Source organism: Callorhinchus milii, unplaced genomic scaffold, assembly GCF_018977255.1.
Source record: "Callorhinchus milii isolate IMCB2004 unplaced genomic scaffold, IMCB_Cmil_1.0 Scaffold2, whole genome shotgun sequence".
Taxonomy (NCBI): domain Eukaryota; kingdom Metazoa; phylum Chordata; class Chondrichthyes; order Chimaeriformes; family Callorhinchidae; genus Callorhinchus; species Callorhinchus milii.
In genome coordinates this window covers 77,315,468-77,451,917 of record NW_024704743.1, presented here as the reverse complement: position 1 = coordinate 77,451,917, position 136,450 = coordinate 77,315,468, and the positions used below count along the sequence as shown (strand labels likewise).

Genomic DNA, 136,450 nt, shown 5'->3' with positions numbered 1-136,450 from the left:
AATTTTTGTAAATAAGCTTCCTCCAACCCCCTATCAAGATTAACAGATGAAGGTTATCTTGTCTTTAGAAACCTTTCTCATGTTGTTTTCTGTGGTCATTACTTTTCCACTTAGCATTTGAGGATTTGTTTTCACCAATGTCCGTCCAAGTGTCAGTTTTGCCCAACCCACTCTTCTTAGCACCGGGATGAACATATATGTTTCCGACAACAAAAATAAAAACAACAACTTGCATTTATATAATGGCCCTCATGCAGGGTAGCATCCCAGAGCACTTTCCAACAACTCATTGGTATTTATCATCCACCACTCACAAAGGAAATTTCTGCGCTTTCGCTTATGAGAAATCTTATTGTAAGCATAGAATGGAAAGATGGATAGCAATGATCAACAGTACATTATTTACCCCAATATAACTTCACACTTTTACGAAAGATCTTGTGTGAGCAATTCCTACCTCTGCATCTGTGATGAATGGCTTTTTTCCATCACCAACACCAGCTCCCCCCCTCCCCCCATTCCCTGGTTTTCCTAGAGCTTTCTGCCAGCAGACAAAATGCTCCTCTCATTTGGAAAAGTCATGCAGATAATTTGCAGCTTGGCAAGGTCATTAATTTTCATTATAGCAATTTGGAATTGATTAGATGGCTACATTAGCTGCTACACCAAAAGGGGAAAAAAAATGCTGCCTTTGTAGTTTTTGTGATAAAATCTGCAAAGATACTATCGATTTACAACCAGGAAGTTTCTAATACTCACTACAAGGGAAATCCCAGCCCTGCATTGTAAATTGTCTTGCTACACCCCGTAATTAATGTACTGCATTAATTGGTGCAAATCTGCTATTCATGCCAAGTATGAAGTGGGCAATCTGGTACAACTCAAATTGCAAAGCTCAGAACAAGTTTAATTTGTGCTGAAGAGTGGAAACCGTTTTCACAGCACTGACCAGGACCGTCCCCTGAGGGTCCAAGGTAGAACGTACCGCAGAGACATGATGTGGAAAGCCTCAGAAAAGTGTGGGGGGGGGGAAAGCGGGTCACTACCGTGGCCATGAGCCTCATGGCCACCTTTGTGTGCAGTTGCCTGAGGCTGCGCCTGGAGCCCCGCTACGCCGGCAACAAATGCTGCTACATGCTGGGTTTCTACCTGTACCTGATGCTAAGAATGGCGGGTCTGGCAGAACTGCTTTGAAACTTTCCACACAGTTGCAGCGTGCCGAACCACCTATCCTATATTGAGAAATTCCTGAAGAACACCATCCCAGACCCCTGTGCAATCACTGAGTAGTCCGTGCGGCAGGTAGTCTAAACAGTTTGAAAGGGGAAGAGGGTAGACCCGCTCAGGAGGTACCCTGCGGCGATGGCCAGCAAAACACCTCGTCACCGGCCCTGACCAACAACCAACATGTCCTCATCCCATCAGGACATGGCCTGGCTAGCGATTAAAGGGAACCTCCCCTTCAGGGCTTTCACGCATGGTCGAGGTCTGGGCCAGTCAGCACGTTGCCCTTCGGCCAGCTGCAGAGGCCAGGAGACCGTGGACCACCTCTTCCTGGAGTGTTGTTTCGCAAAGGCGGTTTAGAAAAAGATGTAATGGATTCTCTTGCGGTTCGTCCCATGTGTACTGGCGCGCAGCGCACATGGATTTAGTGACACAGGGGTAACTCCCAACTGTTTTAAACGTGTGCACAACCTGTGTGCGGTGAAGAAATGTAACGCAATCAACAGAATATTTTTGTATCGGGAGAAAGGGGAAAAATGAAACAGAAGATGTTGTACGTTGTATATGTTTTGGATTTCTGTTCTATCAGATATTATATTTAGAAATAAATATATATTTTCCAAAAAAAAGCACTTCATAGAGGGCAATATTTTATGCATTTTATTCATCCCTTTTTAACTATAAATTCTAACAATTAAACAAATGCTTTTTGCCCAAATGTCATACAATCTACTATAGTGTTGTAGTACTCTTGAATGGTCAACAAGCTGCAAGATTACAACATTTTGTAAGCATTAAACTGACTCGCACCCTCCTTCAACTCTTTCAAGGCTCTCTCAAGATACATCTCTCTGACCATGCTTTCAGTCATCTTTCCCTTCCCTATTTCCTTCAACTCCCCTCGCTTGGGTGCCTAGCCAGCAGTGTTTAGCACTGTCAGATATCCTCCCTATGTGAAAGGCATTGTATAAATGTAAATTGTATTATTCTTATAACTAAGTAAGTTTGCATCTTTAAACAAAATCCTTCAATAAAACTGTAAGGAAGCTCAAATGCCAATGTAACTTCCTCAGTTGAATTGTTTCTCCATTCAAATAGTGGGATCCTGATTTCTGAGTGGGGATCAATGGGCCCTCAAATGACTAAGAAAATAATTGAAGGACATTCAAACATGCACTCCTTTTTATGTCACTATTAACTGAATAGAAACAGCATTGACAGGGGTCTGGAAACATGTTACTAACTTCACTACAAAGGTCAAGGATTACTGTAACACAGGTAAGATAAATAGATAGTCAAGAACAGTAGGAAGGGAATAACGTAAAAAAAATTGTACCAAACAAATTGTGCAATCCTTTATTATTCAGTGGATCTTTAATTATCTGACATAATTGTGCCTTGTTCTCTCTATATTCCAGTAGATAGTTGAAATTGGCAGATAATTGTAATTTCTTAAGTAAATTTACACCATTTCAAATAAATTGTTACTTCTATCCTTGATTTTGCTCCGCTTCATTAAGTTCTCTTCAGAGCTCATTGATTTGAAAACAGTACCGTGCTTTACTGTCTTTTTCTGAATCGTTTCCAATGCTTCTTTGTGTTTTATGGCAAGCATGTGAATGAAAACAGTAACATGAGCCTCCAAGTGTGGCCTCGCCAACACTTTACAGTGTTCATGTCACCTTCTTGGAATTATACAATGGATTGATTCTCACTTTTAAGGATTGATTCTCGCCTTTGAGGAAAAGGTTGTGGGTCCAAACCATAGGACTTGGAACTCAAATAATCTAAGCTGACACTCCGATGCTGGGCCTGTGCTATATTGTTCAAGGCATCGTCCTTCACACAAGATGTTAAACTGAGGCCCTATCTGCCTGTTCAGATGGACGTTGAAGATCCCATGGCACAATGTGAAAAAGAGAAGGAGTTTCTTCCGGTGCTTTCGCCTCCCATTGCGAAAGGTACTATATCAAATGTAAAGATAATGTCGATGATGATTATTATTGGTAATTAACAAAATAAACTGTATTAACAGTTTCAATTTCAACTTCTCATACATCCTGTTTGCCCAAACAGTTTGGAATGCCCTACAAATGTCACCTTTTGTCAAAAAAAATTTAGAACAACAACAAATTGCAATTATATAGCACTTTTCACATTGGATGATGTCTCAAGGCATTGGACAATGAAGGAATTACACCCGAGCTGCAGGTTGGAATCAAGAGGAGTGGGCAAGGGGGTGGGGGTGGGAGGATGACTGAAGGCACGGTCAAAAAGGAAGGTCTTCAGATGGACCTTGAAGAATGCAAGGGAGGGGCAAGGCGAATGCACCCCAGGATGGAGTTCCAATGGGTGGTGAAAGAAAGCCCAAACAAAGATGGTGGGCAGGATAAGACCATCGAGGGATTTACAAGGAAGGACCAGGATCTTAACCAATGAAGCTGGGCAAGGATGGGGGTAATCAGCTCACAGAGCTTGGAAGAGAACCAAGTTCTGAATAATCTGCATCATGTGGAGGGAAGAGTTGGGAAGTCCAGCGAGCAGGGAGTTAGCATAGTCAAGCCTGAACATGATGCAAGCATGGGTGAAGTTCCCAGCGGCCTCAGTGGAGAGGTAGTGGCAGAGCCGGGTGATGTTACGGAGTTGGAAAAGACAGAATGGATCAAGTCACAGGTGTGGGGATTGAAGGACAATTTGAAGGTTGAACAAGACACCAACGTTCCATATTCGCTCAGTGAGGTGGAGAGTGCATCCATGAATAGCAATGCTGTCAGCACCTGAGGTGTGGAGTATCTGACGGAAGCCAAGCAGGAGGGACTCTGTCTTGTCGACATTCAATTGGGAGAAAGTTGGCTCTCATCCAGGACTTGATGTCTGACTGACAATCCAGCAGGACAGCAGTGGTCCTAGAGTCGAGGGTGGAGGCAGAGGGAGTTGGGTGACATCTGCGTACATGTGGAAGTTAACCCCATGCCTGCGGATGATATCACTGAATGGGAGCATGTAAATATTAAAGAGAGGGCCAAGGATAGTGTCCTGAGTAACATGACGGTGCGAGGGCTGGAGGAGGAGCCATTGGTGGATACAAAGTAAGATGATGGGAAAGGTAAGAATGAAACTAGGCAGGAACAGAACCATGAAGGTGGAGCTGAGGTGAGGGCAGAGCAGTGTTTAAAATCACAATATTCAGACTATGCACACAAAGTGAGGCCTGGAGATACACTCTAAGATATTCTTATCTGATGACAACACATCAACAAAATCCCTTTCATTGTGTGAATGACATTGTAAAGCTAACCAGTACTATTTGAGATGGCAGTGCATTTTGAAACCTGTAAAACAAGGTGTGACTCAAATAGCAAAAACAATCAAGAATGGTAAAAATGGACCATACCAAGAGAACAAGCTGAACAAAGAACCTAACTGTGACCTCGACCTTCAAATCAATCAACCCGTTTCCTAAAAAAGTACAAGCAATTCTGATACTCTACTTCAAATTAATGAACAACAGGGAGTTTCTAAAGGAACCACTGGTCTTAGCTTTGTGGTTAAAGTACAGAACTTGATTATTAGTTATAATGGAGGGATTCCTCTCTTTGTTAATAATTGAAATTAACTTGTTATTGGGTTCCAACACAAATTTCAAATTTGCTCTCACCAACCTGTGCCTAATACTCTATTGAATTTGGTAAACAGGGTGCATTCAGGAAATAGTGCGCAATCCATTCCAGTCACAGTTCAATGTGTAGATGGCATAGCTGGAACTCTCAGTTTGGGTGTCTGATAAATGTGGAAACCCATCACCTTCTCATTTTAAGTAAGGTGTATCAAACACCCAGCTGATCAAAAAACAATTCTGGTGAATTTCTTTCGCTTGATCGTTCCATTAAAATCCCAAGTTGACTTGGATTAGCTGCCTTTACTACAACCAGATGAGATTTTTAATTTGCTTTCCATCCCCAATATTTCCTCATTAGAAATGTCAAGCTGAGTACAGAGTTCTAGTTATATATGAGAAGAAAGAATCCTTTTAAAAATACTAAACTACAATGTAGAAACAGAGGTAATCTTACTTGTACACGTTTTTAAGAAAAATGGAAAATTAGATCAAAGGTCAGTAGTTACACTGATCAATCCCTCATGATGCCTACCTTCTTGAAGGCAAGAATATCCCCAAGACATCATCAACATTCAATGATTGAACAAAAACTGCAGCAGGCGATGGAAATCCCCTTCATAAAAAGTACTAAAACCAATCTAGAATTATTTGTAAACTGATTTTTAGCAGAGCGGAGAATGAGACACTCCAAATGAAAACTTTTAAAATATTCATCATTTACTGTGTGTGAAATCAGTTTCATACATCCTCTCACAATACATGAACAAAGTTGTTTTAAACACATTTTGTACCACTCCTACCCCTCATTTAAAAAAGCAGCACGACACAGCTGGCAGAATGGTACACATTTCTCATATTAACAACATATGTAGCTTGCTACAGTTTGTTAAGCGTTATGAGTATGCGTGCAACCAGGCATTGCAAAGAAGCTGAGCAAATCTGGGTAGTGGTGCGTGCAGTGTGCCAAAGATTTAACAGTGACTTTTGTTGAAAGGTAAATATGACTATAAGGAGTAAAATACATGTTTTAAGCACTCCAGAAACTGAGTGCATTATGGTAAGTAAACATTTCCAATGAAGAAATAGCCTCTGAGACGTGCAATTGTTTTTGTCAGTTGCCCATCAGGCTCTCTCCTTTCACAGATAAGGCAATTTATCATGGACAATGACATAACTTTTTAATCCCTTGAGAGAAAATCTAACATAAATCCCCCCATGCTATTACTTTTGATTTCACTGCTTTTATGGTCTAGCTGCAGTTTCTTTCTCTCTTGCTTTCTCGCATAACCGTTCTTCAGATTTCAAATTGGTGCCGGCCCAACCATCAAATCAAGACTCACCTTCTGTGGGACATGCAAGTGTGAATTAACCCAGGCTGGGATCTGAACACAGTTTATAATTCAGTATACCAGAAAATAAAGCAATCCTTCTTTCAAATAGACATGTAATAGAGTAATTATAGCTTACCGTAAAAATGTTCTGATTGAAACTCAGTTCCACGTTGTAAAAGTTTCCATCATGCTGGACTGGCAATGTTGTCCTCACCCAGTTCTGATCCTTTAGCTTACACCACTGGAGAGAACATCCCCCAAGCTGGCTGTATAAGGAAACTCTCAGAATGAACTGTCCTTTGGGTAATTTGTCCTTCACACCCCGGAGGCACTTCAGGTGGATTTGGATAGGTTGAGGTGTTCTGGACCATTCAACCTAAAGAGGAAACTCTTTGTATAAACATACTTCCAATATAATAATAATAATAATTCTTGCATTTGATATAGTGCTTTTCACGTCTTCTAGACATCCCAAAGCGCTTCACAGAATATACTGTAAAGTGAATTGGCTGTATATTTGTGGGCGAACGCGGCAGCCAATTGCGCACAGCAATGTCCCACAAACAGTTGTAGATTGAAAATGACCAATTTATTATTGTTTTTTGTTTTTGGAGGGATTATTATAAGGCATGTGGAGTAAGGAAACTTGCCCAAGGTTTCGCCCTGCCTGGAATTGAACACAGGTCTCTCGCTTCCAAAGCGAGTGCTCTAACCACTGAGCTACAGGACTTCACAATATAAATCATTAAACAGTATAACATCATCACTGACATTGGAAAATACAGTAAACAACATGCAATCTCTAAGAAAAGTCCATTTATAGTCCTAATATTCTTCCCCTCTGACCCCCCACCAACCAAAAAAAACATATTTAGGATATGGAACTCTATTGGAATGGCAATTGAGTGGAAGAAAAATGCATGGCCAAGCATGTATGTGTTCCTATAAAAGAGCTTCCCTGCATTACAATAACCGGCTGCATTTATATAGCGTCCTTCACATGGGATAAAATCTCTGAGCACTTCACAAAGCCAGGTCGGCATCGAGCAAGGGAGCAGGGAAGGGAGAAAGGACTGTAGGTAGAGTTGAAGAAAAAGGTTTTCAGGTGGAATTTAACGACAGAAAAAAGGGGAAGATAGAGGGGTTCAGGGAAGGAGTTCCAGAGGTTGGGAGAGCAGTTGCTGAAGGCTCGGCCACTAGTCATGGTCCAGAGGGGACAACAACATACAGTTAAGCTGAGTAGAGGAGGAGCAGGATAATAAATCTCACAGAGATAGGGAGGTACTAAGGCGTGAAGGGATTTATAGTTGAGGACCTTGAAATCAATCCGTTGGGAGACAGGGAAACAATGGATCCTGGCGAGGACTGGAGAAATGGGCTGCGGGAATTTAGGGTGGGTGAGGATGAATTTTGTATCAGCTGGAATTTTAGATGGTAGAAACAGGGAGCCTGGCAAGCACTGCATTTGAATCAAGTCAAGCATTGTTGTAGGTAAGTAAAATAAGCTCAAGAAGAACATTTCCAAAATAAATAAAACAATTGTTTCTTTTTGAGGATTTATGGACAATCACGAACGATTTGCAAAACGCATTTTGAGAAGTTTATGAAATATTACCTGGCACTTTTAAAGGTCACAAAGCCGCTTCTGTAAATTTTCACAGGAAATAGGCTGCAAGAATTATCATTAAGCTTCTTTTGCTTTTTGGAATATCATTCTTTTCTTTAAAGCACTGAGCTGCATGACAATTATTTTCATTCTAATTACAGAATTTTAATTAACAAAAAAGCTCTAAACTTCATATTTTGCTTGTTGAAATCCAAAATTAACATTATATGAAAAATGGAGGTAATCTTTTTAAAACCTCTGGGCAGGATTACTGGAGCAGGCAGCCTTGGATATTAAACACATTCTAAATTAAACACCCCCAACAAATTTTATACAGAAATATATTTTTATAATTTTGCATGCCAAAACATGACATTTTATATTTTAGCTCCCTCATCCTTAGTAACTTGTGAAATATCATATAAACGAAGATCTTGTCTTTTACCAATGAAATTACTTTGCATGGCAGGATTGCCACTGCTTTTCTGGCTGTACTGGTTGTTTCAAGTCAGCAAGCCATAAAAAATCTTTATCTCTCTGAAACACAGCAATTTGGAAGATAATCGAATGGTGACTGGGGGGCAGAAATGCCAGTCTGAGGAATTATACCACAATCTCTCTTGCATTTACAACCTTCCTCAAAGCAAGCTGTCACCCTGGTAGGAAAGGTTGATAGAAGATTCATTACATCTCCAGGCCTGTCTCATTTGCATGGCGGCATAGCTGCTCATCACATGCTGAAAGACTTCACACGGCTAGTGTGATACTGCATTGGAAAAGACTTTCAGAAATCTACAGGAGGAGACTTGTCTTTTGCCCTTACCTTCCAGCGATGGCCTTGCATACCACTGTATTGGTGTTTGACTTCAGTCAGGTCACCCTGCGCAGCCATTACTTCAGCTTTGCGGGCTTCAAGTGTTTTCAGCAGTTGGCTTTCTGCTCTGCAATGTAATCATTTTGTTATTTTACAATTAATCCAAAATTTCTGCAAATTAACTTTTCTAGGAATAATACAATGAATCATTGTAAAATATCATTAGGATTATCGATCCTCGGCTTGTATTTACATGTTTTTTGTAAATACAATTTTGTAAAAAGACTTTCCTCAGACTGAAGTTTAAACATTTATATATTCAACTTTCACAAGTTTAAAAATATATTGTGCCTAAACCAATTCCCCTTTATGGGAAAGAACTTATTTTTTATTGTATTTTTAACAACAGCAATTAACGAAGGTCACACAAAGACTGATCCAAAACAAACTTATATTACAGAAACAGGTATTTTTAAAGATACTCTCGGGTATTGCAACTGGCCTTCAAAATTGGAAGGTGCAGTTTTATACCTGTGAAAGGTGTGATATAATTAAGTAGCTTCTTTATGAAAGGGGTGAAGAATATTTTATTTTTCTAATAGAAGCATGGACAAATTAGGCAAGTGTTAAAACAAGGCAAAAACAAATTTCTGTACAGTATGAATGGTTATGGTGTGAATAATTGCATCAAAATCAGTCCTACATGACAAAATAAAGGAGAGATCAGTGAGTAACAGTGAGATCCAAAGGTATGACACATGCAAGAACCACAAACAGGCTGATAATTAAATGCAATGGTGAGAAACTTCTCATGGGCGATGCGATAATCATCACTGGTGATAATAATTACCTGTGAAAAATGTGTCTTGTTCAGATAAATGACAGTCAATAATGATTGACAGGTCATACAACAACAACAAGATTACATTTGTATAGTGCCTTTCACGGCGTTTACTCATAAGAGGTTCCCCTACCTTATTCCAGACTCTTTAGGTGAGATCTTTATTTATAAAATAGGGCCAAAGTGATTAGAGTTGATCTGTTTCCACTGTACACTTTCAGTGAAACAGCTGCAAGGGTGGATTTTTTTCCTGTTGTGGCACATATGCATTTACATGCAGATACATGAGCCACATAAATCTGGTATATACTTGCTTTCACAATGAGACAACTAATGCGAACTTAGTATATGACAGGCATAATTGGAGGAAATACAGTGGTATATCCAGCAATGAACTGTTGAGTCGTTAGATAGGACTGTCTGAATTGATCCCAACGTTAAACCTCAACAAGTAAGTTTTATTTCATAATCTGAACCCTGAAATGGAATAGATGTCAGATTTAGGCAAATGTTAGATTCACCTAAACTGTTAATACAATAGTAAATATTGCAACTTGAAAAGAGGGTGGCAAATTGTGTCCCCAGTGATTGAGTTAGCCAGTTTACTGTTAGTTGGCCCGGTAGGTCCAATGTTGCTTCAAGGCTTTGTGACGGATTTGTGGTGTGCGTTTTCCCTAGTTTCATTGATTGCATTTAACAGTGTTATGAGAATTTGTGCCAGTGTTAATTAGCATATCACTTCACAGTTTTCACCCCCAACTGCACTTCAGCATACCGATTTCAAATCATAATCACCACACATAGTTAAATAATAAATGAATGCTTCCAGTTTTCATCTTTGAAAATGGTTACCATTCAATGTACAATTAATTTTTGACTTTAAGCTTCGGAGCATTGTGAATGTGCATTTTATTTTAAAAAAATAAACATTAAAAATACTCATAGAATCATGTAGCCGTTCTGCACCAACTCTCAGAGTAAGGTATTCATTCAATCCATGACCTTGCATTATTCCCATACCCCTTCAAGCCTCCCTTTACTTGGCATAGCATTCCACATCTCAACAAATCTGAGTCTGAAATGTAGTGTCTTTCACATTAGAAGGGTATCTCAAAGCATTTCACAGGATTTATCGGTTTGGAAACTCTTAAGCATAGTGATGGTTTTCTGCATGTGTTAGACACCCAGCTGACCAAATAAATAAATGAACAGATAAATAATAATAATAATAATAATAATCCTTGCATTTGATATAGCGCTTTTCACGTCGGGAGGACGTCCCAAAGCGCTTCACAGAACACAATGTAAAGTGGAATTGACTGTATATTTGTGGGCGAACGCGGCAGCCAATTGCGCACAGCAGTGTCCCACAAACAGTCGTAAATTGAAAATGACCAATTTAATTATTGTTTTTGGTTTTTGGAGGGATTATTATTAAGCGTGTGGAGTAAGGAAACTTGCCCAAGGTTTCGCCCTGTCTGGAATTGAACTCAGGTCTCTCACTTGCAAAGCGAGTGCTCTAACCACTGAGCTACAGGACTCCACAAAAGCCAATTTTAAGAAGGGTAATTTATTCCACGTACATTTTTCATCCTGTACCAAATACATACACCAAGAATCTTTTTATCCTGCCATTTAATTCTTAAGTGTACAGAAATCTGGGCAACAATTAACAGTAACTCAAACTTTAATTGTATATTTTTAAGAGTCACAATTAAAATAATTAGTTTGTAAAAAAAGACTAAAACCTCAACCCACAAATAATATTGATAATATTCCAATTTTAGAGACGTTATATATCTCTCTTTATCAAATGTTTTCTTTCTTGAGGATCTCATTATTTTAATGAATACTTAGAAAGTAAAGCGCTAGAAAGTACTTTAACAATTAGAAACAATAAACTAAGGATAATTATTCTGCATTTTATTTCTATCCATGATTACATCTGCTATTGATCCTACGAGGCTAATCTTATTCTGCAATTGACTTACTTCTCAAAGGCTATGTGAAGTCTTTCTTTTAAAATCTGTTCTTTTTGATGATTATTCGTCTCCTGAGATTTTAATTCCTAAAGAAAACAGAAGGCATGAATGATGGAAAAATACAAGACCATAAGAGTTGTTATCTGAGACAGTGGAAGAAGTTGATCAGAAATGTATAAGGTGGGGGCAGCTTTGATAGTACAGTGAATAGAGTTGCTGCTTATGGATCAGGAGCTCGCTGGTTCGAATACCACTTGGTTCCTGCTGGTCTCAGCTGGGGTTGCCAGTCTCACTGTGAGCTGCATGGAGAAGCTAAATTGACTATGAGCTTCCCCAGGTTCGAGAGGCTATAATCAGATGAGTTTCCTACGCCCTCTTCTGCAACCAACCAGTGTGATTATGTTGCATCTGGGTGGTGAGAGGTCAGGCTCAGCCACGATGCTCTCTTCAGCTGAATAGCCTGTTGACACTCAATGCTCTCACAGGTTGCCCCGCTGCGCCCTCAGTGTGAGACTGAGAATAGTGGGCAGTGTACCAGACGGCAATTAGTGTCCACTGAACTATCCCATGACGTCAGACCGAGGCAGAGGTATATGCCAAAGGGACAAAATTAGAAATATAATTGGAAACATTATTTTTTTAAATATATTGAGAATCAGCAGTATCAAGTGATATCTACAAAAGTAAATAAAAATGTCTACAGCTTCAAACAGGCTCAGAAATTATTTTCTAAACAAACAACCACTTCAAAATTTCAAAATCTCTTTCTCCGCCCTCTTTGTATAATAATCATTTTTCCTATAATTAATATTCCTTGCATTTGATATAGTACCTTTCACATTGGGGGGATGTCTCAAAACACTTCAGAGGATATACTGTAAAGTAGCAAACGCGGCAGCCAAGATGCACAGAGCAATGGCCCCCAAACAGCCATGAAATGATTGACCAATTATATTTGGGTATGGTTGGCCAGGGAAAACTCCCTTATCTTTTTGAATAGTGCCATGGGATCTTTATCATCCACCTGAACACGTAGATGAAATCTCAGTTCAATTTTCATCCAAAGGTCAGCACCTCCAATGCAGCACATCCCTACCACTACAATAGAGTGTCAGCTTGGACTACATGATTTCAAAGTCCCGATATGGAGCTAGATCCCACAATCTTTTGACTCAGGGGTGAAAGTGCTATCAATTAAGCCAGACCAAAACAAATAAGATGGTATTGTTAGTACATATTACAGAAAACTGTGCAGCACTTTGAGATGTTTCATCGTCACAAGGTGCTATATCAAATGGAAGGATTATTATTATCCAAATATGTGTTAGTCATGTGGGTCTAAATCACCCTGCAGACACCAAGATCACTGGTTAGTTGATTTTCAATTTAAATATTCAACCTGAGGATAGAAAAGGAAGCTGTCACTTTCTATGTCCAGTTTATTCTACACTTTTCAAGGCAAATCTCTGGGGAAAAAATTGGTATAAATTAGAATTGAGCATTGAACATCTCTGTAGAATATATCAAGGTAGTGAAATAATACAACTCAGAAACAAGTCCTTAAAAGTTTCTGGCCAATCCAATGGGTGGGCCACATTTTACGGCATTATTTTTAAATGTTATTAAAGAGCTGTATAAATCGTGTTCTTATTTGCTTCAAGCTATATAACCAGAGCAGTAAATGCTTTAATTTGCAAACCAAAAGATAATGATATCAGTTCTTCATTTTTTTACACATATACCACCATATGATAAAGATCCATCCATTCACATATACAATGATGACCCCATGTTCCAATAGCAATAGTAAATGATATCTTTGAGACCACACGAACATTCACCTGTGCCTTGTGCTAGGTCAATCTCTGACACAGTTCAGCCCTTGGTATGCACATACTGTGTCTTGTTTTTTTTCGAACTCCTTATTTTTTATTTCCAACTTATCGCAACAGCAAAGTGAGGTGACGAAGAAATTTCAAATGGATTTTCTGGATTTGCAAAATTCACTCACTAATTTTCTTTATTGAAAACACAGTCCAAATATTACACGTAGAAGATATATCGTAGATTGGATATGATTTGTCACACAACTTGTGAGGCTGACTACAATCAATTCATAACTTTATTACGTATCGGTTATTCAGGCACTTGCCTGATATTTATTATATCAAATCTACTGTATGCATCCTGTATTTATTAAATTTTTAACTGAATTTTCACACTATATTAACATAATAATGGAAATTAAATATATTTATATATATATCCTTAACATAGTTACATTTGAAAGCAAATAAAAATAATCCTACAATATTCCTTATAATTTGACATAGCACCTATAACATTTAATTGTCTTAAAACGCTTAACGGCTAATTTCCATCAGTGTAGTCATTGTATATTTGTAGGCAAATGCTGCAGGTACTTGCACCGTACAGTGAATGACCAATTTGTCTGGAGGTTTTCTGTCCAGGACTCTAGGAGGTTCTCCTTCTGTTTTGGGATAGAACAATCGAATCTTTAACATTCACCTGAACTCAGGACCTCAGTTTAACGTTTCATCCAAAAGATGGTACTTCGAACAATGCAGCACTTTGCGAGCACTGTGCTAGAAATATACTCACGCATGCTTACAGCTTATAAACTAACAACAACAAATACACACACACACAAATTGCAAATATCAAGAGAGATGAGGAATTCAGTAAATGTGTTAAACCATGACAATTTGTAATCTGAGAAAAGCTTTGCAATCTAAGAACAGTTCTAACTGTGTTTTATGTTCTTTCAGAAAATAGTATGTAACACTAAATGTAATGGCACTAATGGAGTGCAGTCATTATGTTCCTGTTTATTTTAATCTGTATCCGTGCCTTTTTTATTCCATTAGGCTGTTTCTGTGTATGCTGACAAAGGAATATATTTTATCCTGTGGTTCACGTCATGCATAAATCTATTTTTTTAAAAAACGTTGGGCCAGGCGAATCAACATTTTCTGGAGCTGCTGAAGGGTTTGCATTAACTTTTATACTGAAAATAAATTTGACGAAGATTAAACCCTATCTGATGGAATCTGGGCCTTCGAATTAAGTTGTTGGAACATGGAATGTCCTGCCAAGTAAGGTGATAGAAGCAGAGTCCATTGTGGGTTTCAAGAGGAAAGTAGACAGGCATATGAAAGATAAAGGCTTGACATGGTATGGGGTTAGTAAGGGGCAGTGGGATTGAATGGATAGCTTGCTCTGAGAGACAGTGCAGACTCGATGGACCGAATGGTCTTCTTCGCTATAAATTTTGATGAACCTATAAAACTTGTATACTTTTAGATTATGCAAAACCAAATGCTATAGTTATAATAAACTGCGGTAGTGACAAAAATACTCAACATGGTTCCCACCGATCGGCAAACTATAATTCTGTTCTGACAGTGTAAACGGCACCAGTGCTGGAAAAAGCCCTTCCGGTTGCAAGGTGCATCTTGTGGAGGGAACCCATGTGCATCTGCTCCACAGAATGTCTAACTCTCTGAGTAAAATGCAACCCAGCCCACTTGTACTGAAGCACCCCACAGGTGCCTGTCCTGGGATAAAGAAATGGTTTTAAGAGATAAAGACTGAATGTAAATCTTCCTGAAGTAAATTTAAAAGGAGTTAAATTCCCAGAAACTTTGAGGAATGTACAGAGATTAAAGCTTTGTGTATTTTAATTACATATAAATGCTAATTAATTTTCTTTTTGTAGGTTGCTGATCCATACCTGGGGGTAAAGATTGTGGCTTGCATTGTGCGCATTATGTTACTTAATACCAATGATAATTATCACAGGTTGTAATTTCCACTCCCTGCTTTCAGATTTGTCCCATTGAAACAAATAGAAACATAAAACAAAGACAAATAGTAACTTGTTCCATTCTGTCAATGAGGGTGTTGCGAGTATTTCACTTTGTGTGAAAAGCTTAGTAGTTCTTTAATCAGAACTTCTTAAACACAAATGTTAATGTTCCCATAAATGTATGTGAACTTTGCAAAATGGCACATTATATATCATTGCGTTCACCTCAATCTTCTCACAATAATCACTCATGTGAAACCTGTAATATCTTGACATAGAAAGAAAATACATTGAGATGAATTTTGCCATGAGCGAAAGTAAAATCATTCAGGTTTCTGATTTTATTGGAAAAAATTTAGGCAGGCATTAATACTTGATAACAATAATCCGTATTTGAAATAGCACCTTATCATGTTACTGAACTTCTCAAACCGCTTTGTCAGATTTACTTTGAAGTGAAGTGACTATATTAGTAGGCAAACACAGCAGCCAATTTATGCAAAACAATGTTCCACAAACAGCTATAACAACATATATTTATACAAGCCCTTCACATGGGGTAGCGTCTCGGAGCGCTTGAAGTATATGACCACTTTTCTTTTTAAGAAGGTTCATGGGAATTTAACATCCACTTGATCAGGCAGATTGGACTTTGGTTCAACCGCTCGTCCAAAAGACAGCACCTTCGACAATGCAGGTAAACTGCTGGGTAAACAGAAACGTGTGGAGTAAGGAAACCTGCCCAACATATCGCCCTACCCGGGAATCAAGCCTAGGTCTCTTGCTTGCAAGGCGAGTGCTCTAACCACTGAGCTACAGGGCTCCTAATAATGTATTAATAAAAAATCTGGCTGATATCACAGTGTCAGCCAGCTCCATTATTGTTCCAGCATTTTTCAAAGCTCTAAAAATAATTATACGCATTCACAGAATTAAAAAGTGTTTATTTTGTTGGTTTAAATGGTTTCAAAACAAAGCATTTAATCCAATAAGTCCTGTAGCTCAGTGGTTAGAGCACTCGCTTTGCAAGCGAGAGTCCTGAGTTCAATTCCAGGCAGGGCGAAACCTTGGGCAAGTTTCCTTACTCCACACAGAGCCTAATAATAATCCCTCCAAAAAAACAAAAACAATAATCAAATTGGTCATTTTCAATCTACGACTGTTTGTGGGACATTGCTGTGCGCAATTGGCTGCCGCGTTCGCCCACAAATATACAGTCAATTCACTTTACAGTGTGTTCTGTGAAGCGCTTTGGGACGTCCTCCCGACGTGAAAAGCGCTATATCAAATGCAAGGATTATTATTATTATTAATAAAATATTTTTATATTTGTGTCCCATCATTTGAATATGCACTTTTTACTGTAGGTTTTCTTTGCATTTTATTTTCATCTGATTTGAATATTTTAATGTTTAAAATGTTCATTCATCAGACATGATCGCTCTATCCTGGCGAATTCATCTGTTAAGATCCTAAAATCGCATCAGAGGTTAAGCTGTTCGCATTTGCGACGTACGTGGAGCTGGGAGAAAGAAAAGTGAGTGAAAGTTTAGGAAAGATAAAAAATCTTCAGGAAAAAAAGGCTAGAGATATAAAAGTAGAAAGTTGTTAAAATCGGAAGAAAATGAAAAAGAAGCAAAGGGGGATAACTTCGATCAAGTTTAAGGGTTAACATTACAGTAAAATGTTAAACTTAAATGTAAATTGTATTACACTGATGTTTCCGTCTGCTGGTCTGCTCATGAGCATTCTGTCAACTTGTACAAATTGTCTGCTAAATTTACCTACAAATTTGCAGTCACTACACTTCACTATAAAATCCTGTGAAGCACTTTAAGACATCTCAGCGATATTGTAAAATGCAATATCAAAACTGAGGATTATTATTATGTTTACTCTTTCACATTTCTCATATGCATTATCACGAATTTGTATTAAAATCCTTTGCTACTCCTTTGCCTATCTTCTTAATGGGTTTGGATACAGAATGCTATTCCCTTTTAATTTTGTTTGTTCTGACAATGGATGAAACACACTGCTTCTGTTGCAATGAATGTTGATATAGGAGGAATGTATGGAAGTTATTTGAATGCATTTGACTGATTTGCTTAAGTTATTAGGCATGATGATTGTGAAATAACTATTAAATTATATAACATCACTCCAAAACATTCAAGAACTCAAAAATTCTGTTTCTTCTCTCTGTTGATCACAATAACCTATAGTACTATTCAATGCTTTATAGTATTTTGCTGCTTACATTTTAAGCAGGATCTTTCTCTCAACTTAAATTGCTGCATTACTGAAAAAAATCTCTGAATAATAGAAGACACACTGAAAACTAGCTAATGTAATGACAACCATTCTACAGTCATTGTATTAATTATGTTAACTGCTGATGAATACTTATTGAGCAATTGATACTTACCTAAAATACCTTAAATTTAGTTATTCAATTAATAATAAAAGGAGATTAGGATCCAATAATTGTTGCTTTGTTATTGAATTAATCTCAACATTTTCTGACAGTAAACATTCAAAAATAAAATCGCACATAGAAACAGTCAGAACACTCATGAAGCTTAATAACATTTTCTCCCCCTTGTAAATCTCATCACTCTTGCCTTGGTTTCGTCCCACTGATTTTTGATAGACAGCTCTTTATGTTGAGCCAGATGTTTTTCTTGTGATCGGCAATCTATGTGTGCATCATGGAAACCCTGCAGATGATCACTTGTCTGTTCAAGCATAAAAATTATAGGTTATCATCTTAAGTACAATGCACAATGCAAAATAATCATTCCATTGTTCAATTTTTGGATATAAACAGTTTTATTTGTTTAATCTATTTCTTAATCTAGCACGTTCAAAATGCACTTTTAAATGTTCTCTTACCTCTCAGAAGAATTGCTGGGTGACAAACATGATGGCCTGTAACATGGTATTAAAAGCTTCGATCTGCTTCTTGAGTGTTGAGTAAACATGTAAATTACTCCAATATTAAAAAAAAGGTTAGTGTTTGAAAGCCAAAATGCAATACGTTATTCACAAACTGGAAGTCGCTGTGTTAATTGCAGGTTCCTTTTTGTGATATGAATCTTTAAACAAATTTGTGACATCCAGTTTGTGATCATTGCTGGCATTTTTCTTTTTGGGTCATTCCTCGCCTGAAATTTGGCCCAAAAAGTCTGAGGAAAGACATGATGGCTGGAAAATGGGCTTCGCCAGTATTTGGATTGTGTTTGTATTAGCGAATCCTGCAATTTCAGCCGTACACTGAAGCCACAGTTTGTGCATTAGTGATTGTTTGTGATTACCACGTTAAGACACCAATATTCATGAATCTACCTGTTAGGATTCTCTGAAATATTTCAATTAAAGGAATAATGTTAATGAATGAAATTGCACATCTTTAAATACACATGATTTAATCAGTGATTTCCTATCAAATCCAACAACGCAAAATACAGTGAAAAAAATCAAGCTGCAATAAGAATTAAACATTTTTTTAAACAAAAATACACATTTGTCAAATGATATAAATGCCTCTTGCAAATTACTTCCATTGGAATGGAGCATTTTGTGTGTTTCAGGGTTTGCGTCAACCAATTGCGGACAGCAAGATGATTTTATTAGATGGTGAGGACCAACATGATGACAGAAAGCGAAGCATGGCATTGTTATTCAGATTTTAACTCTGACCTGTTCCAGTGAAAGGCTGCCAACCAGAATCATGTCATCTTGTACACTCTCCTCAAACTGTTCGACATAAGGAGGGATCATCTCACTCTCAACCTTCTGCCGCAGGCCCGATATGTTGCTGTGAAATTCAGTGTTTTTATGCCCCACAATAGCTCCAGTGGTTTCTGTCATCAAGAATGGAGAGAATACTCTTAAATAATGTTATACTGCCGTGTCTTACAAATCTGACCCTAAGCAATATTGGTACCACAAATATCTACAACTATTTAACACGACCAGTAAATTGGGCTTAATCACTCAGCAACCTTGGTGAATAAACAAAATGTTTTTTGTCCTGATGTCTTCCTGAACTATTAAAACAGGTTCAATAGAAACGAGTGCCCTGATTAGACAAGATAAGAGACATCAATGTATAAGCCCACATTCCAATCCCCAGCGACAATTGGCCTTCTTCCCAATGGCAATGGAGCATTCTTGGATCCTTACATCACATCTAAATTCTGCAAGAGAAAGGTACAGTGTTATCAAACCCGACCAACTGCACCTTAAGGGTTGAGTTAATTCTGCTTCACCCATATGACCTGTGAGTGTAACATTCAAATTAGACATTTCCTCTAGAACTAGAAATCCTCCAGTGTGAGATGACCTCTCTTTACCCCAAGAACTACACCGTCATTCCCCGCTCAATTCTCTCAAACACATCACCATCCTGTGCATCACATTCATTCGGAGTTCAAAAGGTTGCATGAAAAGTCTGAAAAATACCCGGGATATGGTCTAAGCCATGAGCTAGCAGAGGGACAATAGACAAAAATACAGAGACAGATTGCACAGCTACCTCAGTATATCGTAAATCCCATGCCGACTATATGTACATACTAAATGGTATAAACTCCACTAATTCCAACTCTCTTGGAATGACCATTGGAAAAACTTTGCCTGGAAAGGTGCATTATCATAGAGCTATGGTCAGGCCTCCTCAATCCATGAATATTGAAGCCAATCTTGGGCAAGTTTCCTTACTCCACACGCCTAATAATAATCCCTCAAAGAAAAACAATAATAAGTTGGTCACTTCAATCCACGACTTTTGTGAGACACTGCTGTGCGCAATTGGCTGCCACGTTTCGCCCACATAATATGCAGTCAATTCACTTTACAGTATATTCTGTGAAGCGCTTTGAGACGTCGAGAAGACATGAAAAGCGCTATATCAAATGCAAGGATTATTATTATTATTATAATCTACAACGTCACAAAGACAGAGAAAGCCCCTCATCCAGCTATGCAATCCCCATAGCCTAAGCCTCTCACTGCTGCTGGGCATACCACTGAACAGTATTCACCCAGGAACATGCAGGCCAGCACAAGCCACACTGTTGGCTTCAAGAAGATAAAATAATAATAGGTTAACATCTTACACTTGGCACAAAAATAGTCATTCTATTTCTCATTTTGCTGTGTGGAATCATTTTTAGCTTCTAAATTCAGTTCGCCTCCTTCAGTGGTGAAGTGAAACCCTTCCCATAACAAGCATGGCACCATAGGACAAATGTCAATCAATCACAAGTTGTGCAACTCCACTTTGAGCTTGTGCAGTAAATAAGCAGTCACTTCCTGAAGACCAACACAGACACACAGACATTCACACAAAGCTCGACCAACCGCTCTAAGAGGGGAGACCTATATCAACACAAGAAGTGGAGAGGAGTAAACAATATTCTCTGCCAAAACCCTTGCAAAAGGTGACATCCCAATCTTGCATGACTACTCCACATAACCAGGATCCTTCCCTGCCAAACTGAACTCATGGGAGCAAAAACAAACCGACTCTGTTCTTAAATAGTACACTGTACATGGATTGTGTTGTCACAAAATATATGTGTACAATGACTTCAATGAAAACATTTATATAATGCATTCCCAAAATAAGCATAAGGCTATGAAATGTTTAAAGGGGTATGATAATCTTTGTGAGGTTGCTGAACCAGCTTTTTCTCCCTCTGTTTAAATAAAACTGAGGAGTTTTAACCGTTCAGATCAATGGTAAGCCTTCAAAATGTCTGGTATGTTTAGATTTGAGGTCTTTCCTTCCCCAAAACAGCAGCACCTCTTTAATGTTGGTGACCTACACAGGGAAAGAGTACGTATGAAGAGAACCATCTATTGGTTATAACATCACATCACATTCTACTATGTTACAAAGGCTTTTGAGCTCAGTAAGGAACACTGCTCTGTTTGCTGTACTTGTACAAACATACTGACAGCAACAATTTTGTTCTGCATTCACAATCTTTAAAAGTGTTATGTACAGAATACCCAATAATAGCCATCAAAGAAGTACTGTATGGCCAAATGTATTCATGCATTTGATTCTGATGAACTGCTATGCACTATGCCTACACAATCTAAAGCCAAATCCTATTGCAAGATGTCAAATACAAGCTGTTATTTTGTCACATTATTTGTACTTATACGAGAAATGGATTTCTGAAAAAAGTAATTGTCTTTGATGGTCTTTGAAATGAACACAACACAACATCTGGCATAATATCAAAATATAATTTTCTTTTCAGATTATAGGCTTATGACCTTCTTCTCTCTCCCAACCTCACCTACAAAAAAATGATGGATGAATTGTCAGCACCAATATTACAAATCCACACTCCAATTACACAAGAATTTGGACTTCTGTGTACCAGACTGTAGTTTTACCACCTGACCTAAATATACTGTTGTACACTTATATTTATACAAAATCACTTATTGTGGAAATTACTTTCTACCAGCTGAAATATTTGCTTTTTTATTTTGAAAGAATATTCTAGGACCAAGACCAGGGATGATCTTATCCTTTCTTGAATTTCATTTGTTTACTTGTTATTATTCCCTAGTTCAGTGGAATAGTGGAGACAAGGGCCCAGTTTCTGGAAGCCTGAGGTAAAGGAGGAGGTGCCATGCTTCCTTGTGCAGCTGTGGAAATGCCATGAGGATGATGGTTTGAATTGGAAGGTTAGCTACTATATTTAGAGTAAATTAAGTAAAAGAACACAATACTTCTTATCTGATCTCCATGGGGCAGAAGATCAGGTGCTACAACTGGAATCAAAATTGCCAAGCTCCCCACTCATGGCTGCTATCTGATGACTGATGGTACTTGTGAGTGGTCAGTGATGATGAGTAATGAAAATGTACACTATTTTTATCAATTGGCCCATTATATGATCTGCTGTCAACTCTCCCAAATAAAGATTGATCGCTCGGGCAAGATATCAGAGAATGCCTAGAACCCTTGGAACCACATCTCAACATGAACCGCTCCTTCGGAAGGGAAGGAGGCAAAACAATTAGCAAAACATCCACACTCTATGCTTGGACCCTGCAATTCTATTGTTTTATTTTTGGAGCCCATTGTCCCTTTTTCCTTTCAATTTACCCTCATCCCCTTTTGGGCTCCATCTTCATCATGTTGCCAGACTCGGAGAGAGAAAGAAACATCGGAATTGTGATCCTTGACAAAATATTGATTAACCTTGTTATTTTACCTGGTATACTGTCATCTTCTAAAACCTTCAGCAGTTGTAAATATAAATCCATTTCATTATTCTTGTCAGGACCTGCAGAACAAAACAAATATAAAGAGCGCTTGCAACTTAATAAATATGCCCAAGCCCATATAGTGTGACCTATATGCATACAACAAGCACACATCTATCCTATTTCATGCTTATTTTAGTTAGCTGGGTGTCTGACGCAATCGGAAACCCATCAACAAGCGTAAGGGTATCCAAACCAAACTTAGAGTTTCATGCATCCCACCTACATATGGAAATTCCCACGTAATGGGATGGAATACACACTCCCTCCTGGAGGGACGCATCCTGCTCACCTCCATCCTCATTCTGCTTCATGTATTTTACACCATCCAATGAGACTGATTTTATCTTTGTTATCTGCACTGTTACACTACTTGGGATTAATGGCTGGGAATGTTATGTTGTAAGGCATGATGCACCATCATTCTAACATTTCCTTTTTGTAATTGCTCATGACATCACTATTTTAAGAACTCAGAAAGAACTTAGGTAAGCCCAAGGCCATTAATTCATGGCATTTTAGATAAAATCCCTCTGTGTGACTATTAAAAAGGGAATCTATCCAAGAATGTAAATACATGATTGAACAGTGATTATGGCTGCAAAATTAATGTTTATATTCTGAATAGAAATATTTGTAAAACTCCCTTTTCCCAAAACTAAAATGTACATTTGCCACACAGGCAGAGTGATGACCATTATATTTAAATAGGTGTACTTTTACTAACGATACATTTTGAGTGGCAAAGCAAAACAAATTCATGATTTTTTTTAACAATTGCAACAGTCTAAAAACATGTAAGTCTCAATTTGTGGTTCAGACATACATAAGCATTATTTTTTTTAAAAAATACGTAATCAAGCTCTATTCCATGAGGTTGAAGCGTAGGCTTTCAGTCCATAAGCAAAATGAGAAGCTACCATTGTATACTCTCATACATGTTTTCATTACATCGAGGCTTGACTATACAAACTCCTTGCTTGTCGGCCTCCCCAACTCCTCCCTCCACAGGCTGCAGATCACCCAGAACTCTGCAGCCAGATCCTCTCCTGCACCAGGCTCCATAACCCTATCACCCCCATCCTCGCCCGACTTCACTGGCTTCCCATCACACAGATTCAAGATCCTGGTCCTCACCTTCAAAGCCCTCCATGATCTTGCTCCACCCTACCTTTGAGACCTTCTAACTCCTTACCATCTTCCCTCTGTTCAGCGGACTTTGTCTGCTTCACATCCTCCGCCTCACTCGCTCCATCATTGGTGGGAGGGCCTTCTGCCACTCTGACCCCTCCCTCTGAAACTCCATCCCGCAGTCCCTCCGCCTCGCCACCTCCCTTGCCTCCTTCAATACCCATCTCAAGACCTGCCTCTTCGACCGTGCTTTCGATCACCATGCATTCCCCCCTGCCCTCCACCCTCCCTGATTCCAACCCTGAGCTCGGGTCCAAACCTCTGACTGTCCAGTGCCTTGGGACGTCCTCCCGACATGAAAGGCACTATACAAATGTAATGTTGTTGTTGTATTAGCATATTCAAACAGGATGGCAAAATAGTGCAGATGCAGATGTAGATACTGGAGAGAGGAAAAGTGAGTTAATGTTTCAGGTTGTTGACCTTTCATTAGAACTCTGCTCCCAATGACTTCTGTTTTTATTTCAAACAGGATGTTGTAATTAAATGTTTTTATTTAAACCTGTTGGCTTTGTTAATGCATAACTATTTTACTTATGAGCGCATAATATTTAATAGACTTGGCAGGTTGGGAAGTTATCCTCAGGGCATTTTTGTACTTAATAATGGACAAAGTACACTAATGGAATCTAATGCCTCTGAAAAATATGCAATAAATTATGCTATCATCAGCAAGAGATGGAACAGTGAAAGACATATTCTTTTTACACAATACATTGGTAACTGTTAGAACACAATGGAGTAGGCTAACATTACTGCAAAAGCAATGCCAATAACACGTCATATTGTTCATTATCCAAATACATCCAACTACCACATAATTAAACACTAAACGCACAAGCTATTTGTTTTCTTTTCAATTACTGTGAGCAAAATGTGCAAGTTAAAGCACGATAATGCTCTGGGTGAAGGCAATTAAAAAAATTTAGCCACAATTATTCAAATTACTGCCTCTTAATATTCTCCTTAAAGAAGCTTGGCTATTGTCACACTGTACTGCTGCACAACTATGACCGGATGGTCTATAGCTCCAGGGAAAGATTCTCCAATCATTGGTAAATTTACCAAGCTTGGTAGACAAGGGCATCCAAATCTCAATTGGTCAGTAAAATTACCAAACTTACCTTTGTAAAATTAGAAATGCGAATTTTTCCACACAGGGGTGAAAATTGCGACGAGTGATGTTTTAGAAAAACAACAACAACTTGCACTTATATAATGCACTCCATGCAGGGTAGCATTTCAGAGCACTTAACAGTGGCGGAGCCTGACTGCAAGCCGGGGGGGGATGGGGGCAGGGAACGGCGGTGGCAACACGGTCGAAGAGGAAGGTTTTCAGGCGGGACTTGAAAAAGGGGAGAGGAGGGACAAGCAAGTGAAGGCCCTGGGTGGTAGATTGAGGAGTGAGGAGGTCAGAGAGGTAGGGAGGCGCCAGAGAGTGAAGGATTTGAACACAAGTGTGAGGATCTTGAAGTTGATCCTTTACGTGAACAAATATTGGTAAAAACAACTGGTTAATGCATTAATTATTGATTGATCGATTTATGCTGGAAGCAGCAACCCCACCCCAGCTTTGCATGGTGCAGCCAGTGTCTGGAGGCACTTGTTTGAATAGTGTTGAGGGCTTGAACAGAGAGGTCCTTCTCCAGCGTATCTGTGGACCAGTCAATAACTAATAGATCACTAAGAACTGATCACTTTCTATCAATGCTGTGATATAGCACCATAATGAATACTAGTGTTCACCAATTCATCATAGATTTCACCCTTATAAACTCACACTACAAAGGTTGGTCAATGTACCAATGAAAGTGCAAAATGGATGATAGTATTAGGTGTTCAATTGAGGTCACTTGACCTGATTAAGTAACCCTTGTTCAAATGTCCATGTGTGGATCTCAATTGAGGATATAATTAGACCAGGCTATCAAACTCCATGGTCAAATAACTATTGACATTCACTGTATTGGGTTCACACATGAAAAATGGCCAGTTTGGTGAGGTACCAGACAGTTACTGATGTCTAGCCACCACCTTGAGTCCCTGCCTTCACCAGTAGGTGGGTAAGAGTAGAACATTAGGAAAAATTGTAAAAATAAATAAATTAAGTTCATTTGAGCGTTTGACTTCAAAGCAGACTGCAGATATGAGTACCAGAAGTTTCTATTACTCCATATCCTTTATCCTGGTTGTGAATGGTGCCATTTCATGATAGTCACTGCATCAAAAGGGTGGAAAATGACACTTTGTTTGAACCATGGCTCCGACCAGCTAATCATCAAGTGAATGGGTAGTCACTATGGAGAATTCTGTGATCCAGACCATGATACCTCGTCAATTGTGTGGCAATTCACGGTAGTAATTGGACTATAAAAGGAACAACCTGGACAAAATGAAAAAAATGCACAAATTAAACGCAACTTTAATTTAATTCAAACAATATTATGTTTGAAAAGTCTTTGTTTGAGTAAGTGTCACCTATCTAATGCATTTTATTTTATCAAAATTCAGGCTGATCAGTGCTTACTTGTGTCTTACAATAAAATTTACATTTATATATTGCTTTTCATATCAGGAAGATCTCTCAAAGCACTTAGAAAGCCAACATAGTTACAGTTGCCCTATTTCCTCAGTTTTAAGAGAACATTATGCATTGTGTAACAAAATCATGAATTTAAGTACAGGTACCTTTAAAACAGGAAATCACATTTTTTTTAAATAAAGAGAAACTGCCTTACAGATGTGCTTATAAGCTATTTAAAATCATCTTTGTATTTACAAACTGCTCTGTACAATCATATACATTGTTCCAACAACCTAAAAGAGTGAGATCATTTATATTGCTCCATTTAATTTAAATAACTTTGAAATTGAATTGACAGAGCAAAAAATTAAAAGGAATTACAATATGGGTCAATTCTAATTTATTCTTAATACCATAGGTTGCTGACTAAAAGCTTCATGATATTGGACAATGAGGTCTTATATGAAGGGAGCTAAGTCACACCTGGTTAGGTGTAAAATGATCAAGAAAAGAGTCTGAAGATTATTTCTATGTATTTATTTCCAAACACATCATCAATATGCCTTTCGATATTTCAAGTGTGTAAAGTAATTTATTAGAATTGTACTTTTAAATGTTAACTATTTTTAATAAGAAAACAAGTTATAAATCCAATATATGTATAAAAGTAGTCTAGTCTACAAGCTTTCATTCCCACCTCATTAAAGTGATTTGAAGAGAATATAATGACAAGAAATTACATACTTAATTCACACTCATCTTCAGTGCCGACCTCTATCCCATACTGCCTTGGGTCTATTCCCTCATACATCTGTAGGTCAAAGTAATTTCTGCAGTATTCATTTCCTGTGGAAAGCACATGAAGTGAGGGTCACTGATTATTAGAAGCACATGAACCAAAATGTTAATTCTGAAACTGACACCAGTACAGCATGTCAATGTTGTTACCTTGTAAGTTTTAGGTTCTGTACTTAACGTTTCGCACAAGGCATTCAAACTCAATGCTCCAATTATCAAAACAGGGTAGGTCACAGAAGACAATCTTTGAATCTAGATGTTCATATGTTAACTTGTGGCATTAAAAAAAAGTCTTAAAAGCAAGAACTCAAAGGATTGGAATTTTATGGATTTGTAACTTTTATCTGCTATCATTGATTCTTCATGCATGGCAGTTAAACCTCTGGTAAAATAATGGCTGTTTAGATTAATTCCAACGTCTCACTTTAATTTCTAATCATGCAACGTTATTTCTCATTACCCATTCTTATAGGGAATCTAAAGTCATTCTTATCTAAGTTTAACACTGTTAACAGCAACTGACAAATTCAGCTCCCTCGTTTAGTAACAGACAGCTGAACAAATGGTGAAAAAGTTAAATTACACACAGTCAATCCCATTTTGTGATTTCATCCATGTTTTCATGGTTCAGGGAAGTCGGTGGCCTTGCTCATGAAATACACATCTTCCTTGTGATGTACATCTTTCCCACAGTAATTGCTCTTAAATTAAAAATGTTGCCCAAAGATTGCTAATTTTGGAAGAGAACACCATAGAATGTCCAATATCCACTTTTACTAGAACCAATCTTGTAAGCATGAAAACAACATTTTTTCAAATCATTTTCCAAATACGGTGCAATAGAACTGTAAAACATCCATACACTCAGTATTTTCACCAATAAAAATAGATACTGCATTGTGGGCATTCACAACAGGTGCCCAGACATCACTCCTCAAGCTATGTTTGAACTGACATTCAGCAGATGAGTGACTTTTAATATTTTATACATCTTAGACTCATGATGCAGCAAACAGATTGCCAGGAAAGGTGGTAGAGGCCAGGACTCTGGACTCATTTAAAAAAGTAGCTTGATGTAATAGGGGAACAGTAGGGTGGGTATTCCGAAAATATGAAATCGGATGGGCGTAAGGGTCTTCTTCATTTAAAATAATCTTGTGATCATGTGAAGTATCCATAGTACGATGGTATGGGTTGTAATTCAAATAAAAGATTAAAATAAGTCCAATCTATTTAACATATCTTCCCGAATTACATTAACCTTCTTGGTGTAAATTCTTTTCAAAAAGGTTTTAATCTTTAAACCATCTTCAAATAACCATAAAAAGACTGGTTCATTTCTGCAGTACAGCCATCATTTTTGTGACTAATAATACCTTGACCTTCATGACTACACTGGAATACCTTAAATTCATGAAGGCTACACTTTACTAATTTCTAGGCCCAGTATAACAGGAGGAATACAGTTTGTTTGAAATTATCTGCCCAGTAATACGAAGTAACACCATTTACCTGTTGTAAACATTTTTTTTTGGTCAGCCAGGTGTCTGATACGTGGAAACCCATCACCGTGCATAAGCATATCTAAACCAAGCTGAGATTTCTGTGAATATAATAATAATAATCCTTGCATTTGATTTAGAGACTTATCACATCTTTGAGATGTCTCAAAGTGCTTCACAGATTATACTGTAAAGTGAATTGATGGTATATTTTGTGGGCAAATGTGCATCCCACCTACACATGGAAATCCCAGAGATAGATTGTTGGAATGGATTGCGCGCGCTCTCCCTGGAGGGATGCATCCTGCTTAACTAATTCCAGAAAATATTAGGTGGAGGTTGGCAAGAGACAAAGCTTGGGGACCCCAGAGTGTGCGTAAGGGAACCTGCTGGAGTCTACAGCTAAAACCACATAGCTTGCCATTGATACTGCTGTCCAGCAAGCTTTCCCACTGCTTGTCCAGCTAGGACTACCCTTCCCGTTTAGGTTTTGGCTTACAGGGTTAACAGGAGCTGAGTGAGATAACTCCCTGCCCCAGTAACTGGTCTGCCCTTCCAGGTCCTGCTGATGTGCCAGACTGGCTGCGTTGGCATCAGCAGTGTCCTGGAACACTAGTGTTCACTAATTCATCATAGATTTCACCCTCATAAACACACACTGCAAAGGTTAGTCAATGTACCAATGAAAGTGCAAAATGGATGATAGTATTAGGAGCCAGACTCTGCTTAAACATATATAGGGCCTAGGTTTGATATAAGTACAATAAATATTACATTTACATTTTTTCTATATAGGGAGTGGTAGAGTTCTCTTCAAATGCTCATCTGCATACTTCATATATTTTTAAACCATTGTCATACAGCAAAATAAGGACAGTTGCAATGACAACAACAGGGCCACATTGATATCCCTTATTTCGGAAGATGTTCAAGGTAGATGAAAGGCACCAACCTGGGATTCAACTGGGCATGAAACTGATACAGATACATCAGGGAAAAATTCAGAACTTTAACATCAGTTTTAAAATCATACTGCACAGTTATTACTTTGGTAAGGATCGAGCAAATTTAGAAATATGTGGTGTGGGTCTTCTGGGGCATGTAAGTTACACAAGAATAATTTTAAAGCAGTGACCTCCTGATAGTGTACAAAAACAGGTAGATGTAAACAGCCATCACTTTTCACATTTCAATAGCAGTTTTCAAGGCAAATTGCATAAAATCTGTTATGCCGCACAGCTGCATTTTGGACATCAATCACAAATATATAACAGCAGTAAATAAGGGTTGTAAAAGTCACTTTACTATCAGGCCTCAATAAAGAAAATAAACTGAAAACCGAATGTTTTTAAACTTAATTTCTATATCTGTCAGCAAGTAACAAGTGCGACTGAGAGGCCAGGCGGCTGGATCCAGCTGGGAACTCCTTCAGTCTGTGTTCTAATCAAAGGCTTATGTACTGTAATAACACAAGTAAGCTATTGCATCTCACACTGCTGTCCTTTCCAATAGGAAACAGCTCTTGCTGTCTCTCCAGCAAAACAAAATAGTGCACTCTCAAACATCAGTTTGCCACACTAGCAATCAATTAAAACAGGACAAATGCCCTGCATCATATGCTGAATGACTATTTCACTGAGAGGTAATCCAGGGATATATTTTCCAGCAAAAAATGTTTTTTTTAGCAAATGATGTCTGAATTCCAGGTACAACATAAAAATGAATGAATGAGGTGTAGCTGGGAGGTAAGGAGAGGGGTAGGGATGGGGTCGAGGGAGCAGGTGGTCAGTTTCATGCTGGTTATAGTGGTGGTGAGAGAAAAGAGAAAGACAGATGTGGAGGGATGGGTAGTGGCCGGGGTGAGAGGGGGAAATGGGGAGGGTGTAGTAGATGGAAGGGCAGAGGCAGCTGAGCGGATCCCCTTAATTTTGGATTCGAGGAAGTCCATCATCGCCTCGCAGTTGGCATTGGAGGTTAGGATGGGTGAGGCATGAGAGTGAAGGCGGAGGAGCTGGTTGGTGGCGGAGAAGAGGAGCCTGGGGGTGTCCTCGGCCTGCAAGATTGTCTTGGAGTAGAACGACGATTTAGTGGACGCGAGGGTGGAATGGTAGGATTTGATAAGGTCCAGCCAGATCTGCCGATGGACCATTAAGTTCGATTTAAGCCAGGTGCGTTCAGTGGCATGCACCTATCCTTCAAGGGAGCAGGGGTGGCTGGTGTTACCATGGTGACTTACGTGAGTAGGAAACGGTCTCTCATGTGGCAGACTTTGCATTCTCTGACTTTTTTGAAACCTGAACATTAAAATAGAACTGATGGGAATATATGGAACTACAGAATAGCATTATGTTTGCAACAGTCTCCCATTAAAATCAGAGCCTATTTCTTTTTCTTTTGAGTTTTCAAACCCAGATTGTTGTTGTTATAGTGCTCAAAGGGTTAAAGCAAAACTTAAGGATCATCTTGGATGAGGCGACAAGAGCTGTCAAAATCATTTACACATATTACACCATAAAAGAAACAAGTCATTAAGGAAAGCATTTTTAAAATTCTGATGCCGATGTCGTAGTTTGCTACAGCTGTCTTTCAAAGTTCCACCCTTTCCTCAAACTCTCAACCTATTCCATTCCTTTTGTTGTCATCATATCATAAATACCACCAACCAAGCATTTTCCTCAATGTCTTTATCCACTTCATATTTCACTCTCTAATGTTTACAAATAATTATATCAATTCTAACAATAACTTCTCTATGTTATGACCTGTGAATTATAACATGTCAGCAAAATGCTGAACTACAATTCGATAAAGAGTTAACTTCAGTTTTCAATTTAGACTATTCGTGTTCCTCCCAACTCCAAATACCTGTCATCAGCATTTTCTTCTCTTTCCATTTTGCTCCACGTATAATACGATTTCCCATTGTATAGATTTCTCCTTATTATAAGTATAGAACATAATGTTTCTGCTGTTAGCCAACTGCATGTTAGACTTTGCTATGTAAACTCCTTGAACCATCTCCTGCTCTGCTTCATTCTTTCCCAAAGTTTAAGACTGTGGAACTCTTTACCTCCATGAGTTGTCCCTTCCTTTTACAGTTTCCACAGGCTTTTCAACCTTTCATTAAGAGCCTTGGCCCTTCACCTAAGACATGTTAATAAAACAAAACTCAGCTTCATTGTGAAAGTCATAATGCCTCTGTGATGCTCTAGTATACCAAACAATAGGCAGTTTGGGTACAGCTTTTAAACTGAATTAGTATTTGCTTTTTTAAAAAAAAATGTTCAACAATGGGCAATGTAGAAGTATAAAGAAATTAAGATCTGATGGAATAGTAAAATGAACTGTGTGAGGGGGTACAGTCTATTTAAGGTCTGATTGGATAGCAAAAATAAACTGTGTGCGTGCATACTGTCTGTCTAATTGGGGATAAACTGGACATGTGACAGACTTAACAAGACAGTAGACACATGCACACCCATTATTGCTTAATTACACTGCAAGAACATTTGAAAAATATTTAAGAACAAGGATTTATGTTAATCCTATCCAGCCCCAAATGTTTCCAGAATAAATCTCCAAATGATTAATACTATCTGCAATTTGACAGATTTAGTCATCGATGCCTTACTGATCGTTTCTCTTTATCCCACCAGGTGCAACATACTATCAGGCTTTAGATAACGTTGAAGAGTTTTATTATACACCAGGAATAATATGACTCATTTGTAAATATACAGCAGTGTGAATAAAAATACTTTTCCGAAAACATAACAGCAATGCAGTTATATCTAATATTTTTGGACGACCAATACCATATGAAGATAAAACTCATTAAGATTGTTTTCTTCAGTTGAAAACATACTAAAAGTGTTATAAATAGAAACTATGCTATGGCCAGGAGTGTGATATAACAATTGTGAATTATCCAATCAGCATCACTTGTGGGGATATTTATCATATCATGCCGCTGGTCATGACATATGACCTATTTATCAGGAGGAAATGTTAATTGCTGCTTTGTGTTGCTAAATTTTGTGCTCAAAAGAAAATACAACAGGTTGAAAAGAAGACAGAAATTATAAAGAGCCCACAATTTTTTTCATTAACTATAATCAATTTCTCTGTTCATCCTCCTTTACCATAAGGCAAATAGAAGACTAAACTCACAGATGGGTCTGCTTGGCAGAAGACATTTGCTGCACTGAAAATGGCACACTGCATTAATTCAGCAGCATTTTTTATTAAAACTATAGCTACAAGCTTGTCCCCAGCAGGTAGGTGATGTGGCGTCCTCTGCTTGGCATGATTTCTTAGTATTTCATTTGAGATTACAACCTAAGTCAAGCAGATAGGAGGAAGAACAAAAATCCACTAATTTCAAAGAGGATTTGCGACATTGGTTTTGTACAGTTTAAAATACATAAATTCTGAATATTGGCATTTTTAAATGACCATCTGGATATAGTCCTTTGAAACACCCTGTTGAATTGGTATAAGGGCACATACAAGTCTCATTCAATTCCTGCTAAATCCACTGCACTTTATTGTATAAGATGATGCAAATACCACTAAGCTTAACAAAGGGCTGTACTAAAATCAGTTTCAATGCACTTATGAATGTGGTTTGAATGACTATAAAATACCATGCTGTCATGTTGTTCACACCCAGTTTTAATCCTTGTAAAGACAACATCTGTGTGCTTAAGAGTTCTGTCAATGTATGGATTCACATGAATAGCTTGGCTGTATCCCATCTTTCCACTGCATGACAATATGTATAATACTCTCTGACCTTTTGCACTGTATTCAGTGTTGGTAGAATGGCTGTTATACATTTAAAGGGTTATTTTATAGATGTGGATAAAAATAAGAAAATGACCTAAATCAGTTCATCGATCTCAAAAGCTGCTTGATACATTGCCTGGTCTTAAACTCACTGTTACACACATTGTGCCAACACACTGAAATAAAAGAAAGGAAAATAAATGGAAGAGACTGACAAGAGCAGTTTACGGCTGCATAAATGTAACTTAATTTGTAGGTTTCACAGATTATATAATCAATGTAGCGTTCTTTTAATGAGATCTCAGATTAGGTTTGTTTGTGCTCCTACATGTTTGTACACATGCGCATTGGTTTAAAGCAAAGAGGCTTTTGTAATTGAAGTCCAATACGATCTCATTGAGACATCTACTTTTGTATTATTAGATTGTTACATTACATCTTCGGAATTATGTTAAAGGGATTGCCTTTCATTACTTGGTTTTAAAAGACAAATGGCTTCTTCCATTATTGATATTAAGGATAAGTCTGTAATATTTGTTTCATAACTGTTATGATGAACAATATGTATATGCCAGACTATTCAGACTATTGAAGCAGAAACAGGTGTAAAACTGTGACAAATTTCACAGTCCACTCCGACAGTGCTTAAATGGAAGCTGTCACACAAGTAAAACGAATGCCATCATTTTATTATTTGTGCCTGCTCCTTTTTGCTCATGTCATCAAAAAAACAGTAATTTTTTGACAAAAATGATAAAAAAAGATTTGCATACTAGGTTCCTAATGTGAAGGCCTGTATACCCTGTCACAGTGCAACACATTTTTTTACAGAAGCAGTTTAAGCCTATTTTAATCCTATGATTGCACTTTTTACCACTTTGAGGTGGACGTTTTGGTAAAATAATTAAGGGATTTAGTCTGAAAATAAAAGGAAAACTAAAGTAAGCTCTGTGATTAAGGTCATTTGAAAAGGCGTGTGAAGTTAAATGGAGGCATCTAAAGGGCACCCACTTTCAGCATCTTATTCACACATTTTTGTCAACGAATTAGTTCAAGAAAAGCAAAAGACAAACCTTTCAGAACCAAGTCTCCCAATGGATAACAGAAGGAAGTTTTCCCTCCAAGTTTCTGCATGGAATGCACATAAACATCCCCAGTTTCGAAAGGATCTACTATCGTTTTACAATTCAAGAAACAGGTTTTAAAGGAACTTGTTACAACATGCTAAGTTGGAATGTAAGGTTTAGACACTGGAATGTGAGGTTTAGATCAAGAACAAAACTACTGTCAGTCAATGTGAGGTTAATCAAAACTGAAGCCTCACCTCTTGCTTGATCATGGGTTTGTAGCAGGAGTTTTTGTTGGTGAGCTGTAAGGGTGCCATCGTGTCTGTCATGTCTAATTTCTTTTTCTGCTGAACTATGATATATTGAAAGGTTTCTGGTGCTGATGTTAAAAGCTGGATTTTCAATGCCTTCTGCTGCAGCTCTCTCGTCTTTTACTGCATCCGTCAAAAAAACAAGAAGGTCAGGACAGCGCATTACACTAAAGTACATTTCAATGACAACCAAGAAATTTCTCTTCGTAATTCCTTTAACATTCCCTTATCAAATATGCAGACAAACACATCATCCTCGAATGTCACCAAAACACAATTAGGTTAAAATTAAATCTGAAGCTTAAAAAAATAAATGATTAAAATAATTACAAATTGCGCCCTGACATGCAAGAGCAAAATTTAGCCTACAGCCATTTGTCTGTAATTAGTTAATTAATCCTTACACAAATTATGAGCAATAACTCATCAAGCAAGGCTCACCCATCAGAAATTCAGCCGACTTCGATTTCTTCTGCTTAGCTTGATTTCGAGCCTTCTGCTGGAGCTTCTTGAGGGAAATTGTTAAATGAATAAATTAGCCACAGAATGAAGATCATCATTTATGATCCGCAACTAACGTAGTATTTTAAATACAGGACAACAAGGAAATGTCATTTAATTTACATCTCTGCTAAAGGGTCAAACATTAATTGAACAACAGAAGTGGAAAATGTATTTCAAAAATAGCAAAGAAAATCCTTAAAATGAATGCTTAATGAAGGTCAACTGAATCGGATTTATTCAGCCTATAATTCTTTGATTCATACAAATATAAGGGTTTGGCATTTACACAAATCCGACTATTAAAGCTTTTTGATTTGTATATTTTAGTGGAGAGTGCTAACATTTTCAGACAGCTGTACACCTGAAGTCTTTTAGATCTATTTCTCAGTAAGCACAGACTGTAGGCATTAACCTCTTCACTTCAGCATTGATCATGAAAGACCTCTTTCCATTTCAATACTTCTCAATTCCCTACAATATGCCAGCTTTGCCTTCAGCTAACACTGCAGAACTATTTGCATTGACCTGCAAGCTTTGATAGTTTATGCACAGTTTAAACGCTGATTACAAAAATTGCACTCTTTTTGATGCAGCAGCATTGATATTTTGCAAATCAACACAGGTCAGTCCAATCGGGAACAATGTCTCCCACACTTACTCCTGGAACAAACACCATCACAAGGTGTCCTGCACTTCGAGCGTCTCTCACAAACTAATGTTTAATTGGGGTTATTCTAGCACTTGAGATAATGTAACAAAATTCTTTGTAGAGTAGTGGTTTGTGCACTCGCCTTGCATGCAAGAGGACCCAGTTCGATACCCAGGCAGGGCGAAACCTTAGGCAAGTATCCTTGCTCTACACACCTTTGTTTACCTAGCAGAAGTAGGAACTAGTGGTTAGTCGATTGGTGGATCGCTTTCCACGGGTAATAATCCCTAAAAGAAATGGTCACTCAATCCACGACTGTTTGTGGGACACTGCAGAGCGCAATTGGCTGCCGCGTTTTGCCCACAAAATACACAGTCAATTCACTTTACACGATATTCTGTGAAGCGCTTTGAGACATCTCAACAACATAATAATGCATCAAGTTCAACGATTATTATTATTATAACAAATTTCCTTGTTGATGGGGGATGTCTTCCTTGAAATTTATTTTTGCAAGCTATTTATAAACACTATTTTAGGCGCTTTCTACAATTCCTACAAATGATACGTGAATACATTTGCTGCCCATTGTTAGCAGATTCTATCAATTCTGTCCCAGGAATAATAACGGATATGAGACAATTTTAATTTGAAGAGAGGCTGGCTCTCTAAAAAAAGTATGTTTTATTTTCATGGGAGTGGAGAGATGTTTAAAATTCTGAAGGTGCACAGAGACATAAACAAAAAAACAATTGCATTTTGTTTGAGAATTAGTAAGGAACCTCTTCACTCAGTGAGTTGTTTGGTTGTGAAATTCATAACTACAAGTGGGATTAATAATAAAGGCAATTTAACAAAATACAGGAGGTTGCAGAATAACCTCATTATGTGCTAAAAATATCTGTTTCTGTAATCAGAACTATTCAGATAATGGCTTGCAAATCTAGAGAATACAGAAAGTCTCAAGAAAAAGGGCCTTCAATGTGGATATAGGTATCACATTAGGGTAATTATTTTCTAAAATATCTTTGTAAAGTTATGGCATAATGGAAAGCAGTCACACAATCCGTAACAATGCACAAAAGAAACACTGCAGTCAGAAAGTTGCCAATTTTGTCTTTTCAAATCCCATCTCTCTTTTATATGTGAATAACCTCATACAATCGTCTTCACTTCAGGTTGTCTTTTGTTCTTTTCAGGCTGCTATCTCATTCACGGAAGAACAGACTGGAAAATTATCACCTTTTAGATTCATTCCATTGCCAGCACCTGTGCCAGTTGTTAGGATATGCATTTAAATCAAATGTGCATCAAAACTGATAGTTCTCCAACAGGTTATCTTTAATATGGTACAATAGCCTGTTGTTATAATAGCAGTGTAATGTTATATTATTCTCTGTACTATATTTTCTGATATCTGGGTTGCTTACAGTTCCCTGATTAATGTAGGAATCTTTTTGCTCTCATGATGAGGGATACTGTTATGCTTATCCAGTTGCTATAAACTTGTATAAACCATGGAGAATGAATTGGTGCCTGCGCTTATGACTTCCTTTAATATTGTTTCTATTAACAGAGCACCAATAAACATGAGTCTTTTGCAACATGGAAGTGATATAAAACATTTTCACTGAAATTTCAGAACATATTCTGTTTCACACATAATCTACAAATATATTTTAAGTACTTTTTTTGTTTATATTTTACAGAAGTCCATTGAATAATTCTACTCATTATTATATGCTTAAAAAACATCAAAACTTTGTAAAGACCACAAAAATCAAACACCAGTCACTTAAATGGAGGCTTCATTTTTTGCAATCAAGCATCCTCTAGTTCCTGGTTCTAACTGGCACTATAATAACTTACACTTGTTTATTACACTCGGATTGATTTCATTAGATATATTTTACAAGCAAAAGAAAACAACAGGGGAAACTAAAATATACAACCACATGGGAATCCATACAACCACAGTGACCCATCAAGCAAATGTGTTAGAAATTAAGCTAGTGTTAAGTCTTTAACTTGTGCCAGAAAAGAGAGAAACATTTGCATTAAAGCTCACCAATTTAAATGTACAGTAAGAGCCCGGTTTAAAAAAATGTGCTTTGTGGTCATTTTTGCACATGAGACCAGTCACAGTATGGTATATCTTCCTACTGTTTAAAAATAAAATATTGTATGTCTGAGAGGAAAGTGCTTGCTTTGTAACAAAAATTCATTTATAACCAGTGACAAGTAAAATCTATGAAGTTTTTAAAAGAATGTGATTGTTGTCAAAAGGAATTTGGGCACAACAATGCCACGTTCAGTTCTGGTTCCACTCAAAGCTGTAGCTGAGGGCTTTGGGAAAGCTGCTGCAAGGCTGGTGGGCACCGACCAGCAAGAAAGGGAATTTTGCATACTGTACGGATCATCGCTCAGTTCAGGGCAGTCACATTGAATCTGTGATCAACCAATTGTGCTTCATGAAACCGTCAGCCCCAATTTATGTCTAACTGTTTTCTTCTGTCTTGCTGTAAACAAGCTCTGCTCTAAGCTGTCTCTCTGCCCTTATCTGCTTACAAAGATCACACAGACAGACCCTATCAACAGCTTAGGAGCAAAACATAAAGTTACTGTTTCCAGACAGCAGTCCATGTGCAAATTGTAAGTCAAAGAGAAGAGTAACTTTGAGGTGACAGAGAATTAGTTCATTTGAGTCATCCATATCTTCATTTTGTACCCAACATGGCAGGTTTCGTCTCACTAATACTGAATAAAATTAAATTGTTTTAATTTTACTCCAAGTGTTTTTGAAACTAACGGCGAGACAATTCTCAGATTGATAATTTCAGTATTCTTGCTGAAGTATGGCAATGGGTGCAGCATATTGGGAGTCAGCATTATAATAAGATTTTACATTCAAGATAGTCCTTCCACTTGAAATTCTAGTGAAAAATCCAAGTTCTGCAAAAAAAATCTCAAGATGTCCTATTATAATTGTTAAGCATCACTGAAGGTCATCTATCAACATTGCATTTTAATTTATGAAGACACATACACTGGCAAATATATTTAACAGTATGGAGGTGACAGAAGGCACAGTTTTCCATAGAGTTGGAATTGACTGGTATTTAAGGGTATAGCATCTAACATCTTTTTGACAAGCAGACATGTGTGCAAGAGATCTGACTCTGAGGGTTCCCACTGACAACAAGTACTACCTTGGGCTGTGGGTATGCAGGAGTAGAGTACGTTACCTGTAACACACAACAAAGCAGAGTGCTTCAAGGGATAGCATGGAGTTCTTCCAGCTATTCCAGGGACACCAACAGGGTGAGTCAACACATCTTTGCAGGACTGCCAGCATCATTTTCAGAGTGACCACTGCCCTCAATTTCAATGCAGCCAGTTAATACCAAGGACCTACGGGGGACATTGCAGGAGTGGGCGAGTTTGTGTGTCACCCTGTGGCAGGAAGGTAATTGATGCCCACGTAGAAAGGCATCTCGATACATCTGTACAGGAACCAGGAATTATTGCAGAAGCAGCACTATTTCTACAATACAAGAAAGCAGCCTTACAAGAATTCAGGGAGTATTTGTGCTTCTACAAGGAATCCAGTGACATACCTGAATCACAAAGAATTCCACTCTCTGAATAGTGCAGATGGATGTTGAAGATGATTTGCTGAAATGCCCTGGAGAAACCCACAATTCTTGTCTGAGGCCATTTGTGATACACAACTCCTTTCAGAGGGAGGAAAAGATGGAAAGATGGCTTCTGGGGATGTAAACTGTGTATGTCCCAGCCCATGACACCAATGCTCAATCTTCATACCCCAGGCAAAATATCATAGACAGTACAGGAAATTGAGGTGCTTGTGCCACCTTCAAACAAAGCCTTTTTTGCTTAGATCAATCTGGGAGAGGATTACAAAATGTTTTACAGAAAGTGGGCAAACTTGCAATGGCACGTTCTACATTACATAAACTTGCAACAGATGGAAATGGAGGACACAAATGGGGTAGAGCCATGGAGGAGTTCAGAAGCATTTTGCAGCAGCAGAATTAGATCCACAAGGAATAATTGCTCAGGTTTATCTTTTAGGAAAACAGCTATTTGTGCTTATTTGTGGGTTTATTATGGACTGCTGTTCTTATGGACTCTCATTGTTACAGACTGCTGAACAATTAATCTAATAGATTTCTTCAGATGTGAGTCTATTGCTGGGAATTTTTCATTTTAATACTGACCATTTTACTCTGAATTCAAACATGATATATTGCAAGTAACTGCTAAATTAACACAGTTTTTAAAAAAAATGTGCAGTTGATGCCAGGGGAGGCAGTAGCCTAAATGCGTTTTGACAATGGTGTGTTGTAATTTAGAAGCATTTCTATTTAAGCACCTACTATTAAAGTGAGCTCAAGTTCCCACCATGCAGAACTTCACTCCTACAGTGTGAGTCTAAAATCCAGTATTCACAAACAGTTATGTTGTGGTAACTTCCAGTTTAACATGTATAATTGTCAGCCTAGTATCAGCTGGTCACAAAATATACAATCAATCCACTTTACAGTATATTCTGTGAAGCACTTTGAGACATCTTGAAGATGTGTTAAGGCGCTATATCAAATGCAATAATATTATTATTATTATATGGTCTCAAGGTATCAGCCAATAACACTCTCGTCTGAGTCAGACGTTTGTGGGTTCAAGCCCCACATTGGGATTCTGAGTTAATAGTCCAGGCTGACACTCCAGTGCAGTGCTGAGGGGAGCGCTGCATTGCTGAAAGTGCTGTCCTTTGGATGAGGTGTTAAATCGAGGTACTGTCTGCCATTTCAAGTGGAATAGAACAGAGAACAATTAGAAAAGAGGATAGATTTCCTGCCAGTGTCCTGGCCAATAATTCTCCAGATTAAAAAAAATGGTCATTAGCTTAATGGCTGTTTGTGGGACATTCCAGCACAAATGGTTGCTGTGTTTGCCCACTAACAGAAATCACTATACATTACAGAAAACTCCTTGAAGCATTGTGAGACATTGCCTTGAGACAAGAATGCGAGGATTATTATTAAAACTGACTTTTTTTTAAAAGAGTGGCAACTTTGCCTTGATGCAGTAATTTATGCAGTCTCAGAGTTCCTACAGGGGATCAGCAACTGAGGAGCAGCACCAAAATAAAATTAAAAGACACAAGAGAAATTGATGGAGAAAATTGATGGAAAAAAGTACTCTTTTAAAATCACTTATGTCTTATTGGAGCCCAAACAATTTCTTTCCAGGAATTTTTGTTTTGATGGATCTAATGCTAAGAAAAATGAGGATTTAGCAGCACCATTAGCAAAAAGCACTGATTTGGATTTAAAAATGTTTTTTTTCTTAATCAGTATTACTATATAATAATAATAATCATTGCATTTTATATAGCACCTCATCACATCTTTGAGACGTCTCAAAGCGCTTCACAGAATATACTGTCAAGTGAATTGACTATATTTTGTGGGCGAAACCCACATCGGTAGAAATCTGCTACAGATTTTGTGACCCATCCTATCCAAGGCACCCAAATGAAAAATCTTAGCTTGAGCATACTATTAATTTAGAAAAGTACAGCGTAATTTCATTATAACACAGTCCTCAGGAGTCAAGCATTTTGCATGCTATAATGAGGTGCAAGCTATAACAAGTGTCCCGTTACATGAGATTGAATGGAAAATGAAAAAATGAGAGTCAAGGTTCAGCAGCTTTACAGCAGGGCAGTATTATACCTGAGACTTCCATAAAGAAGATGGGGGTATACACTTGTTTATTAAGTAAATTTGCAGAACTTCACAAGCTGCTGTTCCAGTTTAGCACAGCCATACAATCCATCCTTCAGCTTCTGTGTTCGTTGAGAACTCTGGCCTAAAGAGCAGAAACCTTTTTTTTTAAATATTGAAGTATTTTAGAGGTGATAGTAATTTAGTGTATAGTAAGCCTGCTAGCATACACCATCTGTCTCCTTCAGTGCATGTAAGTAAGTACACCTTGGACACTGTTGACCTATGGAGTCTGAAAAACGTGTATGTATTATTATATAGTGCCTGCAGTTGTAACAGGACTAACATTAAATTTTCAAACCTAATGACCAAGTAAAATCCTTTTTAAGGCAAAAAATAAATTACTATTTTACACATTTGGGAAAGTAGAAAATCATTTTGTGCAGATTTAGAATGGGGGGGGGGGGGTGGTAAAGGAATCTTTAATGAGGTTGTGAGCCTTGGAGAACTAGCTGTTTAAATTCATGTGGAATAATGCTTTGCACCATTATTGGCCATTTATAAATTGAACCAAGGTGCTTAATAAATCAGCCAAATCAATTTATAAATTGGAGCCTGAACACCTTAGTGTTTTCATTAGAGTTGTTGGGATTTTTTTTCTCTTTATGGAAGTAAGTAATGAAATGAATGTTAATTACTGTGTTCTGCCTCAAAGTTGGAAAGAAGATTGGAAGACTGATTCCCCGATCATCTGTAAATGCATTGATCTCAGTGACCAAACAAGTTACCACCCACCAAAGTCAGTGAATTTACTAACGACCGGAAAATCACCCCTTGGAATCTCATGCTTCATCATTATGAATAGGTTACATTCAATCACTGAACGCATGAAGACACCTCTCTGCTTCTTGGATTTTTTTCTTGATTTAGTTGTTATTATGTTATGTAAATATCCTCGTGTATCCTCATCACCTTCTTTACTTGTTGAATCTCAATTTTAATGTGAATCCAACGTATTAACTAGATCCCTCACCTCATGCGAAAAACTTTGGTGATGTGTTACATTATGCCCTTTCACCTAGCTTTTTTTAACAAAGATAATATATATTGACTGGAAGTATATGTGGTTATCACAGTCAAGACTTAAACATACTTTCCTGCCAATTTAAAGTGAAAGCAATCCTACCAGATGCTTTGTATAACCATAATTGCTGCAGTGTTCAACAAGTAATTTCAGCAATTTGTGCAGTTCTGGACTCCACATTACAGAAAGGATGTAGAGGCACTGGAAAGGGTACAAAGGAGATTCGCAAGGATGATCCCAGAGCTGAGAAGTTATACCTATTAGGAAAGGCTGAACATACTTGGAGGGTAATAATAATAATAATATTCCTTGCATTTGATAAAGCGCTTTTCACGTCTTCTAGACGTCCCAAAGCGCTTCACAGAATATACTGTAAAGTGAATTGACTGTATATTTGTGGGCAAATGCGGCAGCCAATTGCGCACAGCAGTGTCCCACAAACAGTCGTGGATTGAAGATAACCAATTTATTATTGTTTTTCGTTTTTTGGAGGGATTATTATTAGGCGTGTGGAGTAAGGAAACTTGCCCAAGGTTTACGCCCTCTGCCTGGAATTGAACCCAGGTCTCTCACTTGCAAAGCAAGTGCTCTAACCACTGAGCTACAGGAAAGGGTGACCCGATAGAGGTCTTTAAAATGATGAAAGGTTTTGATAGGGCAGACATAGGGAAGATGTTTCCACTTGTGGGGAGACCAAAACCAGAGGCCATCAATACAAAATAGTCACAAATAAATCAAATAGGGAAGTTAGAAGAAATTTATTTACACAGAGAGAAGTGGGAATGTGGAACAGGCAAACACAAGGAGTTGTTGAGGCAAATAGCATTGATGTATTTAAGGGGAAGCTAAATAGGTACATGAGGGAGAAATGAATAGAAGATTATGCTTGAAGGCTTAGTTGAGGAAGGGCAGGAGGAGTCTCATGTGGAGCATAAACACCCGCATAGACCCGTTGGGCCGAATGGCCTGTTTTTGTGCTGTATATTCTAACGTATTCTAATGTATTCTAATTTGAACGTATATAAATATCCTTTTGAGAGAACTGTTTTGTTTTCCTACGCAAGTTTGAGATCCTTCAATGAATGCGATACTTATAGGTTACGCTCACGTTGTTTTGCTTAATGTTACCAATCAAAGCGGAAGGTATTAGTACATTACAAAATGAGTTTGAGGCTAAGGTTGAATCATTATTTGTATTTTAAAGATCTGCAGCACACACTTCCCCCAACAATATATCTGAAATGTTTCTTATTTCAAACATGGTGTTTGATTAGTAACCTACTTTACATTGTGATTTATCAGAGTAAGCTCCTTGTGAACATTGTTGTGTTGACTTTCATTCTGGTTCCGAGCTCTTGACCAGCCACAAGAGAGCAAAGACATTTTCAGTTCAAATTAATATCAAGGTGCCTATCATAATCATGGGCAAATTTTTGCAACATTCAGAATTAATGTTGAATTGTTTTGAAGAAACTTACGACCAAAAAAACATTCTTACCTACACCTGTACTCCCTTTATAAGGTTTTTAATATAATGATGACTATATAGTTTAGAGCAACAGTGAATTATCCTATATTAACTATAAATGATCAGTAGGGAATGCAGCATATTGGCCAAACTTAAGAAAACAAGCAATAATAATTCAGAAGTGTTTACAGACTTTGGCTTGTATGTATGCGTATACATATATTTGCAACCCTCCTTCGCCAATATTTGGCCAATGCACCTCATAAAATCTCAATAGCATTTCATTGAAATTTGAAACTGAAATGGTTACTATATTTATTACAGAATATTTAGTATTACGAAAGGGCTTGATTTTCATGTCTTGGTATACACTACAAAATTACATTTGTATAGTGCCTTTCACATTGGGAAGGCGTTCCTGGTATAGTCAGTGAATTCAACAAGCCACCATAGCCAGCGTAGTGGGTTCTGCACACCACCTATGAGAGCCTGCCAATCTTATCATTAGCAGGGCATATCAGTACCATTCTACTATAATATCAGCTTGTGTCATGGCTATGTCCTCCTCAACAGTGGGGAAATTAGGGAAGGGGGTAGGAGGGAGGAGTGGAAGGGTCCAGGGAGCAGTTAGAGGTAGGGAGACCAAATTTCCCCTATTTCCAATGATGTATTGTACTGGAGCCAAATTTGCCCTGTCTTAAATTCAGCAACAAACTGAGTAAAACAATAAAATTGTAAAACAGATACACTCATCAGAGAAATAGAGCCTTTAATCCAAAAAGTTTCGATAGTACCCACAGCATCAGGAATTATGGCGAGTTCACATTCTTTATTCATGTCCCTGGATTTGGTTTACAAAATATGGTCACCTTATTAGAGACCCCTATAAGGTGTCACATTTAGATGTCAATATTGAAGAGTGGGTAGTGAACCTGTGTTTTGCTATTGCTGCTCTTATACATGTGCTTGATCTATTAGTTATAAATACAGGGTTTTGTTTTAAGCAAAGTCTGTGTTTAATTACTTCAGCCACCCGAATACTAGATGGTAGCATTCTCGCCTCTAAGGTTGCGGGTTCAAACCCATGTCAGGATTTTGAACTCATATAATCTAAGATGATACTCCATCACAGTGCTGGGAGCGTGCTGCTTTGGTTGAGTTGAAATCCTTCGGTTAAGACCCTTTGGAAGGTCCCGTCTGCCTGTTCAAAATTCAAAAAGAGAAGAGAGTTTTTCCCCTGTCCTGGCCAACAATCCCCCAAATACAATTGGTCTTTTACTTCATGGCTGTTTGAAAGACATCGCCTTGTGCAAATTGCCTACCATGTTCACCCAGCCACAGCTACTACACATAACAATGTATCCTGTGAAGCATTTTGAGACATCCTCTTGATGCAAAAGGCACTATATCAAATACAAGGATTGTTGTTATTATTTGTTGCTACCATTATGTTCAATCCACTGTCTGTGCTAAGTTAGCTGGTCTTGGCAAGGAGTGGCAGTTGAAGGAGTTACAACTGGCCTTGATGCCACGGAGTGGAGAAGGATGGAGGGAATATCAGCCAGAATTCCATCTCATTATCACACGCAGCCTAGTGATCCCATTCTAGAAACACTTGTGAGGAGCCATCACATGTGTTTGTGATTTCCACTGACTCAACAGCCACTCGCGCACACACTTGCCATTGATAGGTGAAGAATTAACATTTTGACAAGGTAACAGTGTTGTCAGAATCTGTAGAACCACAGCTCAGCAATAAACCCCGCTTTCAGAGGAGAGAAAATGTATTTTAAAAAAGTAATAAGGCTTTAGTAAGCAAGATGCTGAACCTATAGCCCTTTAACATTAATGAAACTTGAACATAGCTATCAGCCTGGCTCAGTTGATCGCACTCTCGCCTCTGAGTCAGACTTTTATGGCTTCAAGCCCCATAGGACTAAGTTCAAAATTGGGGTTTTAGTCTAAGATGATATTCCAATGCGATGCTGGGGATGTATTGCATTGTCGGAGGTGTCGTCCTTTGGTTGAGACATTAAACCGAGGTCCCATTTGCTTGTTCAGGTGGACCTTACAAATCTCATAACACCATTTGAAAAAGAGAAGGGAGTTTTCCCCTTTGTCCTGGTCTACAATCCCCCAGATAAAATTGATCATTCACTTAATGGCTACCTGTGTGACGTTGGTGTACTTAAATTGGCTGCCTCATTTGCCCACAAACGCACAGTCACTATACTTCATAGTAAAATCCTGTGAAGTGCTTTGAGACATTTCGACAATGTGATAAGGTGCTGTAACAAATACAAATATTATTATATATGCATCATATATTATTATTATATATTGCATGCCTTTCATAAATCTAAAAATGTGCCTTCCTCCACATCTTCAGTTTATCAATTCAATACTGAATTGTCATACTGCACCTTAACAGTATTCAAGTTAAAGGATGGATTAACCCCTAAATAAGTTCTGAGGGTAAAATTTGCTTCAGCATGTTAATTAACTTGCCATTGGTGGTACACACAGGAATATGCCATTGGATGCATGTCTCATGGGCAGGTACTGTTCCAACATGTCAGAGATGGGAGCAGTTAGCAGGGCTCCTGTTGGGCTTTCCAGAGCTGGCAAGGTCGAGGGTTGAAACGTGTATATGTAGCAAAGGTGGTCCCACGGTCAGAGCAGGCAAACAATCACAATACTTCTTGTTCCTTTACTCCCTGTGTCAGACTTATCAAAGACACAATTGCAGCAGAGTTAATGAATGATCTCTCTTGGGCAAAAAAATCCCCCTTATGCAAATAGGTCTCATAGTGAAGAGTTTCAGATTTAAATCATAAAATAGGTGTAGACAAATATGCAAACTTCTCAAAGTCGGGACTCTCCACAATCACGATGTGCAATTTTTCTGATCAATATCATCACATCATATACCACTAATTTCACTCTATATTAGCCACTGCTTGATGGAGTAAGAGGAGATCTGAATATGCACTGCATTGCACATAAAAAGAGCAATGCTTAGCTATGGATGAAAGCAATTAATTGCAAGTAATGTAAGCGCAGTTTTGCTCTTCGAACCATTTTGTCCCATAGAAGGAATTAGTTAAACTACATTTAAATATTTATGCTTACTATTTCAGTTTTCAGCAGAGCTTTGAGTGAAACAAGTTTACAATCAAAAAGATCCACAAGCTATGTCATTTCCCATACTCCATAACTGAAATATGTCTTTACCAGGAACCAAAGTTTTATTGGTTCCAGTTTCAAATGCAGTACTTTTGTTATTTTCCTGCCTTTGCTTGCTAGAATCATAGAGGTTTACAGCGCAGGAAGAGGGCATTCAGTCCTTTGAGTCTGCACTGGCTCTCAGAGCAAAATGTTCATTCAATCTCACTGCCCTACTCTATCCCCATGCCCTTGCAATCCTCCAATTTCATAAACCCACAATGGACTACCACCATTCTTGGCAGAACATTCCACATCTCAACAGCTCTCCGAGTCAAAAAACAAAAATTCTCTTCAGATCTTGTTTTGCTCTGTTTGTCTTATTTCTATATCCTTTCTATCCAAATCACCATGTTACCCCAGTTCTATGCCCTCTGAGTTTCTCCACCGGTTTTCCATATGGCACCCTTATCAAACCCCTTCTGGAAATCGAAAAACATAATAATAATATAATAATCCTTGCATTTGATATAGCGCTTTTCACGTCGGGAGGACGTCCCAAAGCGCTTCACAGAACACACTGTAAAGTGAATTGACTGTATATTTGTGGGCGAACGCGGCAGCCAATTGTGCACAGCAATGTCCTACAAACAGTCGTAGATTGAAAATGACCAATTTAATTATTGGCTTTGGTTTTTGGAGGGATTATTATTAGGCGTGTGGAGTAAGGAAACTTGCCCAAGGTTTCGCCCTGACCTGCCTGGAAATGAACTCAGGTCTCTCGTTTGCAAAGCGAGTGCTCTAACCACTGAGCTACAGGACTCCACAATATCCATAGCATTGCCTTTATCAATACTTTCAGTTACTACAGAGAATTGACTCAATTCTGACATTCTTTTGCCGAACATGTCACTTTGGAGCCAGTTCAGCTCCAAGGAGATCCCATTTACCTCATCCCCAAGGAGAATAGTAACTAGTTGGTCTTTTGATATTCCACTGCCTATCTCCACTGAATGTGACTTGCAAGACATTCTTTTTATGAAGAAATAGCTGCATAGTGATATTTTGATCAATAAGGCATCATATTAGAAATCACCCACTCTCTTGGGTTGCAATTGTAATTGGTGTTATTCATAGAGCCTTTAGTGATACTCGCTGCAAATGGGATTATCCCATTGGAACAACAGATTGTCAAAGGCATTACATGTAACACTAACAGGAATTTTAGCCCACAAGCCTGCACCATCAGTGGAAATCATCCACACTAGTACAGTACCATCAGTACTGAAAATGTATGGAAATAAGCCAGATCACTAAATTACGATAAAATCAATCCATGTAGCCACTTACCTGCTCATAATTGCTTTCTTCTTCCATCTCAACGGTGTTTAATAATTCACAGATTGAGCCATTTCTTTGGATTAATCAAGCGTACCTATGAAATAAATTAGTCACATATCATATGTGTTTATTTTTAATTTTGCATTTTATTTTCTTCCTGTCAAACTTTTATACCTGTTGTAAGATTGCAATTCCCGCAGATTACCCAGGGTGGTTACTTCACTCATGATTTATTCCATACTTGCTAATGGAAAAATGGTAAAAAAAAGTACAATGAAGGCACAATATTGTGTGCCCTTGCAGCTTGAGATATAAGACTAATCACCACCTTTCTGAGTTCCTGAGATTGAAAAAACTTCAAGGAGATCCATGTACATCCCTCGTGGCCAGCTCTAGGAGGAATTTGCCAAAGCCTGTCTGCACATCAACCACCTGACTAATACGTCACAACCCCCGTCTGCCTGTTCAGATGGACATTAAGGGTCCCAAGGCACTATACAAAAAGAGAAGGGAGTTTATCCCAGTGTCCAAGCCAACAATCCCCACAAATAAATTTGTTTGATCACTTCCTGGCTATTTGCCCACCAAAAAACAAACACTCACTACACTTTACAACATAAAGTCCTCCTGAGGTGAAAGTGCTGCATCAAATGTACGGATTATTATTATTATCTAACATCACACAATTTACATGATTTTATCAAATGTTTGTGCATGTGAAAAAAAAGGTCAGTTTGCTGCAAACACCTGTTCACAACCCAATGCTGAGGTGCAAAGACAATGTCAAAGTGTCAGTTGCGAGGTGAACTGCCAGTGCCTCCAGTGTCTGTCATAGTTCAAGCCATTGGAGCCACAGTACAAAAGAGTTGGGAATATGACAATTACACCAGCAGGAACTCAGGGTTGGCAGGCACTGAATAATGAGGTGCTAATTGTTCACCTAAATGAGGCAGTTTAATAGATTAGCTTTTCTAAAGGTATGAAAGAACCATTGTGATTTGCTTTTTAAAGTGTGCATTACAAATTGAAAAAATGTACACTTAAATGAGATGTTATACATTTCAGGGAACATATTTCCATAAAATTTATGAGGGAATTCGTCTTTTTCAACTCTATACATCCAAATTAATATACATTTAATTGAAACAGATCGTAATAGGCATAAAAACAGGTCAATTAAATAAAATTAATTGACCATATTGCTTCTGCTTTGTACCATCTTTTAGATATCCCAAAATATTTATCACTTGGAGGAGGTAAATAACCACAGGTAAAACTTCCAAGAAGATGAACCTGCAAAATGTTCTCCCTGATTCATGATAGTAATCATATAAAACCCCAGGATATTAATGGAACATGACATTATACATTATTTAATCGAGATGACTTGTATTGCAGAGCTATTTCCACCAACCCGGGAAACAGTGCTCCATATATTTAATATCTATGCTGTATGCATCCATATAACTCTTAATCTTCTTAGTAATCACATATTTATCCAACTCCTTTTTAAAAAGAGTTAATTGATCTATGAGCATCACCTAATTTTGAAGGAAGTCTATTGCATATTTCCATTATTTTGTTGGGGGGAAAGTCATTTTCTAATCTCTAAATGTTAATTGTGGCTTGTTAATTTCCCATTGTTGCCTTCCAGTCCTCACACATTTTAAATGAAATAACCGCCTTATATTTACATTACCTTGTCTTTCAGTATTTTAATGAACTGGGTCATGTCCCCAATAAAACAAATGTAATGTCAGCATCAAGGAATCCCAGGCTGAAAATCCCAGGGAGCAGATGAAAGCTCCCTCTACTCTGATCAAACTCTAACAGCAAAAATATCATTTTGCACCAATAGAACTTTTCAATTCCCGACAGTAGCCATCCTGAGAGATTAGCAGCTGCATCTTCCAACTGGTGGACACATTACTCAATGGATAGAGTTGTGTGTCTGAGCTGTGAGCAAGATAGTGTCACTGCTCTTATGCATTTCATGATGAGTTGAATTGCTCTTCAAGGAGCTCACAAGGGAGTTCCTGGTATTTACTATCCATCTTGCAAAGGCTCTACAGACTAACTTTACTTTGAGCTCCTTTGAGAACAGAATACCCAAAATGCAGAATAGTCACCAAATTTCTCTTGTATATCAGTGACTTTAGCAATGGGTGGTTAGAATTTTAAAAAAATTTAAAATCCAAATGTTTTCACTTCCAGCAACCCATAACATAAATGATGAACATTTTCCTTGCCATATCAATTTTAATAATTTGTTTTATTTCTTTATGGCATTTGTTTAAATAAGGTTTGTAATAGGCACCAGGATAATTCAATGACCTTCAGCCATGCCACCATGTAGCTCAGTGGTTAGAGCACTCGCTTTGCAAGCGAGAGACCTGAGTACAATTCCAGACAGGGCGAAACCTTGGGCAAGTTTCCTTACTCCACACAGAGCCTAATAATAATCCCTCCAAAACCAAAAACAATAATAAATTGGTCATTTTCAATCCACGACTGTTTGTGGGACATTGCTGTGCGCAATTGGCTGCCGTGTTCGCCCACAAATATACAGTCAATTCACTTTACAGTGTGTTTGGTGAAGCGCTTTGGGACGTCCTCCCGACGTGAAAAGCGCTATATCAAATGTAAGGATTATTATTATTATTATTATACCATACATTCCAGCTTTTCCTATTGTACACTTTTTTAAAAAATTTGGATCCATTGCTATCCACCATTTTATTTTTCCACATATTTAGTTTTCTCCACTTTTATTTCTTTCCTTTCTCATTTTATTCTGGTTTCTTATTCTTCAATTTCACTTGTGCAATATTGCTGGAGCAGATTTGCTGTTGTGTTTGCTTACATATCAATACTTAATATTAGATATACCCATATTATTGATTTCCAGATGATCACCTCCATTCTTTGATTGTGGTGCTAATTTACATTTCATCTGTTTTATGATTCAGAGAAAAGTGGATTATTTCTCCCATTTATCCTGCTTTATACTTAATTCCCCTCTTAATGCAAATGTATCCCCAAATTCAAATCAATTGGCTAATCATCCCATTGTTGATGGGTTGATGCCAGAAGAAGATTTGTTGCTGCTTTTGTCTATATAAAATTACTTATTAATTTTCTTAATTGTTTAATCAATTATATTGTGTAAAGCACTCCAAAACATTATTTTTTTATGTGAAAGGCAATAGAATCCAAGTTATTCTAAATGCAAATGATTATAATTGTTATTGACAATAAAAAAACAGAGAAATATCAGTGAATTGGGATTAGAGCACAACTCCTGTGGTTGAACTAATACCAGTAAAATAAAATTATATACACAGTATTTTTATCTTAACATTTGGGCATGTGAATCAAACATGACTTGAACAGATCAAGGAAAAACAATTATGATTCACAAACTCTTCCCAGATACATTATCAAGAATTGATCAAATACACTGTTTGGATTCTTGTTACCACAAAGAAGAAGACTCAGTAGCCCATTGAACCTTTACTGGTGCCAGCTCTTCAACTGGAGCTGTATACTCTAATCTCAATAACGGGCTCTTTCCTCATACCCTCTTTTATCTCTCTTCAAATAGTTATCCAATCCCTTTTTAAATTCTGTCATGGTCCTTTCTTCCATAATAGACTATTGTGAAGAGTTTAGGTATCATGAATAAACACTATAGCAATGCATTGTGTTTGTGCTATAATGGATCTTAGGGAGAAGGGAGTTCTGTCACCAAATTTACAACACAGAGATCTTGCAACAGGTCAAAAACCTCATTAGCAAACCAATGGATTTAGGACATTAAAAGACAACTCCATGTTTAACTTTGTTCATTCACATCACTCAGTTGCTAAAGAAAGTGTGTACTGCAGCAGATACAGTCTAAATGTTTGCTCTGCTGTTTCCATTGTTATGTTATATATATTATTATTTATTTAATTTCTATAAATATAATATTGTTTTGAAGTACCATGCACTCATCTGTTTATTGCTTTGGTAACTTGTGTTTGAAAGAGAAATTCCTCATATCAAACAGCAACATAGTTTACAAAATAACAATGTAACTTTAGTTTAAAGAGTTAAATTTAACTGTATCACAGCTTTCAAGCGAAATTCACAGTGCTTACACATTGTTTCAAACATGTTTAGAAGACAATGGTTCTCTCTGCCTCAATCCTCATGCCTTACCCCCTCCTTCCCTATCTTCAGATCGCAGCTGAAGAGCTTCCTCTTCAACCGTGTCTATAATCACCTCCCTCTCCCCCTGGCTAGACATCAAGCTGTGCTATTGCTAAGTAAATATTTTTTCATAATAAGAATAATAATCCTTGCATTTGATATAGCGCTTTTCACGTCGGGAGGACGTCCCAAAGCGCTTCACAGAACACACTGTAAAGTGAATTGACTGTATATTTGTGGGTGAACGCAGCAGCCAATTGCGCACAGCAATGTCCCACAAACAGTCGTAGATTGAAAATGACCAATTTATTATTGTTTTTGATGCTGGAGGGATTATTATTAGGCTCTGTGTGGAGTAAGGAAACTTGCCCAAGGTTTCTCCCTGCCTGGAATTGAACTCAGGTCTCTCACTTGCAAAGCGAGTGCTCTAACCACTGAGCTACAGGACTCCAAATAATAATAATAATAGAGTATACCATCCAAAATTGAAACCAAGCTCCCTACAGCATCCTTGAGTCATTTAGACAATGAAGAGCCAAGTTTATTTTAACACATTTAAGATAATAACTGTTTGAAGCCTTCTGACTTTGTGCGTAAATTATTTTAGTTTCTTTTTCAGCAGACATTTTACAGCAATAATCCTTGCAATAGATTTGACATTCACGTCTTCCAGACGTTTCAAAGCGCTTCATATAATATACTGTAAAGTGAATTGACTGTATATTTGTGGGCGAAATGTGGCAGCCAATTATGCACAGCAGTGTCCCACAAATAGTCTTGAACTGAGTGACCCAATTATTATTGTTTTTTTTAGGGATTATTATCCCGGAAAAGCATTCCGCCAATTGACTAACAACCAGGTTCCTACTTACTGTTAGGTAAACAGAGGCATGTGGAGTAAGGAAACCTGCCCAATATTTCGCCCCGCCGGGAATCAAACCCAGGTCTCTCACTTGTGAGGCGAGTGCTCCAACCATGGAGCTACAGGACTCCAGTTTTTTTAGACTTTTAGTCTTTAAAATTTTAGTCTTTCAAGTTAAATTTTCCACTTCTTTCTCTCTCCCCATTCCCTCTTTGAACGTCTCCAATCCAGCTTCCGTGCTGCCACAGCATGGAACCAGCCCTGGTCAAAGTCACTGATGACATTTTGAACATCTGTGATCAGGGCTCCCTCTGCCTCCTTGTCCTTCTCGACCTCTCTGCTGCCTTCGACACTGTCGACCACTCCATCCTCATATACCGCCTCTCCACTTTACTCAAACTTCACGGATCTGCCCTGGCCTGGTTCGATTCCTATCTCTCTCACCGTCTCCACTTCGTTGTCTCTAACGGCTTCTCCTCCAGTCTCCGCACTATCACATCTGTGGTCCCCCAGGGCCCTGTCCTTGGCCCTCTCTTTTTTAATATCTGCATGCTCCGCCTTGGTGACATCATCTGCAGACATGGGGTCAACTTCCACATGTATGCGGATGACACCCAACTCTATCTTTCTGCCTCCACCCTCAACTCCAGGACCGTGTCCTCTCCCGCACCAAACTCCGTGACCCCATCTCCCCCACTCTCGCCTGACTCCACTGGCTCCCTATCCTTCAGAGGATCCAGTTCAAGATCGTTGATCTTGACATACAAAGCCCTCCATGGCCTCGCCCCACCCTACCTCTGCAACCTCCTAATCCCCTACCAACCTGCCCGTTCCCTCCTCTCAGCCGGCTCTGGACTGCTCCACGTCCCTCGACCCACCCGCCCCACCATTGGGGGAGAGCCTTCAGCCACTCTGCCCCCAACCGCTGGAATTCCATCCCCCAGTCACTCCACCTCGCCCCCTCCTTAGCCTCCTTCAAGTCCCGCCTCAAGACCCGCCGCTTTGACCATGCCATCGGCCACCCCCTTCCCCTCCCCTCCCTTCCGCCCAACCCCAGCTCCAGTCTGAAATGCTGTACTCTGTCCAGCACCTTGGGACGTCCTCCCGACGTGAAAGGCGCTATACAAATGTAATCTTGTTGTTAAATTCAATGTGCTGTAAATTAGGAAACAAAACACAAAAAGTTAAGCCTCCACAAACTTCTAAGTGCTGTGTAAACAAGCACATTACAGGCATAAAATATTCAGTGAATTTGGAGTACAGTATTGTTTAATGGAACTATTTAAACCATTGCTTTTGGTCAGTGGGTATCTGTCACAAACAGAAACCCATCACCATGTTTAAGAGTGTCCAAACAAAACACTGAGAGTTCCATATATGTACGGTTAAGATATCAGGGTACATTGTGTTCACTTGCCTGTATTCTCCATTTGTCATTATATGTTAATCTATAGTACATTTCGTCAAATGACCGCCTGTTGCTGTAACAATGCAATTTGACCATGAAGCAGCATTAAATTTATTCCTTTTCACATTGTAACAATAATTCTTTACACTGGTTAAAGAGAGGTGGTCGGCGTGGGGGTAAGTATTATAATAAATAAATAGCCAATACTTACAGGGTCTCTCTCTTGGTTTAAAAAAAAGTTGCAAGAAGAATTCATCACCTCTTTGCCTAGGATATAAAGGAAAATAAAGATGAGGAGGAGCTGTGTGATGGCGAGGAGTGAAGCAATGCTGAGGATATCTTCACCTAACTGTGTCTAGAGAGGTGAGTGTCAGCTCTGGCCACAATTGTTGCTCTGGGCTCCCTGGTAACCATGACGTTGCCTCTGCACCACAGCAAAAGGCTCCTCTTACAGCTCCAGCTTACTCTGCTCTGACAGGGGAGTCAGTACAGAGCAGCACTGGGGAAAGCAAGTCAGTAAAGTGCGACACTGGGAAAAAGGGTGCAAGCCAAGTCCAACAACAACAAATTATATTTATTTAGCGCCTTTTATGTCCCAAGGTGCTGATGCCCAGCACATGGAAAGGAATTCCATTTCCCTTTTTTTCTTCAATTTAAATACCATGTTGTGATCAACAGTCTGAGCAGGAACCTACTCTCAGCACTCTGCCAACACCTCTCTTTAACCGTGTTAGAAGGTGCCTGATTTTCCCTTGTGCCTGTGGTTACATCAACTAAATAAAACAATGTAAATGCATGTAAGTAAACACATTAAATAATAAACTGCAGCACCATGTCACCAGGTCTGGGCACAGATCCACTGCTTTTTCCCCATGACTAGGTATACATCCTCAGTATCTTCCTCTTGTCTGGGCACATCACAATATTTTCTCCATCTGGGCATAGATCTGTTGTATTTTCCCCATGTCTCAGTACATTTCCACAGTATTTTCCCCCTGTCTGGACACATTGCCACATAATTTTACCCATGTCTGGGCACAGTTCCATAGTATTTTCCTCCTGTCTAGACCCATTTAAAAATGGCAGCTAATGAACTTCTTCACTGCTGGTCAAGACTGGTTCACATTGCATTTTTCTAAAAGGAGAAGCAGCTGCATGAAGAGAGGCCGCCAGCCTGCACTGACCTGTTGAAGGGCTAGCTGAAGAATTAATTGAAGAGATAAGTTTTTAGATGGGTTTTGAACACTGGGAGGGAGTCAAAGGGATTTTGGAAGAGAGTTCCAGACAGTGGGGCAAAGAATTTGAAATGTGATGGTAGGGCGGAGCAGGTGAGCTTTCAGCAGGTGTTCAGTGCTGTATATTTAAAAATCAAAGGGATGAATTTTACTGTGTTTTTTTTAAATTGATGGCACAGACTTGTTAATTTTGCTCCAATTCAGGCTATTTTAGGAGCGGGGCTTCTTCTAGTTAGTGTGCTGTACATGACATACTTACAGTTACCACAGGGAGTTCATTTTTTGGATTCATTAATTAGAAAATTCCTCCCCATCCCCAGCTGAACCTGGAACCAGTTAATTATCTGAACCGCTTTGAGATAACCTCCTGACATGAAAGGCACTACAAAATGTAATAATGATAATCCTTGCATTCGATATCACGTTGTTGAGACATCTGAAAGTGTAAAGTGGTGTGACTGTATATTTTATGGGCAAACACAGCAGTCAATATGTGCACATTAATTACTGACAAACAGCTATGGAGTGAGTGACAAATTTTATTTGGGGCTTGTTGCCAGGACACAGTGAAAAACTGCCTTCTACTAATAATTACCTTGGGATCTTTAATGTCCCCTGGACACATTGCACCTCCTACAATACTGAACACTCCAGCACTTCATTAGAGTGTCAACATAGAATATAAAGATTCCAAGTCCTGACATGGATCTTGGACCCATAATTTTCTAACTCAGAGGTGAGAGTGCTACCTACTGAGTCAGGCTAACATGCTAATGTAAATTGTGGTTAGGAAATGATGCACAATTTCAATTTCTTAAAACATCATGGAACCTAAATAAAGTCACTTTCTATCAGTTACTAAATGGAATTCATTCAGAACTCTAGAGCTCTTACCTTCTTTCTGACATTTTAAAAGACGATGGTTTCTCTTAGTTGGAGATATAAATAATAGTGATCCTTGTTTTTTATATAGTGCCTCGTCACATTGAGAATACCTCAAAGCGCTTATGGTAAAGTGTAGTGACTGTATATTTGTAGGTGGACATGACCACAAATTTGTGCACAGCAATGTCCCACAAACAGACTAAAAGTGAATTATGTTTTTTATAAATCTGAGGCATTGTTCACCAGGAACCCAGAGAAATCGTCTCTTTACGATTAGTATCATAGGATCTTCAATATCCACCTGAACAGGCAGAATAATCGTGATTTAACGTCTTGTCTGAAGGATGCACCTCCAACAATGCAGCACATCTCAGCACTACATGGGAGTGTTAATCTGGACTATGAGCATAAAATCCTGATGCGGGCTTTGAATTGACCAACTTTATTTGCAATAGGACGTTTGTGAAAAATGGCCAATCAACGTCAGGGTTAATTGAAGAAATGTCAAATACATTAATCAGTTACAGTAGCAGTGTTCTGTTAAAAATAGCTTTCAGATCTCCAACCACAGCATAAAAAGCCATGCAATGTGTGATTAAAAGTTAGTTTATAATATATATCACACAATGAATTCCCTTCTAATCATCTAAAAGATTTGAGATAATATTTTTTGTGATTTGCCTGACTTCATTCCTTTGAAGTAATAATTTCATAATAGGGTAGAGTGTTCTGTCCCTCTGATGACATTAATTCTAATTGTTAGTACCATGATCACACAACTAATGAACTCATAAGCTTTCTGTAGGTCTCCACAGGAACATTATAAAAAAACTTGTTTTAAAGTGTACATAATTTGACATTAAAAACGTAAAACTAAATTACATTTTTAACACTACATTGACATTATTTATAAGCAGAATCATAGAATCGTAGACATTTACAGCATGAAAGGAAGCCATTTGGCCCATCGTGTCTGAATCGGTTCTCAGTGTACATTCAATCCCATTGCCCCACACCAACCCCATATCCTTTCAAGCCTTTATCTATCACCTATCTGCTGACTTCTCTCTTGAAACCCACTGTAGACTCTGCTTCCTCCCTCTTATTTGGCAGGACATTCAACATCTCAACAACTGTATGGGAAAAAATCCTCCAAAGAGTTCCTTTCACTCTTCTTGCAACTATTCTACATAGAAGGGAGAGTAAGGCGAAAAATTGCACATACATACCAAATGGAAGAGAATTGAATTCAGTCTGTATCAACAACAACAAATTATATTTGTATAGCGCCTTTCAAGTCAGAAGAATGTCCCAAGGCGCTTGACAGTCAGGGATTTGGACGTGTTGGATGCAGTGCACAGAGCAAAATAAGTCTTTCATGACTATCACTGACAAGGGAAAGATGTTTTGATATGTTTGGTGTTCATATAAATTGAATTGATATAAACTGAAGTTATCATATTCCGTCATGATATGAAATGTGTTACCAATGAAAAGCCTTCTGTCATCTAACTGCAGCTGTAAATCTTCCATGTTAAAGCTATTAAATAATGAGGTGGCAGTCTCAGCATGCTGTTTGGAATTGAAAAAGGGGGTTTCATTGTATTTTGGGACCAGTACAAAAATCCTTAATAACTTTTAATTATTTGACTTTGAATAGACTTATGGACCTAAATATTCATAGTAGAAGCAAGACATTCCATTTTGTTATGTTACCGATCTTAACAGGTTCCTTCACTCAATGAAGATCATAATCTTTGAACCTGAAACGTCCTGTAAACATCAGCCCACAAGTTCCAGTGCCCATTGGTCTTTGAGGTAAAAATGGTTCTAGTCTCCCACTGTAGAGAGTTGCTCTGGGATCATTTAGTGGTGAGTTTCAGAGTGGAATCAGACAAAAATTGGAAATTTGTAGGAAGATGAAAAGAGGTCAAGATATTTTTGAAAAATTCAGAACAGAGAAGGGGAACAGAAGGTTCAGATTAAATAATTTTACAGACTTCAATGGAGCACTAGCCTACAGTAGAGACAGCTTGAGTCAGCAATGTCAAGAGAAAACTAGATAGCTATTTGACACCGAAATTGATCGAGAAATATAGAGAAATGTAGTATTATTAATTTTTGTTTCGTTTTTCACTTTATTGGTACTGGTCTTTCCTAATCCTGTAATTCCTATGTTCCCACATGAGAGTCTCGAGAGTTTATTTCATAAAGGCAACAGTAATTGCAACTTAATAGTAATACTTAAATTTTATATAGTTACACTGTGAAGCCAATTTGCATACAGCAAGTAACTTGCACTTATGTAGCACCTTTCATGCCTCAAAGTCTCAATGTCTCAAAGTGCTTAACATTTTAGTTAGAAGATAGGAGCACTAACTCTACTGACAAAGACTGCATGATTATACTTATTTTTTTGATATGGCAGATCCATTATAAATAGAAACATAGAAAAAGGAGTAGGCCATTCAGCCCATCGAACTTGTTCCGCCATTCTATAAGATCAAGGCTAATTTGTACCTCAAGTTCAATTACCTGCCCTTGTCCCGTTTCCCTTAATACCCTGCCCTAACAAATACCTATCCACTTCAGTCTTGAAGATGTAAATAGATCCAGCATCCACAGCTTTTGTGGGAAGAGAGTTCTTAACTGCCTCCTAAGTAGGCAGTTAAAAATATAAGAATACAGTTGTTTAATGACTGCAATGTTTTTTACCCATAGGTACGTACTGCAAATCTTACCTTTGAGGAAATTAAACTGTTCTTTGTACCTTTCGTTTATTAAATGATTTAAGTTTTAGCAACAAGCGCTATATTCCAGTAAAGTGTGGCTTACACCTGTGTGTGCTCAATGCCGTTTGGCATCTGTTGTTCACCCCTATATTCTGGCAGGAACCCAAGAGCAAGAAATAACGCAAGCTGCTAAATTGCAATTAGTGAAATTAATTTCTGCTGAGAAAATGTTAAATAACTTGAAAACTGATGGTATGATAAACACTTTTTATTCAAATGTTTAGTTGCTACAAATGGTGCTATTTTATCTCTGCAGGAGCTGAGAGGCATCGAAGTATAAAAATGTGTCACAGACAAAGTTAACTTTGTTATTTTGCGTTGTTAAGTCAACCTACTTGTGGGTTACAGATTGCATCCCATGGCTTCTTATTAAATCTCTTTTTATACCAACAAACACATGCAAAAGAATAATGATAATGTATCAGTAATGCGTTTTTTTGTGTGTACTACTGTGCCTTTGAACAAATTTTAGCACAATAAATGAATTTTCACTCAAAATATGAGCACTGTACAATACTGGTTTCATAGCCACATTGAAAAACACAATTTGATAAAGGAAAGTAGCTTTATTTTAAAATAGGAAATTTTTTTATTATTGGTCAGCTGGATATCTGGCACCGACCATGCTTAAGAACGCCTGAAAGCTACACATGTATGGTTTCTATTGTGTCTCGAATAGGTTCCGTACTATTTCCCCAGAGGGGTGCACTCTGCTTTCCTATTCCCAGAGGTTCAGTGCAAGATCCCAGCGTGAGGTGCTACTGGTATTTAACCAGCTAAAACCACACAATCTTATATTGAAAACACTGCCAAGCTTCATGCTGCTTATCCAACTAGGACAGCCCAACCCATTAGGGCTTTGGCTTAAAAGCACTGAAGTATTCCGGGGTAGCAAGCACAAAGTGAGGAAAATCCCAGATGCCAGTGACTGGTCTGCTCCTCCAAGTATTGATAATGAGCAAAGCTGGCTAGTCCATCATTAACAGTACATTGGAATTCCTTGGAACCGTCTGGCTCAAGTATTCAGATGACCAAGATTATCACAGAAAGTCAAATCCATTCTAATTGGCAGGCCTTGGACCTAACAGCTCCTCAAAAGATCCTGTTTATCTCTCCTCCACTCCCGGGGGTTGATAGTCATTGCTTGTTCATTGAACATTGACAGGGGCTGGGAATCTCGTGAACTGGACTCACCACATTAAACTTGAGGCCTTTCAGTGAGATATGGTAGTGAGAGCTCCTTAAGGCCAAATTGCTCTGCACCACTCAAGAGAGAATCCTGAAGGTATCAATTGGAGGATACAAGGGGCACCTGTCCCAATTGTTGATTCTTATCAGTATCTGAGGATTATGATGGATTGATGTTTTGAATGGACCTTGGTTTTGGGACCATGCTGAGAAGGACTGATGAGCATTCTGGTCATTCTCATCTCTGTTAAATGATAGCAATGTCCCAATACAGGTTAAGGTTGTGGTGTATCAAATATGTGTCCAAACAGTTTCCCAATATGATTTGAAACTCCTTCAGCCAATTTGTGAAATCCAGGACCAAGCACTGAGGTGGATCAGCAGTAAAAATGGGGCAAATGCTGCAGGGAGGGATCCTGCCTATACTGACCTGTTGCTGAGGACCTTGGAGGCAGAGTTAGCTTCACAGCAGGCACATCTCTTTGCCAGTGCCCCTCACACAAGGACATGGATTAAACTGTCGGTTATGAGTAAATTTGTGCCGTTGGACCTCTATACACCAAGATAGTTAGCATGTCACAAGTTATGCTGTGTAGGTCCTTCCACTATGCTGAAGGCAGATGTTCACCAGATGAAGAAACTGAACCTTGCAACACACCCTCATACAGAGTATTCAGGACTTGGTATCCACCTTATAATAATAAATAATAATAATCCTTGCATTTGATATAGCGCTTTTCACGTCGGGAGGACGTCCCAAAGCACTTCACAGAACACAGTGTAAAGTGAATTGACTGCATATTTGTGGGCAAACGTGGCGCGCACAGCAATGTCCGACAAACAGTCGTAGATTGAAAATGACCAATTTATTATTGTTTTTGGTTTTGGAGGGATTATTGTTAGGCGTGTGGAGTAAGGCAACTTGCCCAAGGTTTCGCCCTGCCTGGAATTGAACTCAGGTTGATTGATATGCAGAGAGTTAAGCAAGCTCATGCTGAAGATTCACACATCCAACTGATGGAAGCACTGCTCAATGGATAGGGATTTGCAGCAGGAGGACAGGAGCAAATACTTTCACATGTTTTCTACTGAGTTGTGCTACTCACCATGTAGCTGGTATGTGTTATCTTCCTAGCAAGGGCAAGGACACAAACCTGCATTTGTCAGTTGTCAAAATAGGAAAGAGCGATGTGATAAATGGACAATGATGACTGAATTGGACAACAATTGAATTTATAAAAAGCCCCAAGTTACTGTACTTGTGCAGTAATAGTTGGATGTATATGTTGCTGACCAAATATAATCTTATATTGGACATGTGGTTATATAAGTAGGATAATAATTGTATATTCTGTCTCTCAAGCTGTCATTTCTATCTCACAGATAGAGTGAATGAGGATTTAATTTAAAGTCACCATCATTATTAACAACAAATTGAGAGTAACACATTCCAGAATATAGTAAATCACTCCACACCTCTAGAATATACACAGCTTAGCTTGTTTTTTTAAAAAATATGGAAAACATTAACTTTGAAAATCTGTGTTATTGTGATGGTAGAATTATAAAATAAATTGATTATTGCCAGTAATTACATTTTGCAGGAAACGAGCGTCCCATGTACTGAAAGGAAATTGATTGAATCCTGGGATTTTCCTTCACTGACAACGCAGTTATGCTGCACAGTTTTGTGGAGCTTGTGATTCTATGTCAAATCAACACAAAAATGTACAGTGTAACTTCAGTTTATGGTGAGACGAAGACAACTCAGGTCAGAGAAGTGGTATGGATCAGATGAGCGGTTTATTTTGTATCGGCTGTAATACTACTCCTGCCTAACTGCTGTCAACTTTAATGCTTAAAATATTAAACATATTATGCTATATTGGCATACATGTAGCTTCATGACTGTTATATGATTTAGGATTGTGAAAAACAACTTTAGACCAGATGCAAGGAAGCATTTCTTTACACAAAGTAACCAATAGTTGAAATGGATAGATGGTAATAGAGTGAAGCTCGCAAACGTAAATGTCATATCAGTCGGGACTATAACATTTAATATGCCTTACGCATAGTATGAGTTACAGACAAACTTGCATAAGTCATATAATATACAATTTAATTAATAATCTACACTGCACATACGTACGTCTATGCAGCTGGTAAATGTGTATATAAAGATGAGTCAAGCTTTCGTTTCCTGTGATTCAATGCAGCCGTTCAGTGTGGTGATGGTAATTACAGTTAGGAGATGATTTGAATAAGCTTTAGGATTATTTGGGATCAAGAAACCCTTAGCTGTTTATCTGATTTATAAAATCCGATTAGTGCAAAGAAATCTAATTTGTTAGGTAGGAAACTAAATGGGACTTGGGTGCATATACCACTTAGGTGATTGTACGATTTATAAAGATAAGCGAGTTTTAATGTAATAATGAACCAAGCATTTGATATACCACCTTTCACATCAGGAGAATGTCACAAAGTGCTTCACAGGATATTACAAATGAATTACTAGGCAGGGCATTGGAGGGTAGGCTGTTGAACTCATTTAAGAAATACGATAGTTCCTGTGGAGATGCTGGTAATAATCCTTGCATTTTGATGTTGCACCTTATCACGTCTTCTAGACATCTCAAAACGCTTCATAGAATATACTGTAAGGTGAATTCACTGTATATTTGTGGGCAAAACATGGCAGCCAATTGTGCACAGCAGTGTCCCACAAACAGTTATGGATTGAAGTGACCAATTTATTATTGTTTACCAGCATAGACTCAATTGGCTGAATGGCCACCTTCTGTGCTATAATTTATATGACTTTATAACACTTATTGGTTAACATGATATATTATTGTCTTGTTTGCAGTATATCTACCAGATGGTCACATTTCCATCCCTCAAAACAGCAAAACTACAAGTATTCTTTTATTATTAATGTTAATTTGAATTTATTGAGATGGCTTTTCACAGCAGTTTTCAGTAAACTGTGTTTACCATGAATGATTTCATGGAAAAAGATCTTTGTGTTCGTAATGCCTATTATATAATACAAAGCTGCTGTGGTAAGTCTTCAAATACCTTAGTAAATAATTTATTACACAACTTGAGAATATTTACAATATTGTCATGAATTATTCAAATAGATTAGTTACAACATATTGCACGCCATAAAGCTCCAAAGTAGAATGTAATAGTTTGAACTGGATAACAAGATTTCTGTATCACTGCCAGATTTACTAATAATGTAAAGCAGAACGTGTGACTAGGTTAACTCCCAACAATTCCTAAAAGCCTGTTAATCATTTCAGAATTAAATTCATGACCCATTTTATACAGATCTGAAAATATGCTTATTCCCCGATTTCGACCACCAACAACTCACACTTATACAGTATCTTTCATATAGGAAACGGTCACATTGGCAGAGCAGTAGATGTCTTTAGTTATTTATTGACAGCAGCTGTTAATTATCACCAGTGTTAATTATTATAACACAGATCACAATGTTCTCCTCAAAAGTATTGCTGATCTAACAATACCGCAAGCACAGTGCATTGCACAATTTTCAGCAGGCTCCCACTTGTTTACAACAAAAAAAGCAGGTGTCTCTTCTAAAATGTACATACCTAGCATAAGTTAATTTCATTTTGTGTTTTACTGTCTAGACTACTTACAGTGCTTGTTTGATGTAGCATAAAAAGGCTCAGCCAATTGCTATATAAAATACACAGCCACTCCACTTTACGGTAAACCCTGTGATGCATTTTGGGACATCCTCCCAACATAAAAGCGACTATATCAAAAGCAAGGATTATTACTCTTATTATTCATAACTTGAATATGGTAACAATTTGACCATATTACAGAAATCACTCATCATAACTCAAAAGAATTTATGATTTAATATCTATTAACTACTGAAAACAAGAAGGTTTTCTCCCCTGGGGAGAGAATTATCTAAAAAATGTTTGTTCAATTCTTTGAAGACATATTTATCATTGCTTGTTCAGGTGGGGAGTTGTTTTTGTTTCATACCTGGAGTGGAATTGGGAGAGGCCAGGACCTGAGCAGTTACTGCCTTAGCCATGGTTGACATCTGACAGGGAAAACCAGAGAAAGGGGAAGAATTCATTTGAGTCCATCACCTCCATTCCTACCTACAAATCCCTTCATCCCTCTCTACCTCTTTGATCTGCTCCGGCCTCACTTTCATGCTCAAGCCTTTAGCGACTGTAGATAACCTCCAAACCTCAATCCCCAAATCCCTCCACCTTCTCCCTCTCTATCTGTCTTAAAAAGCCTCAAGAAGACCTACTTCTTTGACCACACATACATCCCTCCTACCTTAGCCTCCATCCTCAGCTTGTTCAGTGTCTTGCCCTATCTCTGAGTTACCCCTCATGAAATGTGCTGTATAAATGCAAGATGTTGTGTGAAAAGTATAATGCTTGTGTGGTGTACACATTGTATTTACTACTCAATTGATAGTTGGACCAACATGATTCGAATAGAAAAATGATCAGACTGTAACATTAGGGAAAATATTGGAATGTTCAATTTATTGCTCTAAAAATCTGTTTCAAATAAGGCACAAAACAAAAATATTCCATTGTGCTACTGTACACACTGAGTTGCAAAGCCAGCGATAGTTTCCTTGTACCACTTCGTCATTTACTCACCATGTAGGAGACATCTATTGCCCCATAAATGTGCTCACTCTGATGTGTATCACTTAATTAACCAGAGGCTGCAAATACTCGTGAGTATGCATTTCAATTACTTTTAATTCGCCTTCAAATGAATGAGAAGCAGATCTTATCAGATATGAATTATTGGTAGCAGGATGAAGTCATCGGTGGGTTTAGGAAAATCCACAATTTGTTGTGCTATTCCCAGAATTTCTTAGTTTAAGGCACACTCAGTTAGATATGTCCAAGTGTGTGCATTTGAGATGGAATTTTCCACGTAAAATGTACGGGCCCTGTTTCAGGTTATTTGAGAACTTCACTGAATCACTTAAAAGATATAATTTTATGCAATTTTATGTCTCTGTCTCCAGACCCACTGCTGTTCTGACTGCTTGCCTGTCAGACATCAAGTCCTGGATGAGCTCTATCTTGTTCCAATTAAATGTCGACAAGACTGAGGTTCTCCTACTTGGCATCAGTTGTCACCTTATCACCTTAGGAATTGACAGCATGAATTTGCAAATATGTGGACACTCCACCTTGCAGAGCCAGTGCAGAACCTTATGCAACTCCCAATCCTCCTTTAAACCCATATCTATGCTCAGCTTTCCCCCATCTCCTTAATATTGCCCGGCTCCACCATTACTTTTTCGGCCGCCGAGGCCCTAAACCATATATTTATTACATCCAGACATGACAAAACCAATGCTCAGCTCATCGGACTACCCAGGTTTTCACTACATAAGCTGCAGAGTATCCAAAACTCTACGGCCAATGCCATATCCCACAGTGGGATCCACAAACCTATTCTCACCCCCACTCCATTGGTTTTCCATCCCTCAGTTGGTCAAGTTCAAGATCCTCGTCCTCACTATCAAACCCCTCCACGGCCTTGCCCCACCCTACTTCAGCGACCTCCTCAAACCATACTGACCAGGCAGCTCCCTTCACTCACCAGGAACTGGCCTGTTTCGTGTCCCCCATGCTACTCATCCCATCATTGGTGGATAAGCTTTTAGCATACCTGCCACCACTCTGGAACCCTTGGACTTGACCTCTCCCTCACCAGTTTCAAGGTCCATCTCGACCTTCCTCTTTGACCATGCTTTCAGTCATCTTTCCCCTCTTCACCTCCCTTGGCTCCAAACTTGAGCTTGGATGGCAAACTAGAACTGCCAAGTGCCCCTAGGTCAGGTGCCTTAGGATGGTGGAGTCCTGTAGCTCAATGGTTAGAGCACTTGCCTCGCAAGCAAGAGACCTGGATTTGATTCCTGGCAGGGCAAACCTTAGGCAAGTTTCCTTACTCAACACGCCTGATAGTAATCCCTCAAGAAAAAAAAATAAAATTGGTGACTTCAATCCACGACTGTTTGTGGGACACTGCTGTGCGCAATTGACTGCCGTATTTTGTGCACAAATATACAGCCAATTCACTTTACAGTATATTCTGTGAAGAGCTTTGAGACATCTAGAAGATGTGAAAAGCACTATATCAAATGCAAGGATTATTATTATTATTATGTCCTCCCTATGTGAAAGGTATTTAAATGTAAATTGCAGTTGTATTGTTGTAGTTATGTAGCAACGCCCCAAAACCCACCATGTTGCTGACAGAGCACCGAGCTGGGAATTTGGAGCTGAAGGCTTCTTGGTGATGTACCAGCTGCAGACTCCGCCTGTATAACTGCAACTGTGGTTGCAAAAGGAACTTCGACGCTCTGACCATTGCTGGAAGAGAATCTGTTGTGTAAAATAGATCTTCTTTCCGTTTCTCTGGCAGCTGCAATTTATTTTCTTTTTCCCTTCTGGGAGGTCAGTGGTGACTCAGCCACAGAAAGAATAGGTTTGCACATTGGTTCAGGGAACAGGATGCAAGGTAGGGGGTACAAGAAGGTCAGAGTGGTTCGTTGTCTTTGTAAACTATAATAATTCTTTGAGAGGGGAGATAAAAATGAAAATTGGAAATTAGTGGTTAGATATTATTCAAAAGGGTTTGGGACACAACCTGCAAAGCTCATTTATATCTCGAGCCTAACAGCTCTCATCCGGAGATGTGACTTGATACCAGGTCATTCCATTTCATTCCTGTACTCAGTGAGTCTCACCCCCGCTAGCAGAGCTATCAGCAAAATCTTTACCCTTGTCCTGCCTTTTAAAATTATTTAAACTTATTGCTATCAGCTGTCTGCAGAGTCTGCTGAAAGCAACAGAAGATTTCATTTAAATGTCATTAGTATACCCCCTCAGAAACTCAATGTTATTGACTAGACAAGCCTGTGTCAATCACTGATCCCTAGGCCACCAGAAATTAAGCTTACACTCCACCTGTATACAATTTACCAGAACTGTTTGGAGATGTCCAATTAAGGAGCGAGTGGGGCTTTGAGTATTTTTATTAAATGTGAAATGTTTCTTGAGACTGAAGCCTCCCCATGCCACAGAGATGTTTCTTTTTTTAAAAATGATCCCCCCCACCCTCTCCCATGTGGAGCGTAGATAGTGAGTGATATCAGACTACTTGACTGCAGGGTGACAAGCGGGGATTCACTGCAAGCCCTGGTCCTGCTGACTGCAGAAGTGTGTTTTGAGCAGGGGCTGCTGGACAATGAAGAGAAGCTGGAATTCATGGTGATTTCTCTCACTCTCTACCGGGAGTTACATAAGAGTTACATATAGCACAGAAACAGATCAGTCAGCCAAACTAGCTTGTGATGGTATTTATACACCACCCAATTCCGCACCCCTCCTAGTCCCCTCACCTATACCACTCTATACTCTTCTCCCTTGTGTATGCATCAAGTTTTCTCTTAAATACATTCATGCTATTTGCTTCAACCACAGCCTCTAGCAATGAGCTCCACAAGGTTGAGGGAATGCTGAGGCCCAGCTGAGATCAACTGACTACACAGGACAGGGATCAATGCTGGAGCCTCTATCGAGTTGTATGGGTTTCACACTGCATCAGTTGCTTTTACCAACTGAACTACCAGAAATACAGAAGCCTCAGGTGTATTTCAGGAAATACAGAAGAATACCACTTACCCAGATGCTGGATAGCTCGATGTCCCTTTTTTGGGTTTGATGTGGAAAGCCCATATTGTAACAAATTTGTATTGGATCAGTATGAAGTGGAAAGATCTGATCCAGTAAGTATATAGGTAGACAGGGAGAGACACACAGACAGACCTGATACCTGCACTATTGGCATATCCAAAATGGGGTTGGTTCCTATTAGTGTTGATATTGGATTCTCTAATGTACTCTAAAATAATTTTACTGCTATAATTTATGGTAGCTGAAAGTTCAACTGAGTCAGTCCTATTGCTAATAAGGCTGTATTCCGTTGATAGAACAGAAAGTTGAAATATAAATATGGATTAATATTAAGTCTGAAGCTAATTCATGAATCGACAAAATACAAAATTAAAGATTAAAAAATGATCCTGTTTCTTGTATTCCTTTGTAGAATACAACCATAGTAATTACTACCAGTTTAGTACATGCACCACAATATATTCACATTGTACATAAATCAATATGTTTCATTCGGTTATGTGTCATTTGTAAATCGGGTATTGATGAGGTGTTGACATAAAGCTAATTAATCTGACGCCTCACTGTAGCATTCATATGTTTCCTTAATTATGTTGTTCATCTTAGTCCACCAGCATTGGCTGACAGTCACCATGGCATGGATTATGAAGTGAATTGACTGTACGTGTAACTTTCTTGAATTGAATGAAAATGACGAAATATTCCTTCAGCCTTGTAGAGGATAAGCATCAAAATGATTCTTGAAATACTAATCATCTATTTTGAAAGTGCCGTATTTTTTCTGCATGATTCCACGCTCTTATTAGAGGTACATCACAGTGTGAAAGATACATAAGCAAAGCAATATATTTTACAAGACATTCTCAATTCTGGCTCAAACTCATAAATAATTATGCAAAATTCTATTCTCCTTCAGGGAAAGGTGAGATGGGTCTCCTTGGAGCTAAACAGGATCCCAGGTGACATGCTTGGCAATTGAATGTTGGAATTGAGTCAACCCTCTGTGATGGTCTTGGTAATCGAGTTCCTGAACCAGGTGGGTCTGCAGTACTCCAGGGCACTGCTAATGACAGATCAGCCAGCTTGGATCATGAGCAGGACTTGGCGGGGCAGACAAGTTCTGCCCATGGTCACTGTTGGCTGGTATTCTTCCCAATCAGATTCTGTTAACCCTGCAAGCAAAGCCGTAACATATAGGATGGTCCTACCTGATTTAGATATATTTATGCATGGTGATCGGTTTCCATATGTGTCAGACACCTGGTTGAACAAAGAAAAATTATGCAAAGTTTGATTTGTAACTGTAGCCATCAAAACAATGTGACTTTATTATAGTAACACAATAGTTATTGTCCAAAAATTATAGTGGAGTTGTAATGGGGAGCTTTGTTTTCACTGCACACGTGCACAGAAAGTAAATCAGATTGCTGTGCTAAAAATAGTTGACTTCCAGGTCATCGGGTAATGCTGAAATAACTTCCTGTATTATATGCAGTAAGTATCTTTGATCTGATAACATGGCAGGTGTTTTGAAGTTAGACAACAGAATTTGAAGCTTTCTGCATGAATTTTGCAGCTCGCTGCATGAATTTTGAATTCTTTATGGCAAATAAATTTCAGGGTTCCACAACCCAATTGCGCAGATTGAAAATCCATTATCTGCTCGTTTTACTTTTTTTAAAATATCAGAGTACCTTTATGGTTTTTGTGACAAATTATTTCATCCCAATTTGGGACTTTGAGCTCACAGTGTAGACTTACAGCAAGATATTGAATAATTTCTGAATTCTCAGAAGTGCCATCCTTCAGATGAAACATTAAACCCAGGACAAGTCTTTCTCTTCAGTGGATGTTAAAGATCCCAGACACTGTTTGAAAAAGGGAGCCTTGGTTATCGAAAACTATAGGACATAATTTGTAAATTAGCTGCCATGTTTGCCTACAATACACAGACACTATACAGTTGTAAAACACTTTAAGGCATTATAGGTACAATATCAAATGCAAGGATTATTGTTATGCTTGTGCTATTTTCGTTTATTTTGTTAATAAATCCAGACTTGTCCTCCAGCAGTCAAGAGCAGTGGTGTTAGGTGACACCTATCCTATGATAATATTAATAATATTAATAATATGAGCAGTCTGATCAAATAAACCTTTCCAACATTAGTTTTTTTTCAATAGTTATGATTTTGTCACTATTTTCCAAATGTAACACTGCAAAGTTGACATTCCACCCATCTCTACAAATGAACACACATCCATTTGCAGTCTTTTATTTCAAATCCTTTAATTGTTTTTCTCCTCCATTATTCTCATGTCCTCTTAATAATAATAATAATCCTTGCATTTGATATAGCGCTTTTCACGTCGGGAGGACGTCCCAAAACGCTTCACAGAACACACTGTAAAGTGAATTGACTGTATATTTGTGGGTGAACGTGGCAGCCAATTGTGCACAGCAATGTCCCACAAACAGTCGTAGATTGAAAATGACCAATTTATTATTGTTTTGGGTTTTGGAGGGATTATTATTAGGCTCTGTGTGGAGTAAGGAAACTTGCCCAAGGTTTCGCCCTCTGCCTGGAATTGAACTCAGGTCTCTCGCTTGCAAAGCGAGTGCTCTAACCACTGAGCTACAGGACTCTTGTAATTTAAACTACAAACAAATAGACAAATCTCAAGGATCTGATAGGTTCTAGCCCAGGGTATTAAAAGAAGTAGGGGTGGAAATTGCAGGTGCGTTAGTTATAATTTTCCAAAGCTCTCTATATTTGCCCTTGGATTCAAAAACTGCAAATGTCATTCCATTATGTAAGAAGGGAGGGAGAAACCAGGTAACTACAGACCTGTCAGCTTAACCAATTGTGGGGAGGTTACTGGTATTTCTCATCAGGGACAGAGTCACTGAGCACTTGGACAAGTATGAGCTAATCAAAGAGCGTCAGCATGGATTTGTGAGGTGTAGGTCATGTCGGACAAATCTAATTGAATTTTTTGAGGAGGTCACGCGCGTGGTGGATAAGAGAGTGTCTATGGATGTCATCTAAATGGACTTTCAGAAGGCATTTGATAAGGTTCCACACAACAACAAAAACAACAAAATGACACTTGTATAGCACCTTTCAACTCAGGAGGACATCCAAGGGGCGGGACAGACAGAGTTACGGACCCGAGCTGAGGGTCGGGGTGGGGGGAGGGCAGGAGAGGAAGAAAGGAGATCGAAAGCATGGTCGAAGAGGAGGGTCTTGAGGTGGGTCTTGAAGGTGGCGAGGGAGGGGACGAGACAGTGGGACTGCGGGATGGAGTTCTTAAAAGTGGATTATTAGCAAAAATGAAAGTTTATGGAATCAGAGGTAATGTTGCGATATGGCTTGGTAATTGGTTGGGAGGCAGGAAACAGAGAGTAGGGATAAAGGAGAGTTTGATATCAAAATTTGCAGATGACACAAAGTTAGGAGGCACAGTAAATTGTGTAGATGGGAGCAGGAAGTTACAAAGGGAGTTAAGTGAGTGGGCAAAACTGTGGCAGATGGAATTCAATGTGGGAAACCATGAGATCATCCATTACGGATCCAAAAATAGTAAAACAGAATATTTTCTAAAAGGTGAGAAACTAAGGACTGTTTTACCCTGTTTCTGGACCTACAGACTGGATGCTGTTAATTATTGTGAGTCCTGTAGCTTGGTGGTAGAGCACTCGCCTCACAAGCAAGAGACCTGGGTTCGATTCCTAGCAGGGCGAAACCTTGGGCAAGTTTCCTTACTCCACATGCCTGATAATAAACCTTCAAGAAAAAAAACAATAATAAACTGGTCACTTCAATCCACGACTGTTTGTAGGACACTGCTGTGCGCAATTGGCTGCAGCATTTCGTCCACAAATATACAGTCAATTCACTTCACAGTATATTCTGTGAAACAGTATATTCTGTGAAGTGCTAGAAGACGTGAAAAGCGCTATATCAAATGCAAGGATTATTATTTATTATTATATATATTGTTCTGGTTTCTTGCAATACATTCATGTGATACTAAGTTTTCCTTTGCATGAATCCCTTCTTATCAATATGCTTCATGCTTCATCATGTTTTGCTGTCTTTTATTTTATACTAGATTATTGTATCCACATACTTGCTCAACCTAAAGTCTGTGCAGTTGTGTATATTTATTAACCTTTGTGCCCATGTTTGAAATGTACACTGCAAAGCATTCTTATGTGAAAAATGAAAAAATAAAATGTTTTAATAAAAGGGTTGGTGGAAGGAATATCATTTTCATCTTTTTTCCATTAAAGTGTTCGACAGGATTTCATTAATCTGTAAAATCAATACCTAATTGGAACATATTAAAATGGAATTTTGTCATCTATTTTATACTGCTATCAAATCTTTAGTTATCAAGTCTTCTCTTTTATGTAAGTGAATCTATTACACGAGTCTGGTTTCCATGAGTTAGCCCACTGAAATGTGTATGAAACAAATAAACTACAATTACGTTTGTAATGCATTGTTTGCCATCTTGATAATCAAGAATGTTACAGTGTAGGTAGATTTTAATGCCCATGAATTCCTTTCAGTAAAACTCTTCACCTCATTAAATGTTGATCTACCAAATACACAGTTACTACTCTTCACAGTAAATATCCTGTGATGTGCTTTGAGACATTTTGACAAATAGTTAAGGCACTATATGAAATGCAAGGATTATTATCTTATTTTGTTATCTAGAAATATCAAAATATTTGTTCATGGAACAGAATACTTCAGCAATCTACATGATTCATGGTCAAATATAACAGTAATATAAATAATATTGATTTGATTGTATCACATTAGATGCAGATAGATAGCTTGGAGTGAAATTCAGAATTGAAAGTATTAAGAACTGCAAACAATAGCATTATTTAATGAATTCTGGGACGCTTACAATACACCTTCACTTTGGGGGTGAAAACAGCTGTTTTTTAAAAAAAATTCAATGTGATAATTAGCACATCAAATCTGTTTACAGATATCACAATTTTTAATCCTTTGTGTAGACTCCTGAAAAAACAGTAAACATTTTGCATTCCTAATGTTTGCCATCTGACTTGACCGCGCTTTGACTTTAAGAGTAAACATATGCAATAATGCTGGCAGTAATGATAGGTAAATGTTTTTGTTTCTCCCCTCCCCCTGCATTTTTTACCGCGAGTCACATTCAGTTATAAACATTGAGGCAGGGTCTCATTTCTGCATCTTTAAGCTTAATACCTCGCTTGATCCCAACAGATTTCCTACAGTTGAATGTGAACAAGACTGAGGCCCTCCTGATTGGCTCGGGCCAGCGCCTCAGCACCTCAGGCTCTGGCAACATCAACCTCCATGTTTGCACACTTCAACTCACCAAACCAGTCAGGAACCTCGGTGTCTTGTTTGACCCTCAACTGTCTTTTCTCCCCCACATTCAAGCAATGACCCACTCTGCCTTCTCTCACCTCCGTAACATCGCCCGACTCCACCACTACCTCACCCCTCAGGCCGCTGAAACTCTTGTTCATGCCTTCATCACCTCCAGGCTCTACTATCCAAACGCCCTGCTTGTCGGCCTTCCCAACTCCTCCCTCCACAGGCTGCAGATAATCCAGAACTCTGCAGCCAGTGTCCTCTCCCACACCAAACTCCACGACCCCATCTCTCCCACTCTCGCCCGACTCCATTGGCTCCCTATCCTTCAGAGGATCCAGTTCAAGATCCTGGTCCTCACATACAAAGTCCTCCATGGCCTCACCCCACCCTACCTTTGCGACCTCCTAACCCCCTACCAACCCGTCCGTTCCCTCCTCTCAACCGGCTCTGGCCTGCTCCACGTCCCCTGACCCACCCGCCCCACCATTGGGGGAGAGCCTTCAGCCACTCTGCCCCCAATCTCTGGAATTCCATCCCCCAGTCACTCCGCCTCACCCCCTCCTTAGCCTCCTTCAAATCCCGCCTCAAGACCCTCCGCTTTGACTATGCCATCGGCCACCCCCTTCTCCTCCCCTTCCTTCCCCTCCAACCCCAACTCGGGTCTGAAATACTGTACTCTGTCCAGCGCCTTGGGATGTCCTCCCGACGTGAAAGGCGCTATACAAATGTAATCTTGTGGCTGTTGTTCTTTTGCAATTGAATAATAATCCTTGCATTTGATATAGCGCCTTATCACGTCTTTGAGTCATTTCAAAGTACTTCACAGTAAATACTGTAAAGTGAACATAAGAACATAAGAAATAGGAGCCCCTCGAGCCTGCACACCATTTAATAAGATCATGGCTGATCTTCTAACCTAATTCCATTTACCTTCCCTTTCCCCATATCCCTTAATCCCTTTAGTTTTTAAAAGGCTATCAATCGCAGTCTTGAATATGTTCAATGACTGAGCGTCCATAGCCTTCTGGAGTAGAGAATTCCATAATTTCACTACCTTCTGGGTGAAATACTGTTTTCTCAACTCAGTTCTAAAGGGCTAACCTTTAATCCTGAGACTATGACCCCTAGTTTTACATTGTCCGACCAGGGGAAACAGTCTCACACTATCTACTCTGTCAAGACCTTTAAGAATCTTATAGGTTTCTGTAAGATCACCTCTAATTCTTCTATATTCTAGAGAATATAGGTCTAGTCTACTCAACCTCTCCTCGTCCCAGGAACTAACCTGGTGAACCTACGTTGCACCCCCTCTAGGCGAGTATATCCTTTCTTAGATAAGGAGACCAAAACTGCACACAATATTCCAGGTGCAGTCTCACCAAGGTCCTATACAATTGCAGCAAGACTTCCCTACTCTTGTATTCTAACCCCTTTGCAATAAACGCTAACAACCTATTAGCCTTCCTAATTGTTTGCTGTACCTGCATACTAACTTTCTGTGATTGGTGTAGAAGGGCATCTAAACCCCTCTGAATAGTAACACTGCCTAGTCTCTCCCCCTTCTAGAAAATAATCAGATTTTCTATTTTTTCTACTTAGGTGAACAACACTTCCCCACATTATATTCCATTTGCCACCTTCTTGCCCACTCACTTAACCTGTCTATATCCGTTTGCATCCTCCTTGTGTCCTCCTCACAACAACAACAACTTTGATTTATATAGCACCCTCCATGCCGGACGGCGTCTCAGAGCGCTTCACAACAACGGATCCCGGGACCGAGGCAGGGGGAGCGGGAGGAAGGTGACCAAAGGCTCGGTCGAAAAGAAAGGTCTTCGGCAGAGACATGAAAATAGTAAGGGAGGGAGTGAGGCGAAGGGAGTGAGGAAAAGAGTTCCAGAGCCTCAGGGCATAGTGGCTGAAGGCATGGCCGCCAAGGGTGGAGTGGAGGACTCGGGGGACGAGGAGGAGGCCAGACCCGGAGGAACGAAGGCAACGGGTACTGTTTTGAGGAGAGAGGAGGTCAGAGAGATGGGGGGATGCAGAGGAGTGCAGGGACTTGAATACAAGGGTGAGGATCTTGAAATCGATCCTCTCTGGAATAGGCAGACAGTGCAGTCTGGTAAGGACTGGGGTGATCGGAGAGCGGAGTTTCGTGCGGGTGAGATTGCGGGCGGCAGAGTTTTGAATGATTTTGATTTTATGGATGGTGGTGGATGGGAGACCGGCGAGGAGGGTGTTAGAGTAGTCCAACCGAGAGTTGACAAAGGCATGGACCAGGGTTTCAGCGGCTTTTGGAGTGAGGTATTGATGGAGACGGGCAATGCATTGGAGGTGGAAGAAAGCGGTGTTGGTGAGGGACCGGATGTGGGGGAGGAAGGATAATTGGGGGTCGAACCTGACGCCAAGGTTGCGTACGGGTTCGGAGAGTTTTAGGGGGCGGTCGGGTAGGTGGAGGAGGTGAGAGCCATGAGATTTTAGACATTGACAAGAGCCAAAGAGTATGGCTTCTGTTTTGTCAACGTTCAGCTGAAGGAAACTTGTGCTCATCCAGCCCCTGAGATCTGACAGGCAGCCTGACAGAACATCAGGGGACTGGGTGTCGCAAAGAGAGGTGGAAAAATAAAGTTGGGTGTCGTCTGCATACATGTGGAAGTGGAACTGCGGATGACACCCCAAGAGGGAGAATATAGATCAGAAAGAGGAGGGGGCCAAGGATGGATCCTTGGGGTACCCTGCAGGTGACTGGGTGAGAGCGAGAGCAGAAGCCGTTTGTGCAGATGTACTGCTGGCGGTTTGTGAGGTAGGATTCGAACCAGGCGAGTGCAGTCCCACTGAGGTGGATGACGGAGGAAAGGCGGTGGAGGAGGATGGCGTTATCGACTGTGTCGAATGCGGCGGAGAGGTCCAGGAGGACAAGGAGGCAGAGGGGTCCAGGAGGACAAGGAGGCAGAGGGAGCCCTGGTCACAGATAGAGAGGATGTGGTTTGTGACTTTCACAAGCGCAGTCTCTGTACTGTGGGCAGCGTGGAAACCGGACTGGAGGGGTTCGAAGAGGGAGTGGGAGGAGAGGTGTGCGCAAACTCGATGTGCGCAACAACACATTCTAGAACTTTTGAGAGGAAGGGCAGGTTAGAAATAGGGCGGTAATGGCTGGGGTTTGAGGGATCTGGGGAGGGTTTCTTCAGGAGGGAGGTGATGTCAGCAGTTTTGAGGGAGGCAGGGACTGATCCGGAGGAGAGGGACTGGTTGATGATGTCAGCCAGTAATGGGCAGAGGAGGGACAGTTGGGTGACCAGTAAGTTGATGGGGAGGGGGTGGAGGCAGCAGGTGGTGGGTTTCACGGAGGTGATGGTGGGTGAGAGAGAGAAGGGAGAGATGGGGAGGAAGGAATGTAGAATGGGGGTGGTGGTAGGAGCAGATGATGAGGAAGGTGGGGGTGACAGAGAGGGCATGGTGGTGGGTGAGAAGGGGCAGGTGGATGAAGCTGCCTGGCGGATGTTAAGTATTTTAGTTGAAAAGAAGTCCATGACCTCCTTGCACTTGGCATTTGATATGAAGATTGAGGAGGCCTGAGGGGGTTAGTGGGTGGTGGAAAAAAGGATTTTAGGGTTGTGTTTAGCCTCCAAGATGATGTTGGAGTAGAAGGCCATTTTTGCGCGTGTCAAAGAACGACAGTAGCTGTGGAGATGCTCGAGCCACAATTGGCGGTGAACTGTCAGTTTACTCTCACAGCTTACTTTCCCATCTAGCTTTGTATCGTCCGAGAATTTAAATATATTAAGCTCTGTTTCCACATCTTCAAAGTCTCTAATAGGTGTTAATTCGCTGGGCTAATTTCTTTTCCCCTTTAATTCTAACTTTTGTCTCATCATTTTATAGAACAAAGACCACATACCAGCACAAATCTCATTGAAATTATTTGACTGTGAAGTGATTTGAGAGGGAGAGAGAGAACAAGAGTGCAACATATTTAATTTATACCGCCGAGAGATAACCTCATGCTTCTTTAATCATGCTTATATAATAATGATTGGGTAAAGAGAAGCTCTTTGAGTTTTCAAGCTATATGTTCATGCTTTTTAAATGCAATTAGTAAGTATACTTTTTGCGAACAGCTTAATATTTGAAATTGGATAGGTCAAAATTAATTTGTAATTCTTAGCTCATACTCAGTAGAGACTTGAAAAAAATCATAAAACCTGCTCCACTTTACAGACAAACTGCAAGAGGAGGTCTCAGGATTTCTATAAGGTAATTGCAAACAAGATGCCTCCTGTACCTTGTGAAAATACTTCAGATTATTCCAGGATGTCCACAAGTTGCAGACCATTCAGAACTGAGCAACCCATGAATGAGCCTATCAATCTCATCACCCTGCTCGGCTTTACTGGCTCCCCATCCTCAGCAGATCAAAATCGTCATTCTCAATTCCTCCACAATCTCACCCCTACCCTACCCCTGTGACCTCCTGCAACTCTTCAAACACTGGATTGCTTCATGTCCACCATCCAATCTGCCCCACCATCAGTGGATGAGCTTTCAGCTAATCTGCCCTTGCTTGCTGGAGCTCCATCCTGGAGTCCTTCTGCCTCATCTCCTCTCGTCCTCTTTTCAAAGCCTGCCTTAAGACCTATTTCTTCAACTGTGCTTTTGGTCATGTCATCAGTCACTCCCACATGACATCCTTATCAGCTCTCTGCCCCCACAAGCAGTGAGAAGCACTTTGAGAAGCACTTTGAGTCCTTTTGAAATGAAAGGCGCAATATAAATGTAAATTGTTGTCCACTTCACGCGTGCATGCTTACCAGGCTCATCGGAGGAAAGAGAATCAATACTATCAACTCAGAATTTTACATTGTAAGGACATAGCAATGTATTTACCTGAAGAATTATCATGTCCTCTATTAATTTCAAGTTGCAACAACAACAACATTACATTTGTATAGCGCCTTTCACGTTGGGAGGAATCCCAAGGCGCTGCAAGTTGCAGTGCAGTTGTATGACTTGAAATCAAAAGAAAGACTGGAACAACTATACAAATACAAACAGAAATTGCTAGAAGTGTGCAGCAAGTCAATCATCACCTGAAAAAGAAAAATATTAATAATCCTTTATCAGAATGAGCTCTTCATCAGAGAGGGGCTGTTAAAGCATAAAGGGCAGGGCAAGAAAAAAAGGACATTAAGAAGTTTAAAAATGATTACATACACCAAGAGGCAGCTGATGGGCCATTAAGAGTTTGTGAAATGTTGTTAATGGAGGTTTAGGATGAAACAAAAGTGATGAGTGCGTTCTAAGACAGCAGTTGTCTTCTCAGCCTCTGCATAATTCATGTACACTGTAGGTTCCTAAAAATCTGTATGATTCACCACTGTCTCTCTCCAGTTTGTTTCTTCAGATAGTTTCAGGGGAAGTCAATTAAACATCTGTGCACTTAAAGCAGCTAGATTTTGAAGAATACTTTCCCATAATAAATCTGTTGTTACAGAATCAGTTCTTTCAAATTTGCATAAATTGCTACTTTGTTATATTATAATGATTGATTTTCATATAGGAACTTGAAATCAATGTCGAAACACTGTAGAGTTTTTTCCCCAACTGCAGTGATTGTAGGCGACCGAGGCAGCCAATATATGTACAACAATGTCCCACAAACAGCCGTGAAGTGAATGATCGATTTTTGATCTCAATCTTTAATGATTCCACAAGTGGATTTTTAATTTAAACTATGATTTTGATTTTCCCTTTTTTTTCTTAAGTTTACTTCCAACCCAAGTTTTGTAATCACACACAATAAGAAGGTACAAATGCAGTTTTATTAAAACGGATTTTTATTGTTTGTCTTTTTGATAAGCGTAGTAGAAAATATCAAGACTGCATTCCCTCTTGAAATCTTCAATGGTATATACCAGGAGAAAATGTAACTTAAGTTACTCTATTTTTGTAGTGCTCTTGCTCTCGTCTAGATCCCAGGTGGAATATTGAAAAAAACCTGGCATTGCATTCACCTCGCTGTGATAAGTCACCCAATTTGTTGTCTCTCCATTTCAACAAGCAGTCCTTGTGCCCGGTGCTTGAGTGGGGTCTAATTTGCAGGTTGGGTAAACAACCCAAGTGTAAACTATGCAAGGTGAATTAAGCATGTGCAAATGCATAAGGTTTAATTATATAAGTGACCACCGATGTAAAAGATCACAGAATCACATGCAATTTTCATTGCCTGCTTGTTATATAATTCAGAGCACCTGCATGTGTTTGTGCATGGTTAACCCAAACCTGCAAGTTAGATCATATAAACTGTTCTTCTTTTATCTGCGTAATTGTTGGTCAGCACCTCCCTTAGTATCTATAGAATGCTCTTCCCGCCCCTAGGAACAAAGGGCATCCTGCCAAAGGAAACATAATTTTCATAGAGGTTTATCCGAGGCACGAGAGACTGCGCAGGGAGAGGTCCTTGAGGGTTCTATAAATTAGACGGCACAATTTACTTCTATTATTAAAGTGGAAAATTGTGCATTTTTACATTGGAGGTAATTTCCAATTTTTTTTTGCCGCAATTACCAATAAAATACAATACCTTCATTGCTTAGCAAAAGGAAAATCCATCCTGTAATGTTTAAAGGGAAAACGTTTACCTTAATGATTTTGGTTAAGAAAGTTGTCAGCTACTTCTGCAACAAAGCAGAACTCAGACTCCCTGATGGCTTATTTGGCAAAGCCATTGCCTCAGATAAAACTAAGCTCTGCAGACCTGAAAGATCCCAGGTTTCATCTTTATTCTGTGCTAAGTAAATTAATCTCAGCTAGGGCCAAGAAAAGGTGACATGGATTCCAAAGAGATACTTCTTGGATTTGGGAAGGGAAAATTAGGCAGGAATCTTGCTCCAGATGAGTTTCCGATGAAATCTGCTGCAAAGTGTGGAAGCCAGGTGAGGATAGGTCCAGGCTCGGCCATGATGCCTTCCATGGTCAAATGATCTTCTGACACCCATGTACAGGCTAGCACATTATGATTGGTCATTTGGGCAAAGGTTGCCTGCACCATAACACCCTACCTCAGAATGAGTCAGCATGAGAGAGCAAACAAACCAGGATAAATACACAGTAGATGAATTGCAGAAATTGAAATTTACCACAATGACTGACATCTTCAAAGCATTTTACTTGTTTAAAGCGAGAGGCACCACTAAAATGAGTGGAATATTTCAAATTACAACTTTGTCATCAGCTAAAAAAAACACTGATCAAGTTCCTCTGAGGAACATGTCTTGCATCAACATCTAAACTATTCTTCTTGGGTTTCTGAAAGTTAATTTAAGATAATTTTATACTAGACAAGATAGCCAGTTCACTAGGTGATGACTGACAAGTAATAAGAATTTGTCAATAAATAAGCAAATCCAAATTAACATATAAAAATAAACCCACCCTAGTGAATCTATTGCTAAATATTTTAACATGTTTTATTCACTAAACAGATAGAGATAGGGGATGTTCTTCCCTTTCCAAAGCTGTGTTTTCCAGCTTGTCCAAGTCACCCTCACGAGAAGACAACAATGTCTGCTACATCTTGCACAAATGTAGCAAATTACACTGGCACAGCTTGCTCAACTCAACCACCATCCTAAACCCTTCATAGACCCATTATTTGAAACACTCTAAATCCAGTATGGAAATTCAGCTTGCTGATTCCTAGTTTTCATGCAAAGACCGTGACATAATATATTAATATACTGATAATAATGATTATATTAATATATTATATCATGTTTTTTGCATGATAATAACACGGTGATGTGTTGGCACTGCGGGTATGGTATTTGGAAGTGAAGGGTACGCGCTTGCTTTAGTCGGTCAAAAGGAAATTGCATCCCGGCTCCATCAGTGGCTGCTGTTGACTTTGTCTTTGCGTTACTAAAGATGGAAAACCACAAGATAGCCCTTGTAGGAAAAATCCAAGGCTGCAACTTTTCTGTATTTCAACAGCTGCTAGGATGTTGCAAGACTTAGAGCATTAATCACTTCAACAAAAATAATAATAATTTGTTCACTCAATCCACAACGGTTTGTGGAACACTGCTGTGCGCAATTGGCTGCCGCATTTCGCCCACAAAATATACAGTCAATTCACTTTACAGTCTATCCTGTGAAACGCTTTGAGACGTCTCAAAGACGTGATAAGGCGCTAAATCCAATGCAAAGATTATGATTATTATTATTCTTGCATTTGATATAGCGCCTCATTCACATCGTTGAAATGTCTCAAAACGCTTCACATGATATATTGTAAAGTTGATTAAATTTGGGGATGAAACGCAGCAGCCAGTTGCACACAGCAATGTCTCACAAACAGCCATGGAGTGAATGACAATTTTTTTTGGGGGGTTGGGGGTTGTTGAACAGGACACTTGCTCCACCTTACCACTGCAACCTTCTCAAACCTTATAAACCCATTCACTCCCTCTGCTTAGCAGCACCAGGCAGCACCAGCCTACATCACATCCTCCACTCTACCCATCCTACCAACGGTGGTCAGGTTTTCAGCCTAGCTGCCCTCACTCTCTGGAATTCCATCCAAGGGTCCCTACGACTCGCCCCTTCTCATGCCTCCTTCAAAATCCCCTTCATCTCCCACCCACAGCTAGGTTGCAAAACCTGGACTATTCAGCACCATGGGATGTCCTCACAATGCTAATAAGTTGTAATATAAATGTAAATTTTGTTTACATTTAACTATTCAGTCCTAATGCACTCTCTCAGCTCCTCTGTACCTTCTATATGAACTGTAATTTTGCCCAATTCTACCTCATTAGAACAAGTAGTCTGGATTTCTGACAAATACTGTACACCAGAGAACACATTATTTGAAATTTGTAGGTAGCAATGTCATAATCACTGCTTGTTTAGTCATAACATTGATTTCTTCCCACAAGCAATTATCAATGCCATTAATACATCCATTCATACATCTATTTACTTCAAATGCTTTTTTTTCAGTGGCGTAATTTCCATTCACGTTGTTTGCCAGTTGTATTGCAGTGCTGTAAGTATGTAAATATTTGATACATTTTAACATTACTGAAGTGGGCAGTCTAGCAGCCCAACGATGCTGAAAAGAATTAATTTTTGCCTCAGAAACGTTCTAATTGCTGTGCTTGATTCTGAGAGAGCACTTTATGCTGACCTATACAAATGTTTAATTACATGAAGTGTCAATAGAAACTGATGGCTGACAGTATAAACATTTTACTCGCAACTGCCTAAAGCTTGACTGTACATTACTTATTAACAAGATGTGGGCTGCAGCAATTATAACATTTTCTCCTAATGTCCCCATTTATTGTGCCACAGCAGCAGGCCCCGATTCACAGCATAGGCAGACTGAAAATAACAGCTTTGGGACTTGAGAAGAACTGGCACTGTGCATGCTGTGTGACTTAGCTCAGATTGATAAAAAGCACAGATTAGTCCTTAGCCTCAAAGGCAGGAGTTCCTGAAGGTCAAAATAGCCATCGGCATAACTGTGGGGCACAGAAATGATTTCACACAAAGAAGCAAAATAAGACATAGGAGGGGGGCAGGGAAACACTGCAACTTGCTTTGCAGTTTGATTATTGTTTATAGATATGCTGAGCCAAGAATTAAACCATAGCCTTGAGGCAGCGTAATTATTTACAGCTGAAGACTCATATCATTATCAGCGTGTTCCTAATTGCTTGAAGTAATATCAATGTTAGTGGGTTTAACAAATTTCTGATACTCGTAATGGAAAACTGTGCCTCTCTGTCCGCGGAGGCGATCACTTTAATTGTTGGTGGGATTTTATAATTTTGTAACTTGTTGCTTGAGAGCAATCCTTGTTTTCTCCTTTTGCAAAGATAATGCACACTAGACTGATATGTTTGATTTGTGCTAATGCTTATCTAAAACCCATCTTTGTTCTTAACATAATAAACCGGTGTGATGAAAAGTTGGTTTCAGTGTAACCTGAATGGTGTGATGACTAATGCCTTGGGTATTTACTTAACATATGCCTTGTTATTTTTCTTTCAAAACTGCAGTACCTGGCAGCAAACTGGTAACTCTGATACAGTAAGTGCAAGCTGCTGTCAGAACGAACCAGATTAGTCAATCCTTATGGCAAAAGCAAATTTCAGATAGCAGCTGAAGCGTGACCGGTATGATCACAGCATAGTGTTTATGCATACACAGGAACAATGAACTGACCTGGCAATCAATGAAAATGCATTCCTCCATCTTTCAGACTACTCCATGCTTAAAATTGTGGTCGGCTCATGTGGGAGAAACAAGATCAACTTGGAATTCATTGTGGTGATAGTAATTAAATTGTATATTTTGCATTTCTGCAAGCCCCTGAGTACTAAATGCATAGCAGCTTAAAACATTTTGACAGGTATTAACTCGCAGTGGTTTGTGAAAGCATTTTTTAAAAAATGTGACAGGATTAGAATTTTTGAGTTTATTCTCAAATCACTATCTCCAAAGATTGTCTCGAGTGTTCTGCCATTGAACATCCTTCCTGGCAAGGTTCTCCAATGCAGTTTTACAGGTTGAGATGAAAAGTCATTGCTCAGCAGATAAAGTATACTGGAATCCTGGATATCCAATAGTTTGAAACAAAAAGTGCTGCATCTAACAGGATCAGCGTGTACCAGACTGCATCAGGATTGGCTACACTATCCCTGTTAAATCAGTAGCTAATTAGGACTTGATATTAATTTACTCCCATCAGACACATCAGAAATGTGTTTTACTTTGAAATCCAGATTGTAAATCACACTGGGTTGAAGATGCTTCCCTGTTTTACTGGTTGCTTCTTTAGTAAAAATCACCCGTGCTATATATAAGTCAATCTCGTACTTTTAGAAAGTGCAGAATGTGCGGTTTACACAGATGTTTGTAGTGAATTAGTGCTGCAAGACGCTGTACTGGTTGAGGGTGCAATATAAAGTCCTGTAGCTCAGTGTTTAGAGCACTCGCCTGATAATAATCCCTCAAGGAAAAAAAACAATAATAAATTGGTCACGACTGTTTGTGCTGTGCACAATTGGCTGCTGCGTTTTGCGCACAAATGTACAGTCAATTCACTTTACGGTATATTCTGTGAAGCGCTTTGAGACGTCTAGAAGACGTGAAAAGCGCTATATCAAATGCAAGGATTATGATTATTATTATTATATAAATACAAGTCGTTATAGTTGTATTAGGGTCCGACTATAAATATGTATGTGTAATCACAGAAACAAAAGACAGATGTTTTTTGTCCATTGTAATTTTTCCCTGGCAATACATGGCTATTCAGGTGGACGTTAAAGATCCCACGGCACTATTCAAAATGAGAAGGGAGTTTCTCTCAGTGCCCTGGCCAACAATAAAATTGGTCATTCACTTCACGGCTGTTTGAGGGACATTACTGTGTGCAAATTAGCTTCCAGATTTGCCTACTAAATGCACTTTACAGTAATTTCTATGAAGTATTGAGTCATCCTCCTGATCTGAAAGGAGCTATATATCAAATGCAAAGTGGCTGAAGGCCTGCCTGCAAATGGTGGGGCGGGCGAGGCGGGGGACGTGAAGCAGGCCGGAGCTCGCTTAGCCTAGGAAGTGGACAGGATGGTAGTAGGCTAGGAGGCCATGGAGGGCTTTGAAGATGAGGACGTGGATCTTGAACTGTATCTTCTGTGTGATGGGAAGCCAGTGGAGTTGGGTGAGGATGGGGGTGATGGGGTCACGGAACTTGACGCAAGAGAGGACACGGGCTACAGAGTTTTGGAGGCAGGAGTTGGGGAGGCCGACAAGCAGGGAGTTTGCATTGTCAAGCCTGGATGTTAAGAATGTGTGTATGAGAGTTTCTATGATGTTAGTCAGTGGTGGAGCCAGGCGGGAGCGGAGTCAGGAGAGCGCAGGGCGGAGCCGAGGCCTAGCTGTGGGTATAAAGCCCAGCCAGGTGAGGAGCCACTCAGTCGGGAGCGGAGAGTCAGGAGAGCGCGGGTGGGGGTGGGGGGTGGGGGGGGGGGGTAGGTGAGGGGAAGGGGCACAATTCACAAAGTGACGTCGGTGTGACGTCACAGTTAAAAAAAAACAACAACAATGCCTGGCAGCCCCTATCACTGCCATCCCGGCCATGACCACACAGCCTGCGGGCTGATGCCATCTCACTGATCGCTTGCTCCCGGTCTCTACTGCCGCCCCAACCCGAACCTCCCCCTCCACTCTAAATATCTCTCCTCCCACCCCCCTCTATCTCTCTCCTCCCACCCCCCTCTATCCGCTTCTCCCCCTCTGTCCTTCTCTCCCACCACCCTCCCCGCCTTCTCTCTCTCCTCGACCCCATCACCACTTCCCTCTGCTCCAGCCTGGGCATCCTCCGCTGGGCCCATCGTGGCTCCCGGCACTGGCTGTCCCAGAGCAGCAACCCCAAGTGTCCCATCACTCACTCCCTCCGCTCAAACCGCCTCCTTAAGGCAAACCCAATTTCCCCTTCCCTCATACGTACCCTCCCCAACTCTCCACTCACATCACTCTCCACAACCATCTCTCCTGTGCACCCTAAAATCCTCTCCGCATCACCCTCTGCTCCCTCCCCCTACTTCAGCAAACCCACCTGCATTTCCCTCCAAAATGTCCGTTCCCTCTCAACGAAGCCTCACCGTCTACGACCTCATCCTGGACGAGCACCTTGACATTCTTGGGCTCACCGAAACCTGGCTCTCCCAGAATGACCCCATTCAAGCGCTCTGAGACACCGTCCAGCGTGGAGGGTGCTATATAAATCCAAATTATTGTTGTTGTTGTAGATGTTGGGGAATGGGAGAAGGCAGAGCGGGTCATGGCATCGATGTGGTGTAGAAAGGATAGTTGAGGGTGAAACAAGGTGCCAAGGTTCTGAACTGGCTTAGTAAGGTGGAGTGTGCATCCTTGGATGGTGATGCTGTCAGCGCCTGAGGTGTGGTGGTGAGATCCAGTTTGGAAGCCAGAATTTCTGGCTAAGTGTAAGTTCTGATATTGTATATCCTGCAAATAAGCTATTTTCTGCTCACGGGATTCAAAGAATCTGAGTCAAAGTCGATATTTGTGTGCAAATGTGGAGACCAGCAAGGATGTTGAGGGTGCTCAGCCTGGCGTTGGCACACATTAAGAGACAGGAGTCTACAGGCATGCAGGCCCACAGAATTAATTTTCAAAATGTTTTTTGATTTTGGGCCCAGTCCGGCTACATTCAACTTCCAGATACCCAGAGTCAGGGGTTATTGTGTTCACAAACTATTGGAAAAACAATTTATTTATGAATAATGACAATAATCCTAGCATTTGTGCCAATAATGTCATCAAAACATTTGAGAACTTCACAGATTTTTTACCATGAAGTGTAGGGATCCTGTACTTTGAGGACGAATGTCTGGAATAGCATTTTAAAAAGTTGTTTCATTATTGTTTTTAACTTAAATATGCCACAGTTAACATACTGTGTTAACGGTAACATTTTCTCAGATATCAATTCATACAATATGTCATTATGTATCTTCTAACCCTGAAATATCAACTTTATTTGATCAATTTAAATTGAATTAAAAACATGAATATATTTTTCATATCTTCAACATTCCAGGAAATTGTTTTAATAATTATGAAACTATTATGCATGGATATATCCGTAAGATAAATCTCAGTGAATGTCCTCCATCCCCTTGACCTAATGCTAGCCTGTCATCAGTGCCCTGAGCTATAAATCATCCAAGATATCTTATGTGCCAAATACCCTAGGTCCAGGAACTTTATATTGACTGAGAAGGAGGTAATAAAGGTTATAGGCTTCTTTTTCTTTGTCCAATCTGTTTGTTGGACTTGTAGGTTCTCTCTCTTTCTCTTACACTTTCAAACACAATTTAATTGTGTGTTGATGGGGTGATCTAATAAATGCCACCTCCCATTACTGGAACAATTACAATCTGGTCAGATATTCCCTCAAATTGTAAAGGAATAAAAATAATATTTTAGAACTAATATACATTGAGTGATTTATCCTTGATTTATGACAATTTAAAATCTACTTCCACTTGTGTAAAGTAGCCATTGAAACAAACCGTTAACATATGTTAATAATGTTAAAAAAAAGGCAAAAATAATTAACTAGGTGTCAAGGATCAGATGCAATGCCCTACCTTTGCTTTGCACTAGCTTTGCTATGCCTTAACCAAGCCCTGCACAGGAGTTAGCCTTATCACAATGCCTAGGGTTTCTCAAATGCATGCTGCTGCATTAAAAAAATAATAAAAATATTACAAGGCAAGAGATAATAGCAATCAGGACAGGTGCTTTGCAGAAATATGTTGATTTCTTGAGGGCTTTATTAGCTTGCCGTCTGCTCAGCAGTTGAGAAAAGGCTGAAGCCGGCCAGACGCAGCTGTCAGGGCCAGCAGCTGCTGTTTTGGCCTGATTCTGCTTTTATTGCTGCACATTATGAGATTACCCAGGCTAATGCAGCTCGAGCTGGCCAAATCTTTCCAGGCAGTTTTGTCAACAGTGATTCCCCTACCTTAAAGGTACAAAGCATGGCTCCTCCCTAGATGTTGCAGATTGCCACAATAAAAGAAATTCAAGGTGATCATTACTCTCAAGCAATGTGGGGTCAGGTTACTCCAAAGCAGCTTATGGCTCAGTATGTAATATGTTTCTCACTTTCATTTGTGTTGGTTGTTATTTTCTTGATTGTAGGGATCGATGAGATAGGTGACATTCTGCTAGTTGGTAAGGGTTGTGTCTGCCGTTCTTGTCGGCTTCAAATATCAACCCCACGTTAATTATCAGAGTATTAGATAACCCACTTTCTTTTCAAAATAAATAATTTAATGAGGGTGTGTGAATTTGTTTGCAACCCTAATTATTATGAGGCAAGAACCTGCACACTTGCAGTGCCCAGTGTGAGGATACTGTATAGGGAACACCCCTTTGTCACATCATAAAGTTCTGCTTCAGTTGCATCATGAACATGTATTCCCTCCATCCCCCCTCGCCACCACTCCTCATTGTTTCAATTCTTATCATCACTTAGAGTTAAATCAAGTGATATAGCACGGAAATAGGCCATTTGGCCCAACTAGTGCATGCCAGTCTTTATATTCTCTTATTCCCCTTACTTAGGCGTTATACCCCTCTTTGCCCTTCTCGGTCATGAATGCATCAAGTTTTCTCTTAGATACATTGATGCCATTTGCTTCAATCACAGCTTCCAGTAGTGAGTTCCACATTTTCACTACCTTCTGCGTGAAGAATTTCCTCCAAACTGCCTGCTCTGGAATGCTACCCTGAGTGAGATGCGCTGCATAAATACAAGTTGTTGTTGTTGTTGTTATAAGATCTAATATTAGTATATTCTATTAATGTTCTCTGCTTTCAAACTCACCAACAAGTGGAAACAGCCTACCAACATCCATCTTATTGAATCCTATCATAATATTAATACAGGGGGTCCTGTTGCTCAGTGGTTTGAGCACTCGCCTTGCAAGCGAGAAACCTGGGTTTGATTCCCGGCAGGACGAAACCTTGGGCAAGTTTCCTTACTCCACATGTCTGATAATAATCCCTCAAGAAAAAAAAATTGGTCATTTCAATGCATGACTATTTGTGGGACACTGCTGTGTGCAATTGACTGCCGCGTTTTGCCCACAAATATACAATCAATTCACTTAACAGTATATTCTGTGAAGCGCTTTACGACGTCTAGAAGACGTGAAAAGCGCTATATCAAATGCAAGGATTATTATTATTATTGCGGTGTGCAAAGTGGCTACCGTATTTGCCTACTAAATGCACAGACACTGCACTCTACAATAAATCTTGTAAAGTGTTTTGAGGTGTTTAACAATGTGATGAAGCGCTATCCCAAATGCAATAATTATTATTTTTAACAAAAAGACAGCTAGTACTCACCATTGACAGGCATCACAGGAGGAGAGGATCTAAACACAATGTCTGCGCCCAGAGTGACTCTAAGCAGGAGCTCTACAGCATAAACATAATGCGTGACAAGAAGAGATGCTGGTAAATCTACACGTATTTCTTATTTATGATCATTATTACTATTATTATTAAATGATTATTATGGTTTATGATCATGTGAGCATTCAGTGGAAGACACTTCCCCTTTAATGTATACTGCACTTTATTTTAGTAATGCCTGCAATCGTACCAATCTAATTAATGTTTGCAAACAGGTGCACAAAAACGATGCTGTTTTTAAATGCAGATGGCATCATTTTAATATTCAGATTTAGGAGTGAAGCACTGGGATAGACTGGTCACCCAAAGGAACGCTACGCTCACTGCCATTCACACTCCTGGCATGATATCATTTGAAACAGTCCTCAACTAAAATGTATTGCTTTCCTCTGTGTCAGTACCTACAGCAGCAAACTGTGCAGAAGCAGGTACCGCTGCGCAAAATTTCATTCAGTAGCTGAATTTTGTCTTCTGCTGCCAAATTGCACCATTCTACCTTTGGGCAAACAGACTCATGTGGCACAAGATCATTAACGGAGAATTTTCTTCTGAGTCACTGAGTAGATAAATAATGTGAATGAAACAAACACAACTATTACCTATAACGTGCTTGTTTTCAAGTATTTCAAAGAAATAAACTGGTTAACAAAGAAAGCGGCATTTTACTATTTGAGATAGTAGAATAGAAAAGGTGTGTATGTATGGAGGAGCAGCAGATATGCAACCCAAATTTCATTAAATTGATACGCAGGTTTCTCATGAAACTTCCTATCCCCACCTTAGTGCCCTCTGAAATACTACTGTTGACTGCCACACAATGCCATTAGTAGGAAAAAATAAAATACCTTCTTAACATTCCTAACATTCCCCCCCACCACCACCAATTTCAACTTGCTGCAAGTACAATGAAAGCTATTCTTTTTTAACACAACTGCGCCTTCACACATGATGATTAAAATAAAGAATGGATTGGTGACTTTTCTTCTTTTTTAAAAGATCATAATGTGACAAAGCTAAGCCAGCCAAGCATGGGATCTCAGAAGTGTTGTCAAGCTGAAGTCTTCACAACAGCAATTTACTCATAAAATAACTTCATTCTCCTTGATTTCTATGTCCCTGCCCTTCACAGTGGTGAAACACTGAACCCTGCGGCTGCAGAAACCACAATCTAAAATTCTCCGTTATATATCACAACTAAACTAGTATGGTGGCATGTAGTTTCTTTTGTACTAATACACAAAAAAAGAAAAACAACCATGCCCGTACTTTTTACATGACAACAAATGAGTGCTGACACTTGACGCAGTCAGTCTGTTGGCACACACTATTGTTCCACATCCACAGTGTTCAAAAATGTCATCAAGCATGATAAAACAATAATAATAGTCTGCTCATTGAGGTGTTTATTTATTTTAAGCTGATTGCACTTACATCTGCTTTTTTCTCATCAAAAAATCCTGGCCTATTTCTCAGTAGCGTCATTACTGAGGCTGTTGGCATCTGAGCTGGTTGTTGGCATCTGAGCTATAAACACAGAGCAGTTTGGGGTTTTGCTTTAAGCTTGATTAAAGCTAGCTGTTTCTGACCTCTGCTGGGTTGTGCTCAGAAAGCTGGAGCAGTCCAGTCAGGCTGAGATGCAATCTCATTGACACTTTCAGTTTAGTTCCCTGAATCTTGTAAATGACCGAATTTTGTAATGGTGTGGTGTAGGTTGGCCCGGTCTTCACATGCTCAAAATAACTACATATCTTTTAGTACTTTCAGATTTGCATTTCTCTTCATCACTTCATCATAGTGATTGGTAGATTGGCATCAAAATTGAATAGAAGGAGCTAAATAGTCGGTGTTATAAATTAGAGCATGGGGTGGGGGGAGGAGGTAAGCAGGGTCTGACTTGGACTTCAACAGATGTTAAACCAAGGCCTTGTTTGCCTGTTCAGGTGGGCATTAAAGATCCCATGGTTCTATTCAAAAGGAGAAGAAAAGTTTCTCCTGGTGTCATGGCCGGAAGGGTGGAGGGTAACCTGGATGGTGCTGAGTGAGTTGGCCTCCAGAGAGGTGGTCAGGTCCTTGGTCTCCACCCCCAGCTTGGATGCAAAGCTTAGATTGCCCAGCACTTTGAGAAGCCTTCCTGACAAAAAAAGGCGTTATATAAATGTAAATTTGTATTGTGTTGCCCCACTCCATGGAGCTGTGTATGTTATCTTTCGTATTCGAAGTTGATTTTCAATAAAATTATTTTATTACTTCAAGTTTGTTGGCGATTCAAAAGCAATTTATGACACAACCACACACACACATACACAAATACAGACTATATTACATCTTTCACCCATTCAAGTGAATTGATAAGGCACCATTGTTTCACTGACAACATACACTTTACAATTTTTTTTGGTCAGCCAAGTGTCTGACACATGCGGAAACCCATCACCATGCTTAAGAGTATCCAAACCAAGCTGAGATCTCTATGCATTCCACCTACACATGGAAATCCCAGAGATCGATCGTTGGAATCAAATGCACACTCTCTTCCTGGAGGGACGTATCCTACTTATCTAATTCTGGAAAGGTGCAGGTTGGCAAGAGCAAGACCCAAGGCTTGGGAACCCCAGAGCACACTACTATGCACTACTGGAGCCTAACCAGCTAAAACTGCATAGCTTGCCATGGATAGTGTTGTCCGGCAAGCTTTCCCGCTGCTTATCCAGCTAGGACCACCCTACCATTAGGGCTTTGGCTTGCAGGGTTAATAGGAGCTGAGTGGGATGGCTCCTTGTCCCGAGTGACTGGTCTGCCCTTCCAGGTCTTGCCGATGAGCCAGGCTGGCAGTGCTTTGGGATACTGCAGACTCGCCTGACTCATGAACTGGACTACCGAGACCGCCACAGAGCGCTGGGCTCGATTCTGACATTCGATTACTTTACAATATATAAAGCAGTTTGAGATATTTCAATTATGTGATAAGGCGTTATATCAAATACAATAATTATTATTATTGTTGCTGTTTCTGCTGTTGGCTTTTATCCCTTAGGGTGCAATGATATTGTCTCTAATTTTCTGAAAACATTGTGTGTTAACGTGTACCAGATCCCATGGGCATTTGCAATTTGACACTGCTGTTACACAACTTCAGATTTTGTATTGGATTGTCCATGTACCTTGCTTGCTTTTTCTGTCTTCAAACTACAAGGCCTGTTTTGGCATGTCATTCATTCTGACAATATACCCATATTCGCATGGACTCAACACCAGTAATTTGGTCCATAATTTTTACTTTGTCCTGCATGTGATTCCTGGGATGTTAGATGGTATTGGTGGAGCTTGTCAAGCCTCTTTATGTGCCTGTGATAACAAATCCAGGACTTGCAGTGCTATTCACTGCCGTGCAGTGTTACCACACCATTCACAAATTCATCTTCTTCTTATGTTCTGTGTAAGCCCTAGCTGAAATTAACTTGGCAAATGCAGTTCACGCCATTTACTGTATAAAAAGCACAATTTCTAAGTTTATATGTGTCAGCCTGGCTCAGTTGGTTGCATTCTCACCTCTAAGGCAGAAGCTTGTGGGTTCAAACCCTACAATGGGGCTTTGAACTCATATTCTAGGCTGACGCTCTAGTGCAGTGTTGAGAGTGTGCTCCATTATTCGAGGTTTCATCCTTTAAAACCATATTAAGATATTAAACCAAGGTCCCATTTGCCTGTTCAGGTGGATGTTAAAGATCCCATGGCATTTGGGAAGGGAAGGGATAAGGGAGTTTCTCCGGTTTCTTGGCCACAATTCACCAAATTAAAAAATGGTCATACATGTCATTGTAATTTGGGGGACATTGCTGTGCACAAATTGTTTGTCACATTTGCCTACAAAAAACAGTCACTACACTTGAATGTGTGATATCAAATGTAAAGATTATTAGAATTATTACAGATGACACAAAAATAGAGAGTATAGTTAACAGTAAGAAGAAACCAATAAGCAACTTCAGGAGGACATAGTCAGACTAGTAGATTGGGATGAAAAGTGGCAGTTGATATTTAATGCAGACAGATTGAGGTTATAGATTTTGGGAGGAAAAATAAGGAGAGGGGGTATAAACTGTAACATTTTAAAAGGAATAGAAGAGCAGAGAGACCTAGCGATTGACATACACAAAGTGGGTGCAAAGGAGATTGATTGGGATGATGGCTGGGATGACTGTTTGACCTGTGAGCAGAGACTGGAGAGCTGGGTTTATTTTCACTGGAACTAAGGTTTAGGGAAGACCTGATAGAAGTCCTTAAAATGATGAGGGTTTTGATAAAGTATGTAGAAAGAAATTATTTCCATTGGTCAATGAGTCGGCATTTCTAGGGCACCAATTTGTGAAAATTAGCAAAGGGGGAGATTTTATTTACACCAAAAATTGTTAGGATATGAAATGCTGGTGGTCGAGACAAGACCCATATTAATTTTCATGAGGGAACAAGATATCCAAAAAGGAGTAATTTGAAGGTGTACAGGAAAGGAGAGTAAAATGTGACTGAATGTGACAAAGAGGCAGCGCAGACACAATGGGCTGAATGTCTTTCTTCTGTGCTGTAAAGTTCTCTGGTTCTAAATCCAAGTATATTACAATGGATTGAATTTACATTGATTTACACTTTGCCAAATTCATACCTATTAGGGTTTGAACAACGCCTCCAGCTAATTGTGTTTTCTGAGCACAGATGTAGTCTCAAAACACAAGGCCTGTCGCTCATTTACAGATACTTGGCAAATGTATCAGACTATCCAAACCTGTATCTCACATCGGACCGACCTACTATATTCTGAGTCACAGTCTGAGGGGTATGGATCTCAGCAAAGTGTTGAAGTCCTGAACAACATACCTCACCAATGCATTCACAATTGTTTGCATTCAGAAGATGATTTTCCTACAACTAGTTAGATCACAGTTTGCAAATCTACTGCAAGAAAAATTGCCAACAATACAACCTAACCTGAAAAAGAAAGGTTATTTTGAAGAAATGATATTTCACTGCATTAAACGAACACAACAACAACAACAAGATTCCATTTATTGAGCGCCTTTCACGTCGGGAGGACGTCCCAAGGCGCTGTACAGTTGGGTCAGGACCCGAGCAGGGGGGAAATGGTCAGGGTGAGGGGAGCGAAGGGAGGGAGTGAGGAGGGGGTAGAGAGTTGAGAGGGGAGCTGAAGGCACGGTCAAAGAGAAGCTCTTCAGAACAGCACAACATTGGCGTTCACACAATCAGAATGTTTTGGGCTAAGAAACTAAAATTATTTTGACATTTTATAGTGCAGTAGCTGTAAATAAGGTGTAGTACACCTGAAGCTTGTGTTTAAATCATTTTTTAAAAATTACTTTTTGTGGATCATCTGTGTGTCTGACATATGCAGAAACCCATCACCATGCTTAAGGGTATCCAAACTAGAATGAAAGTTTTATGCATCCCACCTGCACTGCATCTTTAGTGGAATATACACCGCTTCCCAAAGGGGATGCATCCTGCTTAGCTAATTCTGGAGAGTATTAGACACCTGTTTGCAAAAGACAAGGATTGGGTACCTCGGATTATACCTGGGTGTTGCTGGAGTGTAACCAACTTGCCATTGAGAGCACTGTCTGGGAAGCTTTCCCCTGCTTGTCCAGCTCAGGCCACCGTATCCCTTAAAGCTTTGGCTTGTAGAGTTAACAGGAGCTGAATGGGAAGAATCGATGCTCCCATTGACTGATCTGCCTTCCAAGTCTTACCAAGAAGCTAGGCTGGCTGGTGCGTCATCAGCACGCCCTAGAGTACTGCGGATCCACCTGGCTCAGGACCCAGACTTCACAGACTGCTACAGAAGGCTGACTCATTTTGACATTTTGTTGCAAACATTCCACCTTGGAGCCAGCTCAGCTCCAAAGAGGCCCCACTTACGCCCCTCCCAAGGAGGATACTTTATTCAAGGCATGAGCCTATAGGCTATTGCACCATCACATTGAAACGTCTCAAAATGTGCTCTAGGTAATTGTTGTCAAGTGCAGTGGCAGTGATTGTATTTGTAGGCGAGTACAGCAAGCAACAAAATGAATGTCAAATTTAGATAGAGAATCATTGGGAAGGTAAAGGAAGAAACTCCCTTCGCTTTGAAAAACAGTGTTTGGAATCGTTAACGTTCACTTGAACAGGCAGAAGGAATCTCAATTTTAATGCTTCATCTGAAATATGCATCTCTAATAATGCAGTGCTCTACCAATGCTGCACTGGAGTGTCAGCTCACACTGTGAATTCTATACCCCAACTTGGGATTTGAATACACAACCTTCTAACCCAGAGGTGAGAGTGTTGCCAACTGAGCAAAACTCAGAAATAGAATTGTTGAGAGGAAGAAATCTGATACAATAAATAATTTGATGAGTTATGTCACTCAGGTTAAACTCATAAATATGAATAAATATCTTCACTCAGTGAAATCCTGCTAAGCACTATATGAACAGAAGATACCATGATTGAATCATCAATGTGTTCCCTGCTTACTTTTACTCTACCTTTTCAGTAATGCCAATGAAACTCATGACCCCACATAACCTTGAGGTCACAAGAGATCATAGAATTATTTCCAGGTTACAAAAGAGCCATCCTCCAATACTGTATTGAACGCCTCGTTGTGATTCAAAGGAAGGGAGTTTCTTCTGGTGTCCCAGCCAATAATCCTCCAAATAAAATTGGTCGTTCATTTCATGGATGTTCATGGGATATTGTTATGTGCAAATTAGCTGTTGCAGCTCACCTACAAAATAACATAACATAACATGTAGGAGCAGGAGTAGGCCATTCGGCGCTTTGAGCCTGCCCTGCCATTCAATCATGGCTGATCTTTTAATCTAACTCCAGCTAATAACCTAACCCTGCCATATCCCCATATCCCTTCGTCCCTTTTGCAATAAGAAATCTATCTATCTCAGTCTTGAATATGTTCAAGGACTGAGCGTCAACAGCCCTTTGGGGTAGTGAGTTCCATACATTCACCACCCTTTGAGTGAAGAAGTTCTTTCTCAACTCAGTGTGAAAGGGTTGGCCTCTGATTTTAAGGTTGTGACCCCTGGTTTTAGTTTCTCCAACCAGGGGAAACAATTTCCCACTATCTACTCTATCATGCCCTTTGATGATCTTATAGGTTTCTATAAGATCCCCTCCAATTCTTCTATATTCTAGGGAATATAGGCCCAAATTGGTCAGCCTATCCTCATAACTCATCCCTTTCATCCCTGGTACTAATCTAGTAAATCTACGCTGCAACAGTCACTACACTTTAGAGTAAATCCTGTGAAGCACTTTGAGATATCCTCCAATGTAAAAGTTGCTATATCAAATGCAAGGATTGTTATTGGGTTTATTCATGGGTTTACTTAACTGCATACCAATTTTAATAGTTCATATAATCCTTTTTTTGCTTATTTTATTTCTGTCCACTGTATGTCACATTAGAATAAGGATGCGACACAAACTCAACTGTGACCTCTCCGGCACCTTTTTTTTATATATCTGCACTGACTGAAAATGGGACAGCCAACCCATAAACCCTGAAACAATGTTCACTTGAATCTTTTCTTTCAGCGTGCAATATCTTGCTCTGACTATGGAACTGGCCAATGCAGTAAGTGTGGGTGAGATAGACTTTGCATGCAACTTGTGCCGCCTGACTTCACTGTCACTGATTACATCGACTGACGCAGAGTTAATAAAAGAGCAAAGCTAGCTGTCAGAGCAGATTAGTGTGTGAAAAAGATGGGACAAAAGAAGAATGCAGTCATTATTATTTATGGTCATTAACTGGGTTGAGTTCAGTACTCCAGTGTTGTACCTGTGAAGCGCCCAATAATGCAATCATAAAGCATAACATTAGCTGGCAATCTCAAACTATATTTAGTTTGGCCTTCACAGTGCTCAAACAAAATTGTTTATAAATATACTGAAAGAAGACTGTACATTTGCAAATATTTCGCTTGCACACATATACTTTTCCCCAGCAAGCTGCCAATGAACTGTGTTGGTCAATACACATTTGCTCCACCATTATGTGTGTGCACTCATCAGCCTCAACTTGCTGTCAGTTCCCCTTAGAAAGTACTACAATTTTAAAGGATAACCAGAAAGCAGAGGAACAAAAATTCAGTGACCATCCTGTCTATATAAATACAGTTATCATTTTACAAACTCTTGAATGTAGTTACTATTTAATATGATTGTATGGCAAAAACCTGATAAAATTGGCTTGCTTGGAAAGAGATTATGATCTGAAGGGATGACTTACCTTTATATTTGTATTACACCATAGTGGTTGGCAAATGGAGAGAATGCTTTACATTTGTGTTACTATGTAAAGCTGCTTGTAATATTCAGCAACGCAACATTGTATGGATTTGACTAGCTATCCAAGTTGGTAAAGTAAAAGCAAATTGGTCCCAGTATTGCTGACGGGACATTGTTGGCATGGTACATTGCTGATTTTATTTTTCTTTGCTGTATTTCGGATTGGAATAAGGACCAAACACAAACTCAACTGTGACCTAGCCTGCACCTTTTTCTTATCTGAAAATGGGATGAGTGACTCTGGAGGCCCTGAGATAGTATTCACTTTAATCTTTCCTTTCAGTGAACGATGTGTTGCTCAGAACTGATAACAACAACAACTTACAGCATTTCTATAGCACCCTTTACACAGCGTAGCATCTCAGAGTAATTAACAGTGGCAATGCAATGGGGAATCTATGCAGTTATATGCAACACCTTTCTTGTGCGTTCATGTATTTATTTGTTTCCCATCTCTTTTGTTTGTTCTTTTTTCTGACTATCTTTAGGCTTTCCTTCACCACGCCATGAATGAGAGGATCACTAGATAACCTTCTCTTTGTGAGGATCACTGAAGAAACAGGCTCCGTGGAATGCAGAAGAGTTGTCTGGGTTGATTCTCATTCCTGTTTTCCCTTACACCTAAGAATGAAAGGCCACACCTTCTCAAGGCTCATCATTTGTTGGGTCCTGCAGATACAGGAGGATTCACACTGGGCTGCTTGTTATTATCAAGCTATACAGTGCCAAACATGGAGTATTGCACAAGCTGCCCAGGTTCTAGAGACAGTGCACAGGAGAGCAACAAGGTTAATCCACAGTGTTTGAATGATGAGTACGAGCTAGAGTTAGGTAAAGTATAATAATTCATGCATGTGGTATAGCACCTTATCTTGTTGTCAAAATATCTCAAAGAGTTTCACAGAATTTACTGTGAAGTGTAGCGACTGTGTATTTTGTAGGCAAACACAGCAGTTCCACAAACAGGCTGTAAAGTCAGCTATCAATTTTATCTGGGTGAATTTTGGCCAGGCACAGAGAAACTTCTTTCTTTTTTGCATAGTGCCATTGGATCTTTCACGTACTCCCTCAGGACTGTATTGGTGCTCTCCCCATTCTAGGATATTTTTATTTACTGATTGGAATTGAGATCTAGAGCTAGTTATAATCACATACTTTTACAGTAGTGGCATGACATACACGCAACATGGAATATACAGGCACTTTGCAGTGTACCTTCAGCATTCACACAGCATTTCACATGTGTTCACCCATAGAACACAATTAATACACTTTACAGTATATTCTGTGAAGCACTTTGAGATGTCCTCCCGACTTGAAAGGCACTGTACTATAGTGACACTATTCCACTCTCTCAGATTGTAACACTCTCATCTCTGAGTTAGAAGGGTGTTGATTCAACCCCAAGTCAGGATTTTGAACTGAAAGTCTAGGCTGATACTCCAATGGAGTGCTGGGAGGTGTGCCTTATTGTTGAAGGGTCTATTAAACCAGAGGTGCTCTCAGCCTGTTCTGATGGATGTTAACAATCCCATAGCACTATTCGGAAAGAGAAGTCAGTTTCTCTCAGTGTCCAAGCCATCGATCTCCTATACTAAAACAAAGTACTGCAGAAGCAAAGTTCTGACTAAAGGTCATAGACCTGAAATGTTAACTCGTTTTCCTCTCTCCATGGATACTGCCTGACCTACTGCGGGTTCCCAGCAACTTCTGTAATTGGTAAATATCGATATTTGTCAGTTTTTGTAATATTTTGCATTATGCATTTGACACAATTTCATTGTTTTTTTTGCAATGCAGGAGGGTGCAAAATTGAGAAAAAAATGAATGATCGTACGTCTGTAGCCCTAGTGTCACGTGTCGTGGGGTGAAAGGTGAGCAATGGAGAGGAGGAGCAGAGAACACGTCTGCATCAGATAAAATAGCTCCTACTTGTCAGCGTAACATGAAATATCTGTTCACCAAGAAATATCTTTTAACGGAGGCGATGAGATCATAGATTGTGGTGCCATGATTTTTTTACAGATAATAAATGTGCATAAATTATCAATTTCCCTTCTCTTAGTGTTGTGAGAAAAATTGATGTGCACCAACCTACATATCTACATATAGGTTTTAGTCTCATTATTTGTAGTTTCATTTATTTTAAGATTTGACATGTAGAAGAAGGGAGACTGTTGTCTGTCTGGTTTGAACAATAATACAAAACAATTCTGGTAGATTAAGCAATTTTGTGGGGAGAAGGTTCTTGAAATTAAGCAATGACCATATTGCCCATAAATATACTTCACAGTCTATTCTGTGAAGCGCTTTGTGACGTCAAGAAGACGTGAAAAGCGCTATATGAAATGCAAGGATTATTATTATTATTATCTAGTGTTATTCTAGTATTCTAAGAATAGAGCAAAGTTTTAACTCATTTTCAAAGGTGTCAAAAGATTATTTTTTACATGTTGGAAAGAATTAATAAATATCTAAAATGTGAACATTAATGTATACATACCAATAAATGTATACTTGCTAATGATCAGCTGGGCAAATAATAATCCACAGAAAGACCAACAAATAATTTTTTATCATTGAATCTTTCTTCATTTATGACTATTCCATGGGTATCACAGCTCAGTAGCTACTGGAACTTTGGCACGGATTTTCCTGGACTCGTGTGGGTGTTTGGCAGACCACTATCTGACCCTCCAAAAAGTCAATACTGATCGAACGATTGGAGACCCCTGCCGTGTCACATTGTAATCAAACACTTCTGAGTGCAATTCTAAGCATTGGGGGTGTATGCATTGTTACATATGACACTTATCTCACTGAAAGCTGATCTATTATAAGCCAAAACCATTTTTCTATGTTCGCAAAGGAGAATGTATCAAATGTAGTGATTATAAATGTGATCTTGAATTTCAAATAGACCTGACGCATCCATTTCAAAGGTGCTGCATCATAAGACTTTCTATTTAGAGAGCACAGAGATTCCACAGGGTGCTTAATAGACCCCAGTCTGTCAAACTGAGTCATACAACCCTGGAAGGTTCCATTGCTAACCTGTATGTACCACTGTCAGAGAGGGTGTCTCGGCTCTGATATGAAGTATGGACACATGGCTATAATACCAAAGAGTCCAGCCAAGTAACAATGCCTTGAGAAGAGTGGGTGGTTAGAAGGGGAAGAAATGAAAGCTAAAATAATAACATCCATGATGTACGCTGTGGTGCAGACACTGGTCCAGCAACACATTGCTTTTTACAAAGGGAAGAAAATCCTGTCATACAGCCCTTTGTTTTAACCCTTTGAGAGATAAATGTGACACGGAGTCCTGTAGCTCAGTGGTCAGAGCACTCGCTTTGCAAGCGAGAGACCTGAGTTCAATTCCAGGCAGAGGGCGAAACCTTGGGCAAGTTTCCTTACTCCACACGCCCAATAATAATCCCTCCAAAAAACAAAACAATAATAAATTGGTCATTTTCAATCCATCACTGTTTGTGGGACATTGCTTTGCGCAATTGGCTGCCCTGTTTCTCCCACAAATATACGGTCAATTCACTTTACAGTATATTCTGTGAAGCGTTTTGGGACGTCTAGAAGACGCAAAAAGCACTATATCAAATGCAAGGATTATTATTATTATTTCTTAATAGATTATCATATTGAATAAAATCTGTTATGAAACATAATCCTGGCCAACAATTCCCCAAATAAAATTCATGGCTGTTTGTGAGACACTGCTGTGTGCAAATTGCAAAGTGACTGTCACATTTGCCTTCAAATACAGTCACTACACTAAACAGTAAATCCTCAGAAGCGCTTTGAGACATTTCAACAATGTGACAAGGTGCTATATCAAATGCACAGATGATTATCACACAGTCAAACCTGGACTGGACTAAATTGGTCTTTATGTAAGAGTGGCCTCTGAGTAAGGGTTTGTTGAGCGGGTCCAACATTTTTTACAAATAGTTCAGCAGGCCAAAAATGTCCACAACCCTTCGTGTCGTCTCCCACTAGAACCCTAGCACATTGACCAACGCCGACTCACCAGTGAGACGGGAAGCTGTGGGCTGCTCAGCGCAGTGTGGTAAATGGGCTAGGAGTCCAGCAGCAGTCTGGAACCAGACCCATTGAAATTTGTAATGCTTTACCGGTAAGTCATAGAATCATACCACAGAAAGAGGCTATTCAGCCCATCATACCTGTGCCAGCTCTTTAAAAGAGCTATCAACTAATCCCACTCCCCTGCTTTTACCCAGTTTCTCCCATAAAATATAGTCAATTCACTTTACAGTATATTCTGTGAAATGCTTTGAGATGTCTTAAAGATGTGATAAGACATTATATCAAATGCAAAGATTATGATTATTATTACTATTATTGACCTGTAACTTTTTTCCTTTTTGAGTATCTATCCAATTCCCTTTTGAAAGTTATTATCAAATCTACTTCCACCACTCTTTCGCGCAGTGCATTCCAGACCGTAGCAACGTTTTGGATAAAAAGATGTCTCTTTGTCTCCCCTTTGGTTCTTTTGCCAATTATCTTAAATCTGTGTCCTCTGGTTACTGACTCACGTGCCAGTGGAAATAGTTTTTCCCTATCTACTCTTTCAAAAACCTCTCATAATTTTGAACACCTCTATTAAATTTCCCTTAAAATGTATACAACAACAGCAAAATTACATTTATAGAGCACCTTTCACATCGGGAGGACGTCCCAAAGCGCTGAACAGTCAGGTGCCGGGGCCCGAGCATGGGGGAGGGGTGTTGTAGGGGTGAGGGAAGGCAGAGAGGTGGGAGGGCTACCGAAGGCACGGTCGAAGAAAAGGGTCTTGAGACCAGCCTTGAAGGAGGCAAGGGAGGAAGCGAGGCGAGGGGACCGTGGGATGGAGTTCCAGAGCGTGGGGGCAGAGAGGCTGTTTTACTTAATACTAGCGATTGAAAAGGGTAGCTGTACACTGACAGGGCTAACAAAGACTGGGCACTGGTTGTGTTAAAGCGTTGTGGTTGCTGAATAGAGGTGGACAATTGGTCGGTAGTATTCTAGGTTTTCGACAGCAGGTTGTTGTGGAATAAAGGTGGTTGCTTTAACAAGATTCGCAGTATTATAAATGTACACTAAGCACACAATCTTGCTTATTACAATGTGCTAATTCCAACAGTGTGACTACGTAAATAGAGTCGATATAAATTTGTATGCTGAAAACACCCACTTTGCACAAGGTACTTTGCATTAGTCCCCACTCAACGGATCTGCCCAAAATTCCACCTTGTCTCAACCTGTCAAATCATTTTGTCTTAAAATGTAAGATTCTGTAGTTTGTGAAAAGCATTCAAATTTAGCCCTCAGTTGGAAATGGGTTGTTTTATGAAGTGTGGAAAACATGGCTTCCAAATTAAGACTGAATTTAAGAATTTTTCAGTTGGCAATCTTAAGTTTTAGTACAAGATGGTCTTAAAGGCTGGATAAAATTTACTGAGTGAAATTTTCAGCCAAATTATGTAGAGAAAGTTGCATACATAGGGTCTATACACTGACCTTGCTTTTAAATTGAATTAAACAAAATAATAAAAGGCTAGCCAAATATGTGATAGCAAAAGCCAGCTGTACAACCACAACAAAATTACATTTGTAAAGCGCCATTCACTTCAGGAGGATGTCCCAAAGCGCTGGACAGACTGAGTTTCGGACCCGAGCTGAGGGTCGGGATAGGGGAGGGGAGGAAGCAGGGAGATCGAAAGCACAGTCGAAGAGGAGGGTTCTGAGGTGGGTCTTGAAGGTGGCGAGGGAGGGGCGAGACGGAGTGGCTGCGGGATGGAGTTCCAGAGGGTGGGTGCAAAGTGGCGGAAGGCCCGCCTGCTGGTAGTGGGGCGAGCAAGACGGGGGATGTGAAGAAGTACAACTAATTATTAATTTCAAATAAACTGTTTGTGAATTCTGTTGAACCCTGCTTGGCTTGTTCAAATATTTTGAAGACGTGGTAGATTGTATTAGATTTTCAGTAGGATTAAGAGGTGCTGCTGTGGGCAGCAGTAACTTTGTGGCAGAGCTTAAAAAGCAAGATCTCAGCGTGTTGTGCAGACTCCCAGGAATTAACCAAGCTGATTTCTCTCTCCCCCATCCCCCCACCTTTTCCTCCATCTCTCTCTTTCCTGTTAGGCACTGGCTGTGGCTATAACCCGATGCCAGATCAGGGCTATCCCATCAGCCCTCTGGCAGATTGCGTTGATCAGTAGATAAAACTTTCCAGGCAGCAGCTCCAAATGCCTTTCCACCTGCCTTCAGTGCAGCATTTATAGTTCCCCTGAAGGTTGTGTAGCTGCTGGGAATTACAGTGGGTGACCCTAGGCTCTGTGCTGGGTTCATTCAAAAGGTTGCCAAATGAAAAGGTGCACTAGACTGCACATTGTGCTCATTGGATTATATTCACAACAGCAACCTGCTGCAGTTACTGTCAGAGCTATTCCCTCGCAGGCAGAAACAATCCTTCCCCTCTTCCATTGGTGTTCTGTGTACCATGGGAGGACCCACCCGTGACCACCTTCAGGCTTTATGATAGTAAAAACATGGAAAATTAGCATTTGTTTTACAGACTGCTTCAGCTTGGCTTACAGCTCGCTCCTAATCGACATATCCAAACATTTGTGCAACATTTAAGCAGATATTTTCTAATGTACTTTGCTCACACATAACAGTATAGAAAAACAAGGAAAGTAAGTAGAAAGTCTGTCAGCCGTAATTGTTTAAAGAGCCTCCAGGGTCTATCTCACAGTACTTCCAAAAATATCATAAGAGTAGAATTTCTTGTTTATTTAGAGAAGGAGAGATCTTTTTAAGCGAGCTACATGAGATATGTTTTATTTTGTCTTGCGTTCTAAAAACAAAAGTTACAATCCATTTGAACTTCAGATGATGGGGCATTGCTACGAGCAGTTCCTTGAAACTGACTGGATCTTATTTTGGCCATAAATTTTCAGTTCTTTGACCTTTGCCACCCCCAACACATACAGACCCACCCACACACACAGATACCTTGGGGGTTGTTTTGATCCATCCCTTTTTTTTCCAGTATTTTTAACTGAAGGAATCCCCTGGGACACACTTTCAGTCGTGGTAGAGAAATAAGATTTAATGGAGAAACAGGTAAGCAAAGTGGGCACTGATTAACTGGTTGTTTGGCTTTAGACATATTTGTAACCTTCTAAAGTTAAATCATTGAAAATTATAGGACTAAAGTGCAACTGAGATGAAAGGCATTCATTGATTTAAATCAGTGACTGAAGGACCTTCTCCATCAATTTTTTTTAAAAAAGCAAATCTGTTTGGCACTGCTAGGATTGAAACCTGCAGCATTTCACAGTGTGTTCTAATAGTGATAATTATTGCACCAAACACATTATAAAACCGCAAATTTCACCCTGCATGTGCAAGCTATTAGCGACCATCAAAATAGGTGAGCTGTGGTTCTGAGCATCAGTGTAAATGGCCATAAATGAATTGAAATCCAAAGCAAATGGATGTGATGATCTAAAAAAAGGATGCTTTTCCACTTTATCTCCCCCGATGTGTACCTGGTGTCACATTGTTACCGACACAAGTTGTACCAGATATTCTATTCCCAACCAGCGCCTTTTAAGCAGTAATGAAAAACAAACCTGATCTCTCGTACGCCAGTCTAAAACTGCAGCTGAAGCAAACTGTAGCTGTCATGCAAAGACATTTGAGATAGATGGTCATTAAAAAACAAGTCACATAGGTTTGCAGGGACAGCCAGATCAGCAGCCCTGATAACTCCCAGAAATTTGTGTGAGCCTGGAAAGCGTGAATGCCTGCCTGGAATCTCATTTTAATGAAGCCGCTTTTATGATTCAACTACTTGTGTGATTGGCATTGGAAACGTGTTGGCAGTCCAATGTGGTCCCCGAAGCCCATTTGTCATTTTCATTTTTTTGGAATGATGCATAGTGCGTGTGTACTGACTGTAAAGCTGCATGAACTGTTCAAGTGACTTGCAGGACAGTGATGATTCATCCTTCAGTGGCTGTTCTGAACATATTTTCTGCAGTTTCATCAATGAAATCCTTTCTACCCCTTTATCTACTACTTTTACACCCATACCTTTTTTTTAAACCCCCTCCCTTGCATTTTCCATTTTACCAACGTATACCTCATTCCATGGCAATGGGTTATGACCGACTAAAATATTTTGATTGGGAATATAAGAACTAATATATGCTTCAGATGATAAAAATCTCACAGGCAGTCTTTTAACTGAACATATTGACATTCAGATCCTTTTGATGTCTATGCTGTGTTGTTTTGGCTACACATGTACTGAAGGGGCCAGTGGCTAGCAGTGGGGGCTCTAACCCTCACTGAGCTGTAGTCCCTCTGGCTGAGGCAGCTGGAGCCTCGGTGAATTAGCCAAGTACTTCATTATCTTGCTTTTCTGGATATTTTGCTTTAGGTAGCGAATTCCCAAACAAGAGCAAATGCCTTCTGCCGCACTGCCTGTGAAGTTTGTTTTGGCCTTTCTGCATAACAGCATTGTGTTACTGCTGCAATATGGGAGGGCATCACTTTTCATGCATAGCCTGCAGTTGTTCACAGCCTCCATTTAGTCAGAACAGTTAGTTACCATGTAGCTGTTGATAGCAAAGCACGGTTTTAAAGCCTTCAGGCCTCAGGAGGACTGGGATTTCTGTTCGATTTAGGCCTACTGTTGGGAGAGAAGGGGAGGGGAATTGTGACTTTGCTGCTGCAAAGGGCAGTCGGTGCAATTACAGTGCCGGGCGAGCAGAGTTTTATATATGAACTCCATTTGTTAACAAGCTTCTTTGATGGGAGCTTTTAGTAAAGTGCTTTCATCGAGGCCTTTTAAACATAGCTGAACTACAAAAATGGATTTTGAACTAAAAAGAAAGGATCAAATAGCAATCAACTAGTCCAGGGGGCTTTGAACTTTTTGTTTGAATCCTTTCTGAGTGTAAACATACAGTCGGGGGAGCCCCTGAGAATTATTTAAGACGGTGCTATTGTCCTGTATCCTGTAACGATGCAACCCGATGGTTAGATGTGTGCAAGTCTAATTATTCAATTGTACTGTTTGGATTCTTTCAGACATTCGAACCTTCAGAATAAAACAGTTATTTGATGTGATGTTGTAATCTAATGCCGCATTCGTATTGCTTTTAATTAGAAATGGCTTAGAATGTTCTTGGCTCCAAGTGCTGTAGAATTCACCCCATTTACACCAAGACCGACCCAGGTTCCACAGCATAAACAGCAGCAAACGTGAGATTGGCAATATCATTGCTTACTCATCAGTTGTTCCCCTCTCCTCAGGCCAGTAATGTGACACCTGCATCATTGTCCTGTTAAAGAGGGCTCAGCCCATCCGCAGAGGGCAGTGTGCTGGGCAGCATGGCTGTATTACTAGGAACTTATGTGGTTCAAGTACTGGACCATCATGACTCCCAGACATTTCATTGCTGGCACCAGGAGACTCCGTTTACCACTTACCACCGCTTACCACCCCCCTCACTTTCTTCCCCCCAGCCCCTAGGAGAATAATAATAATCCGTGCATTTGATATAGTGCTTTTCACGTCTTCTAGATGTCTCAAAGCACTTCACAGAATATACTGTAAAGTGAATTGATTGTATAGTTGTGGGCGAAATTGTGGCAGCCGATTGCAAACAGCAGTGTACCACAAACAGTCGTGAGTTGAGTGACCAAATTATTATTATTTTATTTATTTAGTAAGGAAAGTTGCCCAAGGTTTTACCCGGCCGGGAATCAAAACTAGATCTCTCACTTGCGAGACAAGTGCTCTAACCACTGAGCTACAGGACTCTACAATGACTCTACAACAACAACAAAATTACATTTGTATAGCACCTTTCATATCAGAGGATGTCCCAAAACGCTAAACAGTCAGTGTTTCGGACCCGAGCTGGGGATCGGGATCGGGGAGGGTGAAGGACAGAGGGGGAAGGAGAGTGATCAAAAGCACGGTTGAAGAGGAAGGTCTTGAGATGGGTCTTGAAGGAGGCAAGGGAGGGGGTGAGCTGGATGGACTGCAGGATGGAGTTTGAGAGAGTGGGGGCAGAGAAGCTAAGGCCCGCCTGCTAATGGTGGGGCGGGCAAGCCGGGGCACATGAAGCCCACTGAGCAGAGGGAGCTAGCAGGTTGGTAGGGGGTTAGAAGGTCACAGAGTTAGTGGGGACTGAGGCCATGGAAGGCTTTGAAATTGAGGACAGGATCTTGAACTGTATCCTCTGTGTGATGGGAAGCCAGTGCAGTCAGGCGAGGATGGGGGTGATAAGGTGGAGCCTGGTGCGGGAGAGGACACGGGCTGCAGAGTTCAGATGATCTGCAGCCTATGGAGGGAGGGGTTGGGGAGATTGACAAGCAGGGAGTTTGCATAGTCAAGCCTGGATGTTATGAATGTGTGTATCAGGGTTTCGGCGGCCTGTGATGTGAGACAGTGGCAGAACTGGGCAATGTTGTGGAAATGGGGGAAGGCAGAGTGGGTTAAGGCATGGATGTGTGGTAGAAAGGATAGTTGAGGGTTAAACAAGATGCCAAGGTTCTGGACTGGCTTAGTAAGGTGAAGTGTGCATCCTTGGATGGTAATGCTGTCAGTGCCTGAGGTGTGGAGGCGCTGACGGGAGCCAATCAGGAGGGCCTTGGTCTTGTTGATTTTCAACTGAAGAAAGTTAGCTCTTACCCAAGACTTGATGTCTGACAGACATTCAGTCAGGAAAGCAATGGTCCTGGAGTCAAGAGTGGAGGCAGAGAGATACAGTTGGGTGTCATCTGCACATGTGGAAGTTGACCCCTTGTCTGCGGATGATGTCACCAAGAAGGAGCATATAGATATTGAAGAGGAGGGGATCAAGGACGGGAAGTTTGAGGTGAGAGCAGAGGCGGAGGATGAGGATAGAGTGGTCAACTGTATCGAAGGCAGTAGAGAAGTCAAGGAGGATGAGGAGGCAGAGAGAATCCTGGTTGCAGATGGACAGAATGTCATTTGTCACTTTGACCAGAGCCTCTAGTCATAGAACAGTGAAAATCAGACACAATCGCTACAAAGACAGCAATGTTTAAAGAGAAGGTCGAACACCACCTTCTCAGGGCATCAAAGGGTTGGGTAATAAATGATGGGTCTGCCCAAGCCACCCACACACCAAGAAGAGTAAAATAAACCCAATGAATTGGTGGTTAATATTTAAAACATGAGTGGATTCTAATATGGACAAGGCAGATTTCTTACTCGGGCCCGATACATGGCATTCCACTACATGTAAATGTCTCTAGGACTGTCATATTATTTGTGGGATAACTTTAATGGTTTCCCAGATAGAGAAACCAAGAATTACAAATGTCATTGAGTTGTACTGCAATACCAATTTAATTATCTATGTTAGCAAAATTTTTTTTTAAACCACTAAACCAATAAAGGCCACATTACAAGTAACATTTGTGTCAGGGATTTCTAACTAATTCGGTATGCATGAGTCACTTGGATGATTTTTCACAGGCGTGAAACAACACCTTGAACAGTCCACCAACTAGTCAAATTTCTTGCTAATTCTGTAAGCATATGAGGGTATCAATTGTGATATTCCTGAAAGCATTCTTTATTAAAGGAACAGCAACAGGTAGCTCCCATCTCTAGATAAGTGGTTTGTTCTTCTCAGGGGCCGAGCACTGTCTTTTTGTCACCCCGGGGTGAATGATTTTGATTTATTAATAATAATCCTTTCATTTGATACAGGGCCTTCAACTTTCAGAAAATATCTCAAAGCAATTCACAGGCTATAATGTAAAGTGTAGTCACTGTGTATTTTGTAGGTGGAACATAGCAGCTAATTTAGGCACAGTAATTTCCTGCAAACAGCCATGATGTGAATGGCTAATTCTATTTGCTGGATTGTTGCCAGGACAATGGGAGAAACTTGCTTCTCTCTTCTCACTTGAACACGCAAACAGGACCTTGATTTAATGTCTCATCCAAAGTCCCGACTTGATGCTGCAGCCCACAAGCTTTAGACACAGAGGCGAGAGTGCTACCAATTGAGCTAGGCTGACACACACTGAACCAGGCTGATACACACTGAGTCAGGCTAAGGCAGGTCGACACAAACTGAGCCAAGCCAATGTACAATGATACATTTTAGGCTCTGGAGTGTTTAAATTACTTGTACTGGTGTTGATCTGCCTAGGAAGGCTAAAATTGATACTCCCCTATACCAAAAAATGAACTTTTGGAGACTTCAGGCTTGGCCCAATCTAGAAAATCAAATTTATGGTCTAGGTCCAGAGCACATGAATTGCACTGTGGAAAAACACAATTGAACCCAAATAACCTGGAGACCGAAGTAAACCCTAAATTTCCAAAATACAGTTCCTTATCTAGAAGCCACAAAATAGCTAAGAGGCACAAACCATGTATGGTGAGGTGTCCATCACCTGCTATCTGAGCACCTTGGATCAGCCTCTCAACATGAAGGGCGCTACATAAATGTAATGCATTGTATTGTTTTTTGTTTACGTTATTTACGTTAAGGAACATTTTAAGAAACACCACAAATTCACTCCATAGATCTTGGTAGAATAGTAACTTATCTTAAACACAGGGTCCCACTTTGGGACTTCAACTTGTTTTCTTTTGCCCAAAAAGTGTACAGTCAATTCACTTTACAGTCACATTCTGTAAACCGTTTTGAGATGCATCAACGATATAAGGCGCTATATCAAATGCAAGGATTATTATTATTGACTTAGTCTAGGTTAAGACTGCAGATCTGATATAAAGGTATCTTTCTTAGAATTGCTTTGCGTCGGTTCTCATTCCTTGGTATACTTGCAAATTTTAGTAATGCTTAAGTACTAAGTGGCCTCTGCTCTTTCCTTACCCTGTCAATTTAGGTGTCTGCTCAAAGGTGTCTCAAACCAAGTTAGAATTAGTCACTCACTAATATTCCCAGATGCCCACTAACTGGAAATGCCCACGAACCGGAAAGTCAAATCGGAGTCTGTTCGCCCTGCCAGAATTCCAATGTCGACAGCTACTTTCTAAGTAATTTACTCCTTTTCTTGTTTTAGAATATTACAGAGACTCGAGGATACATTTGGTAGAAAACAACAGCTCTTTATTAAGACCCAGCAACCCTAGGCTACTTTGCATATAAGAAATACAACAACTTAAGATATACAACAATGGGATCAAATATAACTAATACACACAACGATATCAACTAGCAACACAATACTACATTAGTATAAAGAAATTAAACCAACCTGACTTGTACAGTAATCCTGGAACGTCAGTACGTACCAGATGACGACCATTAGACCGTGAGGCACACCGAGCATTGCTTTTTATAGGCGCATGGCTCCACTCACCGTATGATGCGAATACGAGGAATATCCCGCGCGAGTATCCTTGCAAATTTCCGGACTGTTTGCTAACTGCCTGTCAATCAAGCAACCTTGAGCCCAGATATCGTTGCAACTTGGACACCTCATGTATGCTGTTTGCTACCTCTTTTACAAATTGCAACTAAATCTCTTGCAAGCTTTTTCATAACCAGAATCTAAATAAAGGGACAGGCCTCCCCATTTCCCTTAAATAATATTATATAGATACATATATATTATTTACGTATTACTATTTCATATACATATTTCAGTGCTTTGGGACCTCTTCTCGACGTGAAAGGCACTCTATAAATGTAACTTTGTTGTTGTTGTTACTAAGGATTGCAAAAACAGAGTAACCTTGACATCTTATTAAACCAACATCCTCTTTACCTGCATCTGTCTACAAAACCAATAATCATAATCCTAGGATTATACAGCAACTTTAATGTCAAAACATTTCAAAGCGCTTCACAAGCAAATATTGTGGTGATTGCGTCTATTGCAGGCAGCCAATTCTGCATGGCAAAGTGAACAATCAATTTTATCTGAAGGATTGGTTTCTTAAGACACCTGGAGAAACTCCCTTCTGAGTTCAAATAGTATCACAGGATCTTTAAAATCTACCTGGACAGACAGAAAGCAAATCGTTATATATTACTACACAGTACTTGGAAATGTGAAAAGGTGCTGTAAAAATAGAAATTCTTTCTTAGTGCCAGCCTACAAGTGTTAATTTGCATATGTCTCAATTCCTTTTGAATTTTCACATCCTGTAAAATCTGGTGCATGAGTCACATCTGAATCCACGTTTCTGGGATTTGCTTATCTGTGATGTGACTCATAGTTTTTTCAGCAAGCAAAGATCAGGGGCCCAAAATTGTTCCCAGCAAATCAACCTTGCTTAACTTTAAGATGGTATCTGCTCACTCACTTAAAAAACGCATTGCCCTTCAATCTGAGTAATCTCTGGGCAAAATCATTTTCCAAAGGTGGAGATTGGTGGGGTTCAGCCCCAAACATGTCATTAAGAATAGGTTTTAAGGACATGTATAAACCATATTTCAGTCCATTCCTTTAGTTAAAGAGCACTGATCCTTAATGAATTGAATGTGTTGTTTGCTTCCTGTGATACATAATGGTTATAATTCCTACCTATGCTCGTATTGCAGGTATGTTATGAAATGTCTATTTTGACTCCTAAATGAAGATTGCAGAGCTGTACGAATACCGTCATTATTTGAGCTCCTCTGTCACTGGGAATCAGAGAGCAGGCCTTCTCCTCTCCCAACTCTATCAGCCTTCAATTCACTTTACAGTATATTCTGTGAAGCACTTTCTGTGAAGACGTGATAAAGCGCTATAACAAATGCAAGGATAATTATTATTATGTCATATATCTGTATCAATCTTCTTGAGCTCCTCTCCATCTCTGACAAGAGTTTGGAGACATTTTCCTATGTGAAAGTTGCTACATAGCATAAGTTATATTCGCCCACAAAATATAGTCAATTCACTTTACAGTGTGTTCTGTGAAGCGCTTTGATAAGCCTCGAAGACATGATAAGGCGTTATATCAAATGCAAGGATTATTACTATATATTGTTATATATAAGTGTAAATTGTCATTGTTGTTGTACGAGAATACAAGTGTCAAATGTGTATCCTTAGACTCCCAAGTGAGACAACACATCAAATTCTGACACATCAAATCACCCTAAATAATAGCCATTTGTACTTTGCTCTCAGAACAAAAGCTGTTTAACAAGAGTTTGTCATTGATATCAGGGTCTAATTTACAGGTTGTGCAAAACCATGTGCAAACACATGCGCACAGAAGGAATTGCAGGTACAGTTAATAGTGTAATTAACAACCAATGTAAAGGGTTATAAGTAATTGTCTCAAAATATAATGAATCATTCATTTCACATTTGTGGCTCATTGCTGTACACAAATTGGCTGTCGCATTTGCCTACAAAATACAGCCACTAAACGTTACAGTATATCCTGTGAAGAGCTTTGCAATGTCCTCCCGATGTGAAAATATGATGAAAATATAAAAGTTCTCCATTCTCAGAAACTGACATCCATCCCTCACTTTGGTGAGCATAAAATTCCTCTCTTTCTCCTTCTCCTCTAAAAAAATGAATAAGGAATGTTTTATAGTCATCTTGCTAAATTAGTTAATCAGCTGTTGCATTCGCCTACAAATTCACTACACTTTACAGTATATCCTGTGAAACAACAACAATAGCAAAATTACATTTATAGAGCGCCTTTCACATCGGGAGGACGTCCCAACACTTTGAGACATCTTGATAATATGATAAGGCCGTATATCAAATGAAAAGATTATTGCTATAAGCTTCTAAACCTCTCAGATGGTAACTAGGCCACATTTAACCTCACTTCATGAGGTAGTAGTGAAATGCAGATTCAAAACGTTTCTTTGGTGGATTCCTTTTAACAAAATTTAAAAGATAGATGTATAGGTGGGGAGAAAAATATTAAGGGCATGCTGAGAAGGTAGGGAAGTGGGATTGGGGAGATTATGGTACGTAGCCCATGGAATGATTTGTGGGATAGTGGATTCAATGGCCGAATGGCCTTCCTCTGATTCTAGTTTCCTATGTTCCTAAAATAAATCTGCATTATTATTCATGGTGTCTTAGAAATCAGGTCAAGAAAATCATTCCTAAGCCCAAACCTGGCCATTAACATCTACACTGTAAACGTTAAGCTCTTTATTGCAGTGAATTAGCAGTAAATCTTTCAGTGAGCAAAAAAAACACTTCAAAGATTGATGTATGAAACCTTGTATTTATCCCCCATGTGAGTGAGACTAATTAAATAACACTCCATTTACTGCAAACGTTTTTAGAGATTTAGCTTTCTAATGAAAATATACCAACTAAAGTATCACAGACTAGATTTTACACTCCCTTTATGCTATTGAACAAACAATCCTTATGTACCTTATCTTCCCACTGGCATGATTTTTTTTATAAAATCACCTTTAAGAATTATTTTATAGGATTGTTACAGCTTATCACCCGTGGCACACAGAAGATGCTGAGTCAGGAATCACCACCAAGGTTATTTTATATTTAGCAGCAGAGATTAAATTGTATGGATCTCCCATGCATGCAAAAAGTAAAAGTTTAATACAAAGACTATCATCGTGCAAAGATGCTTTTTTGTTTCCCTGCTACACACAAAGATAGAAAAGATAATTATCCCTGAAGTGTCAAAGGCTGGAATTAATTCATGTCAAGACTGGCATAAGTTTTTGGAAATGTTTTACAATAGTTTTTCAACTACTGCACAAAAATTGTTTTGTATGCAAAAGACAATTACTGTTTTTGGTTGGCAGATTGGTGGAGACTGAAATCCTATTATATCTCAACTGGGTCATTGGGTATAATATGGTCAGTGAGTGTTGTCGTTGGGTGTGGGTGGCGGGCGCGGGTGCGGTCAGTGGGTGCAGTCAGGGGAATGCGGGTGGTGGCTATGGGCGGAGGGTAGAGTCAGTGAGTATGGGCACTGGGTGTGGTCAGTGGGCTGGGGTGATCAGACAGTATGATTGAGTGATAGCTGCTCCCACTTTCCTCCCAGGAATAACCCAGCTGAGACTGACAAAGCTCACCAGCTAGAGGAATCGCCAATCTCAACTTCAGCCACAATTTCTGACTGGGAATCCAGTGCTGTAGCTTTGCAAATATAGAAATTTAGCTGCCTCCTCACCCTTTTAATGCAGAATCTTTTTTTTCCATAGAGAGAATCCCAATAGATTCGGGTGATGGATATTTTCCTTTTTTTCCCCCTAGTATTGAAGATTATAATTCTACTGCAGCTTGCAATGGCAACAAACAGACATTACGCAATTTGTAAATAGATCAGCACTCAAAGGGGTTTGTGATAGACGTACCTTTTAGTAGGCTAAAGCAAGTGTTAAATCATGCTTCTGGGCTGACAAAATATTAGCTATTCGGATTCTAAGGAAAGCTGTGGCTCGGGTCCTCTGTAGACAGCTTCTCCTGAGGTCACCACTTCTACATAAATGCAGCTGTTGGCTGTTTAATATAAGGAGTGAACACAGTAAGCTTCAGAAAGCCTGCTCCCTTGGCATTTTTTTTCCCCAGCAAGGTGAGGTTATCGTCCTGCCATCTGAGAAGCAGACATGACTTGGATTGCTGATGAGCTGCAATGCAACGGGCCTTTGTGAAGCACTTATTAGAACAATCTGTCGTTCTGCCAGGGCTTCAATGCAGGTGTGGGCTCCCAGTAACACCTGCATACACAACGTCCAGAATGCAACCCCGCTCCCCCCCTCCCCCAGTGCAATCTATCTTTCCAAGTGTTATTTATCACTTTCTTTTTTTAATAGGGATTTATTGCACCAAATAACAAAAAAGTTTTCAACCTAAAAATATTTCTCTTAATATGTTCATGAAGCTGCTGAGCGCTGATGGTGCTCTCGTCCCTGGGTAAGAATGCCTTTCTGAATAATGGAAGCTCATTATTTCACCACAGAATGCTTGTTAATTCAAATGATGATATTAAAACTATAGTAGCCTTTAGCAGTGGGGTGATTTCTAGCATACTTTATCATGTATCAATATATACTCTGTTTGTCAAAACTGCCCAGGGCTGAAACTGACATTCTCTGTGGAGGAGTCTAGTGCTTCAAGAGCCATTGAATACACTAAGGTGACAACTTGCAGAGTGCGTGCCTTTAGGAAATGAGGATGAAACTGAAAGAGTCTTTTTTTTTAATTATTGAAGATTTTTTTCCCCAAAAATCATCCGCAGCATTGTTTTCATTTGTTTATAACATGTGCACTCACTTTGGCGTTTAGTTGTACAGTATTTTTTGCTTTCTTTCCCCTCTTCCTCCTGTCCTGTGCTATTTCTGATATTGTTGTGGTGGCACTGTTGATGAATTATTTAGCTGTTGCCCTTCCAACACTTCACCTCGTAAAGCACAAGTGGACACAGTCCGAAAATTTCAAGGCAGCATTTTCAAGCTCTGGGCATTTTGCCATATTCTCTTTTTTTAGTCTTTAAAATATTCCATTGCGAAGCCTAGAGCATAAAATTATGGAAACGTCATTAATTTGCTGAGAGTGCTAAGTCTTGGCTCCTTTTGACATGACGTACCAGTGTAACTGGTTTTACACACCCAGGGAAGAAATGACAGCTTCTTTTTGTAAGCTGTTAAAGTCATAAACACAAGCTGCCTGCACGCCCAAACCTGTCTGTAAAGAAATGCCTGAGCGCTCACTATGGCAGGGATCATCGAGAACATTAGCGACTTTCAGATAACTTGCTGCGAACCGATTTGAAGGTGTTTATAGTTCCCGCAGGTTACAGGTGGCAGCCCTGGGTCTTCATGTCAATTAGTTGCGCACCCTGTGACTACCTTCTGTTTAGCTCTTTCTCTTACAAAAGGCAACTCTCTTATTTTAAATATGGCAACAGGCCAATTGAATCTGCCTGGAGGTGAACCAGCCCAGCAGCATTTCCTGGATGTGGAGCAGCACTACATATCACAGCCAGTACTGTTCAGATTATTTGTAAACCAATTTTAATTCCCCGCTTGTATTGTTCACATCACCAGTTATGAAAAGATGCCTATCTCATTCCAGTTAGTCCTTTTTACTGTCTTTTGTGTGTATGTGTGTGTGTGTGTGAGAAAGTTTGTTTTTTGGAGCAATGCATGTATACTTTAGGAACAGAGTTTGTTCCTCTCATTCTCACTGCACCCATTCATTGCACAAGATCCGCAATGTACAGAACATGTTGTTTGCATCTTTAACCCTTTGAAGACTGCATCAAGTGTCACCACCAAATTTAAGAGGGCAGTATCTTTGTGAAAAGGTGCTAGAGAATTTGTTCTTTGTTGGGGAAGTGGTGAAAGAGCATAGGTTTGATTTCACCTTACTAAGATCACACAAAAGTGACACAAGATTTCTGGCCTCACATGGAATAAACACAAAAAAGCTAATGAAAGACTTTTATGAATAATAAGAATAATCCTTGCATTTGATAGAGCGTCCCAGCTCTTTCCTGCACAAGCTGCAGAATATCCAAAACTCTGCATCCCACATACTTTCCCACGCCAGGCTCCTCAAGTCTATCACCCTTATATCCTCGCTCGGCTCCATTGGCTCCCCATTCCCCAGGATTCAAGTTCAAGATTCTTGTGCTTATCTATAAATCCCTTCATGGTCTCACCCCACCCTCTTTTAAGACACATTTCAGAACATATTCGTTAAGGACAAATTCAAAGCTCTTTCGCTCACCTTTTCCCTCCCAGTACTCACCCCAGCTCGGGTGCCTATCCAACATTTTGAATGTGCTTTGGAACATCCTCCAGGTGTGAGAAATACTGTATGATTTTAAATTGTTTTGTCTAACCAGTGTTCAGGGGGCGAGGTGGAGGGATTGAGGAAGAGTGTTCCAGAGTTTCAGGGCGTAGTGACTGAAAGTGTGACCTTTGATGGTGGGGCAGAGGGTACTAGCGATGAGCAGGAGGCTGGTGTCAGTCGAGTGGAGGTCCTGGGTGGTGGATTGGGGAGTCAGGAGATCGAAGAGGTAGGGAGGTCCCAGAGAGTGAAGGGATTTGAACACAAGTGTGAGGATCTTGAAGTCAATCCATTTGGTGATAGGGAGCCAGTGGAGCCTGGCCAGAACTGGTGAGGTGTGGGTACGGAGTTTGGTCCGGGTAAGAATGTGAGCGGCAGAGTTCTGAATGAGCTGGACCTTGTGAATGATGGAGCTGGGGAGACCGGCGAGGAGTGCGTTTGAGTAATCCAGGCGGGAGGTGACAAATGCATGCACAAGGGTTTCGGCTGCATTTGGGGTAAGGTACGGTTGGAGGCAGGCAATGTGGTGGAGGTGGAAGAAGGTAGTCCTCATCAGGGAAAGAATGTGGGGGAACAAAGGACGTTGGGGGTTGAATTGGGCGCCTAGGTTGCACACTGGTTCAGGTGAGTCTGAGGGAGAGCCCAGGGATGTTGAGGAGTTTGGATCTGCAGGAGTGAAAACATTGATGGGAGCCAAAGAGTATGGCTTCCATCTTGTCCACATTCAACTGCAGGAAGTTTGCACTCATCCAGGCCCTGATATCTGCCAGTCAAGCTGATACAACAATAATAATAATACAAATATTTATTAGTCAGATCAATGAGATAAACTCCCTCCTCTCATGGAAACTTATGTCAGAAATATTTGAAAATTAGAAGAAATAAAATTAAAATCACTACATGTAAAAATGAAGAAACGATGGACTCAAAATGAAAAAAATCAGACTGCAAAAGTACAGTGTTCTATGATTTGGGGGTGAAAATAGCCACTTGTGATGTGTTAATTTTCACTGGTGATAATTATTGCTGATAAAAGTGTTCAATGAGGCCAGACTATGACAAGACTATCTGTGGATGTTATTCCCCCAACTTTCACAATGTATACCTCTATACCAGTGCCATGATATATGCCATAATATGCGAATTGATAAATCCAACCTTTGTGACACAATCAAGCTTGTGTATGGGTGTCGCGTTAGTTTGGACGAACAGGAGTTTGGTCCGGCACAGACACAATGGGCCAAATGGCTTCCTTCTGTGCTGTATAATTTTATGTATGTCTGACACATGCTTTCACCATGCTTATGAGTTTCACCATGCTTATGAGTTTCACCATGCTTATGAGTTTCCAGTATCTAAACCAGATTGAGTTTCACATATGTATGCCATTTACAGATGAAATTTCCCTGTGACTGGAATGGAATGCGCACTCTCTCCCTGCAGGAACATACCTTGCTCACCTAACTCTAGTGAGTATTATGTCAGGTTGTGGATCCCAGAATGTGCGTTGAGATGAAGTAGTTAGCCCTCATCTGTAACCTCCAACACTGAAAGTCAGTGCACTGTTCAATCATACTATTCAATCACCACTGAACCGACACCTTTCCAGACACTTGACTTTTCTTCAGGTCCCACTGATCAGAATTTAGGTCCAGGAACTCTGGCAGACAGACTTTTACCCTCCCAAGGCCAAAACCACAAAAGCCAGTTGTTTTCTTACTTCAAACCTGACTAAGATCACCACATGGATCGAACTCAGACTTTTCAAAATGGAAATATATTGAGATTGAGCATTATAATGTAACTGAAAATACTTCTGCTGATTTTCACAGGTGCCTTCACTTCACTGTGCTTAAAGTATTTTACATTATTTGCAACACTCAGTTACAATCCTAAAATTACAGGGATTTCAGATTAGGTGAGGCAAATTGCATGGTTCTCTGCTTCTGGATGTACTGGTTATTTAACTTTTAAAGTTAGAAATTCCTGAGTTCACAACTATTAGGCTTCTCCCATACACTGAACAAAGAGGCGAGGGGCTCACTGATCCACAGGAGTATTCTTTGTGAGTGCACGTGACAGAGTTTATGGTGATTTTTTTTCATTTAAAAAATCCTGTCTTGATCACTGTTTGTTTATTTAGAGAAAGTCTCCACTCTGCTTGTTGATGTTATGTTGCCAACCAAGCATTCATCAAGTAATAATAATAATCCTTGCATTTGAAATAGAGCTTTATCACATCTTTGATTAATATTATGTTTTTTTTGCTGCTATCTTTGGGAATCAGATTATACGTAAAGTGAATTGATTGCATATTTTGTGGGTGAAACGTAGATCTAGGTTTAACAATCTAATATTAAAGACCATGTAAAATGACCAGGTGACCAGGACAATCATGCGGCTCTAAGAGCTCTGTTAGCTATCCAAGTAAATTACTATTTTTCCAAGTCTTCCTGTATTGCCTAAACCTATAAGGGTTACATTTATAATATACCTGTCCTTTTTACAGTTGCCTTCTGTTGAGTGTAAAACATGAAATAAATAAAATCAATTCAAAGCATTGAATCCTCTCGTTCTATAGATCTTGTACAATGTATCCCACCATAGACTACCACCCACTCACTCAATCTCCCACCGAAACATTCTGCATAGATACTCACTAAATAGGCATGGGCTAGTTGGGCCGAATGGCCTGTGTAATGTGATTCTGTGCAATTCTATGACTCCCAAAGAGAGCAGCAAAAAGACCATAATATTAATCCAGTCCAATATCTTCATTATTCAACCATATCCCACTTGCCTTCACGGACATTTCTTCACAAAACCCCATCCCACCCCCCACACACTTCTCCAATGGATCCAGTTGTACAGAGACATCATATCACTGCAGTGCACTTTCCCTCTCTCAATAAAGTGGGGAGGGGATCGGAAATGGTTGCTTTCTCCTTGTACATTGAGGACTCTCTATAATATTTATCAACTCGCATCTTGAGTATAAATGTACCTGTACTTTTTAACAGAATACTAAAGTCATTAAATTAAAGACATGAAACCAATAATGAATGTACAGAAGAAGAACATTTCATCCATCGCTGACTCACCTAAGGAATCATATGTTTAGTTCCATTGCCCTGCTTGGTCCCTGTATCCTTTTCTATTTCCCCTTTTCAGCTGTGTGCAATTGGCTGCCTTGTTTTGCCCACAAAATACACAGTCAATTCACTTTACAGTATCTTCTGTGAAGCACATTGAAAAGATACTGTAAAGTGAATTGATTGTACATTCCCAAAGGTGTGATAAGTACTGTATCAAGTGCAAGGGTTATTTTTTATTATTATTATTTTCTGGTAATTATCTAATTTATTCTAAATAAAAGCTAACATGGATTCTGTCTCTGGTCTCTGCTACCATTCTGAGGTAAGACAATCCATGTACTGCAACCCTCCTTGTAAAAAATAATTCTCTAAACTTCTCCATTCACTGTTTTGATAATTACTTAAATCTATTTGTGATGTCCAAAACCAAGTAGTAAGGTGGATTTAGGGCAAAAAGGAGAAGCGCTTGCAGGATGGGAGAACTACAACCTACACTAACCTGTTATGAGTTCCTTGGTGTTACCTGGAATCCAGGTGCATGAGCACATGTTCATATATCCAGGGTTTGGAATCACCTTGACTGATTTGCAGGGAGGCTGTACTGCTCACCAGGAAGCTTGCAGGAAATTTCTTATACCTGCCATTTGAGTGAGTGCTCAAATCTGTTATTGTTGAATGTTAAGTGACCAACTAATAACTATCTTAATGGTAAATGGTATTTCCTTAGAGCCAGCTCAGCTCAAAATGACACATAGAATCATAGAATCATGCAGCACAAAAAGAGGCCATTTGGCCCATCAAGTCTGTGCCGGCTCTTTGAAAAGAGCAATGTAATGTCACTCCCACTCCCCAGCCCTTTCCCCATAACCCTGCAAATCCGTCCTCCTCAAATACCCATCCACCACGTTTTTAAAAGTTGGTATCGAATCGGCCTCCACCACCCTTTCAGGCAATGCGTTCCAGATTCAAATAACTCGCTGTGTGAAAAAATGTCTTCTTACCTCCTTTCTGCTTCTTTTAGAAACTATTTTAAATTTGTGATCTCAAGTTACCGACACACCCACCAGTGGAAACAGTTTTTTCCTTTCTAACCTATCAAATCCCCTCATGATTTTGAAAACCTCTATTAGGTCTCTTCGTAAACTTCTCTGCTCCAATGAGAATAATCCCAGCCTCTCCAGCCTTTCCTCATAGTCAAGGTCCCTCATTCCTGGTACCATCCTTGTAAATCTGCTCTGCACCCTTTCCAATGCCTTAATATCCTTCCTATAGTGTGGTGCCCAGAACTGGGCGCAGTATTCTAACTGAGGCCTAACCAGTGTTTTATATAGGTTAATCATAACCTCCTGACTCTTGTACTCTATGCCCCTATTTATAAAGCCTAGAATCCCATTTGCCCTTTTTACAGCTTTATCGACCTGTCCTGCCACCTTCAAGGATTAATTTACCTGCACCCCTAGGTCTCTCTGTTCCTTCACCCCCCTTAAGATTGTATTACCAACCTATATTACCTCCCCTCATTCTTTCTTCCAAAATACATTACCTCACATTTCTCCACATTAAAATTCACCTGCCATGTGTCTCCCATTTTACCATTCTGTCTATGTCTTCCTGCAGTTGACTACTATCTTTCGCATTGTTTACTACCCTACCTAACTTTGTGTCATCCGCAAGCTTGGAAATGGTACTTGCTATACCCAAGTCCAGATCATTTATATATATACATTAAGAAGAACAGTGGTCCTAATACCAATCCCTGGGGGACGCCACTGTACACTTCCCTCCAGTCAGAAAAGCAACTGTTCACCACAACTCTCTGCTTTCTGTCTCCCAGCCAGTTCTGTATCCATGCTGCCTTTTAAACCATGGACTTCTATTTTTCTTACAAGTCTTTTATGTGGCACTTTGTCAAATGCCTTTTGAAAGTCCATATAAACTACATCAACTGCACTACCTTCATCCACCCTCTCCGTTACCTCATCAAAAAATTCTATTAGATTTGTTAGACAAGATTTGCCTTTAACAAATCCGTGCTGGCTGTCCCTAATTAACCCATATTCTTCTAAATGAAGATTTATTCTGTCCCGGATTGTAGTCTTCAGGAGTTTCCCCACTACTGATGTTAGGCTGACTGGCCTGTAGTTCCTTCTGCCCCTTTTTGTACAGGGGAGTAACATTAGACACACTTGACAAACAAATGTCAGAATTGAGTCAACCCTCTATAGTGGTTGTATTCTCAGTTCCTATACCAGGCGGGTCCACAGCATTCCAGGGAACTGCTGATCATAGACCAACCAGCGTGTCCCATTATCAGGACTTGGAGTAGACTAGTCACTGAGAGCAGTGATTATTCTCAATTGGCTCCTGTTAACCCTGCAAGCCAAAGTTCTGAAGGGTAGGGTGGTCCTAGCTGGATAAGCAGTACAAAGCTTGCCCAATAGTGCTCTCAGTCTGAAATATGTGGTTTTAGCTGGTTAAAAGTGGAGTGGCACATCCTGATGTCATTGAGTGGAACACTGTGAAGTTAACGAGGCCTGACTTATAATAATAATCCTTGCATTTGATATAGCACCTTATTACGTTTTCTAGACGTCTCAAAACGCTTCACAGAATATACTGTAAAGTGAATTGACTGTATATTTGTGGGCAAAGTGCGGCAGCCAATTGTGCACAGCAGTGTCCCACAAACAATCATTTGATTTTCTCAATGATAATAAAATAATAAAAAATAATAATAATCCTTGCATTTGATAATAAATGATGTCTAATTTCATCATCAACCAAAAATACACATCAATAAAAAGTAACTGAGGCACATTGATAATTTTACAGGTACCTTTTATTTATTATATTTAGCAATGGACAGTTTTGTACACTGCTCCTCCCCTGTAATAAATAAATAATAAATCCAATGGTACTAAACTATTTGCACTGGTAAACAGGGATTTAGCATGTAGCACTACAGATCTCCCTTTGTTTTGGCAATACTGCTGAGATATATTGCGAAAATATTGGCAACATAGTGTCAGCGAGAAGCACAAATCTAAGGCAGAAATCGAAGGTAAACCAAATTTGTTCAGGTCAATGGGATTGTGGAATTCTCATTTTACAAGCAATCCAAACTCCATGCAGGTAAAAAAAAACAGCCTTAAGCCACGGTTGAAGTAAGCTTTCAGATACACTATTTCAGGGGTTTTCGACTTGGCATAGAGTTTCCCAGTTTTGAAAAGATTCACATACATTCAATGGAACATTCAAACAAAGGCTGGTTTGGCTCATTCCTCTCTAAACACATAGATTCACTTATATACAGGTATACACATAGTGTGTGCAACATCTTCTGTTGATTGAACTCGAAAAGCAACTGATCTTAATCATAGAAGGCTTATCATGCATTTCCTCATATTTTTATTGTTCATGTGCCTTCACTATTTCACTATATGCACTATATGAGTTTCAGAAGTCAGCATGAGAGGCTTGGCTCAGTTGATAGCACATCCTCCTTTGGGACAGAGGTTGGGAGTTCAACTCTGAGGTCAGGTCATGAACTTATAGGGTAGGCTGACTCTCCAAAGAAGCCCTAAGGTAGCAGTGCATTGTTGAGGGCCGCGCTTTGGTTGATATGTTAAACCAAAGTCCTGTTTACTTGTTCTTCAGGTGAGCATTAAAGATCCCATTACAGTGTTTGACAAGAGTAATTACCACAAAGTCTTCTTCTCCCGGTGTCCTAACCAATAATCCAGATCATCTGTGACATTCCGCTCGGTGACACCACGGCGTTCCGCTCGGTGACACCACCGAGCCTTCAGCTCCCCTCTCGACTCTCTTCCCCCTCCTCGCTCCCTCCCTTCCCTCCCCTCACCCTGACCATTTCCCCCCTCCTCGCTCCCTCCCTCCCCTCACCCTGACCATTTCCCCCCTCCTCGCTCCCTCCCTCCCTTCCCTCCCCTCACCCTGACCATTTCCCCCCTGCTCGGGTCATGACCCAACTGTGCAGCGCCTTGGGACGTCCTCCTGACGTGAAAGGCGCTTTATAAATGGAATCTTGTTGTTGTTGTTGTATCTTGTTGTTCCGCTCGGTGACATCACGGCGTTCCGCTCGGTGACACCACGGCGTTCCGCTCGGTGACATCACGGCGTTCCGCTCGGTGACACCACGGCGTTCCGCTCGGTGACACCACGGCGTTCCGCTCGGTGACACCACGGCTTTCCGCTCGGTGACACCACGGCGTTCCGCTCGGTGACACCACGGCGTTCCGCTCGGTGACACCACGGCGTTCCGCTCGGTGACACCACGGCGTTCCGCTCGGTGACACCACGGCGTTCCGCTCGGTGACACCACGGCGTTCCGCTCGGTGACACCACGGCGTTCCGCTCGGTGACATCATGGCGTTCCGCTCGGTGACATCACATCCCACACACACACTTATACACACCACAGACACACACATCCCACTCACACACAAACATCGCACACACAGACACCACACTCAAATACACACGCAGATACACACACACACACGCAGACACACCACACACCAGATTGGATGTTTTTTTCTATGATAGAAAGTTTGCCAGAATTGTCAGTTTGTTTTATTTATATTATTTCATTATTTTATTTTATTCGTATTATTTTCATTTGTTTGACTTGCTGTTTGTCAGTGATTGTGTCTATTCATGTGTTAATAATCACTCAAGAAAATAAATAATAAATTGGTCACTTCAATCCACGACTGTTTGTGGGACATTTGCTGTGCGCAAATGGCTGCTGCGTTTCGCCCACAAATATATGGTCAATTCACTTTACAGTCTATTCAGTTTTGAGACGTCGAGAAGACGTGAAAAGCGCTATCTCAAATGCAAGGATTATTATTATTATTATCACCACGGCCTCCCGCTCGGTGACACCACGGCCTCCCGCTCAGTGACACCACAGCCTCCCGCTCGGTGACACCACGGCCTCCCGCTCGGTGACACCACAAGTGATCTGCAGACTGCGATATTGACATTCATGTCACAGGAGGAGAAATTCCAAAAAAAATTTGTTTGCAGGCTTCCTCCAAGCAGCACCTTCAGAACAAAACATGTGCGCTGGCTGACAAATTATTCACTGAAAACACATTTATGTTTTTACCATTTCAGAATTTCTATGGTATGTACTTCTACTTTAAATCAAACCTATGATATGAACTCCTTTGATGGTTCAGATGATAAAGACATTGCTCGGTGTAGAATGGTCCAAATTTTATCCTTAGTCTAAGATGAATTAGATGATCTCATCGCGGCACACAACAATAATGATACAACAAATGGATTCTTTTCCCCAGGATTAGGGGAGAAAATATTACCTCGCACACACAATCACTATTAACAGTCTTTGTTAAAAAATTCACTCATGTGGACATTGAGGATAGGGCTTGGTTGCAATGCTCTTCATGCAGGAATAGCCTGCCAACAGTTACTGTCTAGGTTTATGTATGATAAATGATCAGGTGTCAGAGAACAGCTTGTGCTGATGGAGTCATACCTCAGTGTGAGCTACTTCAGAAGTAAATGGGGAAATACAGTTAGGTTTGAACATCATTCTACTACGTCTATGTTGCATTTTATGGAGTAGCACAGATACTTGATTATTCTTCAAGCTCAAATTGTTGTATCTCTGAATGCATTAAGTTGACAGCCTGACTCAGTTGGTAGGATCATCGCCTCTGAGTCAAAAGGTTTAAACCCCATGTCAGGACTTTGAGCTCATCATCTAGGCTAACATTCCAATGCTGCAGGAGTACTATATTATTAGAGGTTACATAATTCAGAGGAGGTGCAGATGGGATTTATTGGATGGCACCGGGGATGAGTGGTTTCGTCTATGAGTGGAGACTGGAAGAATTGGGACTTTTTCCATTGAAGCAAAGAAAGTTGAGGGGTAACCTGATAGAAGTCTTTAAAATTATGAGGGGTTTTGATATTCAAAAGGAGAAATTATTTCCACTGGTGTGCGAGTCAGTAAATAGAGGGCATCAATTTCAAATAGTTAGTAAACGGACAAATGGAGAGGTCAGGAGATATTTTTTCATGTACAGAGTAGTTAGGATATGGAATGCACTGCCAGCTGTGATTGAGATAGAATCCATATTAGCCTTTAAGAGGGAACTAGACAGATATCTTAAAAAAAGTTAACTATAGGGGTATGGGGAAAAGGATTGCTCCTGAGGGAGCCAGCACAGACACAACAGTCTGAATAGCTTTCTACTGTGCCATAAATTTCTATGGTTGTAATCCAGAGATGTTGAAGGAAACTGTGGCCAAATCAGGCAGCAAATGTCAAGTCAACATCTGGAGAGAAAGGGTGAACCACCCAGTCACCTCTTTAACAATCAGGGATCAATATTGTAGTCCCTGCAACTTTTATGTACATTAAAATTAAAAGTCACTGCAATTGACAGCAATTATAGTACTGTCAAATGCTTGAAACATTTAGACTTTGGTAGCACCATTTCAAATGCCAGGATTAGCTCTCTGGTTCTATAACACCATTTGTTTTCAGCATTGCATGAGGGTTTCCTCTTTGCTCATACATTCCCGATGCTTTACTGAGAACAGTTTGTCAAGATCCACCGATATTTAGTCTAGAAATTATTGAACCTCTATGAGAAGGAATGTAAAGGTTGTAAGCACATAGGAGTGGTCATAGAGATCTGGCTGATTTGTAATATTGTCCAATCAGCAAAAAGCCTTTTAATAGGAACACCCCTATGGTGAGTGAAACATTCCCTTTATCTGATTCTTTCTCTTGGGAATAAATTGATGCAAAGATTCCTGCAAATAGAATGCTTCTTAACTGAAGTATAGATATGTAATTATTTATTTTAGCAATTATTACTTGTGCATTACAAAGCTCCACTTTACTTAGCTTTATTTTGCCACTATTCAGTCTCATGACACATCAGTTGCTGTAAATTACCACATCACAATATTACAGTAACATAATATATTACACGAAAGAGAATTCATTGTAAATTACATTTTACTGAAATATATGGTGTGGTAATAATACTACAGTAAATAATAATAATTATCCTTGCATTTAGTATAGCACCTTTCATGTCAGCAGGATATCTCAAAATGCTTTAGAGGAATTATAGTGAAGTGGAATGACTGCGTATTTGTAGGTAAACACGACAGCCCAATTGCACACAGCAGTGTCCCACAAAATTCCATGAAGTGAATGACCAATTTTATTTTGGGGATTTTTGGTCAGGACACTGGAAAAAATTCCCTTCTCTTTTTGAGTAGTATCATAAGATTCTTAGTGTCCATCTAAACAGGCAGATGGTTTAACATCTCATCCAAAGAACAGCACCTCCAACAATACAACACCCCCCCAGCACTGCATTAGAATGTCAGCTTTGACATGTGAGTTTAAGTTCTGACGTGGGGCTTGAACTCACAACCTTCTGATTCAGAAGTGACAGTGCTAACAACTTGACACACAGCCAGCAGGAGGGATGCTGCAACTGGAATTATGGAATTTAGGAGAAAAAAGGTCAGTTTCCCACTCCTGATCATTGTGCAGTGAGTTCTACTGGAAACTCCATGTGGATATTGGGTGAGGACAGGTTTGGGCTTGGCTGTGATACTCTTGCAGTCAAATAGCTAGATAACACTAATTGACAAGGCTCACACTTGAAGACAGGTCACTTGGTGAGCTACCATAAGACCTAGAGTTGTCTTTCAGCATGGTTAAGCACCTGGAGGAATGATGGAGCAAATAAAAATACTACCTTCATTTTCATAGAACATATTGCTTTTACAACAAAGATCTATTAACTTTCTCATTAATACTGTGAGTAATCAATATGAATGAGAAAAGCTTCGCAATCTTGATGGTAAGGCTGCATAAGACACAAACTGGACCTGTGAATATTATTTGCGCTAAACCAGGGCACACACTGTATACACTCTTTTTTAAGAACAAACTAAAACAACAACATGACGTGACAAGATTTTGATTTCTACACATGAATTTGAATCCCAATTGTTTTGATGTCAAAAACAATGGCAAGTTTATTCAGCGAGTAGCTAAGTAATACCAAGGGGAAAGCAGATTCAAGCAGGAAATTCTGACCACTTCTCTTTTGCTGCATGTTGCCAGCATAACTGGAGCAGAAGCAAGATAATGCCATTGTCAAGTGATAGAACCTGCAGATTCTGTTGCTAAAACAGGAGGGAGCTGCACTCCGACTATGGTAAACTTGTGAAACTCAGCGTTGTAGCGCTGAAAATGTGCCAGGAACTAAATTCAGAGAAATATCCTGTGTATTCACGTTAAGCTATGTGGAATTCAGATTTACTTCCTAAGTGAAAGCCAGATCAGATTGCACAAACAGTTAATTTCATCATTCAGCTTATTGAAACTTAACTAGAGATACTGCATAACAACACAAAAAAATGTTGGTTCTTTTCATTATTTTGTGTGCACAGTGGAAACCATCTGAGGTGTAAAATCCACCTGCTCTTAGCCTTAACATTTCAGATTGCTCTTTAAAACTGTTTTTCTGCCACACAGATCAGATTGATGGGAATTCCAGCAGATGGGAATCAACCTTTAATCTGTATTTTAACAAACGTAACTCTCCAAGCATCTTAAAACAAAACAGCAGCATGGGAGCCACACTCTCACACAGCAGGGTTCGATCCACTTCCAATTCAGTCACAAAATGCAAAGTAGGCTAGGCTTCTTTACCCACACAGCAATTGACGAGTCCGACAGATCTAAATCATTTCCTGGAGCTACGAACGTTCTGCTTCATAATGGCCAATGTTTGTTATACAACTAATATTATCAACAGAAAAAACTTCTTAAATGGCTTAAGTCAAGCAGAAATCTACATAAAATAATATGTCAGGAAACAGAATGAATGAGTTATTTCAGAAAAAAAAATTACTACTTTGGAATGGAAGTGATTTCCAGCATCAGCTCCTAGTATTAGATGGAAGAGCTGCCAATATGCCATTGGATCCTAATGTCCCACAAACCACAGCAGGACACACAAGCCAGGAAGTATATTTATTTTTATTTATTTAGCTGGAATTAGTTAACAGGAAGAGTAATTGAGGCCAGGGCAGTGGACTCATTTCAGAAATAGTTTGGTGTTATATTAGGAAAATGGTAGGGTGGGTATTTTGGAAGCATGGGATAAACATATGGAAATTTTCATGTGTGTCTGAAAAGGCCAGATGAGACCACAATTCCATGTCTCATCATAAGGACAGAACGCTGACAATGAGCCACTCCCTCATGTTGCATTGTAAATTCAGCCTTGTGATAAAGCTTGGATCTCTAAACGGAGCTCGATTGGAGCTCTCCAATCTCCCATTCCTCTCCAAGGCCCTGGAACAAGTTTGTCATGTCCCAGCTTCACTCTTTTCTCCCACCATTCCCTCTCTGAACCCCTCCACAGCACATGGTCAAAATCACTAACATATTCTGAACATTTGTGACCAGAGCTCTTTCTGCCTCTTTGCCCTTCTCGACTTCTCTGCTGCCTTCAACACCTACACCGCCTCTCTTCTCAGCTCAATCTTTGTGGACCCGGCCTTGCCTGGTTCGAATTCTACCTCACCCACGATTTCCACTTTGTCGCCACGAACAGCTTCTCCTCCAGCCCCTGCACCGTCACGTGTGGCATCCCTCAGGGCTCTGTCCTTGGCCCTCTCCTTTTCAATATCTATATGCTCCCCTTGGTGACATTATCCACAGACATGGGGTCAACTTCCACATGTATGTGGATGATACCCAACTCTACGACTCTGCCTCCATCCTCAATTCCAGTTCCACTGCTGTCCTCACAGATTGCCTGTCAAACATCAAGTCCTGGATGAGAGCTAACTTCCTGCAGTTGAATATCAACAATGGCAACAATTTGCCCTAGGTACAGACTACAGTATTTACCTTGTGCAACTGCCAGCATAAATAAAAATATAGGTATGTGCTAACCACAACAGTGGAATTACTATGAATGTCAGCACACTTAATTTTACATCATATCCATTTTTTGTTTCAGGCTCCATGCTTTCTGAGGGTGGCATTTTCTATGTGTAAAAACACTTTTTTAAAAGTGTAAAAAAGCCTGGCATTCTTACCATTCAGCTCCTGTTAACCTGCAAGCCAAAGGGTTAATGGGTAGGGTGATCCTTGCTTAGACAAGCAATGGGAAGCTTGCCAGAGGAAGCGTGTGTGTAAAGAATCCAATATTAAATATTGCATAAATAAGGTCATTGGGATATTTTATAGAAGCATTTGTGTTCACTACCTTCTGTAAAAACGTAAGTGAATATGTTATTACAAGTGGTCAGGTTGGTGCAAAGCTTTTTTACTGTTACCTTACATTACCTGCAGGGTGTAAGCACCAGCAGTTTTTAGTCCTCCAACAACGACAACTTGCATTTACATAGCGCTCCTCATGCAGGGTAGCGTCCCAGAGAGCTCCAATCACTCCCCACACAACCCAGCCAAAAAAACTCCCATCAGACAAAATGAAATGCACCAAATTAAAAATGAGCTGATCCCTAAGTAATTGTATTTTAGAGCTCTATTTAAAATATTTCACGAAGTATATTGTTGGAGCACAAGTAATCAATGCAAAGTTCTGTTCATTGTCGGAAAACAGCATGCAGGAGGATTGTGTGGAGAGTTGTAAAGAGAGGAGTGCAGGCAGGCAGGTGACATTCCTGCTTTCTGTCATAACTGCTGTTCTTCAACCACCCAGAAAACAGCTCCAACTTATCAAGTTCCAGTCTAACTCCTCAGTCAGAGCGGAATTCATCCGCATGTTTCATTTCACAGGGAAAACTTGTTCTCTGGTTCTTTCAGCGTCCCAGGCCTCTATCCCCAGCCCACACGCACACAATCAAAACAAATTGCTGTTGTAAAAATTGAAGGGGAAGCAATTGAGTTTGCTTCCAATTCTGTGACTGGCAGCACCATGGGTCACTTCCAGGAATGATTTCTTTACTGGGATTCTGAAAACTTTTTAAGTCCCAACCCTTTTTTGCTGCTCTTTATTCATGCTTTTGTAAAGGCTTTAAGAACAAAATCTGTGCTTTCTTGAACATAACCCTTTACTGTGTGCTTGCTATGAACCCTTTGAACTGCACAGCAACACCCTTTAACCCCTTCATTGCTGCATTTCTCTGTGAATACATTATGTTAACTACATTACTTTATCACTCCAAGTACATGTGGTCTCTCACAAGCATTTCTATGCAGCAACTATCATTTCTAAGTAATTAACCACTACATAACATTACCCATACCATTGCATATTTCTGGTCTGGCAGGCTGCTCATCAGGGCATCCTCACCTCTTATTAGTCGATGGATCTGTCAAGCTCAGCTGTCTTAAGGGGGACTGACCCTTTATCCGAGTTTTACTCAGCCCCTTCCCCAAGAATATTTCCACCTGCCGCCTATAAATATGAATATTATTCCATGTACACTTCGTATCATTCTCCGTGCACTGTGCATCATTGCCATTACACTGCATATCATGCTCCCTGTACACCAAGTAAAGAAATCCCAATGTTTACATTCTTTGTATGGAGCTTGTGCATTATTCCCAAGACCCAGATCAATAAATTCACTTTACAACAACAACATTGATTATAATGTGCCCTTAATGAGGGTAGCATCTCATGGGCTGCAAGCTGATCAAGAAGAGAAAGCATATTGCATGGATCAGAGACTGGAGGCAGTATGCTTATTACTCGGGAAAGTCAAAAGATTTTATGCTGACTAATCAGGTAACTTCATTGCTATTTATGGGACATTGCTGTGCACATTACTGCTGCTGTGTCACAAAATAGTCAATCCACTTTACACTGTATCCTGTGAAGTGCATTGAGATATCAATGCAAGTATGCACTATATCAAGTGCATGGACTATTATTATTATTATTAACCTATTCCTTGCCTAAATATCAAAATGAATGCTTCAAGGAACACCAGAAATGTTGTCCTATATTACAAAATGTTTTTATAATATAGGACAAATATGCACATATTAAATACTCCTAGCATTCAATAAATTAATCACTATACAGTCAGTAGACAGCAAATAAATAGCATATTCCTCTACACTGCAATACCTAAATGCAAAATTCTTGAAGTTACTGAAGCCCTGTCATTCCTAATTCTCCTGTTTGAATGCAAAGTAAATTCTTCTATCAGCAGAGACCTGCACCTCTTTCCCCATACACGTTAGTGGCACTATCGGGCTGTTTCAACTCCATGGCTGGGCCTCCAGCAACACAGCACAGGCTGAACACTAAAAAAGGAAAGACTGATCTTTTTTTTAAAAAAACATACATCAGAGAATAAAATGTAAGTGTTACTTCGGGTAAATTTCCCTGCAGAAAGTAAATGTCTGAAAGCCAGTTGGATATGACACATTGAAGGAAGCATAAATTAGCTGGATAACAATGGGCAGGCCTATCAATGGGTGGTCATTGAATCAGGTCATGGGGAAGAAGCAGATGGACGGTCCTTTATTGCAGTCTCTGTCCCACCCATGGTGTAACAGCGTACAGTTCTTATGAGATATGCTGCGTTCGAACATTTATATGTTCAGTCACATTTCTTCTTTACCCACACTAGTGACTTCATCTTTCCCTGGTCATTATTTAATATATATATAATATAATAATCTTTGCATTTGATATAGCGCTTTTCACGTCTTCGAGATCTCTCAAAGATCTGTCTACTCTTTTCACTGTTATGTCTCCAATAACAACTGCCTTGACACTCTTCCCTGTGTCCCCCTGTGCATCCATTTGCTTTTGACTCATCTCCCCAGAGGTGTCATCACCCTCAGCAATATTCAGTACAGAGAATCAGTTTGTGAGTACCACACTCTCAGGGGATTTCTGCCTCTCCCCTTCTGAACCCTCTGTGGCTGTGGGGTGACAGCCTCCCATATGCTATGTCATGACTTCAGTCTCTCCTCAAGCTCAGAAACCTTGAACTCAAGCTCAAGCAGCCAGAGGCACTTCCTATACACATGTTTGCCCAGGGCACACAAAGCATCCTGGAATTCAAACATGGCACACATTGTGCATCCAACAGGTTTCAGCTGCCCTGCCATATTCCCAGACATGTTTTATATTATTTTAATATAAATATTATACATTTCATAATGATGTACTTCTTTTCCCCGCTGCACCAAATTCCCACTCTCACCAAATTCCTGCTCAGAATCCCTACTCTGTTCCACCTCACTCAATTACCTCCTCACACCACTGAACTCTCTGTTTGAGTGAGGCACAAGCAATTCTTCCCCTTCATATAGGCCTCAGACACACCCAGTTTCAACTGGTCAATAAATTTACTAATCCCCAACACCTGGCCTGTGACTAATTTGACTTGTTTGCCTACTTACATAAAAGGTTGTCTCTTCCTCAAGAAAGATTTCCCACTCTTCTGCTGAATGAAAGAGTTCTCACTTGCTCATTTCTCTTGCTGAAGAATTCCCACTCTTACCAAATTCCTGCACAGAATTTCTACTCTGTTCCACCTCACTCAGTTTCCTCCTCACGCTGCCGGGTTCTCTGCTCAATATCGATTAAGACAATTTGCACTTTTATGATGCCTTTCTCACAGGAAAATATCTCAAATAATTTTATTAAGACGGTGTGGGATATTGGTGGAGGAGGTCGAAAGTGCAGTCAAAGAGAGAGGTGTTCAGATGGGTATTGAAAGCACAGAGAGAGGGAATGTGGCAGAGAGATTTTTAGAGAGTGAAATCTTGCCGACTGATGGTGGGGAGAAGAGCTAAAATGATGGAGGGGACAAGGGTCAGAATGATAGGAGATTGTCACAGCAGGAGATTCCTCCACCTTTAATGTACATCAAAGCATTCCATGTACTCTGGGAAACAAGCATAATAATAATTTCTGCAGAGTAAAAAAGATCAATTTAACTTTTCAACGTAACCACTTCATCTTTCTCTCAACATGCATTAGAGCATTGCCACCACCTTCCTGACCACAACTCTGATACACGTCCTTTCCCATTGAGCGATAGTTCCACCAGTTGGAGGTAGAATGGTTGAGCAGCAGCTGCTTACCTCTCTGCGAGCCAATCAAGATGGATTCCAAGCTGTGGTTAAGTGTGTTCACAAACCCAGACTTCAGGTAATGCCTTCCAGCAGCTGTTGTACCAAGCCTCAGAGATACCTCATCAGCTATTAATCTGACATTTACCTTCAATGTAGTAGGAGGACCTTTCCAGGACAGCTTGTGACATGCCAGCCACCTTGATATTCTGAAGGTCTAAATCCAATGTCAAGTACCAGGCTTACTTAGCCTGACAGTACTGTACCTGGTATTTTTTTTAAAAAATGAATCCATGCAGACTTCCACATTGATGAATCCAAAATGATTGTCAATCAAACAAGCCATTAAATAATATTATGTTGCACACAAATCAACATTACCCATGTAATGGTTTGGATGGCCCACTCGCTACTGTCTGATACACTGAGAGCAAATGATCCTGAGTGGCAGCCTGCCGAAAAGTATCACTGCAGCATGACCTATCCAAACAGGAGGCAAGGCAATCACTTTGAGGCTAAGCTTAGCACAGTCCCTGCTAACACAGTGAGCGGTCTCTTTTCTTCTGGTACACTCACACTGAGAACATCGCACTGAGGTCTATAACTGTACCATCAGCACTTCTTTATTTAAACATTCTGTCCACTGCTAGTGCTTGATGCTCTTCAGAT

At 39.9% G+C, this 136,450-nt stretch overlaps 1 protein-coding gene and 1 non-coding gene across 2 annotated transcripts; both read right to left on the bottom strand.

Moving 5' to 3' along the window:
- Nucleotides 1-6,832: 6,832 nt before the first annotated feature.
- Nucleotides 6,833-6,904, bottom strand: trnap-ugg. Its single transcript has one exon. It is a non-coding gene; the product is annotated as a tRNA-Pro (tRNA).
- An 8,110-nt stretch (nucleotides 6,905-15,014) lies between these two features.
- Nucleotides 15,015-112,227, bottom strand: LOC103183434 (orofacial cleft 1 candidate gene 1 protein homolog). The gene is made up of 11 exons (XM_042346992.1): nucleotides 112,193-112,227; nucleotides 70,211-70,262; nucleotides 55,366-55,421; nucleotides 48,700-48,784; nucleotides 35,168-35,234; nucleotides 34,673-34,849; nucleotides 27,005-27,106; nucleotides 22,494-22,565; nucleotides 18,949-19,112; nucleotides 17,871-17,984; nucleotides 15,015-15,044 (listed from the first exon to the last, which is right to left on the bottom strand). The coding sequence occupies exons 4-11, from the start codon at nucleotides 48,724-48,726 to the stop codon at nucleotides 15,015-15,017; spliced, it is 753 nt and encodes a 250-aa protein (XP_042202926.1). The 5' UTR covers nucleotides 48,727-48,784; nucleotides 55,366-55,421; nucleotides 70,211-70,262; nucleotides 112,193-112,227.
- Between the last annotated feature and the right edge of the window lie 24,223 nt (nucleotides 112,228-136,450).

What these genes read in the sequence shown, in the direction of transcription:
- LOC103183434 (XM_042346992.1), bottom strand. Translation starts at nt 48,726, where the DNA reads ATGGAAGAAGAAAGCAATTATGAGCAG. An exon ending in TGAAGATGAGTGTGAATTAA is followed by an intron (nt 22,566 to 27,004) that starts GTATGTAATTTC and finishes TTTGTTCTGCAG; the next exon opens with GTCCTGACAAGAATAATGAA. An exon ending in GCAGCCTTTCACTGGAACAG is followed by an intron (nt 17,985 to 18,948) that starts GTCAGAGTTAAA and finishes ATGCTTGAACAG; the next exon opens with ACAAGTGATCATCTGCAGGG.